We start from the raw sequence: 144,179 nt of genomic DNA, 5'->3' as shown, positions 1-144,179 counted from the left end.
AAATCTACACATTCTGCCTCCCTACAAGAGACTTATTAAGGCTTACATTCATCTGTTTAAATGAAACATGAATCTGGGTCTTTAAGCATGACTGGCGCATGGGAGTACCCAGCCTGGGGCGCCACCAGGCGCCCCCTTACTCCTGCTGCTCGGCCGCCGTGCTCTTTGGAGGCTTCCTTATTCAGCATGAGCTCACAGGAGAACAGCTCCTAAATCTTTCTGAGGGTTCCCCCTCCTCCTCCCCATCTACCTGCCTTGACCATTGAATAGCAGGTGCAGCAGCATAACAATCCCTGGATTAGGAGAGCAGGCAGTCACCCAGCAACCAGGAGTTTTGCCACACCCCCAGCAGCCCTCATTAACCCCTAAGCTTGCCAATCCCCAAGTCCCAGTGGGGGTTCTTCTGCTTTTCCAGGCTCCTTCCTGCCCTCAGTCAGCTGGCCGGTGGGGGGAAGCCCCACCCCCATAGCCACCATGTGACTTTCCACCTCCGGAGGATTGAAAAGGCTTCTTCTTGGGATGGTGTGTCTACATTACTCTGAAGAAGCTGGCAGCAACTCATGAGTAGAGATGCCAATCCTTCGCTTCAGAGTCACCAGAAATGGCGGTGGGGGGAGGAGGCAGGAGGGAAATGTCTGCTGGGCACTTCATTATTCCCTATGTGGAGATCGATTCTCATAGGGCAGGGGTGGCCAACGGTAGCTCTCCAGATGTTTTTTGCCTACAATTCCCATCAGCCCCAGCCAGCATGGCCAATGGCTGGGGCTGATGGGAGTTGTAGGCAAAAAACATCTGGAGAGCTACCGTTGGTCACTCCTGTCATAAGATATAATGGGGAATTGATCTGGAGGTTTCGGGGACTCTGTGGGGGCTGTGTTTTGAGGTAAAGGCACCAAATTTTCAGTATAGCATCTAGTGCCTCTCCCCAAAATACCCCCCCAAGTTTCAAAATGATTCGACCAGGGGGTCCAATTCTATGAGCCCCAAAAGAAGGTGCCCCTATCCTTCATTATTTCCTATGGAAAGAGGGCATTTAAAAAGGTGTGCTGTCACTTTAAATGTGATGGCCAGAACTCCCTTGGAGTTCAATTATGCTTGTCACACCCTTGCTCCTGGCTCCGCCCCAATGTCTGCTGGCTCCACCCCCAAAGTTTTTTGCCTACAATTCCCATCAGCCCCAGCCAGCAAGGCCAATGGCTGGGGCTGATGGGAGTTGTAGGCAAAAACATCTGGAGAGCTACCGTTGGTCACTCCTGTCATAAGGTATAATGGGGAATTGATCTGGAGGTATCGGGGACTCTGTGGGGGCTGTGTTTTGAGGTAAAGGCACCAAATTTTCTGTATAGCATCTAGTGCTTCCCAAATGTGATGGCCAGAACTCCCTTGGAGTTCAATTATGCTTGTCACACCCTTGCTCCTGGCTCCGCCCTAATGTCTCCTGGCTCCACCCCCAAAGTCCTCAGATATTTCTTGAATTGGACTTGGCAACCCTATTAACCCCTTGAGAAGCCCATCTGCAAAGGCTGTGCTTCAAGTGCCCCCATCTTTTGAGACAAGGCAGGTGGAAACCTGGGAAAGGGTCTTTTCGATTGTGGCACCAAAGCTTTGAAACTTTTTCCCAAGGGAGATTTCATGCATCCCCTTCTATTCCCATCTTCTGCCAGCAGCTGAAGACTTTTTTCTTTCATTTGGCATTCTCTCATTCTCTTATTGCCCAATGTTTTATTTGTATTTTAGCTCTAGTTTTAATTGTTTAATGATGCGTTTTTAATAGTTTTTAAGGTGTGATTTTTATTAGGTATATTCAGGGCTTTTTTTGAGCAGGAACATACAGGAACACAGTTCTGGCTGGCTTGGCATCAGGGAGTGTGTTCTAATATGCAAATAAGTTCTTGCTGAGCTTTTTCTACAAAAAACCCTTTACAGAACAATGGTTATGTCTGGGGAATGGCCTAATATGCAAATGTGTTCCTGCTGGGCTTTTTCTACAAAAAAAAAAAGCCCTGAGTATATTTTAAATTTGTTAGCTACCTTGGTAGCTCTTATAGAGGTAGAAAGGAGGGGTATAAGTTTTGTAAATAAACTGAAAGATGGGAGAAGGAAGTGGAGGAATCCCATGTTTTAGCAATGCCTCCACTGGACTGGAGGAACATAAACTTGATGGAAAAGACAACAACCTTTGGTGACATCCCCATACATATAATTGTGTACAGGAGCAGAAAGAGTTAATGCCAGCATTCTTGAACTCTCGTATAGCTGTATTTGTTGAAAAGGTACAGGTATATTTGCTGGAAAAGTACTGATAAGTTTGCAATCCCCTTTCAATGCAAGATTTTTAAGTCCCAGCTCTTTCTTTCTGATCTAATAAAGTCATGTTAGAATAATTACCAGCGTCATTATGTATGCAGGGCATTTTATTCAAACACTTCCGTGTGTCAAGAGAATTGTTATTTGTCACATGAGGGCCTGTTCCCCTATGATTTTTAACTTGTTCCCCCAAGTGGCAAATACCATAACTTACAACACAATTGTGCTTGCAAATATACACTACATAAAAGCAGGGCCAGACCTAGACTGTTTGGCACCCTAGTCTACGCCAACTACTTGCCCACCCCCCACACTGATAACTTATGGGCCCATAGGATAGAATGGACCCCAGGGAGCAAAGATGGGAAGAAAGCCCTGCTGGCCCGCACCGCCATGGTCCAATTTTGTGCCCCTGGCGCATTGGCGCCCTAGGTGATAGCCTAATTTGCCTAGCAGGCAGTCCGGCCCTGCATGAAAGGAATGTGGCAGTAATTATATCTCAAAAAACAGTGTGAGAATCTGTTCCCCATCAGCTGAAGAAAGGCATGCTGCTTGCAAGTCACTAATATAAACATTCCTTCAAATGCAGAATGTCGGATAACCTTACATGGCTCTACCTTGGTGTCTGATCATTAGACTTTCCTCTTTCTCTCCCTGATTGCTACCCCTGGCTATAAGGCTGGGTAAGTCTCTCTTTTGATGAGGCTCTAAAGGGGAGGGGGCTGTGGCTCAGTGGTAGAGCATCTGCTTGGCATGCAGAGGGTTTTGTGTTCAATCTCCAGCATATCCAGCCACCAGGATTAGAATGGAAAGTGTTGTGCAGTACCTCTGTCTGGTCTGAGTAGACAATACTGATCTCGATGGACCAAAGGTCTGACAGGATGAGGAAGCTTCATGGGATCATTTGAGCTTGTGGTCTTCTTTTGAGCCTCTTCTGTTTACTTCTCTGGTATTGCCAATCCAACATATTGCCCTCACAATAGTTCACAAAGTGTTCATTTAGGATTTTTCAGTCATTTGTTATTTTTTTTATTATTCTTTTGCTTCCTTAGGCATTTCAGTCAGTTTTAGTCAAGCAGTAAGAGGATTGGCAGCAGCCATTAATATTTCTTCGGAGCCCAATTTCTTCCATTCAACTCCCTCCTGAATTTTCATGCATTTAGTATGGACAATTTTAGTTTTAAGGTATAGTGTTCTGCCATTTTCCCAAAGGCGAATAAAGCTTGTGGTTTCCTTACATTTGTTTTTACTAGGACTAAAACGGGACAACTAGGTTTGAATCTCTGTTCTGTCATAGAAGCTCACTGGACTCATCACAACCTCTCAGCATAACCTACCTCCCAAGTTTGTTGTCCTGAGGATGGAGGATGAAGTGGAGGAGAGGAGACCAATATCACAAGAAGAAGAGGAGGAGATTGGATTTTTACCCCACTTTTCACTACCCGAAGGAGTCTCAGAGTGGCTTTCAATCTTCTTCCCCTTTCCACAATACACCCTGTGAGGAAGGTGGAGCTGAGAGAGCTCTGACAGAAACTGTTCTTGAGCAGAACAGCTCTGCAAGAATTTGTGACTGTCTCAAGGTCACATCAGCAGGTGCATGTGGAGGAGTGGGGAATCAAACCCGGTTCTCCCAGATAAGAGTTCACATATTTAACCACTATACCATACTGGCTTTCCCAAAAACAAGCTATTTTGAGTCTTGTCTATGTTTATGAATGATTGACCCAGTACAGGCAACTTCATGCGTGTGCAGGGCACTTTTTTAATGGGCCTGCTCCAGGACATTTGACATTGGGATGCATGCATTTAACTGCACTCCATTCCATTGTTGTTCTGGGATTTTAGCTGGCACTGTGACTCAGTTCAGACATAAGACAAAACCGTGGTTTATTTTAAATATACAGAATCTGTGAGAGCAAGATATGACTTGCAGATGATCACTCAGATCCTGGTTTGTCTCAACAAATGCTGGTTTCATCATCTGTTCTCTGTAGCTGGGGGAGGGGACATTTTTGGGAACACACCAGGATTAAGCCCAGGTTATCTGTGTTTTTTACATCACATCAAACATTACTTAAGACAAAGAGTAGTTAATAAATTATATTCAGGTTTTGATTTGATGGACCTGCATCAATCACAGCTGATGGAGAAACTTACATCCAGACAATCACACTAATGATAGTTAATTTAATTAAACCATGGCACCAGCTTATGAAGTGAGCCAGCACTTTACTCTTCCTTGATTCTGGTTTAATTAGTAAAATTTCTGAAGTACCGTATTTTTCGGACGATTAGACACACCGGAGGATAAGATGCACCTTCCTCCTGGGGGGCGAGCCGATGCTTTTTCCTCCGATCCGGCGCTTCCCCGATGCCTGCTTGCCTGGCTCCATCTTCTTCAGGCAAGCGTGGGATCGCTCCACATGGCCCCAGCACTTCGCAAGCGCCGGCCGCGGAGGGAGCAGCGTGCTTCCTACTTCCCTGTGTTCCTACCTTCAGCTGTGATGTTTAAAGCAAGCGCTGGGATCGCTCCCTCCCCCCTCCAATCCCAGCGCTTGCTTTAAACATCACAGCTGAAGGCAGGCACACAGGGAAGTAGGAAGCACCCGCCCCCTCCACAAATGCAGCGCTTTGCGAGCGCCGGTTGTGGAGAGGGCAGCGTGCTTCCTACTTCCCTGTGTTCCTGCCTTCAGCTGTGACGTTTAAAGCAAGCGCTGGGATCGCTCCCTCCCCCCTCCGATCCCAGCGCTTGCTTTAAATGTCACAGCTGAAGGCAGGAACACAGGAAAGTAGGAAGCACGCTGCCCTCTCCGCGGCCCGCGCTTGCGAAACGCTGGGGCCACGTGGAGCGATCCCACGCTTGCCTGAAGAAGATGGAGCCAGGCAAGCAGGCGCCGGGGAAGCGCCGGATCAGAGGAAGAGGCAGCAGATCGCCCCCTCGCCCCCCGAAGGTACGTACCTTCGGACCATAAGACGCACACACTTTCCCCCCCACTTTTTTTGGGGGGGGGGGGAAGTGCGTCTTATGGTCCGAAAAATACGGTATGTGTGTGTGTGACCATCCACAGTCTCCCACAGCTTTTAGGTCCTGAAATTAATTTTTATCGTTATGCCTCTCTATAGTGTCCTGCCAAAACATTAAATGATCTTAATGACATTCATGTGATTACAGAAAGTTTATGGTGTGATTCTACAATGTGCATATGAGAAATAAGAAAAGCCTTGCTGGATCACATCAGAGGTCCATCTAGTCCAGCCTTCTGTTTCACACAGCAGCTAACCAGTTGACCTGAAGGGCCAACGAACTGGGCACAGAGACCCAGGGTCTGCCCTGATGCTGCCTTCTTAGCCAGTTCAGTGTAGTAGTTAAGAGTGGCGGACTCTACTCTGGAGAATCAGGTTTGATTCCCTACTCAAAAGTGTGTGAGCATCCCTCTTGATCCACCATGAAACTCAATGGGTATACATGAGCCAGTCACTCTCTCTCAGTCAAATATACTTCACAGGGTTACTGTAAGGGTAAAATGGGGGGGGGCATCTCGTACTCTTGGAAGATGAAAGTGATAAATATGTAATTTCCCCCCCTCTCCTCTCCCACTCAGGCACTGTCTCCTCTTTTTGTGCTGTGAATGAGGCTATGAATGAAATGAAGTAATCAGAACCATCCTGACCTCTGGGAATCTTATTTCAGTGCATATAGTTAACCCATTTGATACCAGCAGGACTAAAATCTATAATTTATGATGAAGTATTAATGATGAAGTACTAAAAGTGTTCATGGTGCAACTCAGTTTAGAAAATGAGGCAATTTATTGCAACCAAGCTGATTTCTTTCTTCACTCTCTGCACAGAACATGTAATATGGAAATCCGTAATTTGGCCTTCCAGAGTCATCAGGTTTTTTTGTTTTGTTTTTAAATCTTCTCTTGAATTAAAACATTTATGAAAAGAAAAATCCAGGTCCCATAATATCCAGGTCATTTGACAAAATAATTACTTTTTTGGTTAATATTAGGGTATGTGAACACATTTCTGCATCTGTAAGGCAACACCAAAATGTAATGACAATATATGCTATCTCCAGTATAGGACATATCTCAAAAAGGACATTGCAAAACTGGATAAGAGACAGAAGAGGGCAACCAAGATAATTAAGGGGTTTGAGCACCTTCCTTATGACGAAAAGCTGAAGAGTTTGGGACCAATTTCCCACTAGCCTTGTTCCTATCTCATTGTTCCTTTTCCCTCTGGTGTTTCTGCTGGATTTTGCACAAGCTGTCCTGGAGCAGAGAGTTGCCCCACCTCTTTTCAAGTTCCCTCTGTGGCAGGCAGGATCCTCTGAAAACTGGTTTCTGTCCCAGGGCAGCTTGTGCGAAGTCCAGCAGAAGCGCCATAGGAAAAGGAGCAACGAGACCAGAACAAGGCTAGTGGGGTATTGGTCTGGGACTTTTCAGTTTAGAAAAGAGACATGACAGATGTTTATAAAATTATGCACTGAGTAGAAAGAATGGACAGAGAGAACATTTACTAGAACTTGAGGACATCCAATGAAGTTGATGGGCAATAGATATGAAATTCACCTGCAGAGGATGTAGTGATGGCCAAAGGCATAGATGACTTTAAAAGGGGATTAGACTTATTCATGGTCTATCAGTGTCTACTAGCCATAGTGCCTAAAGGGAGCTTCCATGTTCAGAGGCACTAAGCCTCTGAATACTAGAGCCAGAGTTTGGCCCTGCAGAGTAACCAGTTGGCGACTGTGTGAGATACCATGTGACCTAGATGAACTACTGGTCTGAGCCAACAGAGCTTTTCTTAAGTTCTTTTTGAGGTGTGTGTGTGCGTGCGTGCATGCATGCATGCCTAGAAGTCATGGTGACTTCTGGCAACCCCTACTGGGTCATGGAGGATGTTCAGAGAAGTGGCTTCATACGGCCTGCCTCTACTTCCTGACCCTTGTATTTCAAGGTCTCCCTTACATATACTTGTCAGGGTTTGCCCTGCTTCGTTTCCAAGATCTGATGGAATCAGGCTTGCCTGGGCTTCTTATGACTCAAGATGATTATTCAAAAATCATAGCAACTGTGTCTTCCTTCCTTCCTTGTGTGGTACCCAGCTCACTATGCTTTCCCCATTTTTTTCCCTTCAGGACTTTTAGTAACAATCCTGGAATTTCATCCATTAGGGATTAACTTGCATGTCTGTCCCAGCAGAGAAGAGCTAGGAAAGGAAAAGTCCCCTGTGCAAGCACCTATTTTCATTCATTCCCCTGTTGTGTTTTCTCAAAGGCCTACACTACTCATGACTTCCGCACTGAGTACCCTTTTCTGTGTTGCCATGATATGGCATGGTAGGGTTGCTGGTTTGTCATTAACATCATGAGTAACTTCAGATCCTTGACTTCTTTGCTTTTCAGTGCTTTTCATGGTGTATTTTCCTCTTGATTGCATAGTGCTGCATTTCTAAACAAGGATAAAACAACATACGAAATGTAGCCACTGCTGAATGGGGAGATCTATTTCACAATGACACACTACAACGAAAGTAGATTAAAAGAACCACAGCTATCCCACTGAGGATCAGACATTTGGGGGTTTATTCCAGTTGATTTGCATTGCCTCTATGACTACAAGAGCTTAAAGAAATTTGATAAGTCATTTCAGCTCAGCACTGGGCCCAGTTCTGACTTCTCTGTAATAATATTCTGAGCTTCAGATGGACGATCACTGCACACATTGTACAGATTACTCCTTATCATTTGGCTCAGTTTATATGTATTGTCCTTTCCTATTGCTGCCAGATGAGGTATCATGTATTAATCAGCAGGAAACATTATCTGATTGTTGAACCTTCAAAAATCAAAGCCAGGATTTTCCAAGTTGATCCAACAAGGAACCATTATTTTAATTCCTCAAGTCAAGCCACATGTTTAACCACAGTAATAGTAGGCAAGTGATGCGCATGAAAGTGGAGACATTTCAAGTTGTTGCTTGTTGTGTAAGCATTACTCATTCAAGCGATTTGAGCTGGTTATGTAAGCCATCACCCACTAAAACATCTACAGACCTCATCCAATTTTCTGAGCAAGCTGTATTTGAAACATACATCAAGCAGTTACAAGGCCATCACATTCTTTTAATATCCTCCCACCCAGGCATGTCCATCTCACCCATCTTTATTCTTGATGTTCTCCTCTCACCTCTTTCCTCTGATTGGCTCTGTTGCTGTTGGGACAGAAACGGAAAACTGTTTCCTTCCTTTTGCCACAAAGTATTTACGCATTTAGAAATCTTCCACTGGTGGAATTTCCTCCTGAGTGCGGACGTTTCTCATGAGTGCAGAGCACTGACAAAAATGATACTGGGGAAAAATGACATTGTTTTCATCATTGTGACAGACAACAGAACAGGGAATCTCCTGCCCCCATCTACTATTGTCCACCACCAGTCAGCAGGAGGAAATGCCCAGGCAAAATGGAGAGGTGGGGTGATAAAGCTCTTGGTGTGGTAAAGTTGCTTCCAGTGCAACCTGAAAGTGATGCCATTCACCCCATACTCTGTGGTTTAACCATAGAGTGGTTTATGGCAGGGGTGGCCAATGGTAGCTCTCCAGATGTTTTTTGCCTACAACTCCCATCAGCCCCAGCCATTGGTCATGCTGGCTGGGGCTGATGGGAGTTGTAGGCAAAAAAACATCTGGAGAGCTACCGTTGGCCAGCCCTGGTTTATGGTTTAATCATAGAGTGGTTTATGGTTTAACCATAGAGTTTTGGGTGAATGCTAGAGCTTCACACAGCATGATTAATAAACCCAGTTAAACCATAGGGCTTGGGGTGAATGTTAAAGTGTCATCTCATCACTTCTGGGCCATGCCAGAAATGACATCATTATATCAAGATGGAAGGTCACTTTCCCCACAAAGTTCCCACCTCTTCCACCTCCCACCATTTACCAGGCTCTGCCAGGCAACCCTACACCATATGCATGATATACAGCTATATGTATGATACTTGGCTGCAAAATGGGCCTGGTAGAGCCAAGCTTCAGAGTAAATTCTAAAGCCCTGTTTAGATTTTAAGCCAAGCACACAGTGAGCGTTTTCGCACTGACCTTACTCGGCAGCGACGTCCCTCTTCACCGCGCAGTGTCTGTGCGGATTTCGCACACGTTGCTCCGCAGAACCCGGAAGAGCCGCAAAGTCCCGCGGCTTTTGCGTCGCAAGTGTAAACTGGCCAAAAACCAATTTACATTTGCGACACAAAAGCCGCGGGACTTTGCGGCTCTTCCGGGTTCTGCGGAGCAACGTGTGCGAAATCCGCGCAGACGCTGCGCAGTGAAGAGGGACGTCGCTGCCAAGTAAGGTCAGTGCGAAAATGCCCAGTATCTTTATCACTTAGCCCCAACAGTTATATAACTGCCTGAAGTAAAGAAACAATATTCTGTAATCACTCAGTCATGTGATAATTGGCCCTGACCTTGGTAGCCCAGGCAAGCCCGATCTCTCAGATCTCAGAAGCAGGGCTGAGGGCAAGTACTGGGATGGGAGACCTCCAAGGAATACTAGAGTGGGGATGCAAAGGAAGGCAGCAAGCCACCTCTCTGATTGTCCTTGCCTCCCAACCCCACTAAGGGTTGCCAGAAGTCAACCACGCATATGCACACACACACAATATTTTTTTTAAATCATGTGATAATTGACAAGTAGTTCAAACATTATAATGGAAAAGGGAAAGCAGAATATGCTTTTACTGTCATGTGATGCTTGAAGGAGGACTGACAGATCTCATTTCTGCTTAGACTTGTGAGCTCCTGAAGTCATTTGGGATTCATGCATCTCATGAGGAGTGAAATCCAGGAAACTCATATTACAATAGACAATTATCGTCTTTTGGCAAGAGGTGTTTCAGTACAGCACTCAGCTTTAGGTACAGCCTGTTCTTTTGCATGTGATTTTGGCTTATTTCCCTGTAATGTGGGATCGGAGAAAGGCCCACCAGCAGTGGATGCATATAAGCTGTTTTGATTGCTAAATGCATACTCTGAAAAACACTGGAAATCCTAGTTGTCTTCAGAAGCTCATTGCTGGTAGAAAGGGTAAAAAGCCTTCCAGTAAATTAGAGAGAAAGTAGAGTTATCAAAAATAATAAAAAATAAAAAGGGTGAAGTCAGACCTTGGCTGCATCCACAAATTGCCAGATATTACACTACTGGCATTTCCCAGATTGTCCTAATGTTCCATTTTCATTCTCCTAAATTACCAGGTTTTTTTTCTTGTGCCCAGACAACTTCAACATCCTTGTGCTGTTCCAGTTTTCTTTGTTTTTTAATCATTCTTTTCTAAGCTAGTTTTTTTTTCTCATACTCCCCACCACCACCACTGCAAGATAGCCTCTCACTCAGAATTGAAACATTCTTTTTCACCTCATGGATTGCCACTCAAACCCACTGACACAGGGTGTTCTTACATTCAGTTTGATCCAGAGCGTTAGTCTTCAAATCGCCTACCACTGTTCGGCTTTAATTATTTTCCTTTTACATTTAAGTGTTTCAATTTGGGGGGGGGGGTGTCTCTGATCAGAGGGCAGCTGGAATACCAGTGTATTGGAAATTGTGTCAACACTGCAAAAACAATACACATTTAAATTACTAGATGAGGAAAGCAATGATATGTAAAAATTTCAAGCACTGTCAGTTCTCATGCAAATTACTGCACCTTGTGGTGGCTTTTGGAGGAGTCTTTTAAAATGCATGAAAACTTCTACAATACAAGTTTGAAACACCTGTAGAAAAAAGACCAGATCAAAACTAGTGTGGAGAAAAACGTTGCAGGAGCAGCTCTGAATCTCATCTCAGCAAAACAAATGTAGATGCTTCAGGCAGCAATGATGCAAAACAGTTGTGAGAACGTTAGGTAATGAAAAAGGTGAGTTTCCAATGTGGTGATAGAGAGTCACAAACAGTCAGTGTAAAAACACCCAGAGAGATGTTTTGGGTGCCAAGCATTTTTAAAAATTTGCATGCCACAGTTCCAGTGTTTCAGCAATGGAAGGCACCTGTGCTGAAACAGTCAGTCCCTTCCAGAGGCCTGACCTGGCTCATAGCTACAGTGGCCAAGCCCCCCCCCCCAACTTTCCATTCATGCCCAAAAAGTGAGGGACCCTCAGTTAGTCAGTTCTCCAAGAGCTCTCCACCAAGAAGGCATCAGTACTTACGAAAAGACAGCTCTTTATGCCACTGAGGTCATGGTGAGTCTTTCAAAAGCATTCCCATGAGCCTTTGGGAAACATGCAAATTACTCACCATGACCTAGGTGGTATACAGCAGGACTGGGCCAACAGCAAGGGGGATTGTTGGAGATGTATTGAAGGTACCACTCTTGAGTGCCCTCTTAAGCTTTTTTGCCCTCTGAGCTGACTTTTCCTAGGACCCATAACCCAACCGAAATTCCACAACCCTCTGAAGCCAATTTTCTAGCTACAGAAATAGGTCTGAAATCAGAAGCTGATTACTGCCTTCCTTGTCATGCCTTGAGTCACACTCAAGAGCAAATTCTAATGTATTCCTAGGTGCCATTTTCAAATCCATTTTGCAGGGTGTGCAGCTAGCCTAAAAACATACAATTGAAGAAAACAAGCTGTTGTGAGCTGTGTACCTGATGTAAGTCAGATAAAGGAATTCAAAGTTTGGGGGGGAGCCAATAAGAGAGAATGCTCAAATGCAGGAAAAGAGGCGACCAATAAGTGGTGAGACACATACACCAGATATAACTCTCAGATTTGGTTTGATGGATGGGGAATGTACTCATAAAGGGATTTTCAGCCTCCTTGAGGCTGCTGAAGCACTGCAACGCTTTAGCATATGCATACACACACAAAAAGTAAAATGAATCCATAGGGGGAAATGGAAACATGTAAGTACATAATAATCACACCAATAGCGCATTCATTGGAACCACCAAAACACCAATGAAAACGCAAAAGGTGGCTGCAGTCTGGAAAACACCTACTGTTGCTGTGCAGCAATATATTTGCAATGGAATGTGCTTTGTCCACACAAGAGAATGATTGCTATGTAGTAGTAGTGGTAGTAGTAGTAGTAGTAGTAGTAGTGCAATATCCCAAGATGCAGCCCTAGTTGATTAGATTTTCTTTCCTCTGCTCAAATGCTCCTTAAGGCAGAAATGGTACCACATGCATTCCTTTCCAGTATCCCTACAGGCTGGTTGTTTGTTGAAGGTGATGTTATAATTTTTAATCTGCATTTGTGGGGATGCAGAGTGTATGCATAAGCATAAAATGGCATTTTTAAAATTTAAGATCAATAAAGAAGAAAAACTAAGTCTCACTGGAGATGTTTTGTGATGTCTGAAACACTGCTGATTCCATTTCAGATGCTCAGATTATCAAAATATGTATTGGATCCAGCAGGTTTTCATGGGCAAAAAGGAGAGCAATTTTTGCCATTTCATCCCTTCCCACTGCAGACCTCCATCTCCCTTCTCATGCTGTTCCTGGTGATTCCCTGCCTAACACAAGCAGCGTTTTGGACTGTTGCAACAGGGGAACCCAAGGAATTCACAATGCACAAACAGAAAACCTTACTCTCCGTGGAAATCCTTCATGAGATCCTATAACAGCAATTATCATATGAATAACATAATTTATGGATTAACCAACATTCTGTTCCATGGTAAACCTGTTAAGCATAAAAACATTGCCAAATGTTTGGCATAGGGACAAAATGAATTACATTCTTGTTTCATAAGTCATGTACACACATAAGATTCCCACACTCCTGTCTAACCATTAGATAAATAATTGGTAGCATGGGAAGCATCTGAGGAAAAGGCAAGAATCTGATCCTGTAATGTACTGAGGTCGGAGACGTTCAGATGGCAACATGCTTTATTAGCGAGTACATCACGAAGAAGAAGATATTGGATTATATCCCGCCCTCCACTCCGAAGAGTCTCAGAGTGGCTCACAATCTCCTTTACCTTCCTCCCCCACAACAGACACCCTGTGAGGTGGGTGGGGCTGGAGAGGGCTCTCACAGCAGCTGCCCTTTCAAGGACAACCTCTGCCAGAGCTATGGCTGACCCAGGTGCACGTGGAGGAGTGGGGAATCAAACCCAGTTCTCCCAGATAAGAGTCCGCACACATAACCACTACACCAAACTGGCTCTCCATATTGAAGACAACATGGCGGGGCCGAGTCCCCTGTTATATACATTTCCTGGAACAACCTTCTTCCTGGTCAGGTCCAATCCTGGCCAGTTAAACTTCCCGCCACTGATCGCCATAGGCGGGCTGCGTTCGTCACTTCCAGGCACCGCCCACAGGCGCGCTGTGCTGTACTTTCTGGGACAAACGCCAGACACAACAGATACCATAGAACAGTCTCACACTTCGGGGGAAAAGTCCACACTGGTTGTGTGAACCAGTTTAAAACCAACTGGCTATATCAGCTTGTTCAAGAGTACTGTGGAAGTTTGCTACAATGTTTCTTATACTAGATTACTATCATTTGTTTCTGATGGACACATGGTTTTGTGTTGTTCCTGGGCTGGCTTCTAAAACTCTGTCCCATTGGCTGTTTAGGAACTGAATAATTTATAGTATTATATCCATCATATTTATTGCTATAGTATGCCACACATCTGTCATAGGCTGCCATATGGAGGGCCAAATTTTTTTTTAAAAAGCTTCCAGATTTTAAAAATCAGCTTCTTCAACTCTGTGTTGCATCCATAATAAACATGTGGGGTGAAGGGAAAGGGACATCAGATTGCCATTGCTGGATTTGTCCATGTTCCATTTCATGGAGCTGGTGCCCATCAGGATACTAATGTAGATATGTGAACACAACTGAAGCTGTGCAACTGCTCTGTAAGTTGTGCACACTCACCAATATCTAAATGGTCTTCAACAATTGCCCCACTGTTTTTACCATAGTCTCATAGACAGTCTGACAGCAAATCATTTATGAACCACTATCCTCAGTTAACAGTCTACAGTGGCAACAATTTGAGATTGGCCCTCATAATTACAACTGATCAAGCACCCTTTATGATTAATTTCTTACCTCTTGGGCAGAGGGCTCATTTTAAATGTAGGCAAGCAGACTATATGTGTACATGTGCATGAGTCTCTTGGTGTGATCAAGAGTCATGCGGAGAAAACCATATGTGTGTTTATGCGTAGGCATAATCAGGGCTTTTTCCCTGGAGGAACCCACAGGAGCAGAGCTCCGCTTGGGCTGGCCAGGGCTCTGGCTGGCCTGATCCGCCTTGTGACAGCCACTTGCTCCCAGGCCAGGTGGTGTGGCTTAATATGCAAATAAGCTGGGCTTTTTCTACAAAAAAAAGCACTGGGCATAATGCATAAAGGTTATTACCTTTAAAGCCCTATATGGCTAAGGACCTGCCTACCTTAGGGACCGTCTCTCCCCATATATTCTCCAGAAGGTACTGTGAACTGGTTCTCAAAATCTATTGGTAATCCCTGGGCTGAAGGAGGCCAAACTGAAAGTCACCAGAGAAAGGGCCTTCTTGATTGTATCCCCCCACTGGTGGAACCAATTGCCAGAGGAGGTGCGGGCCTTGCGGAGCCCTGCCCAGTTCTGCAGGGCCTGCAAGACTACTCTCTTCCAGCTGGCTTTTACTTAATATGGAATCTACTGTAGAAGGAATACCATCGCCACGGAAAAACTGTAAGATGTGTAACATCAAGATTTTAGCACCAAACCATCTTAGATGGTTTTAACTTAGATGGTTTTAATGTATGATTTATAATATGTATAAATCATATGTATGATTTATAATATCTATTGTTTTAATTGTTGAAATGTTTTTATGTTGTGAGCCGCCCTGAGCCTGCTTTGGCGGGGAGGGCAGGATATAAATTTATTATTATTATTTATTATTATTATTTCAGATAACACACATAGGTCTAGGCCATCTAGTTCAACCCGCTGCTCAATGCAGGATCAACCTAGAGCACTCTATGATTCTATACTTTAGAATATTCCAGGGCTTTTTTTGTAGCAGGAACTCCTTTGCATATTAGACCACACACCCTGATGTAGCCAATCCTCCTAGACCTTACAGTAGGCCCTGTGCTAAGAGCAGTGTAAGCTCTTGGAGGATTGGCTACATCAGGGGTGTGTGGCCTAATATGTAAAGGAGTTCCTCCTACAAAAAAAGCCATGGATAATTCCAACTATCACCCAGTATTAAATGCTGGGCTTTTTTAGTAGAAAGAGCCCAGCAGGAACTTATTTGCATATTAGGCCACACCTCTGATGTCACCATTGTTTCATACAGGCCTTTTTTGTGAAAAAACCCAGCAGAAACTTATTTGCATATTAGGCCATACCCCCTGATTCCAAGCCAGCCAGAACTGCGTTCCTGTGCGTTCGTGCTCAAAAAAAGCCCTGATCAAATGTATCATTTCTGGGTAAGGTAATTGTGAGGGCAATAGCTGAACAGCTCCAGGGTTTCCTGGATGAGACATCAGCATTGGAGCCATTCTAATCTGGCTTCTGCCCTGACCATGTTGGTCACTTTGATGGATGATCTCCAAAGACAGATGGATTAAGGTGGGTTGGCACTGTTGCTGTTATTAGATCTTATGGCAGTGTTCAACACAGTCAATTATGATCTTTTGACCCACTGCCTCACCAATATAGGAGCCTTTCAATGGCTTACCTCATTTTTCCAAGGTCAGGGAGAAAGGGTTGCATTGGGTGAGAAGATGTCCTCTAAATACCTTCTGACATGTGGAGTCCCTCAGGGGGTGCTTCTCTCCCTTATGTTGTTTAACATCTACATGTGTCCCCTTGCCCAGCTGGCAAGGAGTTTTGGGTTTGGGTGTCATCAGTACACAGATGACACCCAGCTGTATCTGTTATTGGATGGCCACCCAGATGCCTCCCCACAGAGTTTGACTATGGGTTTGGAGACCATGGTTGGCTGGTTAAAACAGAGTAGTCTGAAGCTGAATCCAACCTAGATGGAGTTTTTGTGACTAGGGGGGCTTTAGGACTGGAGCATAGCTTGCCAGTTCTTGATGAAACACCACTGATACTGGCACCATCCTTTAAGAGTCTGAAGGTGATCCTGGATACCACATTGACTATTGATGCTCAGGTCTCTCATATTGTCAAGCTGGCATTTTTTCACCTACACCAAGCTTGGTAATTGACCCCTTACCTGTCGCGCCCTGACCTGGCCACAGTAATCTGTGCAATGGTCACCTCCAGGCTAGACTACTGTAACTCGCTGTACACTAGCTTGCCCTTGAGACTGACCCAGAACATTCAATTGGTCCAGAATGCAGCAACATGAATCCTGACAGGAATGTCAAAGAGAGCACCTATACATCCTGTGCTGTGCCAGCTACACTGGTTCCCACTCAAATAATGAGTCAAGTTCAAGGTTTTGGTACTGACTTCTAAGGCCTTGAGCAGTCAGAGACCAATGTACTTGTGGGACCCTCTCCTCCATTATGTTCTGGGAGACTCTTTAGATAACTCTTTAGATAACAATCTGCTAGTGATCCCTGACCTTAAAGACACCCAGCTGTCCTGGCAGTCAGAACTGGGACTATTTATCACCATCAGATTGTTAAAATGTTCTGTAAATTGATTTTAATTGATTCTGTTCTGTTGTGGTTTTATATATGTTGTACATCTCCCAGAGCCCTGCAGTAGCAGGGATTGGCGATTTATAATACTATACTATACTATACTATACTATACTATACTATACTATACTATACTATACTATACTATACTATACTATACTATACTATACTATACTATACTATACTATACTATACTATACTATACTATACTATACTATACTGCACAGCAATTAGAACCTAAATCCCATGGCTACTGAACCTCCCTAGCAAAATCAGCCCCTGACTCTTCAGGTGCTTTGCTTTGTCTTGGCTGCTTATGACCCAAAGCTGACAGAAGACCAGTGAAATAGGTTCATCTACATGTTTAAAGATCTGTGGATTGGATTCTATGGATTAAGAACACAACAGCATTCCTGACACAGGTTATTCCCACCTTATCCCTTCCACCATAAACTCTTTGAGACCTCAAAAAAGTTGCTGAAGGAAGTAAAGGTAACTACATGTACTTTTTGGCCTGGAGGGCTGTAGTAATCAAAGGTAGCTGCACAAAATTACCCCCATCTTCCTTTTTTACCAGAGGTGCTTCTGTTAGTGAAAGGCGCTCTACTGGCACAAAAGCAAATTTTTGACCCAGGTTCCACTGTCCTTACTGCAGCCTTACTATACCACATGACCTTTTGTCCATGTGGGTCCCATAGCCTCCAGCATCAGCATTTCAGAGATCTCAGGGAGATAAGGAAAGGGAAAATCAGGGAAACAGGGGCCTTCCAACCTAAAGGCATCAAAGAGACATTTGTCAGAAATGGTTTGGGCACAACTAGCTATTTTTTAAGGCCAATGATGGGCCAGATGTTATTTCAATGGATTTTCTTGCCCTAAAATGTTATGATTTTATTATTGGCCCATGTGAATGAGTCTTTACAGACACAATTACAGTGCTGTAATTGTTCCATTTGCACACCGTTAATTGCCCCCATCTTTCCTCAGAAATATTACCCAAAGCAGAAGACTTCTAAATTCATTCCTAGTGAAGAAGAAGGTCCTCTGTGATGCTGGTGGTATAATGCTAGGAATTAAATACAACTAACAGCTTGAGCCTATTACATGGAGCATTGCGTAAAGTGAAACATTCATGGCACACTAATCTAACATGCACAATCTGCCCTTCACAAAGTGTCTTCTTTCTCCACAAAATCATGTGTATGTTGAAACAGTAGTGTCCAGTGTTTTCCAATATGAAAAATAAACAGGAAATTAAATTAAAACTCACTCAGTGAATTGAGAGACATCTCTCTCTCTCTCTTTGATTTCTGCTTTTTTCCCTCACCAGTAGCATATGATTTTACTCAAAAGGGGACAAAGGGCACAACATAAAGATGAGGAGAAGGTGGATTTTTATTATAACTTTGCTTCTACTTGGAAATATTTCATAATTCAGTTTTTTCTCCCTCACGGAAGATTTGATGTTCGAATGGAAATAGCTTAAACCTTTTATAAACAGACATCACTCAAGGTAAACAACAGACCCAGAGTAGATTCCAGCAGCCTTGTTGTAGACTGTACATATTTGGGCAAAGGTGACATCATGGTTTTATTACTGATGGCTCGCTAATTTTGGAACCATCTCAAGACCTCCTGCATCATGATTTTGTACATATATGCTGACCTCTTTATATAATTTTACCTCACATTAGTGGTAATCTAAATCTTCTACCTCTATTTTTGTTAAATGTGGGGCTGGCCTGAAACCTCTCAATCATGTTTTGTTGCTTTTTTTGCCATTGTCCAAATGTATCACATTTTCAGCATTCATTTGGCAGTCTTCTCCAAGTGTTCATCCACATTCATATGCATTGGAATGGTGCACCCATCACTGTCACCACAGTTATATAATGGTGCTATCAGCCCAGTCTGCCATTTGCTGTTTTGATCCATATGATTCCTGTTCTGTCCTGCACTGACACTCACTGAGTAATGACATCATGTGTCATTCCCTTCATGTGTTGTTTCCACCAGTGTTTAAATTTAGCTTGCAAACTCTTCAAGACAGGCTTCTTCTTCTTCTTTTATGATTTATTTCTCTTTAGAGCTCTGTGTATATTGATGACACTGCATAAAGTCAGGTCATTTCCTATGTCTTGTACCTTGTACAGAAGACATTGATTTTTGGTGCATATACTAAAAATTCTCATTTTTCTCAATGCTGATGCTGTGCCAGAAATTTGTTTGTCTCACTCTGTGCACCATGATTGTCAAGTATCATGGCATTGTGAAACTTTCCAAAAGTGCGCTAAGAATGCTGTAGTTCAGGACTCACATTCTTGTGCACTAAAAGGGCAATGTAAATTGGCCCTGAACTGGCTTCACTCCAGGTACCTCAGCTTAACTAAACTGTACATCAGCAGCAGGGTGTTCTTTTCCACATGGCTCGATTCCTTGAGTGTGTAATAGATATCCTATTTCTCTTTCCTATCCCCTCTCTGTAGTCTATTTAGGCTTCAAACTGGCAAGAGAGGAACCATCTGCCAGGCATAAATCAGGGATTTATATTGGACAGAGTGTCTAAGTTATATTACCAGTGGGGACCTGCAACAAAATGTAGCCAGGGGTGATTGGCTTGCTCCTCATGAACCCCTTAAATTCAACCCAACACTTAAAACGTACGTGAGTTATGTGGGAAGTGGGCAGTGTGTTAAAAAACAATCCATAACATTTTGTTTTGGGCTCCCACTTGTAGGACAATAAATGTTATTTATGAGGCATGGAAGAAGCAATGTGTCACTTTAGCCTTCGAAGTACTTAACTTCAATCCCATTGGTTTTGATATTTGGACTCAGGACAGGAAGTGCTCTTTCTCCTTATCTACCCCCTACTTCCAGCCCCATAGGGCAATTACTGTACGGGGGTGAATGACTGTGTTTCTGTTTAGAGAGCCAAGTTCCTGTTTTTAAAAACAGCCACATGGGTCTTTCAATCCTGCTAGTTCTGAAATTTAGCACCACAGCACAACTGGTTTATATAACGGTAGATGGAGATAAGTGACAACCAAAATCCCTTTCTGTCTTCCAATGCCAGACCCCGTAAAGTCCTATATCTACGGAATTTTGGAATTTCCCAATGTAGAGTCACATGGTTATTCTGGGCTCCAGAAAGTCACATAGCTCTTTAATCACCAAAACTAGGATTTTTAGCATAAGAATGATATGGGGCTGATTATTTACAGTGCCCTTGTTTAGTGAGGCGAAGCTTTTCACCTCCCCCATACCTTCTCCACCAAAAGGAATGTTGTAGGCAAAAGACCCCATAATGTTTTTAAGCTCCAGCTGCTTTCTCTTCTCCCACTTCAGATGCTGATTTTCTCTCTTCCTCCCCTCTTTGTCTCCTGATGACTGATACCACCTCCCCAGTCTCTAAATGGCAAGTTGGCAACTTGCTATAGTGACCAGAATCCAAAAGTTTTTGTTCTTGGCATTGCAGTGAAGGTCTGGGGAGTACTTTTCCTCCTCCCCCTTCCCCCCTCCAAAGTCAGATTTGTTTGTTTTTACAACTCTTCTATTAACACTGGATATTAACACAGATGATAAAATGCTATATTTTCATCTGTGATTCATTAATTAATTATACCCAGGCCCAGCGCTAGGGGTACTTGCACCCCAGGCCGAACCCCACGCCTCCACCCCCATCCCAAGTGTTCTATTCACGCGTGTAATGTGCACACGCCTCAATGAAGTCATGCCTCCAGACTTTGGAATGTTAGTGTACTTGATATTTTTTTTAGTCTTAGAGCTAATAGTATTTATAGAAGACCACCTGATGAGGAAGACAACCTGAATGCCAGAAGCCCAAACAGAACCAATTCCCATTCTGGCCAAGAAGAGGTATGATTGCTCAGCATCTGCCTCTAAAAATTTATTACAGTGTTCTGATATTTGTGTTTGTTGATTTAGACTCTTGAGATGGAGTCCCTGCTCCTTAGTTCTCTTTGTACTTAGAATTGTACACTGCTTGACTTCTGTTGTCCCAAAACCAAATACTCCCACCCTTGTATCTTCTTGATAGTAAATGGATGTAATTTTGAACACATCTGTCTCTGCTGTGTGATCCTAAGAGCAGGAAATTGAGAAAGTACCATATTCCTGATTTGCAAACAAAAGGGAACATCACACAGACCACATGCAGAGAAGTTTTTTAAATTCCAGCATCCATTAATCACCATTCCTTTCCAAATGGTGTTCCTGTGGATAGCATTTTATTATTAACTAGAACTGAGCAAGATGCCACAAACAAGGAAATTCTAGTTGGATGCCAAATATTTGATCTTGTTTTCAGTTTGATTTGAAAATCTGAACAATATTTTTAAAATGCCAGATGCCTTCTAATGTAAGAAATAAAACTCCAAGGAGGATATGGTAAAAAAGAGTGGTTTGCTCCTAAGCTGTCTGTATGTTCACAAGAACACCTATGAATATGAACTTTCACTAGGTATGTGTTGATTCAGTGATGTGATACAATGTTCTGTCTTGGTCAAATTGCTATGCCCTGCTGGGTTCTAGACTTTCACAATGAGATGCAGCATCCATTTTGTCTTCTGTTTTTTAACCCTTAACCCTTTTCCAAACAATTCCATAGATAGATGTATCCAGCATTGAGATGCATTTGTAATGTCTGGAAATAGAAGCCAATTGTTATGATTTCTGAATCAACACAAAATTTATTTATTTTATTTATTTATTCAAAACATTTTTATGCCACCTTTCCACTCCATCAAGGATGACAAGGTGGCAAACATAAAACATGTTAACAATTAAATTACCATTAAAATATAAAAATTATTTAAAACACATAAACAAACAGTACTAGAAGAAGTGCCTAAAACTATTATTGGGTTATGCCAGATGAAGCAAAAAAGTCTTCACCTGCTGGTAAAAGGCACCAATAGAGGGAGGCAGATAAATCTGGGAACAAAGATCCAAATTTTTGGTGCCATAATGGAGAAGGTCCTTTTTATGTGTTTATGTATTTCTATCCTACCAAAGAAATTCATGTTCCCCCTATTTTATGCACACAATAGACATGCGAGGTAGATTAGGCAGACAGGAGGAAGGGAGGGAGAGGGAGACACCCGGGGCGGGGGGAGAGTGTGTGTGTTACTGGTCCAATAAGGTTCGGTTGAGTAGGGTTTTTGTACTTGGGTCACCCCAATCCTAGTCCAGCATACTAACCATCAAATCGTGCACTAGGATTGCCATGTGCTCCTCCCATAGCTCCAATTGCCTCCCAGCACTCTGGCAGCCAGCAGAAGGGAAGAAAAATCATAGCTGGGCAACAGCATGAAAGCAATTTTGGTCTCCTCCCCACCCAGACCCTTCTACCAGCATGTCTTTTGCTCACATTTCTTCATCTAAGGAATACTGGGAACTGTGGTTCTGTGAAGGTACTCTAATATAATACATAGCCTATAATCTTGGTTTCAAAATATTGATCCTACATCTGGTTTAATATGTGTGATATGCTTGGCCCCAGAAAGCCAGATATAGAGTTTCAGTTTTATTGAGAGGTTGAAGGGGTCTTATTCCTCTCATTCAAGCTTGCGAGGGGCTTATAGTTATCTGGTTCCTCCTCCCCCATTGGGTTGCCCCTTTAACTCCCTTGTCTTTCTGGGACTCAGCTTCAGGGAGAGCAGAAGCTCTAACAGCCCTCTCCTCACAGCCCCTTCAAACCCACCTTTCAGACTCTGTCCCCAAGAATCAGACTTATCTTGTGTCCTCTGTAGGTGCTCACTAGTGGGTTGGGTGAACATATGAACATATGAAGCTGTCTTATACTGAATCAGACCCTTGGTCCATCAAAGTCAGTATTGTCTTCTCAGACTGGCAGCGGCTCTCCAGGGTCTCAAACTGAGGTTTTTCACACCTATTTGCCTGGAGCCTTTTTTGGAGATGCCGGGGATTGAACCTGGGACCTTCTGCTTCCCAAGCAGATGCTCTACCACTGAGCCACCGTCCCTCCCCTGGGTCCCTCCACCGTCCCTCCACTGGGTGCTTACCAGTGCTTTAACACTTGGATCCACTGAGCCACAATTGTGCTGGGGAGGCATGGTCCCACTGGTCAAATGGACAGTGGCAGCATATCTGGCGCTGTGGGTGGGCCTTTTGCAACAGAATGGCTGATTGGGTCAAAAAGGTACTGGGAGAGGGGCACCCTCACTTCTCCAGACTTGCAATACTTGGCCACAATCCAGTCAGAGTTAAGCACTTTTAAGTGTCATTTGTTCTACTGGCAGAGATATAAGCATGTGCTTATATCTGCTCTTGAAATGAATGGTGTTTGAAGATGCTTAATTCTTTCTGGGTTATCCCTTTGTTCATAGCACCTATTTACACTGCAATATTTTTATTATTTCAGATTCACCCTTTTATATGCATTTTATATGCACATGCAGCTGTATAGTTATGCAATAGGAATCAGTAGTACAAGAGGAGTCTCATTGCAGGATACAATCCTCACAAAGTTATTTTTATGATTTGATCTGAATCTTCCAATTAACTACGACTCTGAGCCAGTTGGATGTTGTATAAAAAAGTTCTGATTTGTCAGATTTTGCCGTATGTGCTGTTGTGTGCTTTCCTGAGTCTAATGAGAACTGGTATTCCCATGGTAAGGGATTAATTTAATTAGCAGATACATCAGGGAGCTGAATTGCTTGTTCACAAGCAAGCCAATCTCTCTGCTCATTTCGGGGAAACTGTTTTAATTTTACGAAGAAATACTGCAGAGGTCTCCTTTTCTTCTTAATTCATGGCAAGTGTCACAAGGTGCTGCTGTGTATACTGATGCAGTTCCGAATTTCAATCTGGAGGAGCCCCAAATAGCTGTCAGCATTCTTAGCCCCTATGTTTTTAATTACCCAACACCAAGAAAAGTCAAAGCTTAGCACACTGCCAGCATTTCCAGGAGACTGATTGAATTCACAAATCTTGTAATTTTTTTATGTTCATTTAGAGAATACTACAAAAAAAATGGCAATCAGAACTTGGCCAGCGAATTAAACCCTTATTCAAAGATTAGTTCACATCATCTGCACTCCATTAGATGTTCTTTCTAGCCAGGGAATATAATGCAAGCACTATCTTCAAGGGGGAATAGCTTCTGCTTTTGCCAAGTGTTTCCAATTTGCTGGCTCTCACAGTGGTGATATCGGGAGCCACAGGACTATGGGCATAGTGGTTCCAAGCTCACTGCAGTATATAGAATTAGCCATATGGAGCACATCTATTGCATTTGGGTGTTAAAAGATTATTGATGACAAGTTTATAAAGCAAAGTGGTCAAATTACAGTGTTTCCATGTGCAGGTGATAGTGCTAGGACCAGTTTCTGTCCAGGGTAGTGATCACACAACAAGATCAGCATGAATTCTATCAGCATGTTTCCCGTGTCAGCTATGCACTCAGCAGGCATTCTCTAGTGCAGTGGTTCCCAATCTTTTTGGCACCAGGGACCAGTTTCATGGAAGACAATTTTTCCAGGGACCGGGAGGCGGGGGGCGGGCACTGGGGTTTTTGCTGGGAAGCCGGGCTTGGAGGAGAGCACATGCCGATGCACTATCCCACTGTTCTCAGCTGAGAGCGCCATGCCTGTGTGGCCCAGTTGCTAACAGGCCATGGACTGGTACTGGTCCTTGGCCCAGAGGTTGAGGGGATCCCTGCTCTAGTGGATACTAGATTCTCAGTAGTATTTTTCCTGTGGTTGCCATGTACCAGTACGGATGCTCTGCGACCTTTCTTCCTTTTCCTTCTTCCAAAGCATTTATACCACTTTTCTACAAAAAGAATATAAAGTGCCGAACAGTATAATAAAGTTTTCCCCAATATAAAATCAGTGCTTAAAGCTACTAAAATGTCAAAAACAGTGGGCCCATGTTCACTCTCAAACACCACTAATTAACTCCAGCAAAAATGTAAGCAATAAAGTATTTACTGCCAGTTCAGGAAACTGATTTGTTTGGACCTTGGCTTTTGTTGAAGTTACTTCTGCTAGTACCCCCACCCCTAAGTTCCTATCCTCAGCAACTATGATGATATACCACTTAGTGAGGGCATCAAGAAAGAAGAATTCATATAATCATTTAAAATCATTGTAGAATCCATGTACTCATAAGGATGAAAAAAATGTTGTGAAGGAAAGGAAATCTGGATTGTTGTAAAGGCTGCTGGAATCCAGACCCATTTAGAAGCCCACATATACTGAGAGTTAACTTAAAATGATGGCTTAGTTGTCTATGCATAACATTCAATTTAGGCAGGTTGTGCATGTAGGAACTCCCCTGAAGTTCCTTGTGAAGGCTGGGGGGTGGGGTCTAAGTGAACTGTGACTTTGGTAAAAAAGAAAAAGAGAGAAAAAGAAAAAAAGAACAAGCCACCATTCAATAGACAAAATCAGAATGAATGTTTACTTACTAGGAATTCAAACTGAATGATATAAAAATAAAAAACAGGTGAGACTCTCAAAATTCTTCCATGTTGCATCCTGGCAGCTAGAAAAGTCTAGAGTCAACATATCAATTTAGTTATGAAAACATATATACCCCTCCTTTCCCTGTGGTTCAAGACAGCTTACAATAATGGTTAAATCAATTCCAATTAAAACCCTAGTAAAATAACAGATCCCAAATTTCTCCCCCTGTCCATCCCCCCTTAAAAGATGCCTGCTATTCACCCCACCTCCCCACAACCCTGGCAAGCAGGTAGACATTTCAACACCTCCTAAAGATCTCCAAAGAGGGGGGCACCCCCCACCTTTTCAGGGAGCCCATTCCAAAGAGCAGGATCCATGATGGAAAAGGCCCAGGCTCTGGTTAATGCTGGATGAGGCTACCATCAGTGATGGGATAGTCAACAGATGGCTGTGTAAAGACCATAGATGGAGTGCAGGGACATGTGGAAGGAGATACAGAGTCATACTGCAATGTGGAATAGGTTGCCAGGTCTGTTTTGGAAAATACCTGGAGATTTTGGCGGTAGATTTGGGAGAGAGTGGGGTTTGGGGAGGTGAGGTGAGGGGCCTTAGCATGGTAAAATGCCATAGAGTCCACCCTTCAAAGCAGCCATTTTCTCCAGGAGAGCTGATCTCTGCCAACTGGAGATGTTTAAGCAGGAGATCTCCAGGCCCCACCTGGAGGCTGGCAACCCTAGCACTGTGGAATCAGCAGGATCAACCATTCCCTTGGAGTGATGGGCCATGTGCCCTCCCATCCATAGCACTAGTAAATGTGCCAGCAACAAGGCAGATACGAGTGACTGGTCTGAAGCAACTTTGGGAGGGGGTTACCATAGCGTTCTGGTAAATTCCAGAGCATCACATCAGTGATGGAACATCACTGTCAGCTATGACAGTCATGCTGTCAGTGATGCAACAGTACCCCTGTCTGTTCCCCCTACCTCTCCCACTGGTTGTCTACCTTACTGATCAGCTGGCTGGTGGGGGAGGAACCTACCGCAAGAAAGAGAGAGATCCATCACTGTCCACATTACCTGGGATGATGACCAGGTGGCATAATCACATCCAGGACATTGGGGTAATGTTCAATTACTTGGACAAAAACTCTGTGGTAGAAGCCAAATTTACCACTGAGATTTTGACCAAATGCAAGAGCTTTGCCCCGATGTCTTAGACATGATGATGTCACTTGCAGGTCATGTGAGCAGTGAAGTAGACACATCACTGTAAGTCAGATGGGCCTCCCTGCTACTCCTGGTAAGACCCCTCCCCAATCTCCTACTGGTTGCCAAGTGGGACCTGGCAATTCCAACAGCAGGTGCTAATGGTTCACAGTGCTGATTTGCTGAAATTTATCACATGATACCTTCTTCCTTCCTGGGGCAGTTTTGCAATATTTTTAAGTCAATTCTGGTACTAGCAAAAAGAGTGTATACATGTGGATGATGGTATATTCAAACTAAATAAATGTATACAAGATGATTTAAAAAGCTGAAAAGGATATGCTGCCCACCTGGAGTATATAGGGAAGAACAAGCCTGAAGACTGAACCACCAATAGAATTAGTGGTATATGGTCTGTCCTTATTTTTTACCAAGAAGTTAGACTCACAATGAAGGACAAAAAAAAAAAGTGCCAAGACCCCCTTCTAAAATGTTTATTGTCAGTGTTTAGCTTTAGAAGTTGCTGATTTTATATCAGGTATAGTGGATTTACCAGACATATAATATTTAAAACCAAAGCTTGGAAACTTGGGCATATGAAATAATACAGTAGGAGTTTTCTTCATTTTCATTGCACAACAAAACATTTATTGTTCCTAAAAATAATGCTACAGAACACTCAGTATTCTACTCACTATTAGGAGGCTTATTCCTGTTTTTCCCCCCACCGCCAGTCCACCCCAGGCTCTCTGGCCACATGTGCTGAAAAACGCAGTTCACACAATTGAGTCTTGGAAAGAAGGGGAGTTCTTAATTACCAAATTGAATGAGTTTTTAATTTTATTATCATCCTGCCCAATAAATATCAAGGGGCTCTTCCCTTCAGGAAATGTCAGCCAAGCATAACCCAGTGAAAAATGAACATTGTGTTTGCTTTGGCTTCATGAATGGGTTGGAGTTCCAAAAAGAGGGTAGAACAAAACAGACACAGGCAAACAACCTGGGCTTGGAAAATGGGCATCATTTGAAGCCAATGTGCTTGCAGTCCAAGCCAGATCTGCCCATTGGTAGAGCCTTACTAATTCCAATGGCTTTTCCCTACCCTTTCTCCAAACCCAGGGTAGCAACATCTGTAGACACCCCTGAGGAGGGGAAACTAAGGATTGATAGCTTCTAAAGCCTCAGGCCAATATTATCTTTCATCACCATCATAATATTTGCATTTTTAAAAATAACATACACAAACAGCTCTGCTAGCATTTGGCTGTCACTGGCTTCATTTGCAGCTTCACTTCAGTGCCATACGAATGGCAGATACCTGCCACAAGTCTACTTTCCACATAAACTTGGTTGCAAAATTTTGGGGAATGAAGTATTACAAACATTGCTTGAAGGAATACTGGCCTTCTCTACTCATTCTGTGACTTGACCCAGTGGACTTGCTGCGCAATCCTAAGCAAAGTTAGTGTTCACTGAGATGCGTGTAACTCTGCTTAGGCTTGCACTGTGGGAGAGCTTGCGCTGCCCTAAAATGTCACAGTCTGCAAAAATAGGCATTGTCTAAAGCAAAGGCCAGTTCTAGCAGATCTGTCTCCACAAATGAATCCATTCTCTCGTGATGATTCTTTCTGCTGCTTGGCTATATGGCTTATGTATATATCCCAAAAGAAGGTACAAAGGGACTGTTTCAAATGTAATTACTGAGACAACAGAATTGCCAACAACAGCAATGGTTCAAATTGCCAAACAATTCTGATGGTTCATGGATGGATTGATGGAGAACTTTATTGGTAGAAAAAGCCCAGCAGGAACTCATTTGCATATCAGGCCACACTCCCTGACACCAAGCCAGCCAGAACTGTGTTCCTGTGCATTCCTGCTCAAAAAAAGCCATATATGTATGCGTGTGTGTATGTACTGTTTGTATGTATGTTGGGCCTTTTTTGTAGAAAAATGAGCAGAAACTCATTTTCATATTAGGCCACACCTCCCGACATCACCATTGTTTAGCATAGGGCATTTTTGTAGGAAAAGCCCAGCAGAAGCTCATTTGCACATTAGGCCACACACCCCTGATGCCATGCCAGCTGGAACTGTGTTCCTGTGCATTCCTGCTCCAAAAAAGCCCTGTATGCATGTATGTATACAGCCAGGGCTGGCATGTGGGAGTAGGCCAAGTAGGCGGCCGCCTCGGGCACCACTTGGCCTGGGGGTGCCATGAGGCATCCCTCTCTCCATGGCCATCCACCCGCTGCCATTCACCTCCCCGCAGCGGCCCACTGCCATTCACCTCCTCACAGCCGCCTGCCGCTGTCCCCTCCCTGCACATGCCTGCCGCTGTTTGCCTCCCTGCCCACTGCCATTCGTCTCCCTGTGGCTGGCTGTCGCCCTCCCCTCCCTGCGGCTGCCTGCCCGGCTGCCCGCCGGCTGCCACAGTTTACTTCCCCTTGCCTGCCACCATCCCCTGCCGGCCGCCACCGTCCCCACCCACCCTATGCGCCAGCTGCTAGCTTGGCAAAGTCTGAGGTGCACATGGCAGTGACTTAATAATGATGTCACTGACAGCGCCCCCCCCCCCGGTCTTTGCTGAGCTGGCAGGCGACCACGGGGAGGGGAGGGCAGTGATGTCAGTGATCCAGATACCCATGGATCAGTTTTCCATTATATCCTATGGGAATCGGTCTCCATAGGGAATAATGGAGTGTCCATTAGACATTTCTCTCTCCCTCCCCCACTTTCTGATGACCCTGAAGTGGGGGGCTTCCAAACCGGGGGATTCCCTGCCCCCACCTAGGAATTAAGACAGCACAACTGAAATTATAGTGATCAAATAACTAAGAATGTATTGAAACAAAATCATACAATTATGTCCAATAGAAGACTAACAGTGCAATCCTAAAGAGACTTACTTCAGTCTAAGCCCATTAAAATGAATAGGCTTTGACTTTTGTAACTCTCTTTAGGATTGCACTGTAAATAGCAATAACAATTCCCCAAAAGTTTCACAGTTCCATTGAAGGAGTCCCAATGAACAGGTGGTCAACTTGATTATTCCTGCTTCGAATCCTTTTCTAGCATAGGGTACTCCAACCACATGTCTCAACCAAAGGCAAAACCTCAGAAAAAATATCAAAGTGTTTCTGATGCATCAGTAAGTTGTAAAAAGCTGCAAAGCCCACAAGATTCTTTTTCAGAGTGTCCGAAGACTGCATATAGAATTCCCAATGGACAAATGGGTTGTGCTGTCTTTATCCTACAAGTGACCTCTCTCCCTTTACCCACCTAGGAATTGACAACCCTAGTTCCGCAGGGCATCTAAGGTGGAAATGTTCCACCAGGTGTTTGGCTGACTACAGAAATGAGTCTTCTTCATCTAGTTGGCACTCCTGTTTCTCTTCCTGCCTTCTCCCATGAAGTGGTGGCATATTTTTGGCAGTTTTATCACCATCTATCTATTATATGCTAATGTTTTAAGATTGTAAATGCAAATTATGATTTTTAGAAATGGTGAACTTTGTAAACAGTCCCTTGATGTACACCCTGAGCCCTATTTTATAGGGGAGGGTGGTTTTAAACATCCAATTTAATAAATAAAAAGGCAGAGTGGGGAGAAAGTAGAGTATTCAGAGAGCATCAGGGAACATACAAGATGCAAGAGTGGCCAAGGGGAAAATTCAAATGGGAGCTGGGAAGGATATCTACCTTTAACCAACATCTACCTTTAGCCTCTCAGTCCTAGCTTTGAGCCAGTGAGGAGCCAGTATACCTTCCGCCTTTATTTTATTTATTTGGTTTTGGGAATTTGAATATAAAATCAAGAAAAGCAGTATGCAAGGTGAAAAGAGATGAGGGGAGCGATCCAAAACAGTCAGTCAAATTTCTGATAAATAAACATGATTTAATCTGGGGAATGTGAAATTAAGGAGATCAGATGTTGAATGGAGAACATTTCATGAACAAGGAGCCCCTGCAGAAAGGGGCATCTCTCTGGTAGATATCCCAAAGTTGAGGGCACACAGAAAAGGGCCTCAGAAGATGATCTAAGTGCCAGGACTACATCCATGAGGACCACAAATGCCTATAGTTATCAGTACAATTTGTTTGACTAGAAAGGGACACTGAAACAAAAGAATTATGTGTGCACAGTAAGGGAAGCGAAACTGCTCAAAACTACTTGATGCCCTTATAATTTTTTGTCTGCCTCCCACCTTATTCAGGATGTTCTCTTCTTTGTCAAATATATCCTGCCAGGCCTGCAACTAGAGTAGAGGAATGCTGCTTCTAACCTAGTTCATCATCTGTCTTTGGGTAGTGTGGACTTCCTCTTCCAGTTGTCACTCCACCCTGCTATTGTCTCCTGTTTAGCTGACTCACACCAAAATGCAATTTCAGCAATGTTTCAGCCCAAAGAGACAAAAATATTATTGTTCTGTTAAGGCATGAGCCTTTCAATTATTAATTGTCAGCCAGGGAAAGCCAATCTATAGCTGTTGGCTAATCTGATCTCTGCGTACAATGGTCTTGTCATACAATAAAAAATAAAGGCTGTATAACTGTGAAAAAACCCCAGAATACTGCAATAACATTAGCTAATATTTTGGCAAAGATAGATTGGCCAGGTTGTTAACTGAATCTAGCTGCCTGGATTATTTTATGCCAATTTTTATGCCAACATTGTTGGCTGCCAATCTGTTTCCAGGGCAAACACAAAGTACTGGAACTGGGTTTAACCTTTAAAGACCCAAATGGCCTGGTTTTGGGATACTTAAGGGACCACTGATCACATATAAACTCACCTGACATTTAAATTGAGACCATTTTTTTCTATCTGACCATAACAACTGAGGTCCAGTGAACAGTCACAAGACAGAGCTTCTCAACAGTGTCACCAAGACTGTGTAACCCCTCTCCTGGGAGAGTTATTTTACACATTTAATGATGACATTGTCCTATCAGATTTTGCTTTGGGGACCTCCGTTTGTTTTGACAGTTACCATAACTTCTGCTGCTGTTTTGCCTTTCATTTATCTGCTGGATTTCTTCCAATACTTATATTTATTTTGTTTAAATAACTATTATACATTAATTGTTGGCAGTTTTGTAGACTATTTCAGTCAAAAGGTAAGGTATAAACATTTGCATGAATACATAAGTATAGTCTTTTACAGTGCAATTAACTCAATGCTGTCCAGCCTACATACATTACAACATGCACACAAATGCAGAACACCATGCAAAAATAATACTTTTGACTATTGCCTAAAGGGTCAGAATCATGGAAATAACACAAAAGCTGCTTCCACATATTTTATGCGGGAACTCATTGCCAGTGCAAATGCAGAGGCATTCACAGCAGCAATTGAGCATCCAGTTTTTCCTGCATTTTCCTTGCCCCAGGTCTCCCCAGGACCTTCATTTCTCCTATCAGAGAGCTTTCTAAAGCTGTTTTAAAACTAGCAATTTCTAAATCTCTATAGCATTATTCCACAGTAACCATCTATTGCTACACTCTACTGCTGCCTCTGTATTCTCAGTTTCATTTTAAAAAATAAGGTTCTTGATCTTTTCATTGTGAAAATATAAATCTTCAGAAAGGACAAGCCTAGAGATGGGGGGTTTTTTTAAAGGAAACTGGATATTCAGAGGAACTAGTAGAGTTTGGCAGTAGATCATTGCAATGTTATAGCACTCTAGTGATCTAGCAATTGCCAGTCCCCACCCCCCCACCCCTTAAAGCCTAGAAACAACCCTCCAGGAGCATTGTGGAGAAAATGGCAGTTGTGACGAGCTAAGTGAAAGAAAATGGTGCCATTATGGGCAGGATCTTGGATAATGTGCCTGGTCAAGTCCAGACGAACTGCAGTCTTCCCAAAAAGGCTGGGGAATAGTGGGTTTGGAAAAGAGCATACTGAGGAAAGCACAATTTGACTTCAACATCATGTGTATGCTCCAGAAAAGCAGTTTAATAGCTTAAATGAACATAAATCTCCACATAGAAACAGCCAAAATCTATCTGCCAAGATTAGTTTTGGAGTGATGGACTGTAGTATTAGAAAGATGGAAACAGGAATGAAGGAAATAAACTAGATGCTCATTATCCCCTGTGCCATATACAGAAGACAATTTGCCATGTCACTACCACATTTCCCATATAGTTCTTTTAAATGCAAATGCTGGCTTTGAGCATCAAGTCCTACTCTTCTGTAGATGAACAACATTCTACACAATGAGACAAGTATGAAAAAACCCTGGGTTTTGACCTTTCATTTTTGGAAAATCTGGGGGTCATTAAAACAAGCTGTTTTCATTCCATTTAATTGGTTGTTTAGGTGTCCCTAATGGGCCAAGTTGCCAACTGATGGTTACATGATCCTTTCCACAAAACACTAATGTGCTGTTTTTCATCACTGCAAGGTCTTTAACAATAACAACTGCACTTTGGCAGAGTGGAACGATTCTTAATGGCACCAGGGTGCTTAGCACATTCAGCTGAAGCGTCAGCAAGTCCGTGTGGTATTGAAATCACACATTGGCAGCGGACCGGCTTCAGCCCTAGTAACGTCACCATTGCTACTCAAGCATGATGCTCTGCTGGGGAATAGGATATTCTCATAGTTTCAGCTATTCCAGACTGTGATTGGTCTTCCTGGCTTCTGTGGTCCCAAAAGGATGCCAGACAAGGGAAGAGGCAAAAGTCTTGACTCCTACTGCTGCCTGACTGGTACAATGGCCTGCATGAAGAATATCTGGGGGTGAGGAAGGAGTTGCATCCAGGTTGGATCCCAGCGCTGGTACCATGCAAGGGGATGTTATGACCCTTTGTGCTTCCTGGAGGTTACATCATGCGATGGTTCCCCAGTAGCTCCATTCCCCATACAATTGGATTGTAAGATAAAGTAACTTCAAAATAACTTTAATGAGAGAGTCAGTGTAGTGTAATGGTTAGAATATCAGGCTTCATCTAGGTTCAAAGCCCTGTTTGGTCATTTAAGGTTAATTCATTCCTCAGGTTGTAGGAGCTGGCAAGCTGCAGTGAGGAGAGGGAAGAAGGTGGCATCACTCCTACCTGCCTGGAAAGGGAAGACAGGAGCAATTGGCTCTCTTCTTTCTCCCACTGTGTCCTCTTCCCAAGCCGTGTGGCTAGTACTTCATGTTGATCCCACAACCCTGGGAATAAACTTTCCAAGAACTAGATAGGATTGCTGGAAGAGAGGAAGGTAAGGAAAACTGGTTATCCTCAGTGCCTTCCTCTGATGGATTGTGGATTCTAACCCAATTTATGCTTCGTTGACATTCTTGGCTAAAAGACAGGATAATAATAGGACATATATATTTAACATGTATTTTGCACAGTTTATATTGAAATATAAGTCCTACTTACTGCATTTTTATTTAAAATATATCTTCGACACTAGTCCACTGGAACAGTTAGGGACCAATTCCTCAGTCACTGCTGCTCCGCTCCCAGGCTTCTGCTTTCATCAGATCAAGCGACTGATTCCCCACCAGTTGCAGGGCAGCCACATTTTGACCCATGGCTCGCTCCAATTTTCTTCACGTCTACTTGATCTTCTTTTTTAGCAATCAAGTAGATGTGAGGGAAATTGGAGGGAGCTGTGGATCAAAATGTCGTCATACAGCAACTAGTGGGAAATCGATTGCTTGATCTGACTAAAGCAGAATCCTGGGAACAGAGCAAGTGTGACTCCAGAATCGGTTGGAGTCAAGTACAGTAGCACCCAAGAGATCAATAAGATTTTAGAAGAAGAAGAAGAAGATATTGGATTTATATCCCGCCCTCCACTCCAAAGAGTCTCAGAGCGGCTCACAATCTCCTTTACCTTCCTCCCCCACAACAGACACCCTGTGAGGTAGGTGGGGCTGAGAGGGCTCTCACAGCAGCTGCCCTTTCAAGGACAACCTCTGCCAGAGCTATGGCTGACCCAAGGCCATGCCAGCAGGTGCAAGTGGAGGAGTGGGGAATCAAACCCGGTTCTCCCAGATAAGAGTCCACACACTTAACCACTACACCAAACTGAATCAAATCTCCCTTCATCAGGCATGAGTAGGAATGGAGATGTGGGTCTTTTTATCCAAGTCAGAAGTGGGAGGGGTGTTGTAAAGGATGTTTGTGAAGGATGAACATATGAACATGAACATATGAAGCTGCCTTAAACTGAATCAGACCCTGGGTCCATCAAAGTCAGTATTGTCTACTCAGACTGGCAGCAGCTCTCCAGGGTCTCAAGCTGAGGTTTTTCACACTTATTTGTCTGGACCCTTTTTTGGAGATGCCAGGGACTGAACCTGGGACCTTCTGCTTACCAAGCAGATGCTCTACCACTGAGCCATCGTTCCTCCCCAATGTGAAGATACAATGCAGATTGCAGTCAGCTTAATTAGAGCGGGCGGGGGAATGCTTGGGGGCAGAAAATTAGCATCTGTAGTGAGATAATCCTATGTCCCCAATCAGCCTTGAGGACTCAATTGTTCTGAATTTGTGAGTGAACCTGAGTTCAACAATCTCATGGTGCAAGATCCCCCTGAAGTTTCTCTGTTTAAGGACTACACTCTACCATCAGTGACGGAATGACCTGGAAGTTTAAAAATTTCTCCAACTGGTTTTTGATTGTTGCAGTTTTTTTAATGAAAGATCTGTGTGCATTTAGTCTTTTGCATAGGGACTCACCTGTTTGTCCGAAGTAGAGAGTAGAAGGCATTGCTGATATTTCATGGCATATATAGTGTTGGAAGATGAACAAGTGAATTAATCGCTATGCTGGAAAAGACGATGCACTTGATACTTTTCTTCCTGGTAAGGGAAAGAAAATGTTCAGTCTAGCTGTGCAAGGACACAAGATAAGCATACACACTTGCAAATATCAGAAAAAGCTGTTTCTGATTCATGAGTTAGGCCTCCAAAATGGGAAACCCTGGGAAATGTGAACAGCTTTTTATTGCATTTTTAAAGCAGCTGTTGGGTGCCACGCAGAGTTCTGGAATGTTAGCAACTATCTTGGGAAGAAAGATTAGTGAGAAACAGGTGAAGTAGTCAAATCAGCTTGATTGATGGCTTTCTTAGATGAAGTTGTACTTCTTTTATAAAAGAAGAAGAAAAGGACTCACAGTTTAGTTTGACAGATAAGGAATTTACAGCACATGGGAAAATGTTTGTTACCATGTGGCTTTCTATGAGTGGGATTGATTAGGAATGTCCAGCACTAGAGGGGCTGGGGGAATCTCAAAGCAAAACATAGTTCCATGACTTTAATGAGCAAAGGATTCTTATGCTTATTTGTATGCTTATTTGTGTGTTTATTCAGTCTGATCAGTGAATAAGTTAGTCAACCTTCCTGAAGTTCCTGCAGAAACACACCTAGAATTCAGGGCAAACAAAATGGGATGGAGATAGAGGGCAGGTCCATCAAGTGGCTATTTGCTATGAGGTTGCACCCTGTGGATGCATATACCTGATAGACAACAGAGACTGGTCATCATCTTTACACCCTGCTCATGAGCTTCCACAGACATTTGGCTAGCTGCTGTTGGAAACAGAATGCTGGACTAAGAAAACCTTGGTCTGATCAAATATATGCTCTTAAGCTTTTTTGGGGAAAAGATCACAATAATAACATTGTCAGTGCACTAGATGCCAGCATAAACATTAACTGTTCTTATAGTGTGGATGCCTAACTTGTGAAGATGAGAAGGTGAGAAGTTAGTACTGAGATTGACTAGTCTGACCTAAAAATGTGTAGTCCTGGAAAAAATGGGGGAGGCACATTTCCCTTGTTTGTTTGTTTTTGAGGGGAGAACTTTAGCCCAACTTTTCCAATAAAAAAGGGAAATTTAGTTGAACACGTCAAGAAAAAATCTCCCGAGAAAGAGTTTCACCTTTGAACGGAATGGGATGCTTTTAAAGAGGTTTTATTCTCTCAAAAGGTGTAGCATAAAGAATTTTATATAAAACAATCTATAGTGTTAAATAATGAGAAGAAGGGGAGGTGCAAGAAACTCATGGGAGGGAGGGATGGGAAGTGACTCCTCTTCCTGACCTCTGTTACTTTCCCACTTTCTCTGTCTTGCCCAGACTAAGGCAGAAGTCCTCATCCTTTTGACCACACCAGAATTGTAACTGACCTCTAGACAACAGATATCAGTTCCCCTAGAGAAAATGCCTGCTTTGGAGGGTGGACTCTATGGCAATGTACCCCACTGTGTTCCTCCCTGTCCCCAAACTCTACTCTCCCCAGGTTCCACCCGCTGGATGTAGCAACACTGCTCCTGGCTGCCCTGTTCCCCACCAGTTTGGTGTAGTGGTTAACTATGCAGACTCTCATCTGGAAAACAACAGTTTTGATTCCCCGCTCCTCCACATGTACCTGCTGATGTGATCTTGAGTCAGTCACAAGTTCTCACAGAGCTGTTCCTTCCAAGAGCAGTTTCTGTTAGAGCTTTCTCAGTTTCACCTACCTCACAGGGTGTCTCTTGTGGGAAAAGGAGATTGTAAACTGCTCTGAGACTCCTTCAGGTAGTGAAAGGTGGGGTATAAATCCAATCTCCTCCTCTTCCTCTTCCCCCCCTTCCTCTTCTTCTGTTGGCAGTAGCTTTCACTGCCACACACATTTTCCATCCCTCCTAGGCAATTCGGAAGGCCCCACTTGCCCATCCACCCACTCTTCTGTCTGCCCAGTTTGTTTTCTATTGGTGGCTGCCTTCACTATTGTCCACCCCTGGCAATGTTTACTGAGGTTGCTGCCACCAAGATGACCTGTGAGTGCTGTGGATTTTTTCATTGTCTTTGTTTGAGCAGACAATGTTTCTCTGTTTTGGAGTTTTTTTGTAAACCTCCTCCTCCTTTAAAAACCTCCTCTGTGCAAGTACTCAGTACTGGTGAGTGGCACGACAAAAAAGCCCTGCATTTAACCATAGAGCTTTGATTAAGTGCTACAGTATCACCAGAGATGTACTGATGTCACTTCCTGTTCTTCTGGAAGCTACATCAGTTTGTCCAGCTGCTGTCAGTTACTCCCATTTTACCCCCATTTTTCTTCCACTTCCCAGCTGAGTGACAGTGGGAAGAGTCTGCTGGGGTAGGATATTCACCACCCTCACTGGGAAAATGGCAATTCTATTGTTAAGTCGGTGTCCAAATATGCTGCTAGTCCTGTTGCTACTGTATGAGACTGTTTCTGCCCAAATAACATACTTTCTTTTGTTTACTACACAATTTGTATTTTCTATTTAGAATAGAGCTCCTTGAAGGGAAAGGGAAATAAAATGTAGCATAAGGAGATAGACACAGTCAGGCAGACAGACAGGTAATCTATAGCAGAATTAAATTAAATGGCAATTTGAATTTAAAAAGTCTCAGTTTTCAGTGCCTGGCAATCCAAGGAGCACCGGTCCCAGGGCTGGGAACAACTGCTGCTTGAAACTTTGGACATCTCTCTTCAATCAGAATGAACACTACTGGGCCTCCAGTACACTGAAATAATTTGTTTTTATTTATTTATTTGTTCAATTTCTATCCTGCCCTTCCAGAGAATGGGTTCAGTGTGAGTTACAGCAGTAAAAACAATAAATCAGGCATTAAAAACTACAAAATCCTTAAACCTTAAAGATGGTGTTCAACTGCTTAAACACATCATCCTGGCCAAGGCAGGACATTGTCATCAGAGTTGAGCTTGTGGACAGTGATAACAAGACCTTGTAAAAGATGATAACAGATAATAACAGATGGAATAGAGGATAACCGGAGGGGCCAGATAGTATTTGACATCTGCTGCCTCAGCCAAAAGCCTGGTGGAATAGCCCTGTGGAACTGTAACAAGTACACTATAGAGAAAAAGAAGCTACCATTGAAATCAGCCATTGAATTTACACTGTGTCCTGACAATGTTATTGTGTGTTACCCTCTCTCCACAAATGCTGGCCAATTATATGGATTGTGTGTGGGGGGGGGATCCACATTGTCATGGTGACAAAACATTGGGGCAAACTGCATCAGATGTTCTAAACGAGAAGGTTCAGAACTTGTCACAGGGCAACATTTTTTTTTTCTAGTCAAGAAAATGTTTGAATAAACTCAACCTGATTTTCATATCCACGTGTTCATTCCAGAGGAAAAAAGCATGATTTTGTAAAAAAATAAAAATAAAAAATCTATACCAGCCAGAGTCTAAAGAAACCAATTTTCTGTTGGTCCTATTACCGAGGGCTTCATAAAATGATACTTGAATGATCTGTGATTACAGTCTGCTACTTTTTGTGCATTAATTAGTATCTCCTTGTATCTACTTGGAAGACCAGGAAAGTTGCTCTTGGAAGGCAGGGGTTGTGGTTCTGTCTTCTCTAATACAGCCCGATCTGGATCCTGAGATCTTCTGGTGGGGCACTTGTTTTATATGCCACCACCATGGGTTGAGTTTGAATGGAAATGAAGGTCTGTCATGACCTTAAGGTCCAGTGGTGTAACAAGCTTGGGGAAATATGAAGCCCTACTGCACATTCCTCTTATGCTTTTAGGAAACACATCTGAAACACATCTTTGTTCAGATAGCTTTTGGGCTTGGTTTAGTGGCCAATTATGATTTTAGTGCTGAGCTAATTGCAGCCTGAGAGACAATTTACGCTGGAGCAATGACACAGGAGGATAGGTTTGGAAACAAAAAACACCCGAGCCCTTTTCCAATACCTTTTTTTTTTTTATGGTTTTGACAGCGGCTATATGAAGTTGCTAATTAATAATAAACAAAATTCTGCAGGAGATCCTAATTGCTGCTCTCCTGCGTCATGTCTGCTTCGCTCCTGAGGCACCAGACTGACATTCATACAGCTCTCTCCTTAGCTTTGCCCAGTTACTACAGTGAACAAACTTGCAGTTTGCTTCAATAAGATGCTTTGCTCCTACAGTTTTTCTAGACAGACTGCTCCATACACTAAGACATTTGTTTGACTAACTGCAGCTTTAAAACATTTGATATCTTTTGAATGGCAACCTGTTTCTTCATTGGGACAGGAATGGGTCTTGAAATGAAAATAAATAAATAAAACTCCACAGATCGGGGAGCGATTTCCACACTGATGAAGTCAGCTTCAGAAGCTCCTGTTGATTTCCATGTCACTGCATTGCAGCCAATATTCTATGTCCTGACAAGGTGACTAGTCATCCTATTGCCCCCAAACCTGTTAATATTTGCGCTGAGTGCATATGAGATGTAAAACGCCATTATGAGTGTGAGGAATCTGTATTTGTAAGGGGAGCTGTCATGAAATCTAGAACACACACCGGCATTCATTCCATCAATGGCTTGATCCCTCATGCAATCGTAGATGATGTGATAAACACTGTAAATAAAAACTGTTGGTTCTGAGCAATTGCTCTAAAAGAAATAAACAGCCAAAACTTGGGAGAAAAACCACTAATTTTTTCTCATGAATCAAACAAGACTCTGTATCTTTTGGGGTGTTGTTGTTGTTTTTTTTTTTAAAGCTCTGTTTGTAAAGACTGAAGAGAAAAAAGCCACAAGACGTTCTTTCAAATCCTGCCTCTGGATCAGATCTCGCCTGGTTTTCGTGTCAATGGTGCATAGAAAGCTGAGTGATGCCAGCATAAATCCTTGGCAGTGTGGCTGTTACATAATACAGTTCTGTCTTTCACAGAAGAGCAATCTCTTTGCTACTCAAATGTGCTAAATGCTAGCCCAGTGCTTTGCATTCTTCAGCCAAAGCAACATTGCACTATTTTCCAAAGCACAGAAGAAGGGTACATGGAAGGGGGGGGGGAGTAAGCACAGACAAAACCCCCTTTTTTAGAGAAAGAACTCACAGAAAGATTTTTAAAAATATATTTGCTTAAGGAAGTACACACTTCTCTGATCCTTCCCACAAAATCTATGATGAAGAGAAAAATGTTGGTTCTTTAAAACCCAAAGTTATATTTTTAATACACGCATACCATGAATAAACTAGCAAATGTACCATGAAGGGCAAGGTTTGACCTGACTGCAGCATAACTACAGGAATAATAGAAATGTGAAATGTTTTACGATGGTGTTTACATGGAGCTCGGCTATGTAGCTGCTATGAGCAGTGAGGGGTGGGGGAATGTCCATTCTTTCCAGCTGAGTTTCTATATTTGCCCTGTGTACCGCTTGACCCCAAAGCAGTTGCCTACTCAAAGATTTGTGATGAGTAAGACCGTTAGATTAAAATTTTTAAAGATAAGCACCCCTTGTGGACAGCTCATGGAGCTGCTATTGAATATTCATCTGCCTCATCTATTTGAAAGTGCCACAAGATACAAGGTTAAACAGTCAAAGGCCTATTGGCAGAACCATGGGGGAGGGGCAGGGTGAGAGGGAAAAAATTCTGCATGCTCTGCTTGATCTTTGGGTATAAGGTGCTGGGAAAAGTGCCACTGCTGTGCAGCTGTAAATTCAGTGGCCTCTTTACATACAGAAGGGAACAGGGACCCCTGGGACAATTCCTATTTCTCAAGCATTCTTCAGTGAGATCTTGCAATAAGGTTGTTGTGAGGATAAAATGTACACTGATTAAGGTCATTAGAGGAGTGATGGAACATAATTCAAAGGCATGGAATGGGAAAAACTGTCATGTACATAGACATCAATTATTAGCTTATTTAGACTAACAGTAAGTCATGTGGCCTCTTTTCATATGATATTCAGGTTATATCATTAGAACATGAGAGAAGCCATGTTGGATCAGGTCAATGGCCCATTCAGTCCAACACAGTGACCTAAACCAGGTGCCATCAGGAGATCCACCAGAAGGCCAGACTCCAGAAGCTCTCCCACTGTTGCCTGTCCCCCCGACCCCCCCCCCCCCCAAGCAGCAAGAATACAGTTTATCACTGCCCAGACATAGTGTTCCATCTGTACCTTTTGGCTAATAGCCACTGATGCATAATTTTGTAAACATCATGTCACCCCTCCGTCATCGTTTCTCCAAGTTAAAGAGCCCCAACCTCTTTAACCTTTCTTCATAGGGACAGTGTTCCATCCCCTTAATCATTTTAGTTGCCATTTTCTGCACTTTTTCCAATGCTGGGGTGCAGTCAGACGTACCATTAGTGGTGACACAGCTCCATCTCACTGACAGATTAAATGTGTTCGTTCAGACATCCACATCTGGCAATCGAGCATCATCCAGGGTCATCCCGGCTTGCTGTGCCTCAATGCCGCATTAATTTGACAGCGCAGAAAGTCCGGCCCTTTTTCCAAAAAGTGGCACAAGATTGGCTTTTTCCTGTTTGGACAGCTCACACGCGATACTGCCCCCTTGGAATGTTTACCGCCCCTCCCACTTTAAAAAAAAAAAAAAGCCCCAGCAGACATGCACATTGCCAGATCATCCGGGAATCTGAGGTGAAGCTTCTCCAATCAACACAGGATCGGAGGGGGGGGGGGGAACGTTATCCCACTATTCAGAACAGGAAAAAAAAAATCTTTTTTTTCCAATGTGAAGGATTTCCAGATATCATTGTTACTGCCAATTTCTAGGAAAGTAATTCCTGGCAGTTCCCTCCCCCCCCCCCCCCGCCTCTAAAGCAACGTTTGATTTCCCACCTCCAAACAGTTGGGCGCATGTTCAATATACCCCCCGCCCCCAGAAATCACCATATGATCACGCATGCTCCAAGAAAAGAGTGTGATAGTATTGGATGTCTGATCGCTCAACAACAGAATGAGTCGCATTCTTGGATGCTCATCTGAACGGCCCTGCATTGATTAATATTCAGCAATTCAAATTTGAGCGCTACACACCCGCTTTTAATGTGATGTGTGACCGCACCCCTAGAATTTCTTTTTTGAGGCGTGGTGACCAAAACTACACAGAAGACGCACCATTGATTTATACAGGAGCATTATAATGCAGGCTGATTTTTTTTCAGTTTCCTTCCTAATAATCCCCAGCTATTTTTTTTTTACTGCCATCGTGCACTATGTTGACATTTTAGGAGAGTTATCTACCACAACTCCAAGATCTCTCTCATGGGCATTCTCTGCCAGTTTGGACCCCATCCATATGTATTTATAGTTAGGATTTTTTGCTCCAATGTGCATTACTTTGCACTTGGCCACACTGAACCTCATTTACCACATTGCTGCCCATTCATCCAGCCTCAACAGATCCCTCTAGAGCATCTCACAATACTCTCTGGTTCTCACCACCATGAACAATTTAGTGTCATCTGCAAACTTAGCCAATTCACTGCTTACTCCCAACTACAAATCATTAATGAACAAGTTAAACACTGGACCCAGTACTGAGCCTTGTGGTACCCCACTGTATACCACCTCCCATTGTGAAAACTGCCCATTGATACTCATTCTCTGTTTCCTGTTAATCAGTTTTTAATCTACAAGAGGACTTGTCTCCTTATCTAGCATTGGGAAAAGTGCAAAAAAGGGCAACTAAAATGATTTAGGGGATGGAACACTTTCCCTACGAAGAAAGATTAAAGAGGTTAGGGCTCCTTGGAGAAATGATAACTGAGGAGTGACATGATAGATGTTTACTTAGGAGCTTTTGATGAGGAACTTTATCAAAAGCTATCTGAAAGTCTAGGTAAACAATATCTGTTGGGGCACCCTTGTCCACATGTTTGTTCACCCCCTCAAAGAACTCCAACAGCTTAGTGAAACTAGGACTGATTTCGCACTACGCTTGTTTCGGGGTGAAGCCGCCCTGAGCCACTTGGTGGGAAGGGCGGGATATAAAACATTAAATAAATAAATAAATAAATAAATAAATAAATAAATAAATAAATAAAATAAGAGCCCTTTTGCTACTGGGGCTTTGCTTCATTTTCACACAAGTTGCCCTGAAGCTGTGAGTTGGCACAGTGCTATTCCGCAGCAAGCGGGATTTGCTGACAAGCAGTTTCCACTTGCTGCGGAATAGCACAGCACCAACTTGCAGCTCTGGGGCAACTTGTGCAAAAATGGAGTGAAGCCCTGGTAGCAAGGGCTCTCCACCCCAGAACAAGCATAGTGTGAAATCGGTCAAAATCTTTCCTTACAGACTCCATGCTGATTCTTTCTCAGTAGCTTTTGGCCATCAATGTGCCTACTAATTCTGTCTTCAATAATGAATCCTACCAACTTATGCCATATCAACATTAGACTGACCACCCTGTAATTTCCCAGATCACCTTTGGAACCCTTTTTAAAAATGGGAGTAACATTAGCTACTTTCCAGTCCTCAAGAATGGAGGCAGATTTTAATGATATATTGCATATTTTTGTCAGTGGATCCACAACCTCACATTTGATTTCTTTCAAAATTCTTGGGGTGTGTGAGGGAGTTTAAAGAGGCAATATTTCTCTGGGGGCAGTAAAACTATCAGCAGTAAAAACAATAAAAAATAAAAAATAAAATCAGTAGCAATAAAAAGCATGGTACAGAAATAAAGTTATGAGATGCATCATCACTTTAGCAACATCTAAGAACAACTAAAACCAGTAGCAATGAAAAGCTTGGTACAGAAATAAAGTTATGAGATGCATCATCACTTCAGCAACATCTCAGAACAACTAGTCTAATTAAAATATACATTCACCAGGTTGAGGGAATCATTAAATATGAAACGTCTAGAAAAACAGATATGGTTTAGCCTGTTCATTAAAGCATAACAATTAAGGCATCAAATGGAAGGCAGGAGCTTGATTGATGCTGTTGGGCCACAAAGAGGAGAACCTGTAGAAAACAGGGTGAACAGAGAGTAGTGTACAGAGTAGTAGTAGTAGTTCTTCATCTTTTTTGAGCCTTTTAAAATATATCTTCCATTAATGTATGATCTTACATTAATGTAAGCCAAAATGCCCTCAAAACGAGGTTGGGGAATTAGTCAGGTGGGCACCTGGCTCACTCAGGATCCTTTTTACCTATGTATACAAGACTCACGTCCAGAAAGTAATGCTTAAAATAATAGGGACTCTAATTTAGTAAAATCAATTATAATTTATTAGGAAAAAATATAGGCTTCCATACAAGATAAAATACTCATCAAAACACACATTCAGTCCTAGGAAACATAGAGAGATAGGGGAACACATGGGTAGACAAACAGGGTGATATTTACCTATCATAGTCTTCAAGGAAGGCTCCAATGGCGACAAGCGAGGAAGTGGGAGAAATGGACCCAAAACTGTGACCAGAATCGGGGATGGATCTAGACAGCGGAACTAGATGCACACATGTGGGTAGCTAGTCCACAGATTATAAGGACTCTCTTGAGCCCTTAGGGGATGGGAGGTACGAGGGAGGAGGAAGGTGGTCAGCTGGTGCGTGACCTCATGAAAAGGGGAGGTTTTGCAGTGACCATAAGGGCTGGACTACTGTGACAACCAATAGAAAGTTCATTGGTGGCACCTAATTGGGTGCTTGCTCTTGACCAATGGACTTGCCTGAATCCTGAATACTTAAGTGAACTTTCAGGTTGAAATGGACCAGGGGGAGGCTCCAAAATGACATTTGGGGAGAAGAATAGAGAGATTACTTGGGTGGGGAGATGCTTAGGACTATTGGACTTATCTGAAAGGGTGACAATAGAGAGTCAAATCATGGCCTAGGTAACACCCAGTTTGTACAAAGGAACTTGGCTCTGGCTGAAGATGGTCTTCCTCTTCTTTAGTCTTCTTCCTGGCACCAGTCTTTGTCCTGAGCTCTGTTGGACAAAGGCTTGAATGGTCTGGCAGGATCCATGCCTAAGATATGCTTGATTGCCTTATGCAGAAGTTGAAGCAGCTGTTGGATATGGAGTCAGGAAAACAAGATGGATTCTGGTGGTGTTAGCCTTTGGTTCATGGAAACAGGCTGGAAACTGTTTGCCTGTACAGTTCATGGTGGCGTGGCTTCTTTCACTGCAGCGGCCAAGACTGGGCACACAAGGAACAGCTGGAAGCTCGTCTGTAGTTCTGGCTAACACCCATCCAGAGATGTAGAATGCTGCTGCAAAGCTGAAGCTTATAGTATCCACATAAGCCTTAGAAACTGTGGGCAAAGTCCACTTTTTAGAGCAGATGTGTGCGAGTCGAAACTCCAGGCACCCTGGCAACCATACTGGTGATCACGATGTCCATGTGTATGAAAAGTAGGGGGCTTTTCCTTACATTAGGCATACTAAAGTTTTCACTATTTATGGATTTTACTTATACCCCATTATAATTTGACACAGCTCTGGCCTTGATTACAGTATCAGTTTTTCTCAGGTATGCCCCTGGGTCATTTTGGCAGATGTGGAATCCATGTTTCTCAGGCATTCATGGACCCAGTGTGATAAACAAAAATAGGTGTCACAGTGTTTTGAGTGGCCTTGGTCCCATAGGTGTCAGTCAATGAAACGGAAAGGGGAATTTTGAGGCACAGTGATGTAGACATTACCAGAGGGAGAAAAAGACTGTTTCAGGTTGCTGCTTTTTCTTGTAACATCTAGTTCTGTTTTAATAAAGTCCACAATGGCACAGGATATTATGTTTTATTTATTATTTTTCCTCCTGGGATTTAAGGTGGATTATATAATGTGTCAATGAAATCAATAGGATGAGACATTTACTTAATGTATTTTATTTATATATTTATATTCCACCTCTCTCACTGAGAATCAAATTGGATTACACAGTGTAAGTCAGATCTAATAAACAATGGAATATGAGTAGGATTGTAAGAATAAGAAACAAAACATAAGCATTAAACCTGGCAAACAATGCAAAAAAAAAGGATATTCAGTAAGTTGAAATATAATTCAAGTGCAACAAGGGTACTTTCACACAAAGATAATATCCTCTTTTGAATGAGGTTTGGTCCTGTATGTTGAAACAGTGAGATGGAATCATTTCAAAAGGGGCCCTTTCATACGGTCTCTTCAAACTGTATGCATAGCACATGTGGCCTGGATTTTGAATTTCAGATAGTGGCACATTTTCTTACAGCACCCAACAGTTACTGTTGTTCTCTCTCAGTTTTGAAAGAAACAAAGAAATGGGCAGGCCTCCTCAGGCATGCCACTATAGAGAATGACATTGGCGGGAAGTTAGTTATATTACCTGTTGGCCAGGGTGGCACCTGTAGAAGGCCTTGAACAGATGGGCAAAGTTGTCGCCTGACAATATGTGATCTTTGCATTTTCCTCTTTTGAGTCAAAGGATAAGAAAAGAAACATTTATATTTACATAATTTTAATTACGATTTGCTTTGCAGGTTAATCTACTGAAAAAGTGGCATATAAATACATCCCATAAACAAATATTTAAATACACAAATGTGCCACCAATCTGTGTTCTCTTCTAGAACACAATACTCTAAATAGTAGTCTTTTGTTTTCATTGTTGCTATTCAGTTCATCATATGGCATACAGTCTTTTTAGCTGTTTAATTCTTTGCTTCCTGCAATCCAGCGACAATGCATCTGTCGCTTTCCGCATTCTCCACGGCATCAGTTATCAAACAGATTGAGCAAAGACATGTTGAATAAACAATCCAATGAGGAAGCATTGCAAATGTAAGCAACATTTGCTTGAGTAACTGTTGATGCTTACACATTCATCCTCCAAAGTATCTTCACGTGTAAACCATCAAAGTATCCAAAGACTTGTAATAAGTCTGCCATATGTAGTAAGTGATGAATGTGTGTGTGTGTGTTAGGGGTGCCAAGTCCAATTCAAGAAATATCTAGGGACTTTGGGGGTGGAGCCAGGAGACTTTGGGGGTGGAGCCAGGAGACACTGGGGCGGAGCCAAGATCAAGGCTGTGACAAGCATCATGAACTCCAAAGGCCCTCACATTTAAAGGGACCACACACCTTTTCAATGCCTTCCTCCCATAGGAAATAATGAAGGATGGGTCACCTTCTTTTGGGGCTCATAGAATTGGATCCCCTAGTCCAATCTTTTTGAAACTTGGGGGGTATTTTGGGGAGAGGCACTAGATGCTATACTGAACATTTGGTGCCTCTACCTCAAAAAACAGCCCCCCCCCCAGAGCCCCAGATACCCACGGATGAATTCTCCATTATTTCCTATGGGAATACATCTCCATAGGGAATAATAAAGTTCCCAGCAGACATTTCCCTCCCCTCCCCCCGCTTTCTGATGACCCTGAAGCAGGGGGAGGGTTTCCACACCAGGGGATCCCCTGCCCCCACCTGGGGATTGGCAACCCTAGTGTGTGTGTCTATCTAGCTGTCATTGGGTAGTTCAGAGGGCAAAGAGACTGCTAACGAGGTGGCTTGCTTAAGGCCAATTATAAGAGCCCCCACAAAATGTATCTGATATTTCACACCATGTTTGCTTTCTCATGCTCAGGAACAACTAAAATTAAAGCAATAGAAGCTGCACCCCAGTTTAAAAAATGGCAATTAAAAATGGCATGGATGATACCAAAAGACCAACAAGTCTAGACCAGTTCAACTGGTGACTCACCAACTTGAATATTATCTCCCCCCCCCCCCCCACACACACACACTACACATTCTGGCTTGCCAGGTATTAGGCATCTCCTTAAAATGATTATGATCGCTTAACACAAATCATTTTAGGTACTGGAAATATTCAGATCCTAATACAAATTGTTAACATCTTTGGTGAGGTTGTCCTTGTATACAACATTACTGGACTCAACTAGCTTCAGTCATTTCTATTATTACAAGGTGTAACTCTTTGGGTTTCAATCCAGCACAAGGATCACGAAAGGACCACAGATCATCTTGGCTTCCTCCTCCTTTCTGATCCTGGGATAGGGCTGTAGCCAGAATGTGGGCAGTGCAGGTGGCTCCCCCGCATTGATTTTGCTGTGCCTCCATTCAAGTCTCCTCTTTTAATGACAAATTTAGGCAGGGTAGTCACTGCACTTTCCACCTATTCATCCTTGGCTTGGAAGGAGAAAGAAGAGAGAAGAAGAGAGAGAGGAGGAGGGACTCAGAGTGCAGCTATGGTCCTCCTCTGAGGGTCTGAGTCCAACGAAGTCTGGCCAGCTCTCCCTGCCCCTGCAACAATCCTCACTCCCCTCCCAAAAGGCCAACTCACTGCCACAGCATGGGTCAGAGGCAGGGAGAGCTGGCTGGACTTTATGATGCTCTTGTGTGTGCCTGTTCTCATTGCCCTTCTGGCTACATTATTTTTAAATTTATTTTTGTGGTGTCATGCCCCCTCACTGCCCCCTCAAAAAAATTCCTAGCTACAGGCCTGCTCTGGGAAAGTTTATTCCTAGAATTTCTGTACAAGGTGGCAAAATTGTTCCCGTCTTCTGTTTTTATCACTGAACTCTTTCAACCGCATCACTATTATTCCACACTGCTTCACTTCTTGGGTGCTATGACCCCAGAAATCATCTTGCCCAGGGTCAGGAAAATTGCTTGGGTTAGGGGCAGGACTCTTTTTTGAACAGGAATACCCAAGAATGCAGTTCCGGATGGCTTGGAATCAGGGGTGTGGCCTAATATGCAAATGAGTTCCTGCTGGGCTTTTTCTACAAAAATGTGAAGGGGTGAGTATAGGATAGTCAATACCAGCATTCATAACTCATGATTTAGCAGGAATGGCATAGAAGGCACCACTACCATTGTTAGAAAATGACAACTTCTGCAACAAGAAGTAATAAGCTACTTCCACGTTCTTTAACAAGATGATTCCTGTTCTATTTATCTCTTAGTCTCCATTACTATCACTGCTGGGAATAGTATGTAGAAGCACTAGAAATCCTTGGGAGACTTCCTATGGGAAAAAAGAACAATCTACTGTGCCTTATATGCCCACTTTTCTTAAAGTTGAAAGGTAACATATAAATGACCTGAATTAATAAAACATGGCTCTGTCTTTCTTTAAAATATGAAATGGATTTCATACTCTTCACATTCTTGTGCATGTTGATTTGGTATGGGAGATATGAAAAACCTGGCTATGATTTTCAAGTTTACAAATAATTTCCAGTTGTTATCTAAGACATTTTTGTTTGTGAGTGTGGTTTGGAATCACACCACTGTAGAGTCCCTAGAGTGCATTATCTGGTCAGGCAGAATCAACAGAACTATACAACATGGTAATAGACTACTACGTGGCAAACTTGCTTTGAATGGTTCTCAAAATCTATGGTGGCTGGACTATATTTGGGTTCTAACAGTTGAATCATAAACAAACCAGACTGAAAGAAAAAAAATGCCTTTCCAAAAAAAAAATCTCTTAGTTTGAACTGTTTAAAGGGAGAGAAAGTTGTACTGAGAAATCGTTCTTGAGATTTGATATTCAATAAATACCAGTGCCCTTTTGGAATGTTAATGTGAATCCACCTTCTAACTCACGCCATATAAATCATTCCATTCTATAAAGACACCAGACCCTTTGTAGAAATGCAAGTCCTGAGAAATTGTCCTTGAAAGGGGGTTACATGTCCATGTCCAGTAGCTAATTATCACTCAGGAGAAATCCAAGCTATTTGTGTTTAGTTTCTTGAAACACATCCAAGGAAGCCTGGTTCATGTTAGCAGCTCTGCCGCTTTGCCAAATCTGATCCTTCAAAATAGTGAAGCCAACTTAGGTGTTTCTGAAGCACAGAATGTTCCAACATAGTAAGCTTTTTAAAAAAATAAAAAAGAAAGAAAGAAATGTTTCACATTTGTCTAATTTTATGAGATAACTTTGTGCCCAAAGGCTAAAGCTGACCTCAGCACTGTCTCTTTCTCCCTCTTCCTTTCAGGAGCATGATGTTCAGAAAATAGTTTGTTCAAGAGAAGTTGGATATGTTGTTTTTAAAAAGCTCTGTCTTCTATTTACAAAATTTGGAAAAGACAGATAGGGATGCAACAGCAAGCACTGGATTTCTTCTTTTCATAGAACATCAGTACAGAATTCAACCAATTCTGGCCATTGGTAAGGCTAAGCTGCTTTCCAAGAAAGTGGTCTCAACTCCAACTTTAGACATCAAGCAATGCTATATTTAAAAAATTCCATGGTTTAGTTTATCTATTGATAATATATCTGCCAGAACACCACTATTGTACACTCATAAGCAGAGATACACTCCTCTCAGTCTGTTGATATCAGTGCTTAGGACTAAGTATGAGTCAAATGGCACCTTTAAGACCAACAAAGTTTTGGTTTTTTGGTGAGTATTTGGTTGTTTGAATGTGTGAATGCATGCATGCCTGGAAGTCATGACTGACTTCTGGTGACCGCTAATAGGGCTTGGATGTTTCAGAGAGGTGGCTTGCTTGCTTGCCTGTCCCTACCCTCCTGGCTCTGGTGTTCCTTGGGGGTCCCCCATCCAAGTACTTGCCAGGGTCGGCCCTGCTTAGTTTCTGAGATCTGATGAGATCAGGTTGGTCAGGGCCAAAAACCAACAAAGTTTTATTCATTGTATAAGCTTTCGTGTGAATGCACACTTCCTCAGATACAATGAAATGGAATTTACCATGGTCTGTTACCATGCATATGTTAAAACATCTTCATCATGTTAAGTGGTAACCATATAAATCAAACTTGTTATTCCTGAATCTGATAAATTTTCATTATGTTGCATGTTGATCAACCTCTGCCTATATGAATGGACCAGTAACTTCCATTTCATCGTATCTGAGGAAGTGTCCATGCACATGGAAGCTTATACAGTGAATAAAACTTTGTTGGTCTTAAAGTGCCACTGGACTCAAACTTTGTTCTGCTTCTACAGACCAACAAGAGCCAGTTTGGTGTAGTGGTTAAGTGTGCGGACTCTTATCTGGGAGCACCGGGTTCGATTCCCCACTCCTCCACTTGCACCTGCTGGCATGGCCTTGGGTCAGCCATAGCTCTGGCAGAGGTTGTCCTTGAACGGGCAGCTGCTGTGAGAGCCCTCTCAGCCCCACCCACCTCACAGGGTGTTTGTTGTGGGGGAGGAAGGTAATGGAGATTGTGAGCTGCTCTGAGACTCTTTGGAGTGGAGGGCGGGATAGAAATCCAATATCTTCTACCCATTGAATCAATGTTCAGGATTGCCCTGTATAGCTAATTAGGATTCATCAGATTACGATCTGAAACCACAACTTGAAGTTAATTAACCTCAGTTAGCCTTATGGTGCACAAACACAGCTTAAATATGTCTTGGTCTCTGGTGATCTTCTTGTCACACTGCAGGCTGAAAGGCAAGGGAAAGAGCAAAGGCAATGAAACCAGCATTTGTTGAGGCAAACCATGATTTGAATGGCCACTGAGAAACCAAAGTTAAAATAAATCATGTTTTTGCATTATGCTTGAAACAAGCTTCTGTTGTTTCTCTGAACTGCCTCCAATGGAAAACATTAAGTACAGAGGTAGTGTGTTTGGTGTTTGATATCCAGTAGCTGTTCTGCACATACATTTCATCAATCACGGATGTGACGTTACCAATGGTAACTTACCATTAATATAGCAATCTATAATATAATTGTCTTCAGTGGCAATGAACTCAAGGGCTTCCTTGTTAGATCAGGTCCACTTAGTCCAGCATTCTCTTTCCTACATCAGTCCTTGGAATACTTGAACACAGCCAGTTTGGATCAGGTTCTGAAGATGTCATAACCAAGCAGCCAATTTTTCAGTGATTGGTTTCGCTATGCACAATGATTGATGGCTGTTTCCTAAAACTGCACAGTACAGCAAAGCTGTCTATCATGCATTATAGGGTTTTCAACTCCTCCTTGGGAAATACCAGATGGGTAGAGCCTGGGGAGAGTGGAATTTGTAAAAGTGAAGGACCTCATCTGTGTATAATGCAATAGAGCCACCCTCTAAAGCAACCATTTTCTGCAGGGAAACTGATCCCTGTTGTCTGAAGATCAATTGTAATCCAGGGATATCTCCACCCTCACTCCAAAAGCTTAACCCCCCAAAATCTCCAGGTGCCAACCATATCTCCAGGTGGCAACTGAACCAGGTAAATTTGATTGTTAAAAACCTTCACTGCAATTCCTAATTGGTCCTTCCAATCCCTGGATTTTTTTTCTCTTCAGTTTCTGCCATCAGGTAGAAATACATCATCTTTAAACATCAGTGGTCCATTTAATTATCATGAATAAATGACAGCTAGGGAAAAAACACACAAGCTCCAAAGCAGCTGCAGTGATGAAAGTGTCATGATCCTGACGAGGAGGAGCTGGAAGGGTTAACAGACCTGGCAGAGTTGCCAGCCAGTTCCTCAGCTGAACAAACAGCAGCTGGCCCATCAATCACTCTCCACACACCAGTGTCAGCTGTTGACGATCAATCTCCTCCAAGCTATCCTTCTCCCATCTCAAGAGTTCAAAGCAGGCTCTGGAAAGAACTTTCAGAGCAAAGACATGAAGCACGCCGATGCTTCAGATCTCTCAGCCCTGAGTTCTAGCAGAGTCACTGCCATCCAGGAAGCAGGCTAATTGAGACTCCCATATAGCTCCGGAGACTTCAGGGGTTGGAAAATGCCAAGCTGAATTGCTTCTCAGAAGGGGAGCAGGCTGGGGCTTCTGTTCGGGGTAGTGGAGGGCAATTTATTGCCTACTGCCTACTTTTCTCAGTCAGAGATCAGTCCAAGATATGCACAGGAAACTCTGAGGAGATTTACCTTGGCTAAAAGGGAGTCCCGGGGGGACGGGGGGCTCCTTTGAGGCTTTGAGGGGTCTCCGGAGATGAGTTGCATATTCATCATCTGCAGAAGTTTCCAGAGTCATTTATTTGACATAAGCTCGACAGGATCCTAACCTTCTTTGAGACTGCTAAACATCTAAAGCTATACAAGACCAGTGTCGGATCTGGATAAGAAAAAGGTACTGATGACTATCTTCATTCCGGGACTATTTAAAGTTAAAAAATAAAATAAAATCAGAAGGTGGGAAATAGAGATTCAGAAAGCTTGGAAGAAGAAGGGGAGAAGGGGCAAAATTTGAACTTTGTCAATTTAAAGGACAGTGCTAAAAAGTGGAAAGGAATTTATTGTTTTGTCTACTTGTGGTTTTGGTGAAAAAGCCCCATCATCACAGATTTGCAGCTCTCACAGGAAATACGTCAAACATCGAGAGATCTTTTTACCAGTGAAAACGGGATTTGGTGGCAAGAAAAGCAGGAAGTGTCAGATGGAAGAGAGATTCCCATATAGCTCCCACCCAGGACCTGGTAACCTTGTGGAAGCAACAAGTCTATTCTCTGGCTTGCATCCACACTCCTTCCTGATCCTGACCTGTTTGATTTCCTTGGCATCCTGACCTTTTGGCTTTTGGACATTGACTTCTGATTCCGGTTTGTGATTCTGCATTGGTGACTTGGCTCCTGCTTGACTTCCTGGACTTTGACCTTGGACTGGCTTTGGACTCCTGCCTGCCTGCACCCTGAGAACGTGACAGATTGCTTCCACCTACACACTCACTCCACAAGATGGATGAGGAGGCAAGTGGAGGCTATGGACAGCTAGTAGCCTTGCTCATTCAGGTTCAGCACCTCACTCAAATGGTGGCTCACCTGCAACATCAGCAAGCTACTGTCGCTGCCCCACCCAAGTACCCAGTGCTTCCCCCAGAGAAGTTCGCTGGGAAGGTGGAGAAGTTTCCTGCATTCCTGGCACAGTGCAAACTGTATATTCAACTACGTGCCAGAGAATTCCCCAATCACAAGACCAAGGTATGCTTCATTGTCAGCCTCTTAAAGGGGCAGGCAGCTAAATGGGCTAACCCCTTGCTTCTAGCCCCACCACCCCTGCTGACTGACTACCAGGGCTTCTGGATTATATGGCAGTAGCTTCTGCTAACCCCCAGCAAGCAGCCACCACCAATCAGAAGATCTGGACCCTGAAGCAGGGTAGAGATTCGGTTTCCCAGTAGTCCACTGAGTTCAAGCTTCTGGCCCAAGACCTGGAATGAGGTTGCCCTCATGGACCAGTATATGGAGGGGCTGGCTGACAAAGTCCTTGATGAGCTGGCACGAGTAGACTGAACAGCCATGCTGCAAGGCCTAATCACGCTGTATCTCCACATTGATGGCCACCTGGAAAGTTGCCAAGCGCACAGCAGCGTCCATCCCTCTCAGCTGCCTCGCTGTCCAGCGACGGTGCCAACCCCGACGCACACCAGCCCCAGGACTGACGACCCTGAGCCTATGCAACTTGGGGCTGCACGGCTGCAGCTCACCCCTGAGGAAAAAGCATGGCACTGCTCACAGAATCACTGCCTGTACTGTGGAGGGACGGGGAACTTCTCCTCTGGCTGTCCCACCAAGCGCACCCAGCCCAGTACCATGCAACCACTGCCAGTAAAAGACCATCTGAGTGGACCCCCTGACTTGAGGCATCTAGCCAGGTCCCCTGAACCCTTCGTTACCGGCCAGGGCCCGTTTCTTGTACCGGTCACACTCGGCTTGCCGGATGGCCGTGGCTGTTCATCTATCCCATGGTTGACTCCGGGGCTGCCTGTTGCCTCGTCGACATGGCCTTTGTGAAGCAACACCAGATCCTGGTGCAGGACAAAGACACCCCGACCCTGATTGAAGTCATCGACAGGCGCCTCCTCCGTTCCAGTCCGGTGACTCAGGAGACCCACCCGGTCATACTCCAGATCCAACACCATCACGAGCAAGTACAATTTGATGTTGCTCACATGCCTCGTTTTTTCCTCATTCTGGGACTCTCCTGGCTTGTAAAGCACAACCCCCTTGTGGACTGGGCACAGGGAAAGCTGAGCTGCAAGGACCCTTGTCCTCACCAGGCCCGGTCGGCCACCCTGAATGCCACCGCCCCAGCAGCTGGTCCTCTACTTCCCCCGGCCTACACGGACTTTGCCAATGTCTTTGAGGAAAAGGGGGCCAACCAGCTCCCCCCACACCGGCTTTATGACTGCACCATCAATTTGGTACCAGGAGCACCCCTGCCCATGTGGTGGTTCTACCCCATGTCTGAACCGGAGCTAGCAGCCCTGTGGGACTTCCTTGCCAAAAACCTGGAATGGGATTTCATCCGGCCATCCACGTCCCCGCTGTCCGCCCCTGTTCTCTTTGTCAAGAAGAAAGACAGAGAGCTCCGGCCCTGCAATGACTACCGGGCCCTGAACAAAATCACCATCTGGGACCTCTACCCTTTGGCACTGATCTCAGAACTACTGGATTGCCTTAAGGGGGTCCACGTCTATACCAAGCTGGACCTCCAGGTGCATACCACTTGGTGCGGATCCACGCAGGAGACAAGTGGAAGACGGCGTTCAGGACCCGCTATGGCCAGTATAAGTATCTCATTATGCCCTTTGGCCTGACCAACGTCCCCGCTGCCTTCCAAAGGCTGATCGTCCGTGACCTGCTCAACCACTTTGTGATCATTTATTTAGATGACATTTTAATTTATTCCCAAAGCCCCACCCAGCACACAGGGCACATCCGCAATGCCTGTGCAAGCATGGTCTCTACGCGAAGCTAGAGAAGTGTGCCTTCAACTTAACAGCAGTAGAGTTCCTTGGGCACATCGTCTCACCCCATGGGACTCGGATGGACCCAAACAAAGTCAAGGCGGTCCTGACCTGGCAGATGCTGCAAAACCACAAGGACATACAACGGTTCCTTGGCTTTTGCAATTATTACCGCCAGTTCATCCCTGCCTATGCCGACGTAACCACGCCTCTGACCCAGCTCCTGAAAACCTGCTTCACCACCGAGCTGCTCCTGCATTACCCAGACCCGCAGCTGCCGTTCACAGTAGAGACCGACGCCTCCAGTGTGGGCCTCGGTGCAGTGCTATCCCAGTGGTAGGACCCCTCCCAGCCGCTACAACCCTGCGCATACTACTTGCAGCAGCTGATGCCTGCAGAGCACAACTACACCATCTGGGAGTGGGAACTCCTGGCCATCAAGACCACCTTCTGGCTTGCATCCACACTCCTTCCTGATCCTGACCTGCTTGATTTCCTTGGCACCCTGACCTTTTGGCTTTTGTACATTGATGGTTTGTGATTCTGCATTGGTGACCTGGCTCCTGCTTGACTTCCTGGACTTTGACCTTGGACTGGCTTTAGACTCCTGCCTGCCTGCACCCTGAAAACATGACAGAAAGCAATGTAGAGTATCCTCACCTGATGGAAGCAATCTGACCATTTCCTCAAGGCTATCCAACCGATATAGACGTAGCATGGGTGCACTTCTGTTCTGATATTAGTTCCAATGAATGAGTGATGCATGTAGTCTTAGTAAGTTAGGAATCTTTGGTTGTTTCTGAACATTTGTAAGGTTCCTTGCCATTAAGAAAAGCATGCAGTTCCCCTCAGTTATCCTGGTATCCCATTGACTCAGTACAAAAAGCCAAAAGCTGCCTTTCAAACTAGCTGGCTGAAGCTCCAAGACTCTTGGGACAAGTTTGTGTGGAAGTTACTTCTGTGCATCAGAGATCATATGGGGCTCTAAACTAGCTGCTGAGTTTTTAGGATTGGGGGAGTAATTGTCTATAGATGGCTCCAGTGACACCAAAAGCTGTTGAATGGGAGATGTTTGCCTGCCCGTTTTTCCCTACCACCACAACTACATGAGCTCATTTTGACTTATGCTAACCTGGCAAGAGTTTTTAGCTTCACATATTTTTTTTATACTGCTTTAACTCCAGGGATTTGGAGTGGAGTGGAGAGGTTGGGAGAGACAGGCAGAACAAGTTTGGTAAATGTCAAAGCTGGAGCCATCAGTATGGGCAAATATAATAGAGACATTGACTGCCAAAACTGGAACAGCAGCTGAACAAAAGGGAAATGTAGACTACTCTTGGCAATGCCCCAGAGTTTTAGCTAGTTGGGGCAGGGGGAGAAAGAAAATTCCAGCCCACACCATTGTAACCAAGAATTTTTTCTGTCCCTTGGGGAACTACAGATATTGGGGTGGGGGTGGGGGTTGTGATGACTTTTTTGTTTTAGTCTTCATCATGCATGTGCTTATCTTGGGGGAAAAATCATTTCTAGGATTTAATTATTTCAATCATTTCCTGTAATTATGGCTTCAGAGCAAACTTCAATAGCATGCATAAAAACACACTTCCGGTACACTACAAATACACTTGTGGCATATCACAGAAATGTAGAAAGTGATTCAATGCATTTCAGTGCATTTCAAGAGTAGCAGTGCAGTCCTTTGGAGAGGTACAGCTTTCTGTTTGTTGTCGTCAATAGATTGCAGTGCAAGAAGTGGCAAATGAAAGAAAATAGAAGTGTTCCAGGGTATAGCATAAGAGATAATAATAATATATAATAATAAAATTTTATTTATATCCCGCCCTCCCCGCCGAGACAGGCTCAGGGCGGCTAACAACATGTCCATACAGTAATTTATACAAAACTTTAAAATCAACATTAATCTTAAAACCATTCTGATTCACAGTTAACATAAATTAGCAATAACAATAAGCATTTCTGGTGCTATTCTGTCAGTTGGCATGATGGCGAAAGTCACTTAGGCGAGAGTCACTTAGATGAACCCATCAATCCACCAATTCTTCAATCAGCAGTCCGCAAAGGCCATCCTGAAAAGGGTGGTCTTGCAGGCCCTGCGGAATTGGTCAAGGCTCCACAGGGCCCGCACCTCTTCCGGGAGCTGGTTCCATAGGTGTGGAGCTACAATAGAGAAGGCCCGTGTGCGAGTGTTCTGCAGTTTTGCCTCCTTTGGCCCAGGGATAGCCAGCTTGTTCTTCCCCGCTGACCTCAGTGCTCTCTGGGGCTCGTATGGGGAAAGACAGTCCCTCAGGTAGGCAGGTCCTCGACCATATAGGGCTTTAAAGGTAATAACCAGCACTTTGTAGCAAACCCGGTATGTAACTGGCAGCCAGTGCAGTCCGCGCAGCCCTGGCTGTATGTGCTCCCACTTCGGGAGCCCTAATAACAGCCTAGCCGCCGCGTTCTGCACTAGCTGCAGCTTCCGGGTTTGGCACAGAGGCAGCCCCATGTAGAGGGCATTACAGTAGTCCAATCTTGAGGTGACCGTCGCATGGATCACTGTTGCTAGATCCCGATGCTCTAGGAAAGGGGCCAACTGCCTTGCCCGCTTTAGATGAAAAAACGCCGACTTGGCAGTGGCTGCTATCTGGGCCTCCATTGATAATGAAGGCTCCAGTAGAACTCCCAGGCTCCTGACCTGGTGCGCCGCTTTCAGTGGCACACCGTCAAAAACTGGGAGAGGTATTTCCCTCCCCAGAGCGCCGCGACCCACGCAAAGGACCTCCATCTTTGTCGGGTTCAACTTCAACCCACTCAGCCTAAGCCTGGTCCAGATTCCCTGGGACGCAGTCAGGCCGGCCATCCATTAGCAGATAGGGTGTTATTTCTTTAAGGACACAGTCAACACTAGGTCATGTGAACAGAGAGCTGGACTGCACTCTAAGGAGTGCATTAGATACCTTTTTTCTAACACATACACACACACACACACAAAAATCTTCCAGTTCTCCACATTCATTGGGATGATTTGTATTACCTTTTTAAACCCTACTATTTTTTAGAGAGTATACATACAATTTAACAAAATCATAGTGCATAATGAAACTAAAAAGGGGTCTATTGGTATCAATATTCAGACTAAACTGAATACCCATGCAATTAAGAAGAGGAACTATATATTCTGAAAAGCTCTTGTTGCTTACAGCATATCAAATGGTCCAATTCAGTAAGCTGGCCCATTTTTGCTATGTTCCATCTCTTAATTAGCCATTCTGAAAGGAAGGTACATCGTTTTGCTGCCAATGTTTACCAATTAAAATTTTGGCAATGGGTGCAAGATTCCAAATGATACTGTAATACTTGTTCCAAATCATAGCTTCCAAAAGACCAAGTGAAATATTGAATAGATCATTCAAACATAATTATAATCATATGCTAAATTACGTATATTTTCCTGATAAATAATTGGAGAATAACTGAATGTGGAAAAAGTCTACTTTAGGTTGGGTATGTGTAATTCCCCTGGTCCCCTCTGCTGCATGGCCGCGCAGTGCTATCGTTAAGCCCAAGACACTACACTATGTCTCCAGTATAAATCATCACTGGTATGATAAAATCTTGTACACACATACAATATGGTGTTTAAGTAGAATAATTTTATTTCATTCTCCTACTCTTTTTTGCTGCATGCTATGTATGAAGAGGACCAAATATGTTGATTTTATCCCCCTCTAATAATGACCCATTTATCATTTAGTGGTATACATGCCACCCAACACTTCCCCCCCAACTGAGACTCCTCCTTCACATGTGCCATGAAAACTTGCAGAACCAGAAACAAGGGAGTTGTGGATAAAGCTCAACAGCATCCCTCTCCCAATGGTAGAATCTACTTGGCCCAGACTTTCCTCATTTGCGTTTTATGTTGATAAAGAAAGGAAACAGATGCTTTCGGACTTCAAGGAAATATTTTGAATATGGCAGCATCTTTACTTAATTGTCTCTATTTGCTTATGGATAAAAGTAATTCCTCATCAATCTTTGAGACTCTTTGAAATAAAAAAAGTTGAAAATCCACATGACTGTATCACTGCTACTTTGTGTGAGATGTATTTTTTCCCCACTCTGATTTCAGGTGTCATTTTGATTATATGGACAAAGCTTCTGTGCCCTGGTTGGATATCAGAACTACTGTTGTGCTAGGCAGAGCAGAGAGAGGGATACAATGAGCACAAGCAAAAAGGCAAGCAGGGCCGCAGATGATCTTAGCCAGGTTGGAAGATTACCCACTTGAAAAACACCATAGATTACACCTACCTGCAAGATGGGAAAGGGTGCAAGTGGCCTGATCTGTTGGAGCATACATAATGTCCGTGAACAGAGCTATGATGAAGCAAATTGGGCTGGGAAGAGCTGACTTTGGATTTGCTAGACTGATGTGGAACTTGGACCAACTTTGGCTTCCTGTGTGCTTATTTCTGGGCCTTGACAAGCCTGCACATTTGTAATAGGGTTGCCAAGTCCAATTCAAGAAATATCTGGGAACTTTGGGGGTTGTGACGGGCATAATTGAACTCCAAAGGAGAAAGGTTGTGACGGGCATAATTGAACTCCAAAGGAAGTTCTGACCATCACATTTAAAGGGACCACACACCTTATAAATGTCTTCCCTCTATTGGAAATAATGAAGGATAGGGGTACCTTCTTTGTGGGCTCATTGAATTGGACCCCCGGTCCAATCCTTTTGAAACATGGAGGGTGCTTTGAGGAGAGGTACAGGATGCTATGCTGCAAATTTGGTGCCTCTACCTCAAAAAGTAGCCCTCCCCCCCACCCGAGCCCCAGATACCTACAGATCAATTCTCCATTATACCCTATGGGAATCGGTCTCCATAGGGAATAATGGGGTGCCCAGCAGACATTTCCCTCCCCCCTGGCTTTCTGATGACCCTGAAGCAGGGGGAGGGCCTCCAAACCAGGGGATCCCCTGCCCTCACCTGGGGGTTAGCAACCCTAATTTGTAAACAGGTTATTATAAAGACCATAAATCTGCTGTGTGCTTTTGTTCCAAGGAAAATTATGGATTGATTGACTGATTGATTGTCTCAGGTGAATTAAAACATTTTAAATAATGAAACTGAACCAGTATAAGACATGCAACAAATGGTGCAATGATTGGAAAATTAGAAAATTATGCAATAAAAATAATAAAAACCCTGTGTAAGACATGGCGTATCCTAAACAACACAACCCCCCCCCCTTCAGTTTCAGAATGTAAAAACTAATGCAGTAAGAACAAGATAATGCATACTATATTATGTGAAGGATATTCAATACTGATCAGGGCAAGTGGAAAATATTTAATTTCAAAAACACAATGCTAGACACTCAGATGGAGCATTACAGAGCCAGTGTGGTGTAATGGTCAGAGTGCTGGAATCTCCTAGATTCAAATCCTCACTTATCTGTGAAAATCGTTGGGTGACTGCTATTAAAGTTGCTCCTCATTCCAGGAAGTAATGGGGCCAACCATCCAAGTGATGGAATGGAAAGCCAGTCATGCTTTATTTATGCATTTTTATCGTACCTTTCCTCCAAACAGGTGAGAGGAGTGTATACATCCCCCTCATTTTGTCACCACATTTAATCTGTGAGATAGGTCAGGCTGTTTGAGAGTGGCTGGTTCAATGACACTCAATGCATTTCATGGCAAAGTGGGGATTTGAACCTCAGATGGTACCATCTGAAGTTAGGGATTAATGGCATGGAGGTGGCAGAGTAAAGAAATGATGGCCTATCACAGTTATGAAGCAGGTAACTTGTGTGGTGTGAAATATGTGCTCCAGATGCTGGAGTACAGATTGTGTCAACTGGTGTTGACTGTTCTGTAAAAGAGACTCCATGACAAGTTGGGCTCAGTGATGGACTTTGCCTATCTTGGTGGTTTTCTTTATAATCTCCATGGCCACTATGACTCTTCACAAGTTGGCAAACTGACACAATATATGAGAGAGGACTTTTGGGTTTGATATTCTGTCCTTGTCTGAAAATGGTTGTTGTTATTACTTGGGTTGTTGCCAATATGTTGTAGTCATGGTTCTACTTTTGTCTTTTGAGGACACACATCTCAGTCCTCCTATGTTCAAGTCACAATGCTATTTGAACTAAGGTTTCCACCAAGTATTTAAAAGTCCCATTAACACTCTTGATTCCATTTACGAGCTGGCCAGAGGGTTAAAGATTTTATTTATTTATAGTCTGCCTTTCTCACAGGTCCTTAAGACAGATTACACAGACTGAGTCAGTGCAGTTAACAGAATGTGACATTCAGTAACCAATGCATTAGAATCTTAGAAGTCTGGAACCATCAGAAAGAACTGAAGTACAGCTAAAGTATTCACATAGCACATAAGCAATACAAAAAGTACATATTCAAATCCTACTTACAGTAAGCTATACACAGCAGTATAAAGCACAGTCCCAATCATTTATCTAGGTAAGTTTGTTTTTTCATTTTCAAACAATATTATTAGTAACATATGGTAGTATATTCAATTTCTTACATCATTAATAACTACTTTTTTCTCTATCCCATATATTACTTTCTAACCACCCCTCCCCCCGTTATTTGACCCCCACCGTACTATACTTAAAATATTAGTATTAAAGGTACCCTTAATTAGAAAGAACCAAAATTCACATTCTCCTCCCTCTTATACTTAATCATTATCAAAAATTGTCCAGTGTCCTTTTATTTTCCACTCTTTTTCTACGTAACTTCTGAAGTTTTTCCACTCCATCTTAAATACTTCTAAATCATAGTCTCTTAAGGTTCTTGTTAACTTGTCCATTTCACTCCATGTCATAACTTTTACAATCCAATCCCATTTCTCTGGTATTTTTTTCTTGCTTCCACAACTGCGCATACAATGTCCTAGCAGCTGAGAGCAAGTAACAGATTAAAGTCCTATCTTCTTTTGGAAATTTTTCCATTTGTAATCCCAACAGAAAAGTCTCTGCCACTTTATTAAATTCATATCCCAAGATCTTGGAAATCTCTTGTTGAATCATCTGCCAATACTTTTTCGCTCTTTCACAAGTCCACCACATATGGTAGAAAGAACCTTCATGTTTTTTATATTTCCAACATCTGTCTGGCATCTTATTATTCATCTTTGCCAACTTTTTAGGAGTCATGTACCATCTATACATCATCTTTAAACAATTCTCTTTAATACTCTGACATGTTGAGAGTTTCATAGAGTTCTTCCACAAATGTTCCCATGTATCCATCTGTATTTCTTTATTTACATTAATTGCCCACTTAATCATTTGAGATTTCACTACTTCATCTTCCGAAGACCATTTTAAAAGTAACTTATAAATTTTCGAAATTAATTTTTCATTATCTCCAAGCAGAACTTTTTCCATTTCCATTTGTTCTTGTCTTATTCCTTTGGTTTTAAGATCACTTTTCACCAAACTTTTTATTTGTTGCATTTTAAACCAATCATACTTATAATTCAGCTCCTCAGCAGTTTTCAACTCTATTTTACCGCTTTGTATTTTTAATAGTCATTGTATGACATCCATTTTCCCTCTCCTAACTCAGCTGTTATTTTTATTACTTCTGCAGGCACTATCCATAGTGGTTTTCTCTCATCCCCATATTTCTTATACTTCATCCAGACATTTAGCAAATTATTTCTTATATAAAGGTGAGAGAAAAAACCATCCATCTTTTTCTTCCCATAATATATATAAGCGTGCCAGCCGAATTTATTTCCATGACCTTCCAACGTTAAAAGTTTTTTATTCAATAACGTCACCCAATCTTTTATCCACACCAAACAAACTGCTTCATGGTATAGTCTTAAATCTGGTAATTGAAATCCTCCTCTTTCTTTAGTGTCTGTTAAAACTTTCCTTTTAATCCTTGGTTTCTTTCCAGCCCATACGAATTCTGAGATCTTTCTTTGCCATTTATTAAATTGTTTGCTGTCTTTCACAATTGGGATAGTTTGGAATAGATATATTATTCTCGGCAAAATGTTCATCTTAATTGCAGCTATTCTCCCAAGTAATGACAAATTAAGCTTGTTCCACTTTATCATGTCTTCATCCATTTTACTAGCAAAGGAGCCCCTAAGGGTTCTGTGACTAAACCAGCCTCCAATATAATCAACAAATTTTCATTGAAATTTATAAAGGAAACATAAACAACCACTTAAAGCAGTGAATTGTACATAAGGTGAAGTCATACAATATGCACAGTCCTTTCTAAGGACAAAATTAGGTGAAGTTATATCGTATGCACAGTCTTTCTTGGGCCCAATAGGCCTCCAAATGGTTTCAGCCAAGAACTGGCAAAGTAGAGTCTTCTTCACAAGTCAAACTGCTGTAGAAAAAAAGCCACGAAGGCAGCACCTCTCTGCCTCTGTTTCTCTGAAGCTTCCACAGGCTTAATGCAAAAGATTACAAAGTTGATAATGGAAATCAATCCTTCAAGTACAATGAAAGTTACATTTATAATGTGGTGCTCCAGGGAGGTGTTAATTGTATAGGATTTTCATTTATAAACATTATGTCATCTGCAAATGCTCTATATTTATAGGTAAATCCTTTAATTCTCATTCCTTCTATTTCTTCATCTTCTTGTATTTGCATCAATAAGATTTCAAGAGTCATTATGAACAACAATGACGAAAGTGGATAACCTTGTCTTGTGCCTTTGCTAATTTTCATTTCATCTGTGAGATCTGCTTTTATACATAACCTTGCACGTTGTTCAGTATATGTTGCCTTTATCATTCTTACAAAGTTTCCCCCTAACTTTATTTTTTCCATAACTGCAAACATAAAGTCCCATTTCAGATTATCAAAAGCTTTCTCTGCATCCACAAAAATAATGCAACTTCCTTCCCTGGATGTCTTTCATAATATTCTATAATATTTACAACAGTTCTAATATTGTCTCTTATTTGCCTTTTGAGGAGAAAGCCCGCTTGATCTTCCTTTATAAAATTTATTAAATATTGTTTGAGCCGTTCTGCCAGGATTCTTGTGTATATCTTATCATTATTTAATAATGAAATTGGTCTATAATTCTTTACATTCGTGACGTCTCTATCTTCCTTTGGAATCAATGAGATTACAGCTTCTTTCCATGTATTGGGGTATTTTCCCATTTAATCTTATCGCATTCATCAATTTTTGAAGTTTCGGTACTAATTGTTCTTTAAGCATTTTAAAAATTTTGCTGTATATCCATCTGGACCAGGTGCCTTTCCAATTTTCATTACATTAATCACTGCTTCAATTTCTATTTTTTCAATTGGATCATTCAAAATTTTTTCCATATATTCAGTTAAGGGTGCTATCTTGATCTTTTGCAAATATATTTCGATCTTTCCTTTCCTTACTTTAACACCCTTAAATAAATTAGCATAATACTTTAAAAATTCTCTCTTTATTCCTTCTTGGTCCACCATCTCTTTCCCATCAACCACAATTTTATTAATAATTTTACTTTCTTTCTTTTTCTTCAATTGCCAGGCCAAGTACTTTCCAGGTTTATTTGCACCCTCAAATGATTTCTGTTGTAATTTTTTTTCAAATTCCATTCCATTTCATTTAACAAATGTCTCATTTGTGTTTGCAATATTGTAATCTCCCTTATAATTTTCTTTTTCCCTGGCCTTTTTCTTAATTCACATTCTTTTTTCTTAATTTAATTTTGAATGCCCAATATCTTTTGCTCTCTTATCTTTATTATTTAGTGTTATTAATATTCTTCTAATTACTGCCTTATTGGCATCACATAGCGTCTGGAATTCTAAAATCTTCTCTTTCATTAATTTGGAAATAAGCTTTAGTTTCATTTTCTAAAGATGTCACTATTTCTTTATTTTGTAATAAATCATTTATTCTTCATCTTCTCGACTTTTTAGACAATTTTGTAATCCACATTAATGGGTTATGGTCAGCTCCTATTTTGGGTAAAATCTCTATCTTCCTTGTTATAAGTCCCAAATCTTTAGTACCCCACAACATGTCAATTCTAGAAAAGGAATTATGTCTGGCTGAGAAAAAGGTGTAGTCCCGTACTTCAGGATTAAACTTCCTCCATATATCCTCCAAACTCTCTTGTTTAACCAGTTCAAAGAAAGATTTTGGCAATTTCCCTTCTTTGTCAATTTTTTTCTTCCCAGATCTATCTATTGTGTTCTGAATTGTTCCATTAAAGTCCCCCACAAACAAAATTTGCTCATAAGTCACTTCATCAAGATGTTGCATAATATTTTTAAAGAAAATGTCCTTTGCACCATTTGGAGCATAGAGTCCCAACAATAAAGTCTTTTTAGCATTCAATAAAATTTCCACTGCTATGTATCTTCTATCTTTATCTTTAAAAAACAATTTCGGGTCTAATTCTTTTTTAATATAAAAAATTACTCCTCTCTTCTTCTGTTCAGCCAATGTATAAAATTCTAGTCCCAATTGCTTATTCCATAAAAATTTATAATCCTTTTGTCTAATATGCACTTCTTGTAAACAAACTATATTACAATTTTTTTTATCCAATGGAATGTTGCCCTTCTTTTTTGTGGTGAATTTAGTCCATTTACATTCCAAGATATCAATTTGTAATCCATCATGATGCAAATTCTTTATTCTCTCCATAAAATCTATGCAGTTCCTGTGCGTTTGTAATTGTAATCCTTTTCCCTTGAAGTTCAAAGCTCAAACCTTCAGGTATTATCCATCTGTATCTCATTCCATTGTCACGTAGTTTTTCTGTCAATTTTTTATATGCATTCCTGTCAGTTAACACTTGTTTTGGCAACTCTTTCATAATTCTTATTCTACTACCTCCCACTATCAATGTCTTTTCAAAAATTTTGTTCATGATTTTTTGCACCGTTTCTTTTGTCATAAATCTTATAACCACATCTCTTGGCAGATTGTTCTTTTTTGCATAGTGTGTTCACTCTATACATATAATCGTACATATTTCTATTCCATTCGGGATCTTCCTCCAAAAATTCTGCAATTATTTTTATGATATATTCTTTCAAATCAGATTCTTCATCTTCTGGTACACCTCTCAAACGAATCTGTGTCTCCATCAACTTGCAGTCATGTATTATCACCTTTTCTTGTAATTTTAACAAGGTGGAATCATGTGTTTTCACTCTCTCTTCCACCTTTTGCACTTTTTTTTGTTATTACTACAGTTTCATTTCTGAGATTCTCTATCTCTTTTTTAATTCTTTTTTTGAGTTCTCAATGTCCTTTCTTATTTCTTTTTTAGAAGCAGTTATCATTTTTTTCACCCCCTTCATTATTCTGGCTTCCATTGCATCTAATTGGGCTTGCATTTTCTCCATTGAAGCAGACCTAGTACGGATTTGCTTCGGGTCTGACATATAAAAAGATAGAGAATTTTTATTAGGGTTTGTAGAATCTTTCGGGCTCAAGTGCTGTGTTCTACTGGAGAAAGTTTTTCTTCCAGACGTTTTGTTCTCAGCTGTGAAGAACATCCTCAGTGGTGTTGCAGCCGGAGCAGGCGCTCTGACCTTCTTGGCTGCTGTACATTGAGTGAGGCCAGGGCTGCTGGAGAGCTGCTATTTCTAGGCTGGAGGGGGTGTGGTGAAAGGGCAATAGGTTTGTGGATGTGCCTATTGTTTGGTGGGGCTTCCTGGAAGGGTAGTGATAAGGAAACTGGCTGTTGAATGTGACTATTGTTCTGTGTTAATTGCTGGGAGGGTTGGAAGGGGTGTGAAGAAAAGGAAGATGGTTGTTGACTGTGCTGATTGTTCTGTGGAATGTACTGGTTGTTTTGTGAATTTCTGCAATTTATAGTCTGTAGGGTGTTTTGCAGAGCTGGATACCAAGACTGGTGGATGGAAATGCCTTCTTCCTTTCTGTTAAAGTTGTGCTGGTGTTTGTAAATCTCAATAGCTTCTCTGTTCAGGCGGGTATGATAATGTGATAATGTGAAGCCATAGAAAGGACTTCAGTTCTTTCAAAGTGGATGACATGGTCTCAATCTTTATCTCACCAAATTAAATGTGGACCATCAAGTTTAATAAAGTGAAGCTTGCCCTTTCCAATGAACCCAATTTCGCCGCCCTCTGGGCCTCCCAGGTTCAGATATTAATATTTAAAGTTTTTATTTTCCCCAAAATGGCAGTCGCGACTTTTGCTTCACTTTAAAATTTTTCCTTCTTTTCCCTTTATTCAATTCAGATCTTCTTCACCACTGTCCAATAGTCCTTATTTTAAAATGACCAACTCAATTAACTCCACCAATTTTTATTGTCCCAGTCACTTTAAAAACATTGTTAAAACTTTGTCCTCCCAGCAATGGCTGCCGATGTTTTTCTCTGATATTATAATCCTAGAGTAGGCTGTTTCCTTCTCTTACTTCCTTCTTCTTCCTCTGGTACTTCCTGCTTTTCCTGCCACCAAGTCTCATTTCACTGGTAGAGAAATCTCGTGATGTCTGACGTACTTCCTGTGTTGACTGTGAGTGCTGCAGATCTATGACGATGGGGCTATTTCCTCAACTGCAGATAGACTAAACAATAAATTCCTTTCTCATTTTAGCACTGTCTTTTAGGTTTACAGAGTTCAAATTTAGCCCCTTTTCTTCTCCTCCTTTCAAACGTCCGTTATATCCAACTCCCACCTTTTAACTTTGTTTTGTTTAGCTTTAATTAGTCCTGGAGTGAAAAGATAGCGATCAATACCTTTTTTTGTTGTTTATCCAAATCGACACCAGTCTTTTATAGGTTAGATGTTTAAAGTTGTAAAAGAAGACTCGGATCCTGTCAAGCTTAAGTCAAATAAATGACTCTGGAAACTTCTGTAGATGATGAATATGCAACTTCTCTCTTGAGATCCCTCAAAGCCTCAAAGGAGCCCCCTCTGGGACACCCTTTCAGCCAAGGTAAGTCTCCTCAAAGTATCTGTGCATATCTTGGACAATTCTCTAGCTGAGAAAAGTAGGCAGAAGGCATTAGTTTGCCTTTTACTATGCCGAACAGAAGTTCCAGCCTTCCCCCATTAAGGAAAGCAGCTCAGCTCGCCATTTTCCAATCCTGGAAGTCGATTTATATGGGTAAGTTTGTGAACCATTTTGTACATTGCAACCCTATCACCTGTACAGAAAAGCCCTCTTGAATAGTTCAGTTTTGCATAGTTTGTGGAAAGCCAGAAAAATGGGAACTTTCCTGACCTCCTTGGGCAGGCCATTCCATAAGGTGGAAGCTGCAATGCAGAAATCATATACGTGGGCAGTAGTTGATTTTGCCCATTCACAGATTGGCACCATGCAGAAGACCCTTCTGACATGAGTGAAGTTGTCATGGTGGAGCATATGGGGAGAGGTAGTCCCACAAATAAGGGCTTTGAATGTGATAGCCAATACCTTAAAATGAGCCCAGTAATAGATGGGCAGTCAATGGAGCATCTGCAGAATAGGAATAACATGCATGCTCCTTTTAGCTCTCATTAACAGCCAAGCCAAGGCATTCTGGGCCAGCTGGAGTTTCTGAGATGATTTTGAGAAGAGACCAATGTACAGTGCATTACATTAGTCTAGTGTCAGTGTTACTGTGGTGTGGATCCAGGAGGCCAGGTCAGCTGTATCAAGGTAAGAAGCCATTTTACAAGTGTTGGGAGAAAGCTTTGTTTGCAGTTGCATTATCTTGTTTCTCCAGCAATAAAAAAATCTGGATCTAGTATGACCCCAAGGCTTTTAACTGAGTCAATCAAGATCAGTTGAACTCTATTAAAAAGTGGGAAGAACAATGTCCTTAAAGACCTGCTCCTACCCAGCCAGCATTACTTCCATCTTTTCAGTGTTTAGTTTTAATTTGTTCACTTTTAGCTAGTTAACCACCATGGCCTGGTAGTGATTCAGGACCTCTACCACATCACCAGGAAATTTGGATAAGGATGTATAGAGCTGGGTATCATCAGCATATTGATGGCAACCAACCTGCAAACACAAGCAATTTGTCTTAAGGACTTTATATAGAGACTGAAAAGCATGGGGGTAGCATTGCACCTCATGGAACCCCACAAGATAGGCTCCACACTAATGACAACTGGTTTCCAATTGCAACCCTTTGAGTCCAATTCACGAGGAATGGTTTGAAGTAGTTCAATACCCATCCCTAGGCTAAAATGATTTTCCAGATTGCCTTGGATTTAAAAAAACAAAACAAAACACCTTGGTTCAGGGTAAGGCTGTTATTTTTCAATTCATGACCATTGCAAACATACCCCAATTTTATTTTTAAGTGTCTTAAAGGATCAGTTCTTTGCTGTTACTGTTAAGGATCATCACTTCTAAAATCGGTCATTTGAGACACATTGAGCAAGAAGGAAACATGGGATATTTTCCAGCAACATCAGCCAGTAATTATAAAAACGAATTCTCCAAGGTTTGGAAAATTCACCTTCCTATTAGGGTCTAATTATCTGCAAATGGTTTGGGGCCAGTATCTCATTGCCTGCTATTCATATTCTTTGTATTGGCTGCCGTAACTGGCAAGTCCGAAATGTTTCTTTTTTGTATTGGTCTTGGGAATTAAACACAGGGAAAGAAGTTGGAAAACTCTAGGAACCAACTGGAAAAAAAACTTGGCCTGAACACTTAGTTAAGTGACTGAAAGGTGTCTCCACAATTAACTCTCAAACAATTAACTAAGTATATTTTAGAACTACTCAACTGGCACATTGGTAAAGGGCTGGGGGTAAGAATCAATCTGCTATTCTCCTATGAAAGTCCCATCAGAATGAAAGGGAACCACAAACGCATTCTGTACTCGTGTGCAATGCACATGGGAGATTACACAACAAAGTGACCCAGTGGATTATGATCACCTCATTGAAATTAATGCGAATTTTACAAGCGCACAGGTACAAAAAACATTCCCAAAGATTTCATTGAGTTCTTCCTAATGAACTGAGTCTTTTCACTAAATCCAGTGGGTCTGTTACAATTTCTACAGCATACTTATATCAGCAGTGCCTTAGAATCAAGCCCAATGAATGTGCAAGTGGGAATTTACTACAGGACTTAATTAGGCTGTAAGGCAAAACATCTCTGAACCAAATTTCTCCTGGGATTTTGGAGTTTAACAGTGCATTTCAGTGCAGAATTTCTCCAATCTAAACCACTGAACTGAAAATTACCTGGTCTTGTTTCAGAAGTGAAACTGATACATTATGCCTTTTTTATTTACAAATTTTGCATGAGTTGCCTACAGATTTTACCAATTCATCCAACCCCACCCCCCTTTCTTCTCCTTTAAAGACATGCACATGAACTTTGATAAAAAATACTGCAAAAAATAAAATTTGACATGGTCATACACTTGATAGCTTGGCATCAGTAATGTGGGGCAGGGGGTCAAGGGTACCAGAAGAAACAAAAGCTGTGTCAGACTGCATATGTTGTGTTTCCCAAAAGGATTCTCCTAATTAAATTGGAATAGAGGACAAATCAAAAATAGAGAATAATCTTCCCAAACAGTAAAGGAACAATTCCAAGGTAGTTTGCCTATGATACTCCCAAGAACAAAAGTTTGTGAGGAAAATTAATCACAGCAACCGGTTTGTTAGCGATATACAGTACTACACAGAGGCAACAATGGAGTCATAATTACTCAGTTCTGAACAAGTGAGATGTATATTATCATAAGTAAATTGAATGTTGATTCTCTCATTATATTTGCCGTAGGAGGAACAGATTATTCTTGGTCTGTGGGTATTTCTCACATATCTATGTCAGAAATGATTTGCTCAAACATGCCATGCATTTGAAAGCATTTGCTTTCTGATGAACACATACCCTGCCAGCTGCACTCTAGAGAATTGCCACAACCAGTTTTGACAGCAAGAGGTTTGGGCATATCTAATTTACATCTGGGAGTTTTAAATTCACAAAAGAATTGAATTTAGGCATACCGTTTCTTCCTCTCTATAAATGACAAAGGTATTCATTAACAAGTACATTTCTCCAGAACTCATTGGGTGTCATTTGTTTCAGAATGTCTTGCACATTTTAAAATCTGGGTCCAATAATGAATGTAAGCCAGAGGCCTGGCCCTCCAATGGGTGCTATTTGTCCCTCCCTATTTCCTGTCCATGAAATAAGCAGAGATGCTCAATAAACCCTAGGTTCTGCTCATGGGCACAGATGTCCTTAGAATAAAGTGAATTGGGGTGACTGCTCTGAGTCAGGACTCAGCTTTGGGAGACCTTGCCCTCTCATATCACAGTGATATGTTGCCACCAGGAGGAGACAGATCTGTCTGTAAAAAGGTAAAGGTAGTCCCCTGTGCAAGCACTGAGTCGTTACCGACCCATGCAGGGTCAGCGGGTGGGAGTTGGCCAAGTAGGCAGCTGCCTCGGGTGCCACTTGGCCTAGGAGTGCCATGAAGTGCCCCCTCTCCCTGTGGCCACCTGCCCACCACCATTTGCCTCTCCTCAGCAGCCCTCCAGGTGTCACAGCTGCCCACCGCCCTCTCCCCGCGGCTGCCCTCCCCTCCCTTCAGCCGCTCGCCTGCCTGCTGCTGTTTACTTCCCCTTGCCCACCGTTGTCCGCTGCCCCCCACTGCTGTCTCCCCTCCGCCAGCTGTCGGCTCAGCAAAGTCCAGGGGACACGTGGCAGTGATTTAATAATGAAGTCACTGCCATGTGCCTCCCCCGGACTTTGCCGAGCCAGCAGTTAGCATGGGGGTGGGTGGGGATGGCGGCGGGCAGCAGATGGTAGCAGGCGAGGGGAAATAAACGGCGGTGGTTGGCGGGTGACCTACAGGCAGGCGGGCGGCTGCAGGGAGGGGAGGATTGAGGAGGGGAGTGATATTATCATGTCATTGGGGTGTGTGAAAAAAAACCTTGGGGGGGCAGAGGTCATGAGGCAGCCTAGGGGCGCACACACCCCTAACCCCAAGCCTGAACCCCTGCGGTGATGTCGCATCAAGACATTTTCTTGACGGACTTTTTGTTACAGGGTGGTATGCCATTGCCTTCCCCAGTCATCTACACTTTACCCCCAGCAAGCTGGGTACTCATTTTACCAACTTCAGAAAGATGGAAGGCTGAGTCAATTTTACATCGGTTGAACCCAGCTTCCGCCGGGATAGAACTCAAGTCATGAGTAGGGATGTGCAAAAAAAAAAAAAAAAAATTCAGAAGTGCACGGATTCGGAAGTATACGGGGGGAAAAAAATTCAGAATCCCATATATTTCTGAATTCCGTAGTCGGAATAGCCGCATATATGGTAGATGCGCAGCTATTTCCGAATATACGGCCCATTATACCCTATGGGCCATTGAAATCAATGGCAAATAGGGTACATTTGAAGCTACCTGGAGGGGAGGTGGTTTGAGGGAGAGCCGCCAAATTTGCAGGGGATCTGCAGGGGACTCTCCCCTATAAACCTCCCAAGTCCCAAAAAGATTAGGCCAGGGGGTCCCATTCCAGGGGCACCCAAAGAGGGTGCCCCTATTCCACCATTATACCCTCTGGGCCATTGAAATCAATGGCAACATAGGACATAATTAGAGGCTACTGCGGGGCAGGAGGTTTGAGGTAGAGCCCCTAAAACTGCAGGGAACCCGCAGGTGACTCTCCCCTACAAAACTCCCAAGTCCCAAAAAGTTTGGGCCAGGGGGTCCCTGTCTTTGGGCTCCCTAAAAGGCTCATTGCCAACAGTGATAGGGAAAGCCCAATTAACCACTTCCTCCACTATAATTGCTGTGGGGAAAGTGGCTCTGGCCAGAGGGGAGTTTGAGGGAGAGGCCCCAAAACTGCAGGGAAGCTTCAGGGGACTCCCCAGCATGAAACCCCCCTGGCCCAAAAAGACTGCACCCATCTGTGGGCACCCCAAAAGGAACACTGCTCCCAACGGTGAGAAAAAACCAATTAGAGCCACTTCCTCACTGCAATTGTCGTGGGAAAAGTGGCTCTGGGGAGCAGGTGGTTTTGAGGAGAGCCCTCCAAACTGCTGTGCAGCTTCAGGGCACTGTCCCACACAAAACCCACAAGGCCAAAAAAAAAAAATTGGGCCAGGGGGTCCAATTCCTGGGGCACCCAAAGCCAAACCTAACTTCACACCAGAGAATCTCTATAGGACCCAAAAGCACTACATCCCTCTGTCTACTCTATGAACCCTGCAGGCCTGGAACCAATATAAACCCAGTTGCCAACATCACTGCCACACAAAACACAATCTGCTCAAGGTCTGCTCTGCAGACCTGGCTGCAGCAAACCCAGATGCCAGCTCTCCAGCCCTGCCCCAAACAACACAGGGAGAGCTGGGCAAGCACAACAAGCCTGCTAGTTCTGGGTCTCTCACCCAGGTGCCAGCTTCCCTGCCATAGAACACACAATCTACAGATGCCAGCTCTCCAGCCCTGCCCCAAACAAAGTGGGGAGAGCTGGCCAAGTACAACAAGCCTGCTGGTTCTGGGTCTCTCACCCAGGTGCCAGCTTCCCCGCCCCCCAAACCAGAACCAGGAAAAGGGACAGCAGGAGAAAGCCAAGAAACTCAATTGTTAAAAAAGTGGCCTTTTAAACAATGAAAATTAGGCCAAACAGCACCTCCCCCAAGAACCAGAACCAGAAGAGAAAAGGAACAGCAGCACAACACAGCAGCAACAAATCAAACACAGAATCCTTTTAAAACAGTAAAAAAACTTAACTTTTAACAATACAGGAACTTTGCCAACCCCTCCCCCCCCAAAAAAAACCCCTTCACCCTAACCCCAAGAAATCCAAGCCACCCATATCAGGAAAAGTAAACGGACACTGCACTTTTAAAAGTCCTCTCACTAAAGTAAAATATGGGCAAATTGGCAAAAAAAAACCCCACCTCAGCAGAAACCCCTAACCCCAAATAAGCTAGTACCCACCACCCAAATCTGGACAAGTAAAGGGACTCAGAGTCTTAAAAAGTCCTTTTACCAACTAATATAAAAACAAGAACCCCAAGACTGCCTTACCTTTTAGACGGCTTCTCTTACTCCAAACAAGTCTGGTAAGGCTGAGCAGCAGAAGCTGCCTGAGACCAAGGGCCAGCGCAGCACAATCTCGCTCACACACAGTCAAAAGAACAACATTGTTGCTGATGGCTGGAGGATCAGCTACACAAAAGCCCTTCAAAGCATGCATTTGCAATGCATTTTGCAAATGCATGTTTTGGATTGGCTGCTGGAGCTCCTCTTCCCCCTCCCTGATCCCAGGGAGGCTGTGGGAGAGGCGGGAAAGAAGGCAAACAGCTCCCCTGAGGCTGCAGAAGCCTCTTTTGCACCTTTTGCATTGACTTCCATATACTTCTGAATATTTATACGGAAGTATACGGGGAGCTATACTCGGCTCCCGCATAATGGGCCCCAATTGGAATTGGCTGTATGCGATTCCGTATACAGCCGAATCAGGGGTGATTCGGCAGTTGATTCAGTTCGGCCTAACCGAATGCACACCCCTAGTCATGAGCAGAGCTTGGACTGCAATACTGCAGCTTACCACTCTGCCCCATGGTGCTCCTCCTAGTGGCTGGCTGAAACTGTGTGAGCTTTGGTGGCTGCTGCTGATACAAGGAAGGAGCTGGGAGGAGGAAACATAGCATTATTACCAAACACTGGCATGACCATTCCTGTGTAAGAAACCCTAATGGGGAGGGCTTAGAGTTCAGAATGCTGAGTAGAAAGCTGTAGGAAAAATCTATCATTTGAGGGAGGAGCTCTGGAAAACAAAAGACCATTTTAAAAATTACACTGGCCACTTGCACACACTCAGCCTAACCAACTTCACAGGATTGTTGTGAGAATATAACTGAGAAGAGGAGAACAATGTTAAATCACTTAGGATCTCCACTGGGAAAAAGACATGATAGAAATGAAATAAATAAGTAGTTATTTACAAATAAGGCTGTTAACTGTATTATTGTGGATTATCCTATGTGCTTATGCAAAGCCTCCTTTACTGGATTCATGTGTTGTGGGATGCATGAAGATGGGGTCAGTTACCTGTCCTATCGAACTAAGGTCCTCCACCCACTATGAGCATGTTGAGGCCCTGTGGCAGATTGCCGGGGGGGGGGAGAAGTTGGATCTAAGAATGTATTACAGAAAAGCCCCCCTTAATTCTTCAAGATTAAAAAAACCCATAGAAGTGGGTTGCATATAACGCCAACAAACATGCATAGAATATTAAAGGAGGTCCATACAGGTTGGTTTCCCTCCCTCTTTGGAGCAACTCTGCTCATGGGTACCAATAATCAGAACCACATGTTCTGCTTTAGAAAAAAAGACACCTATGCATGCACAATCATAGACTGATTCCTCACTTGCCTTGATCTGGTCTCGTTGCTCCTTTTCCCATGGGGCTTCTGCTGGATTTCACACAAGCTGCCCCGGGGTGGCGAGTTGCCCTGCCTCTTTTCAAGTTCCCTCTGTGGCAGGCAGAAACCGGTTTTCAGAGGATTCTGCCTGCTGCAGGAAGAACTTGAAGAGAGGCAGAGCAGCTCACCACCCTGGGGCAGCTTGTGTGAAATCCAGCAGAAGCACTGCAGAAAAAGGAGCAATGAGACCGAACCAGGCGAGTGGGGAATCGTCATATACTGTTTTGCTGCAGCCATACCTCCCCTCCTCTGCCATTGGTACTTCCAATTAATGAAAAAAAAATATTGTCAAAAGCAAAATAATGTTGAAATATAAGGCCTGAATGCCTCCCTGGTCTGGTTGTTGTGCTTGTGGGTGGGTTTGGGGCGGGGCTGGTTACCCTTCCTGGTCTGTTCTGCTCTGCAGTTTTGGGCCTCTGGTAGTCTGCTTTGGTTCCTTGGCAGAGGCCATTTTTCTGTGGCCTGAGGTTTTTTTTGGGGAGGGGGGCTTGGTTTGCCTGCTTTTTTTTTTTACTTTTGTCTGTCTGAGGCCTACTTGTGCAGTGGCAGACATTTTATTTTGGTTTTCTGGGACTCTTGGAGTTTTTGTGGGTTTTGGCAGGGCATTTAAATGGATCCTGTGATAACTATTAGGATACTGTTAGGAGGGACTGACTGATACGTGTTTTTCCTTTCACTTAGTGTAGGGCTGCAGTTTGGCATTTTAATAGGAAGTGTCAGGATCGTTTAAAAGAGCGAAGGCTTTACTTTATAAAGGCAGCTTAAGTAGGCTAGGGGAGGTTGTATTAAAAACACAGCACAGTGAAACAGTGCACTTTACCTTCAGTGACTGAAGGTCAGTGACAGCCTATTTGATTTAGTTAGGGTTACACCAGATTTTCCTTCATTTAGGGGACATTCTTGTTTAAACGGAAATCAGGCTTGTCCCAGTAGATTCCAGTTAGGAGAAGCTTTTAAGTCCCACTAAAAGGTTTACTTGTCCATCTCAAGGAAGCCTTTTAAAACATTCAGCCAAGTACGGTCAAGTTTTCCTAGTTTAAACCACTACTACCAGCTCAAAAACAAAAAAGGAATTTTTTCTTTTCCCAGGCCTCTTTTTGAGCTCCTTCTCTTTCTTTCCAATCTCTTTTTGCAAGTCTATCATTTGTTTATCTTTGGCTTTTTTATCTTTATTATTCAATGTAATAAGGATGCTCCTCATTACCGGTTTATATGCATCCCACACCGTTTGAAATTGAATGTCCTCATTTTCATTTATTTGAAAGAAGGATTTAGTCTCCTTTTCCAGAGACTCTACTACCACCTTTTTCTGCAGCAAGTCTTCATTTATCCGCCACCTCAGAGTCTTTTTTATGGGTTTTACAAACCACATTAATGGATTATGGTCAGCACCTATTTTAGGAAGAATCTCTAAATTTTTTGTTGTAAATCCCAGATTTTTTGTAATCCATAACATATCAATCCTTGAGAAAGAATTATGTCTTGCTGAAAAGAAAGTGTAGTCCCGTACTTTGGGGTTAAATTCGCTTCATATATCCACCAACCTTTCTTGTTTAACTAGCTCAAAAAATGACTTTGGTAGTTTTCCTTCATTATTTTTTCCCCCTGATCTATCGAAAATATTTTTAACCATTCCATTAAAGTCTCCCATTATAATTTGCTCATATGTTACTTGATCTAATTGTTGCATAATATCCTTAAAGAAAGAGTCTTTTGCTCCGTTTGGGGCATCCCAATAACAAAGTTTTTTAAGGTTCAACATCACTTCCACCGCAATAAATCTACCATCATCATCTTTAAAAATCAACTTTGGGTCTAGTTCTTGCTTCACATAAAAAACCACACCTCTTTTTTTCTCCTTAGCCAATGAATAAAATTCCACACCAAGTTGCTTATTCCATAAAAAATTGTAATCCACTTGTTTAATATATACTTGTTGTAGACAAATTATATTACATTTTTGCTTCCCAATCCAATGAAAAGTTGCCTTTCTTTTTTGTGGTGAATTAAGTCGATTTACATTCGAAGATATTAATTTGTAATCCATCATGTTTTTCTGTTTTTAGTCTGTACTCCCAAATTCTTTATGCTCCTCCAAAAACTTCGTCATGTCTTGAGTGGTTGTGATGGTAAATCTCTTCCCTTTGTATTCAAAACCCAGGCCCTCTGGAAGTATCCATCTGTATCTTATTTCACTTTCTCTCAGCTTATCAGTCAGTTTTTTATACAATCTTCTGTCATTTATAACTTTTCTTGGCAATTTTTTCATAATTCTTACACTGCTACCATCCACCTCCAGTTTGCGCTCAAATTGTTTACTTAAGATCCTACCCACGAAGTCTCTTGTCACAAATCTCACTACCACATCCCTTGGCAGTTTATTCCTCCTTGCATAGTCTGAGTTGACCCTGTAAATATTGTCATAAAAAAACTGGTTTCATCAGGGTCATCTCCCAAAAATTCAGCAATGATTTTTATTATATATGTCTTTAAATCAGTCTCATCAGACTCAGGCACCCCTCTCAAATGTATCTGATTTTCCATTAACTTGCAATCTTGTAGTACTGCTTTCTCCTGCATTTTTTTAAATTATGGAATCCACTGTATTAATTTTAACATCATGGTCTTTTACTTTTTCTTCAGCTTCCTGCATTTTTTGACACTGTTTGGAAGTCTTTACTGAGAACTTCTATATCTTTTTTAAATTCCTTCTTACATTCAGCTATAGATTCTTTTATCACTTTAACCAGTCTTGCCTCCATGGCATCCATTTACTCTTATTTTTTGGATCTTTTTGCTTCTTCCAATGTCTTGGCTCTCATCACAATCTGCTTTGCTCCTGGTTTGTGGGTGGACATCACTGCCTTCCCATTGTAAATATAGGCTTTGAAGTCTAGACAGAGCTTGGCCAAGGGGAGAGATGAGTGGCAGGAAGGGAACTCAGAGGGGCCCTGGGGGCAAAACGAAGGAGAAGATCAGAAGGGTGGAGGGGAGGGGAAGGGGGAGGACCTCTATACCTGTGTGCAGGATTGCTCCAGAGGGGCCTTTCACCACTCCACCCTCGAGGTTCAGTGGTGAGAGGAAGAGGCCCCATCTCTTCCCCGTGGCTGCCTCTGGGGTTGCCCCAGCAGAGGTGCCTGTAGGTGCTAGCACTGGGCAAGGTTCTGCTGCTCAGGCACTCACTCCTGTAGCTGTTGTTGCTCAGCCTCAGCAGCGGGAGGAGGAGGAGCAAGAGCAGTCACCTTTGGGGCTGGAACTGAATGACAGTTTTCTGTCTCACAGCATCATCCCAAGGATGCGGAGGGTTATGGCGGAACTGGAGGAGATGGTGGCCACCAACCAACCCACTTCTCCAGTTCCTCTGGACTCCAGCAGGCCTTCTGGGGATGGACAAGAGGAGATGCCGCCGAAGGAGGTGGAGGAAGAAGAGATGGAGGGGCACCCCAACGTGCCACCATCTCCACCCCCTCCTCCTCCTCAATGGCCATTTCCTCCTCCCACCCCAAGGCACATTGTGCCTTCCCTGAGCCCCTCACAGGAGGCGGCTCCAGTGACCCCACCTTCCTGTAAGCCTGGACACCCATTCTCCTCCGATGTCTGGAAACACTTCCAGATCACGGAGGATCCTCAGTTTGCACAGTGCCAGCTTTGTAGGGGCCGCATCAGTCATGGGAGGGATCTTGCCCATCTCTCGTCTGTGGGGATACGGCAGAGCTTCTTCGAGGGGAGAGACATGCTGCCGATGGGGTTCCCAAGCAGTTCCCCTTGTTGTTATTGAGGTGCTAGCTTGGGTCCAGTAATGACACCTTGATAATTGTACAAGCACCTCTCTACCTTTACCTTTTTACATATTCTTAAAAAAGTATAACCTGGATGTATAGCGATGCACAAGCTTATGCATATTGGACATCCTTTACTTTCTTTTTAATTAACAACTTAATTCAAACATAAGTAGGCATCACTATCCAATAGCTTGTTAGAAACCACTATGGAGACTTGTATCACTTGCCATGTTCCTGGGTGCTAGGTCTTGTTTTTCTAAGAAATTGATTGTATTAGTGAGAGTACCTCCCAGACTTGTTTCCTCAAATATCGTAGCAAGACAGATGAAATGACTGTGCATAGAACACACAATGATAACTCTATGATACTTCAAATCTCTGAAAAGTTGTTGTTTGTCCAGCTGAGGCCTGGCCTCCAATCTGTGACACGTGCATTGAAACTAAACATTAATGTCCAGAATGGTTTTCTCCTCCCCCCGCCCCCAGAGTATGAGAACATTTAATTTTTTTTTCCACTCTATTGTGTCAGCAACACTAGCTGCTTTGGATGGCGATAGTAAAAATCTCTAGTCCCCAAGGATGGTGGAAGTCGCCTACTTATTGCTTTATAATTATCTGTAAATTTTGGATGCTGTTTTTTTGGAGTTGACTGTCCACATTTTGTCCTGGCTGACAAATCTGGCAGAGGGTTTTGTACCAGGAACAGAGAGCTAGGAAATGACTTGGAGGCAGGCAAACTCTGGAAAATGAGCCTCCAAAACCACAGAGGAACCTCTGATTAACTGGAGGCAGCCTCTTGCCACTCCTGGGCTGTGTGAGCAATTCAGGTTTGAAGGAAATGAAACAAAAAGGCATTTCTTTTCGGAACGTCTTGAGCCAAACTGAATTAACATGAGAGGATCTAGTGACGCCTAGGCAAAGCAGGTTTTCCAAAAACAAAAGAGAAAAGACAAGCTAAATATACTTTTAAAAAAGTTTTTACAAAACTGTGGGAAAGAGTGGAATCCATTTCTTTAAGAGTCCAGCTCTCAGGTGGATTGGCTTTTCCAACTCTTCCATACTTGGGCCTAGACATCAATAATCTAGGCCCATTATTGTCTGTGCAAATAATCCCTTTGCTCAGATTAATGCCTTGGTGATTTGTAGCCTGTCTTTCTGTTGGTGTTCACATCTTTTTGTCACACTGAAGTAATATCTTGGATGGAGCTTTTTATTCCAGGTTAAAAGGCAAGGGTTTCTGGAGATCAGAAAGTGGTTCCAATATCCTTCTTTGATAGATCATGTAAAATTACTCCGCTGTTTTTCATCATTTGTACATATTTTTAAAACTTGCATATTGAAACAACGGGAATGAACTCAAGTTAAAAACGATATTTCATTTTAAAATCTTTCTCAGTGTGTTACACCCACCATTATGAAATGTGACTCAAAATGGGGTTCTTCTGCACTGCTTGCTGTACTTTGTCATTTTGACAGCCAATGTGGTGTAGTAGTTAGAAAAGGAGCCCTGTTTATGGTCTCCCCCAATTCCTTGTTACCATCTGTTTCACAGACAACATCAATCAAAAACAGATAGATTAGGAGAATAAACCACATTTGAAAGACAAGTTCTTCCAATTTGGGGGCTTCCCATTGCTTCTTATATTCTTTTTTCCTTCTGATAGTTTCTTATGGGGGGAAGGGGTCCCCTTTCATTAAAATCTGCTTCTGTTCCTGAGGACTGGAAGGTAGCTAATGTTACCCCCATCTTTAAAAAAAGGTTCCAGAGGAGATCCATGAAATTACAGGCCAATCAGTCTGATTTCAATACCAGAAAAGTTGGTGGAAACCATTATTAAAGAAAGAATTAACAGGCACATTGATGAACAAAAGTTATTGAGGAAGACTCAGCATGGGTTCTATCAGGGAAGATCTTATCTCACTAACCTGTTAGAGTCCTTTGAGGGGGTGAATATGTGGACAAAGGGGACCCAATAGATGTTGTTTATCTTGACTTCCAGAAAGATTTTGATAAAGTTTCTCATAAAAGGCTCCTAAGTAAGCTCAAGAGTCATGGGGTAAACGGATGAGTCCTCTTGTGGATCAAAAACTGCCTAATTAATAGGAAACAGAGAGTAAGCATAAATGGGCAATTTTCTCAGTGGGCTGCCGCAGGGCTCAGTACTGGGTCTGTTGTTTTTTAACTTGTTCATTAATTATTTGGAGTTGGGAGTAAGCTGTGAAATGGCTAAGTTTGTGGATGACATTAAATTGTTCAGGGTAGTGAGAACCAGAGAGGATGGTGAGGCACTCCAAAGGGATCTGTTGAGGCTGGGCAAGTGGGCGTCAACATGGGAAATGAGGTTCAACATGGCCAAGTGCAAAGTAATGCACATTGGGGCCAAAAATCCTAACTATAAATACAAGTTGATGGGGTGTGAACTGGTGGAGACTGACCAAGAGAGAGATCTTGGGATCATGGTAGATAACTCACTGAAAATGTCAAGACAGTGTGTGACTGCAATAAAAAGGGCAAACACTATTCTGGGAATTATTAGGAAGGGGATTGAGAACAAATCAGCCAGTATCATAATGCCCCTGTATAAATTGATGGTGCGGCCTCCTTTGGAGTACTGTGTACAATTCTGGTTACTGCACCTCAAAAAAGATATTATAGCATTGCCACCCCAGTCGGAATAATGAGACAGACAACAAGATATGGATTAAAGGGCCACTTTATTAAGTTTAAACAGCAAGGGGAAAAAACAGTGGGGACAGGTTAAGCCAGGGGTCAACCGGACCACCTCCTTAACCTGGAACTGGGCGAGCCCCAGGCCCCGGGTGGGAGCCAAACCCAACGGCTCAAACCCGGCCGGCCAGACACAAGATCCCATTCACCTGCGCTCCACCATCCCCCAAGCCGTGCAGCCCGGGATGAGGACAATTCCAGGTGGCGGGATCCCAAGGCTCCCGGAGCCAACCTTGGGCCGTACAGCTTAACGGTCACCCCAGGGACACCATTCACTCAAATGGAGCAGTGCCGTGGGAGCTCACCAATACCCCACACAACATGTTCCCAACAATAAACAGCCAGTGACCAACCTATTAACAGCACCACCCAAGCCAATTGCCAGCGCCAATCGACAACAGTACAAGGTAGGCAAAAACACGCCCCAAACCGGTCAATATGTTTGAAGGTGAAAAATTCTTACCTGGCCCCTAATAAGGCGACCAGCCTAATGCCTGCACTGCATGACGGGCGGGCGGGCCGAGAGCGCGGTTCCAACTGCGCCACAGGAGGCGGGGCCGGCCTTATAAGGCCGCCCGCGCCTCTGCCTACGAAAAGAAGAGTCCACTGTCTCCTCCTTCCGGGGAGGCAATGGACGGCCCCCAGCCTAACGCGGCCGATTGGTCGCTCGGCTGGGTGGGGGCCGAATTGCCACCCCAGTCGGAATAATGAGACAGACAACAAGATATGGATTAAAGGGCCACTTTATTAAGTTTAAACGGCAAGGGGAAAAAACAGTGGGGACAGGTTAAGCCAGGGGTCAACTGGACCACCTCCTTAACCTGGAACTGGGCGAGCCCCAGGCCCCGGGTGGGAGCCAAACCCAACGGCTCAAACCCGGCCGGCCAGACACAAGATCCCGTTCACCTGCGCTCCACCATCCCCCAAGCCGTGCAGATCGGGATGAGGACAATTCCAGGTGGCGGGATCCCAAGGCTCCCCGGAGCCAACCTTGGGCCGTACAGCTTAACGGTCACCCCAGGGACACCATTCACTCAAATGGAGCAGTGCCGTGGGAGCTCACCAATACCCCACACAACATGTTCCCAACAATAAACAGCCACAAACAGAGCCAAGCCTCAGCTTAGGCAACTGTCCCCCACCTAACCAGGAACATGTTCTAGCCCTTGCCTTAATTTGGCCACAAGGCCTTGTGCCCTTTAACAAAGCGTGGCCCCATCCAGCCAGTGCAAATCCTCGTAACTGGCACTTATGAGTGAATGCAGCACATAAAAAACCCAACCCTCCGGGGATACCGCAAGGCCAGATAGCCTTCTTCCAGGTACGCTCGAACCTGCTGGGTCCCAAGCTGCCCGCCCGACCAGCGCGGCAGCATGTCTGACCACAGGCTGAGGACCCAGGCACATAGTACCAATCCTGGTGATACCATCTCGGGCCTGACATGAAAGGGCCTTACCCGTGAGTAAGCCCAAATCGTTCTCCCCCGAATGAATCACCACAAATGTAGCAGGAGGGGGGGGGGGGCGCTTTTCCAAAAGAAGTGGAAAATCCCCGACCCTCTCATGCCCCGACGGCCCCGCGACTCCATGACAGCCCGTTCACTCAGGCCTCACTGAGAACCGCTGGTGCCCAACTAGCATGATGTGCCGCCCAAGAGAATGCTGTGGCCAAAATGAGGATCCTCCTTTTTTTTTTTTACACCAGCTACAGCACCCAACGAGCGAAATGCCTTGTGTAGCTCTGAAAATCACCAGATCTCCACCGTCCAACCCGACGAATGGCATCAGCCTCGTAACCATAGCAGCAGCTACTGATGCAGCCCCGCTCCAATGGATGAGTACCGAATTTCACGCCACTCCGGCACAACTCTTGCCATGGACCAACTCGTAATGGACCTTTTTTTTTTTTTTAAAGGGAGGGGCATTCCACAGGCAAGATGCCACCATGTAAACATATGAAGCTGCCTTATACGGAATCAGACCCTCAGACCATCAAAGTCAGCACTGTCCACTCAGACCGGCAGCGGCTCTCCAGGGTCCCAGGCTGAGGTCCTCCACGCCTACTTGCCCGGACCCTTTTTAGTTGGAGATGCCGGGGATTGAACCAGGGACATTCTGCTTCCCAAGCAGATGCTCTACCACTGAGCCACCGTCCCTCCCCACTGAAATTTAGCCAAAGGGGGGGTGGAGTCATTATGACAAAACCCTGGACACCACTCCGCCCTCTCGACTCAACACAATGCTCGAGGGCCGTCACCAGACCCGACTCCTCTTCTGCGCAAGGTTCCAATGTGACCGTGCAGACCCGGTACAACTGATTTGTCTTATATCGCCAAACCAGCAAAGAAACCTGGACATCTAAGAGCTTAACATCCCCCTCCTGGAGTGTAGAAGCAAAAAGCTCAGACACCCACAAAACCCGACAAGGGGGGGGGTGCTGCATGAAATAGCGCCAATTAACACAGAGGTACAAACCAGGGCACAGGTAACACGTAGCCCACAGAGGATAGATGAGGGAATCGACTGGCGCCAATCTGCAGGTCAGCCTAACTCCCGAAACCACCTTCCAACAATTTACCAACACAGAGGTCTTTAGTCACCTCCGAATGGCCTGGGCCTTCAGATGAAGGCCGCCGCCATAAGCTGGCCCGTAATGGATTTTGCCGAAAAGGCACCCCTCACTTCTGCCAACTCAAAAACTGCAGCAGGTGCCCGCCATAGCCATTGCTAAGGCACGCGAATCGCCAGTCTAACTTCATCAGTCCAATCCACCACACCAGCAGGGATGCACATGGGAAAAATTCCGGAGTTAGCTGACGAAAGCACCCCATCTGTTGGTGGGACAGGGCGTCCGCCACTCCATTACTAATGACCACCACATGCTTTGCCAAAAACAAACATTAACCTAAAACAGCGCAATATAAGCGCCCTGACCCGCCTGATAACAGGTGGGGACCTAAAGGCGAGACTGTTAACAACATGGGCAGCCGCCCGGTTGTCACAAAATTACACCGTGTGATTGGGCAGGGAGTAACCACCAGGAATATAGTTACCACTATGGGAAAGAACTGCCAAAAAATCAACTTACGGCATAACTTGGACCCAACCGCTCCATTGGCCAACGTTCGGCACGCCACTGCCCAGAACCTACACCAAAACAAGAGGAATCATCAGCATAGAATTTGCACTCAGCCACCCACTGCCTAACACCTCTCCCAGAGGAAATGTCATTAAAATCCCTCAAAAAAGGTCTCCCACGTGTTGAAGGTAGCAACGCATACCCCCGGTCACACGGATCTAATAATATGGTAAACACAGGGTCACCATGCCACCACAAAATTGCAAAGAAAAAAGGGGGGCGCCCCAGGGCCACAACCTTGCTTGCAAAGTTCAGGGGCCCACGAGCTGCTATTAACTCGAGGAAGGTGCCCCACGCTTAACCCGCACCGCCGTTACACATGTCCGCAAATTCTCCAACTGGTCTACCGGCAACCGGGATTGTTGGCACACCGTATCCAGCTCCATCCCCCCAAAAGGTCAAACCGTAGCCGGGTCCTCTCTCCTCTCCTTGGCCAAGACATGCCCGACTCGCTGCAAGCCGTTAAACACCGTTAACCATCGTAAGCATTACCCAAAACACAGTTCAGCCGGGATGGAATCACCGACCGACCGCCCCCTGAGGTAGGATAACGATGGATAAGATGAAACTCACCACGGCCTACTAGGGGACAACACCCAAATGCGGGTAACCTGCAACCACTCTCTCAGAACCCTCACTTGAAAGGTGTTAGGCCCCTTTTCCATGGTGCCGACTGGGCCCGCTCCCCAGCCGCTTGTCCGCCTTTTATGGCCTGGATCTATTACCAGCCAAAAAGCCCTGGGGGCCACCACACAATGGACATTAAAAACCTGCACAGGCAGGCCTTTTCGCCGCGCCCACCTAGGGAGGTAAACTCCCAGCAAGCCCTTGGCTGAACAAACAACCCTACAACAGTGCGGGTGCTAGGAAAATGACTAACTCCAAAAACCCGATGAGCAACCAAAGTTACTGACCAATCCGGTCCCGCGAGAGGCCAAAATTAACAGCCACTCGCATAAGGAATTGCTCATTATACCACTGCCACGCCCCTCCAATAAAATCACAATAATGAAGAGGGGGGGGCAACCGTCCATGACTGGGCCCTGTCAATAACCCCAATATGAATAAAGAATCCCGATAGCCATTTAAACATGACCTATCAACTTTTCCGCTTCAACTTCTGTGTCTCTTCTGTCCCGCTCCCCTTTGGACTTCTTTTCCAATTTCCTGTGTAAAAGGCTGAAAACTTTTACGTATTTTCCTCATAAATTCTTCTCCCTAGCCATTATAAGATGATCACCCCACAACATAGACAGCTCCCCGAAGGGTAGCGCATGAAAAGCCACTGCGCTATAGGGGCGGGGGGGGGGGGAGATGAGGAATCCCCCGACCCCAACGCTGTTGCACAGCCCCCACAGGCTACCAAAAAAGGGGGGGCAGTTATCTGCCAACCCCACAGGGGCACTCCCGACTGCTAAAGGCCAGGCGACCCCCACGCTATGCCAGCCAACACCCTGGACTCGGGTGCCAAGAAAAAAGGGAAAGAACCACTGAACTCATTCGATGTCATCACTAAAGGCCCTAAACATCCGACCCATGAAGCTGCCATATACTGAATCAGACCCTCGGTCCATCAAAATCAGTAATGTCCACCCAGACTAGCGGCGGCTCTGCTGGGTCTCGGGCTGAGGTATTCCACGCCTAATTGCATGGATCCTTTTTTGGCTAAGCCAGGGGGTTTAAAATATAAACTGTATATGCATCAGGCAAATCCTGGCGACCCCTGGGAACTAACCCCAATAGGGGTCCTGGAGGGTATACAGCGCGGCGGCAGCATAAAACCTGCCACTGCCCTTCCAACCCTAGTGTTCAAAGGAGGTGCCAGAGACAACCAACTCACCTACTAAAATCCACCAGACTAAGCCCTCCCGGGCCATCCAGGCAGGGCAGACCCTCAGCTTACCAAGCAGATGCTCTACTACTGGGCCGTGGTGAATATGTGTATGGGCAACCTCCCACATGGGCGGCCCCGTGTCCCAGCACAAGCTCCCTGATAATTGCTGAGTGGGCACAATAAATAAGGTGCAAACGGGGGGGGGGGGGGGGCTCTGACAAACTATGCCTACACGCCAAAAACCCCTTACAATCTTAATATAAATGAGGTCTGCCACTCCTGCCTCAGCATAGCGGCCGTGAACTTCCGTGGTGTTCTCCCCATCGAGCAACCAACGGGGACCACCCTGTGCACTCCTAACAGGGACCACCCTGCGCACTTCAAGACCTGGTGAAACCAGGCCAACCCAGACCATTCAGAAACATTGATCCAAATCCATACCCGGACTCACCAATGGCCGTCTGGGTAAGGCCTAATGTGGGTTGAAAAAAGGGGGGGCAGCGACTCCCTGCGTCCCCAGCCACAAGTCCCCTTAACTGGAGATACACAGGACAAAACCCGTGGCCCCCTGCCTGCCAAGCCAAGGACCCACCCCCGAGCAACAGCCCATCAGGGAGCTTCTGGACCAGCAGCTGCTGGTCCGGCAAACCTTTTCACGCGCCTCTGCCGCGCACCGCCTCCCCAGCTAAGCAGCTGAAGCTGGCCTCCACGGGGGGGGGATCAGCTGGGCCACGGCTCCTCCCACCATTGCCCTGGCGAGCGCGGCCAAAGTGCCCTTGAGGGCCCCTACCCGCCAAGCAAAGGCCCAGATCCGCAGCCTACCGGGGCCCTCCGGACCAGCAGCCGCCTGTTAACAAGCCTGCGTGGCACCGAAGTAAAAAACCCCACAACGGGGGGGGGGGGGAGAATCAGCTGGGCTGCGGCTCCTCCCGCTGCCGCCCCGGCGAGCGCGGCCAAGGTCCCATTGAGGGCCACCCGGGATACACAGCCTGACCGGCCGACTCAACGCAATGTTAGAAGTAAACCCCCGCAAAAGGGGGGGGGAGAATCAGCTGGGCCACGGTTCCTCGCGCCGCTGCCCTGGCACGCGCTGCTCCCTGGCGTGTAAAAAACACGCCGAACGGACCTCTCCACGCTCAGGGCCCTCAGACCGCACAGCTGATGTGCGGCCGAACAGACCGAGAGCGCGGTTCCAACTGCGCCACAGGAGGCGGGGCCGGCCTTATAAGGCCGCCCGCGCCTCCGCCTACGAAAAGAAGAGTCCACTGTCTCCTCCTTCCGGGGAGGCAATGGACGGCCCCCAGCCTAACGCGGTCGATTGGTCGCTCGGCTGGGTGGGGGCCGAATTGGAAAAAGTCCAGATGAGGGCAACTAGAATGATTCAAGGGTTGGAACACTTTCGCTATGGAGAAAGGTTAAAACGCTTGGGGCTCTTTAGCTTGGAGGAACGTCAACTGAGGGGTGACATGATAGAAGTTTTCAAGATTATGCATGGGATAGAGAAGGCAGAGAAAGAAGTAATTTTCTCATTTTCTCACAATACAAGAACTCGTGGGCACTCAATGAAATTGCTGAGCAGTCAGGTTAGCACTTCTTCACCCAAAGGGTGATTAACACATGGAATTTACTGCCACAGGAGGTGGTGGAGGCTGCAAGCATAGCCAGCTTCAAGAGGGGCTTGGATAAGCATATAGAGCAGAGGTCCATCAATGGCTATTAGCCACAGTGTATTATTGGAACTCTCTGTCTGGGGCAGTGATGCTCTGTATTCTTGGTGCTTGAGAGGGGCAACAGTGGGAGGGCTTCTAGTATCCTGGCCTCACAGATGGACCTCCTAATGGCACCTGGGGTTTTTTGGCCACTGTGTAACCAGAGTGTTGGACTGGATGGGCCATTGGCCTGATCCAACATGGCTTCTCTTATGTTCTTATGTTTCCTGCACTGGAAATAATAAAGGATAGGGGCATTTAGGTATTGAAGTATGTTAACGGCCAGAAGTGTAGGTCTTTTGCCATGAACAGAAAAAAGCCAAAGGATTTTGACCTTGGCTTATAATTTATGGCCCTGAATGAAGTAGTTCAGTTAAGGTTGCCAGGCCCAATTCAAGAAATATCTGGGAATTTGGGGGTGGAACCAGGAACAGGGATGTGACAAGCATAATTGACCCCCGGGTCCAATTATTTTGAAAAATGGAGGGTGTTTTGAGAAGAGGCATCAGTTACTATGCTGCAAATATGGTGCCCCTAACTCAAAAAACAGGCCCCCCCAGAGCCCCATATACCCATAGATCAATTCTCTATTATACCCTATGGGAATTTGTCTCCATAATGGATCCCCCCCTCCCTGCTTTTCGATGACCATGAAGCGGGGGGAGGGCTTCCAAACTGGGGGATCCCCTGCATCCACCCAGGGATTGGCAATCCTAAATCCAGTGGCCTGATCCAACATGGCTCGAGTGGATCCATGGATCTAGTGGATTTAGGATGAGCTCAAATAGCTGGAGTATTAATATAGTTTAAATTTCATTTTTGTGATTATTTTGCAAGCCACTATGAGTTCCCACTGAGGAGAATGGGGGCTAGAAATATTTAAAATCAGTCAATACAAATAATTTCTCATTCTTTAAATAGGAGTTCCATTGAAATATACTATTCAGTGTGAACCCGTGCATACACCAGCCCCATCCTGCATACTGCCCTGACTGGGTGAATACTTAAGACAGAGCCTTTTTAACAGTGGCACAAAAAGAATGGACCATCCTCCCTAGGGATATCTGTCTGGCCTGACTGGTGGTGGCCTTGAGCTGACAACCAAAGAGCAGTGCTATTCTAGAGAACATATGGTCTGATCTTTAGCTGATGCTTCTGTTTTACTATTCTTATTTATCTTTTTTTCCTATTAAAGGCTTGGTTTTAACTGTTCTTGGCTTCTTCACGTTTATTTGTCTGTGCGTATTTGTTGTGAATTCATTATATGATACTGTTGTGATCTTTAAATATATTGTGGGATAACTTTGGGCTTCATTCAAAAGCAAGGCATAAATATCCTAATGCAGGGGTGGCCAACAGTAGTTTTCCAGATGTTTTTTGCCTACAACTCCCATCAGCCCCAGCCATTGGCCATGCTGGTTGGGGCTGATGGAAGTTGTAGGCAAAAACATCTGGAAAGCTACCGTTGACCACCCCTGTCCTAATGGATAAAGGAGACAAAATAATGTGTCAGCCATCAAAAAGAAAAAGGAAAAGGAAAACCTTGGAATAATCCTGAACCTCCATTCTGTTCTGAGGGACCTTGGTGGATTGTGCAAATTGTAGAGAAAGCTTTCTGTAATCCTAGGCAGTTAGGAGTGTCCGCATACAGAGGAATATTTACATCTTCTCTGGGCTGTTCATCATGGGCTTGATTTTCAAAACCCTAATTTAGAAAATTCAAATGCCCTTTGTGTGGAAATCTAAAAGAAAGTTGGATTCAAACTGTCTCTAACTGGCAACAATATCTGAGTTCTATATTTTCCTAAACTAACCAGCAATGGCAATAACTATCAAAAGGAGGCTGTTCCTTTTAGTGTTACCAGAATACCCCCCACAGGATGTTTTAACTTCTAACTGGCCGGTTTTCATTCCTCCATGTTCTAAAGTGGAAACATACGTCCCATATGATATTAATTTATCTCCAAATTGAACACTTAGCATTGCTGCTATGGAATATGGCTCCCACTGGATTCTTGATGGAAAACAACACAATACTTTATTAGAAGGATCCATTGTATTACAGCTAAAGACTCACAGAATGTTATGAAATTTGATGATCTCGAAACAGAAGGTCTGGGAAGCATTTTCCCAAAGGGGAAATGTTTGGGGTTTTTGCCAGTTGTGCAAACTGCACACTTTGCCCATTGACTTCTATCAGAGTGTCTTTTGAAATAATTTCTATTGGTTTTAGACAAAGCTATGGAAAAGGCATAGAACGTTTTGTTGGTGAGAATTAGGATGCCCAGAATACATGTGGAGGGAACACTGTGTGAGGAACTGGTAGAGGCTAGGAATGTAATAGACAGCACAAAAGAATCAAAGTCCTGGTTGTCCAGCTTTTCCACTGTGCAGGACCAGAGGATTGTGGAACCGCTGTGATAAACTTTCCTTATGTTCTCCATTAGAAGGACGTCTCTTTCCTGATCACCAGTTAACCATGTCCACTAACTCCTTCCCAGCTTCTCTTTCTCTCTCCAGCATGAGGTTGGGCAATTGTCTCAGATCTGTGCTTCCAGGCCACATTTTGCCTTTGACACAATTCTCTTCATTAGAGCATACAATGGCCCTTCTGTGTAGCCAGAAGTTCTGTTTCTCTGGAGATAGCTGTGCCTTCAACAACAAAGGGAGGGGGACTGACAGCCAATGTTCAGATGACTCTGTTAAGACGTAGCTAACAAAAAGAAATTGTTGCTCAGCAAGACTAAGTCTTCCTTAAAAAAAACAAACACAGAGGGGGAAAGTATGTACTGTGCCCACGGTTAGCCAAATAAGATCTTGACTGCATCTTGTTGTCTAGGTTGCAAACCAAATTTTAGAATGAGCAGCTGAGTAACTAACAACTAGCTAGGCCAGGGTGTTAAACATGTGGCCCATGGGCCTCATCTGACCCATGCAGGGCTCAAATCTGGGCCCTGAGCAATTTCCTTTTCCTGTTTCTTTCCCCAGGGCTGCTACTGCAGCTGCACTATAGCTTGCTTTTTTACCAGCTCCCTCAGTGACTTTGCTTCCTGTTTCCTGCCTCTTGCCTCTCTCCCTCTCTCACACACAGAGAGGCACACAGAGAGAGAGAGAGCTCTGTTGCTGCTTCCTGATTTGTGTGGGAGATACAAAAATAAGTTTCTTCAGGACTGGCACTGGGGTTTTTGCCACCCCAGACAAGGCTCCCCCAACCTCCAGTGGAGGAGGGCCCCCAACGCTAGCCCAAATCAGGCTGCGTTTGCACAGAGAGCTCCTTTTGAGGCAAACGCTACCACGCTTGACTTTTCTGCAGCACAGAAAAGTCAAGTGGGGCCAAATGGCCCTGTTTGCACAGTGCAAAGCACACACACACACCCCGCCCCTGCTCAACCTTCCCACGGTGCAGAAACGCCGAGCGGGGTCAGATGGCCCCATTTCCACAGAAGGCAGCCTGGGAGTGAGGCCAAGCTGCCTCTTTCCTCTGCCTGAGTCTCAGGTGGGCAAAAGAGGCCATGGGCCAGCTGGTGTGTGGGGAGGGAGTGCCTAGTTGTGTCCTGTAGGCCATGCGGCACCCCACCTACATGTGGCACCAGCCCTGGGTCTCTCTCTCTCTCACACACACACACACACACACACACACACACACTCACACTCACATACAGAGAACAAAGTTAAGAGTCCCATGATGGCAGCTTCAATACCAACTATGTTTTATTCCAGGTATAAGCTTTTGTGTGCAAGCACTCTTCTTCTTTGGAGGGAGGGAGGGTGGGTAGATTCTTCTGAGAAGCACAATGGCAAAAATAAAAAAAATCTCCATTTTTGTCCCCTCCTTATGGAACAGCCTGTCTGAGGAGACCAGGAAGACTCCCACTCTCTTGGCTTTCTGTAAACTGAATTATTCAATAAGACTTCTCTATACAGACAATGCAGTTGTACTGTAAAAGTTTCACAAAGTTACTTGGAAAAAAATTAACAACTATGGTCTATACTACTGTATATATCTTGCTGAAAGTAGGATCCTAATATGGAATTGTGCATCTTTTAATGTGTCATGTTAATACTTATGTTTCGCTTCAATTCTATTTTTAGGCTTCTGGTTGGTTCTACAGTAGGGTTGCCAAGTCCAATCCCAGAAATATCTGGGGACTTTGGGGGTGGAGCCAGGAGACTTTGGGGGTGGATCCAGGAGACACGGGGTGGAGCTAGGGGGGAGGGGGGGAAACGGCGCCGGGGAGCGTGGTGAGCCAGTTTGGTGTAGTGGTTAAGTGTGTGGACTGTTATCTGGGAGAACCGGGTTTGATTCCCCACTTCTCCACTTGCACCTGCTGGAATGGCCTTGGGTCAGCCATAGCTCTGGCAAAGGTTATCCTTGAAAGGACAGCTTCTGTGAGAGCCCTCTCCAGCCCCACCTACCTCACAGGGTGTCTGTTGTGGGGGAGGAAGGTAAAGGAGATTGTGAGCCGCTCTGAGACTCTTCGGAGTGGAGGGCGGGATATAAATCCAATATCTTCTTCATCTTCTTCTTCTTCTCCGCTCGCCGTGGCTGCTCCTCTGAGATGGGCTCAGGCTGAGCCCATCTCGGAGGAGCAGCTGCGGTGGGGCAGGGGGGACGGCAGCGGCACGCCGGCCTCGCCCGCTCCGCTCCGCCTCTGGGGTGAAATCGGAGGGGGGTGGAGGTGGGCTGGGGGCGTGGCGAGCCACGAGTCCAGGTCCTAGAAGGGCCCGGATTCGTGGCTCGCCATGCTCCTGGCCTGCCTCCGCCCTCTCCTTCTTTGGTTTTGCCTCGCTGGTTTTGCCTGCGCTGCTGCTGCCTCTTGGCTGCTCCTCCGAGATGGGCTCAGCCTGGGCCCATCTCGGAGGAGCAGCTGCGGTGGGCGGGGAGGGGGTGGCAGCGGCGCGGCGGCCTCGCCCACTCCAGGATCAGGTGGCTCGCCATGCTCCCTGGCGCCGTTTCCCCCCTCCCCCCGCTTCTGTTTTTTTGGGGAGCGGGAGAAGAGGGTGGAAATCCTGATGTCCCCCGCCAGGGCGGGAGGGTTGGGAAGCCTATTCTACAGCCCTAACCTTATTGCATTATTTATTGAACGTCCAATCTGTCGATTGTTTTTACTCATTCTGTGTAATCTGTCTTGAGTCCAAGGGTGAAAGGTGGACCATATAGCATATATAAGTATCAAGAGACAGCATCATTTATTTCCATTATTATCTGAAAAACCAACTGTAGCTGCCGCTGTCTGTCTGCCCCTCCCTTCAGATTTCCTGTTTAGTATCCACCAGAGCCCCTTCCTTTTCAGTAGTGGTTCCAATTTTGTGGAATAAGAAGTAGGTTTGCCAGTACCCCAGTGGGAGTGGGAAATCACCTACCTCTCAATTCCCACCCACCATTCTAAGCGGCAAGGGGAGAAAAAAAATTAAAAATGGCCACTGGGCCTGTGATCTGACATCACTTCTAGGAAAACCAAGAAGTGATGTCACACCTCTTCAGGAGTTGCCAGGAACTCTATGGTAAAGCTATAGAGTTTCTGGCAAATCCTAGAGAAGTCTGTTACCACTTATGGGCAATGGTGCTTCATGCAACGGTCACCTCGAGACTGGATTACTGTAATGCCCTCTACATGGGGCTGCCTCTGTACCGAACCCGGAAGCTGCAGCTGGTGCAGAACGCAGCAGCTAGACTGTTGCTGGGACTCCATAAATGGGAGCACATACAGCCTGGGCTGCGCGAACTGCACTGGCTGCCAGTTACATACCGGGTTCGTTACAAAGTGCTGGTCATTACCTTTAAAGCCCTATATGGTCGAGGACCTGTCTACCTTAGGGACTGTCTCTCCCCATATGAACCCCAGAGAGCACTGAGGTCAGCCGGGAAAAACTTGCTGACTATCCCCGGACCGAGAGAGGTGAAGTTGCAAAGCACCCGTAACCGGGCCTTCTCCTCTATAGCCCCGAGCCTATGGAACCAACTTCCAGAGGAAATGCGGGCCCTGCGGGACCTAGAACAGTTCCGCAGGGCCTGCAAGACCTTCCTCTTCAGACTGGCTTTCGCTGATGAAAATGGAAATTGCGAAGGAAACCGCCATCAGAAAAAGTAAACATAGCATTAGCACTTTTAAAAATTAATCAATTTAATTTTAAAACTTAACCAGATTTTAATTAAATGCTTATAATGTTTAATGTAATTTTATTCATTTGTATAATTTAACCCTGAACTATGTTGTTAGCCGCCCTGAGCCTGCTCCGGCGGGGAGGGCGGGATACAAATAAAATTTGTTGTTGTTGTTGTTGTTGTTTCCTCGGAAGTGATGTCAGTACTTTATAGGAATCACCAAAAATGCTATTCTTTTACCATAGAGTTTCCTGTGATTCCTAGAGAGGCATGGCAGAACTTCCAGGGTTTTCAAAGGAGTGATGTCATGCCTTCACCAACAGCTGCCATCCTATGTCCTTGACCCACTGAGCAGATGAAGCATTCTTTGAAGGGGTTGCCAACCTTTTCTTTAAAGTCAACCAGCATGTTAACTTATTTGCATATTTATTCACTTCATTTTTATCTAGCCTTTCTCCCTAATTGGTACCTAAAGTGGCTTACATTGTTCTCTCCTCTGTTTTAACAGTCATGTGACATAGGTTAGGCCATATATGTTGATGCCATTCATCCCAGATAAAAGGATTTAAAACTGGAGGGTCAAAGGGCTGGGTGGGGCAGCTCTGTCCACCAGCCCAGCTTCATTTTCTTGGAGTCTGAGGAATGCCCTCAGTCTACTGGGGGTTTGGCACATCTCCAAACCAAATCAGGTTCCATACAGTGTGCATGCATGTGCACCGACACACAGCCCGTACATGACCAATTACTCCAATAGCATAGAGAAAAGTCCCATGAAAGTAAAGGGTTTTTTAAAGGAAAAAAGTCCAGGGCAGATCTTTTCATGATCTTCCACTGGGTCTTCTAAGGCAGTGGCCCCCAACCTTTTTTGTTCCAGGGACCGGCCCCAGGGCTGGCCGGCCCACCATGGCCCCGGAACCAGTGCCCCCCGCCCCCATGGCACCTCCCCCTGCCCCGCGCAGCCTCACCGACCCCTGTTTTTACTACTTTAAGGCCAGGGAAGGTGAAGTGCCTTCCAGATCGATCTCCCCCCACACCGCCGATCAGCTGATCCAATCGGCCGGGAAAACCACAGCAGCGCGTCTGTTTCAGTGGTCACTCTTCGCTGCTGCTGCGGTTTCCCCCACTGATTGGATCAGCTGATCAGCAGGGGGCAGGGGAGGTTGGCCTGGAAGGCACTTCACGGCACCTTCCCCAGCCTTAAAGTGGTATAAACGGGGGACGGTGAGGCTGCGTGGGGGGACGACGAGGCTGCATGGGGGGGGCAGGCAGCTGTGCGGCCCACTTGGAAACAGGCCATGGATCGGTACTGGTTCGCGGCCCGGGGGTTGGGGACCCCTGTTCTAAGGGATGCACAAGCTACTCTGAAGCAGCCAGCAAGGTATCAGTACCTCATGACCTATCCATTGGAGACCCCCTGCTTTAGGAGGTACTGTAAGTCTGTTTTATTTGCCAAGGCCTTTAATGAGGCTTGAGCTACAGGCATTTTCTGGGGGTAGTGGAGGTGGTGGATAATTGGTCTTTATTTTATTAGGGATGAATCTAGAACTGTAAGCAACCTTGAACCATAAGGGGAGAGAGGGGCATGAATATTTTAATAAATAAATGACAATCCATATTTGGCTTCTTTTCCTTTATGATGATCACAAGAGTCATGGGAGTGGAAAGATGCTGTTGAAGTGAAGTCCATGACCTTTCTATTTAATATCATGGTTTTCAAGTGTCTCTCGAAGAAGAACTGTCTTTTAGAAAGAGATCGCTAAATTAAGAGGTGAGCAATATAGCCTGGGAAGCTGATTAATGACCCTCTAACAAGATTCCAGTGGAATGATATGATGACAGAACCTTGCTATTTATAGACTTCTAGCCGGTCACAGTGAGAGCTTTCATGCTCCTGTCACTTACTTTTTTTTTTTACATCAGTGTGACTTTATTACAATTCAATGGATTCCTGGTGATTTATGGAAAAAGTAACTCCACATACTCATTGGCATTTGTATTCAGATGACACAAGTCACAACATGACACCTATGTTAACTAACATGCCCTTTTCATGTTGATGAGTTTCTCAGGAAAGCTTATTTCATTCATAATTTTACAGGCTACATGAACAATGAACAGCTGTGCCATTACCTTCTCCTTCCACTAGTATTCCTTTGTCATTTTCTCCACAGGAACGGAAGTGAAACAATACTACCTGCTAAGAATCAGCTACCTTAAACTTATCATTTCTCATTGATCCAAAACAGAGGCTTTCCCTCTTTTTCTCCCCCTGGTACTGAAGCTAGGGCTGTGATCACACTCACAAAATAATGCACTTTCAATCCACTTTCATTGCACTTTCCAACTGGATTTTGCCACTTCACCCAGTAAAATCCATTTGGGAAGTGCATTGAAAGCAGATTGAAAGTGTGTTATTTAGTGTGTGTGATTGCAGCCCAGATCTATCTCAGAATCAGCTGAAGCTGGCTCCAGGAGTTAAGTTAGGAAGATCATTGCATGTCCTTCATAGATGGCAAAGCCTGTGAAGGAGATCAAAAGGCTTCAAAGATTGCATGTATTATGAAACTGGATGTGCTAATATAGCATATCTCATTTGTGTTATTCCAAAATATGTTTGTTTGTCTCATTCATTTAGGGAATGTGACTTTGTTTGCATAACTCAGATTTCTAACATAATAATCCAAATAGAAATAAATCGTTCTATGAAATTCTTGGATTCATAAATGCATATAGAAGGGAATGAAGATTAGATTTATGATGCTTTCAGAACAGCCGAACAGCCTGAGATGCTTTCCCAGGGCAAAAACGTACACTATTAAACAACATTTGGATGGCTATTGAGCAATATCAAGTATGTACAACTGGATTTTCCAGTGTGGACAAAACCCTCCAGGATGAAAATGACCGTTACAGTGCAACATTACTGTAACATGCAGCCATTTGTGCTTGGTCACTCTGTCTACCTGTCTCTCAGAGAGATGCTAGAAGATCCATGAATGGCACTCTGGTACATTTTTTACCCCTTGTTAAAACAGCAGCTATGCCAATTGAGATTGGAACCCTCTTTCCTCTGGTACTGCTTTTATATCTTCAGATGCCACTTTCTGTTCCTAGTTTCCCTGTTAGAAGAAACATAGTTTTGCCTGCATGTTTTCCCTAATGGGGCAATTACAGGTTCTAAGAAACAGTTTAAGGTAAGGAAAATGGTACCTCAAGAAAACCTGTACCATGAACCTATCTATCCATAGGGCTTGTTGTTAGGCAGATTAAGTGGATTTACATATATTGGACTACATATTTTGGACTATAGTGGACTTCATAAAACTATTGTGCTTCTGCTTTTCAAGTTTACACCAAGGGGTCTTGAAACAATCACGTGATATATTTATAAAAGTTTTCTTCCCATTGGTAATAATAGCCTAACTTTAGTTCAACAAAAATTGACACTATTATGTAGACTTCTACTTCCACTGCTGTTATCTCCATAGCTACTCAGAACCCTTTATCACTGGATTGTTTCTGAAAAACTATGGATTGTGGGAGATGCAGCATCCATGGTTTCTACCAGGGCTTTTTTGGAAGAAAAAGCCCAGCAGGAACTCATTTGCATATTAGGCCACACTCCCTGACACCAAGCCAGCCAGAACTGTGTTCCTGCTCAAAAAAAGCCCTGGTTTCTATTGTCCCTTCTACCATACCATCCATCCTATTTTAAAGACAGAACGTTAATCTCCAGGCTGCAATTGACAACAGCATTGCAAAAATATGTAACAGCTGCAGAACAACAGTACTATTATATTCCCCTTTCAAATAAAAAATTACCTCCTAAAGCAGCTCTTGCAATATCAATATAGAATTTTAGTGATGTCTTGGTCCAGACCCAATGGAAGAACACCTAGCAATTGCTTCTTTTTTCTGCCTCTAGTCTAGCAGATGTAAATGGGCCAGATGATGCTTTCTGCTTTACTAGGGCTAGATTCTTGCATGATGGAAATATCATATGATTGACCCAATATCTGGGACCTGAACAGATCATCTTTACCCAGTTACCACATAAGATTGTGATTTTATATTCAAAAAGTCTCAATCTACACTCAAAAGTTTGCCATCTGGTCCCAGAATGAAACTCATAACTTTGAGTTAGAGGTAACTTTTGATGAAGTTCCTTAAGGCCTTTTATCTAAGGTCATCCTAGGTTATGGGTATGTAGCTCTGCCAGTAAGACTGCCAACTCCAGGTTGGGAAATTACTGCAAATTTGGAGGTAGAACCTGGGAAGGACAGAGTTTGGGCAGGGAAAGGATCTCAGCAGGTGATAATGCCATGAAATCCACCCTCCAAAGAATCCATTTTCTCCAGGGGAATAGATCTCTGTAATTTCTAATACCAGGAGATCTCAGGTCCCCAGCCAGGGGCTGGCAATTCTATCTGCCAGGATATCTAAAAATGTCTTACCTGATATTCTGAGACTGTTTATATTTGACTACAGCACAAGACAATTTAGATTCTAGGAATGGAGATGTTTGCAGACTTTCAGCTATTTCAAATATAGGAATCATGTGGCACTATCCTTCATATATATAATATTGTGTCTGTTGAATTGTATTAAGCATATTTTGTATATGTATACAGGTTATGAATTTATGAATGCACTTCAAGGGTAATTTTGATTGATATTTCCTGCTTTTGAGTTCTTTGAGAAATTGTTTAACTACATAAGTACTATTCTTAGTAATTTTATCATGGGTTTGGTTTCTTCTTTGCTTCACTATTCTGTGATTCTCTCATCTCTTGTGGCAACTGGTGGGGGATGAGGGACCTACTAGGACTGAGAGGGAGGACTAGACTACATCACCAGAAACATGGTGATGTTCCATCCAGTGTGTACTGGAAGTGATGTCTTCAGACTGGGACATCTTGGCAATGCTATGGCAATTGGGAAAACAGTCTATGGTAAAAATGGCTTCTACTATAGAGCTTTTGTCCAAATACCAGAGCATTGTCCAGATGTTGCCAGTGTGATGACATCACTTCCAGTGCACACTAAAAGTCATATCACCACATTGCCAGCAATATAGCCTAGGCCCCCCTTCTGGCGAAATGATCAGCCATGGAGAGCACAGCCAGAAACCCTACATGCTACGGCCCTGCCCTACTCCTGCTATTCTGGTCAATGCTACATTCTCTACTGAGAAAGACCATGTGTTTTAAAAGTTTCAGTTTTCAACATGGACCTGTCAGTGTATTGTGGAAGATTCTGCAACGTATTCCAGGGTGCACATGAGAACACTGTCCAGGCCTTTTAGATGTTGTCCTTCTGTGAACTTTCCCAGGACAAATACAACACTGACCTCTATTTGCACACTAGCTTTGTGTTTCAGAATAGTTTGCCTACAAGCACTGATCTTCTCACTAATGGCCCCTGGTAACTTTCCATGAAAGAAAACATCTTTTGAAAACCACTGGTTGTAAAAAAATAAATAAATTAACATTTCAAGTCAGTCCCACATTACTTCTATTAGTCTCTAAATATCAGCTTGGATAAAATTAATACATAGTTTGTGAAAGCAAGTACCAATTTATTATGAAAATGGCAGCATCAGGTTAGTGTATGTAACTCAGTTATGAATGGTAAAATGGGTACTTCATTCAGAGAATTTCAGCTTTTTTACTGGAAAAAAAATCCCAAGATTCTAGTTGTTATGACTTCAAAGGTACAGTAGAAAGATAACTTTGAAATGTTTTTGTTGTTTGCTTCACAATATTTTGTTGTTTATTTCTCTTTGTTAACAGAACATTCATTAATCAGATGTGTTCTGTATTGCAATGAGTTATCCTTTGTGGGATATACCACTAATCCTTTGCACACATTCCAAGCTGCCATATCCAATACCGTGGATACTAGTGGGTAGCTAAACAGAAAGAAACAGAGTCCAGCAGTGTAGAAACTGGACCTGAAAGATCTGCTGTTTAATAAGAGGATGGGGAATGTTATGGAACATGGCATGGGGTATCAAGCTTATTCCATTGGCCTTCAGCAAAGGTACACTGAAAAATGTTAGCAACAAAAAAGTCTTTGTTGGTCCACTGAGCACTACAGTTTGCATTAGAAAGTGACAGGGTTTGGAAATGCTCCATGCCGCTCTGTAATGTTCCCAAGACCAGAATACTCTCTTACAATATAATTTCCAGCTGAGCCATCCAGTGGCCAACTGGAAACAATAGGAACAGATTAATGATCCAAGTCTGTTTTAAGGGGGTGGGGAAGGGCAACAATTGGGGATATAAGGGAATCTTTCAAAAAATGTACCACTTTAAACATTCAATGCTGTTTTTCTTGAGTCCAAGTTCTCCAGCCTTAAGCTATTCTATAAGCTGCTTGGTTAAAAAACAATACTTGATAGATTGAGGATGGGGAAAACTGATTATTCTAATCACATCAATCTCAATAAACAACATTGGAATTATTGCTGCTGCAACTTAGCCAGGTTTGAATCCTTACTTACTTTCATATGTTGCAAGAATCAAATGTATATGAAGCTGCCTTATATGAAATTAGACCATCTAGCCTAGTACTTAATGGTAAGAGCTCTCCAGGGCCTAAGTCAAGGTATTTCACAATCTTGCTAGTCCTGGATCACTTAGACTGAGGAGGTTTTGTTTGCAATGAATATGTACTACCACTGAGTTATGGGCTATCTGTACATATCTCGTTTTTTATTTGGGGTTTTTTTTTTTTTTTCTGTTCACAAAAAGTGAATTTTCTACTAAGAATGTTTCACAGAGAATGAAACCCTCTGTATAATTGCATTGGCTCATCTGTGTTTGTGAAGAGCCAAAACACTGAGCAGTAGGGGCCAAAGTTTTCATTGCTGTTTCTGTGCTGTAGTTTTTAAAATATACAGCAGGGAAGCTTTAGGTCCCTACTATACACACACCTCCCACACTGCTTGAATAAATGGGTAAGCATCATGCTGACCAAAGAGAATCTGAGCATTATATCCTCTCTATTAATTCACACAGCATATTTACTTGCATTCTGTCAGGAACAGGGCTTTTTTTTAGCAGGAACGCACAGGAACACAGTTCCGGCTAGCTTGGTGTCAGGGTGTGTGTCCAAATATGCAAATGAGTTCCTGGTGGACTTTCCCTACAAAAAGCCCTGCCCCAAACAGTGGTGACATCAGGGGGTCTGGCCTAATATGCAAATGAGTTCCTGCTGGGCTTTTTCTATATAAAAAAGCCCTGGTCAGGATTATTTTCTTTAAGGTTTCCAGGCTTGTGTCTGGCAAACCTGGAAACTTTGGGGGGTGTCACAAGGGAACGGGGTGTGTGGCATGACACTCTAGGAATTTCTCCAGTCTCCATGGAAAAATCCTTCCCCTTTGCTGCTGGTCATGATACTCTTGATAGGTGGTGGTGGGATATTCGTGCCCATCGGGTGGGCATGCGCACTGGGGCTGTTGCGCATGCCTACTGGGGTCGGGCAGCAAAAAATCACAGACTTTGGAATTACCGATCGGGGATCGGTGCTGGCGCTTCATCCCATGAGCGTGAATGCACAGATGACCACTCGAAGATTATCAGTTACAGGTAGGAAACCTGTTTTTTCTGTTTGTTGCATGAAAAATGCAAAGCTAGTTGCAGCCCCGGGGCAGCTGGCGTGAAATTGGATGGAAGCCCCGCTGGGAAGAGGAGTGTGAGAACAGCGTAAGGCAAATGGGAAACTGGTCATAGTCTTTCATGGGTTGTGCTTCCCTGGTCAGAATTCATAAGGCCAAAGAGCTCCTTTTCTCCGCAGTTACAGCACTGCTGAAATGAGGAGCACATAAATATTACAGACATAATACAATTAAAATCTTTATAGACATTTGGTCCTTATTTCATGCTGCTTTAGAGCAGTGATTTATGTTCCATGGGTTGCAGCCTTCATGTATACTACTGAGTCCTACATGCTGGACTGCGAGCCCCTCTATAACCACTTTTTTCTGCTTGTTGGAAGAACTTGCAGCTAATGTTCATGCCTAGAGACATGGCCGGCGCATGGGAGTAGGCGAGGTAGGCAGCTGCCTGGGGTGCTACCTTGCCTACAGGATGCCTCTGGGCACCCCCTCCTCTCACCTGCCGGTCTTGGCTTCCTGGGTTGCAGACCCAGGAAGCTGAGTGAAGCAGGATGGCATGTCGGCATGTGCTCTCCTCCGAGCCAGACTTCCCTCACAACAAAGGCCCAGCTTGGAGGAGAATGCACCCCACCCAGCTGCTCTCACCTTCAAGGTGAAGGCAGCCAGGTGGGGCATTGGCACAGCTTCTCCGAGTCGGGCTTCCCTTGCGAGGAAGCCCAACTCAGAGGAGAATGCCTCCTCAGTGTGCTCTTGGAGGTGCTGAGCACCCCTGAGAGCACACTGTGCAGGTCCAGCTCAGCCAGAGCACGCCCATCCCTCCTTCCATGCTGCCACACCTGCTCCCCCTGCAGCCAAGGGTGCATCCACAGGGCAGGCACAGGGGGGTACCTGACAGGTGCTGGCCTGGGGTGCTGGAGGCTCTAGCACAAGGCCTGCAGAGAGCAACAGCACCATACCTCCAGCCTCTCTGTCCATATGCTGAGAGGAGCAGCAGGACAGTGAGGCAAGGTAGAAGATTCTCTTTAAAAAAAAAAAAAAGACAAGTCCATAAACTGCCTATCCACAAAAGTTCTCCTTTGTCTACGCTCTTTCTCTCCTATCCCAGCAATTCTCACCACTAGTTAGTTCTCTCACCAAAGCTCTGCAGGAAGCAACATCCACAGGAACATGTTCACAAGAACCTGTCTTATACTGTTGACCTATTGTTAAATACTGAGTTCAATACACAAGGAGGCATTAGTCATGTTGATCACAGCTTTTTTATTGTGATTACAGCATAGTAACTGGGGAAACTAAGACTGGAGAACTGGGCCAATGGGGCCAACTATATACAGCTCAAGTTTTTGCACTAAAACATCATAGGACCCTTTGAACCAGCAGGGGGCTTGCTATTGGTCAGGGGAAGCGAAGAGTTGAATCCCGTTTCCCATTGTTTCAGTGCCCCCAAGCTCAGTCCTTAAGGCTTAAATGAGCCAAGCAGGAACTAGCAACCCAACATCTATGCAATGTATTACATACATAACACCTATCAAAGTTAGTACTGTCTAGTCTGACTGCTAGGGGTTCCTAATGGTTTCATGTGAAGGTCTTTAACATCACCTAAGCCTGACCCTTCTTTTCTGGAAATGCCAGGGATTGAACCTGAGACCTTCTGCACGCCAAGCAGATGCAAATTCCACAATGGGGTTAGACAATAACTGTTTGGTTGGGTTTTTTTTTAGAAAGAATGAAAAATGTTGACTCTGGTAAAGTCATAACTCTGGCTCCTCTTCTTTCTGGTATGTGACTGTGGTGTCATATGCGTGTGGATTCCATGCTGGGAGCTGAAGGAGTACCAAGCCTGTAGAGGCTGATGTCTACTATTTTAGAACATAGCATAAGTATACACTAAATAAAATAGATAGCATGATACATGTTAATGAGAGGGTAATGGCATTTTGTTTTAGATGATATGGAAGGCTACAAAATAAACATATAAAAAGTAATAAGATATAAATAAAAAGATAGGATATCACCCATCCTCTCATATGCATACAGATGCATGTCAGGGAAGAGCTCTATAGGTGTTCCCATCCCTGCCTTTTTCCTTGTCTTGTGCCATCTTGGGTAGGGTGCACAATTAGGCAGTGAGCGTACCACTGAAGATAATGGCAAGGAACATCCAATATGATGTGCTTCCATAAAGGAATGCAAATATTGAAAACTGGATTGTGTCCATAACATTTTCCAGTTCTGAGCTCCTAGATCTCAGTTACAAGGTATGACAAGCAAACATAGCAATACCAGACTACTATTAGAAAAATTCTAAATGAGAAATTATATATTAAGTAGGGATAACCATGAACCAGATTATGAACCAAAATTTGTCATGAATTTTGGTTGTTCAGAGTCACAATTTGTGAACTGAAGAACCAGGACACACTATCACAAATTTTGGTGCAATTTGCAGTGACCATTCATAAAGAGCAGAAAGGAAGGGTTTACCCCTGCTTTATGCTCTTCATGATAAGTAGCTGAGTGCCTGAGACCTGCCTGCCACACAGATGTTTGGTTTAAATGGTTCAGAGACATTTAAACCCTACTTTCAGCTCTCCATGACTTTTCATGGGAGCAGAAAACAGGGGTTTAAATGGCTCTGCTTTCTGCTCCCTGGGAAAATCCATGGGAAGCCAAAAGGGGATTTAAATGGAAGGGGTGAAGTGCCTTCCCAGGGGTGCTTCACCCGCACCTTTCTTCTGGCTACAGCTCCCACAGCCAGGATGAAAGGTGGAAGGGAAGTCTCTTCCTGGGTGATCACTCCTTTATGTTGGCCATGGCTTGTCACAGCCAGAAGAAAGAGGGAAGAGAAATCCCTCCCTAGGGGATTTTTCCCTTATCTGCTGGCTGCTGCTTTTGGACTGTCTTCTGCAGTCCTTTTAAAGTTTAAAGGGACTGCAGAAGGCAGCACAAAACAGCTGCGCAACAGAAAGCACCTCCCTGCCACGCATTTTCTTTTTCAGTCCCGTTAAAGTTTAAAGGGACTGCACAAGACAGCCCCAAACAGCTGAATGGCAAGGAGCCCAGCGTGTTTTTCAGGCTTTCTGCAAGCCTCATTTAAAGAGGCTGCTGTCCCTTGAAATGGGGTTTGCATGACCATGAACTGACAAACTATAAACAAGCTTCCTGGTACAGTTCAGTTCAGGATTTGGTTCATGGTTTAGCCATAAACCGAATAGCTTTTTCCTGGTTTGTGCCCATTCCTAATACTGAGAGAGACAATGAAGGCTAAAGTTTACAGTCCTACCATAAAAGCACAGAAGAAGTTTTTAAAATGGTTTTTGCTTCAGAAGCTGAGTTCAGGTAGTCAGCTCAAGGTTGACTTAGCCTTCCATCCTTCCGAGGTCGGCAAAATGAGTACCCAGCTTGCTGGGGGGAAAGTGTAGCTGACTGGGGAAGGCAATGGCAAACCATCCTGTTAAAAGTCTGCCGTGAAAACGTTGTGATGCGATGACACCCCAGAGTCGGAAATGACTACTACTTGCACAGGGGACTACCTTTACCTTTTTACACAGCCCAAAGGCACTATGTTTTCCCACACAATCCTATTCCTGTTTGCCATGTTGCCTGAATAAAGGTATTGTGAGACTTGATTTGTTCACTATGTAGAGATTTTGTGATTTTCAATGAACGTAGAATGAATATGTACCAGAATTATATATAGTGTGTTTCTCTAGGAGATCCTGCATACAACAAGCTTCTCTTGGACTGTGTGAAGCAGCCTTGAGGAGCAGGGGCTACATGAATGAAAAGATAAACTATTTGTCTGGATGTTCTTCTTTGCTTATTATCACCATGAGTCTAATAGTGGGATGTCAAGGTTAAAAGGAGGGATTGAGATAGTCTTCTTTTGGATTTTCAAAAATTGGCACATATAGAAATATTTGGTGGAGAAGCTGGTGGGAATGCAAAGGATACCGGGAAGTAGCGGGATCATTTCAGAAAGTGAGAGTCAGGAGCCTGGAAGACAGGAAGAGTGGTCCTAATTCTTGTGGTATCTTTGGAAACGCATCTGCTGAAGCTGTACAAAAGGGCAACAGGCTTTTATAGATGTACAGAGATTTATTAATCCCAAAATTTCCAAACAGTTTCAAAGATGGTTTTTTTTTCATGGGAAAAGCTGTTCATTGTGAACAAAAACCCTCTATGTGCATATTACTGCTGTTTAGAAAAGCTTGGCTAGCCTATTGACTACAGCAGTGATAAGAAACCCACCAACATGAAAGGATGAGACCATGTTACTTAAAGCAAACTTTAAAAAAAGTTTATATATTTAAAAATATTTATAAAATATATAAAATTATATATTTAAAATATGTGTGTGTAATGCAATCTATGACTAAGGGAGATATCCTACACATACATACTTGGAAATACATTGCATTGATTCCTATGGGACAGACTTCTCCACAGAATTAGAACAGAAGCAAAAAGTAGGGTTGTCAACTTTTAAAATCTTCCTTTAAGTTGTCCCATGGATATCAGTTTGATCTGCAAGCAATTATCAAGTCAAAATATTTAATTTCATACCATAAAACCTTTAACTGCCAACTTTAATTTTTATAAATGGACAGAACATTTTTTCCCTGTCCAATTGGCAACTTTAGTAAAAACAACACACTTCTTCTCTCAGAAATCTTTCTTTCTTTCTTTCTTTCTTTCTTTCTTTCTTTCTTTCTTTCTTTCTTTCTTTCTTTCTTTCTTTCTTTCTTTCTTTCTTTCTTTCTTTCTTTCTTTCTTTCTTTCTTTCTTTCTTTCTTTCTTTCTTTCTTTCTTTCTCTCTCTCTCTCTCTCTCTCTCTTTCTTTCTCTCTTTGTCTCCCTCAAGCTCCTTCCCTCCCTCATTTCTTCCATCCTTCCTTCCAGAGCATCACTACTCCACAGTACATACAATTAATGTACCATGTTTCAAAATGCTGGTTTCACAGAACAGCCGCCTATAGTTATTCCCTAGTTTAAAATTCTGGTGTTTCACTCACTCTACAGAAAGAACAAGCATGGTGTCATTCATAAAAAAGGCTTTAAAAGGGGTGGTGGTGGAATTATGGCAGAAAACAAGTAAAATTAACACTAGCTGCCTCCCACGGAGAACATCCTCTGTACTCAGATGTACTTTCTATGAGTTAATGTGTCTGAGCTGTGTATAGTCCACCACTCTTAGAGAAAATGATGGCTTGCATTAAGAATGAAAGAGTAGAACTGGAGACAGAAAAGAAGGAAATAGCAGAGATGTTAAGCATTTCACTTGCATCTGTCTGCAAAATGAGAAAAAAACTGAGATCATAGAGCAAAATTAGACATCAGCTGTGAAGCAGAGGAGCTGGGGGGGGGGGGGGCAGCATACTCAGCATCTGAAACTAATGTTCCAGTGCGTTCTAGGGAATTTTCCATTTACTTTTTTCACAGCACCCATTTAATAATTACAGACATGTCACACAAATTAGATGAATTAGATATTTAAAAACATTAAAAAATGGCCACAAACAGAGCAGGACAGTAAGTACTCCAACTGAGAAACAAAACATCAGCCTTAATAGTTCTTCCTGTCAGTCATTAATGTAAGAACAAGAATGAAGCAACCCAATGATTGGGGGGGGGGGTGCATAGTGAGCATTTTCTGAACGATGAAAAGACATAAGAGGGGAGGGAAGTTTTAATTTTACATGGAGGGAGCATGTCAGTTTGTAAAACTATTAATGCTGGAAAGAGCAGATAGAGATTTTCTTCCATACCTCAAGATCACCACGTGAGATTTATTGGCAAGGGAAGCAAAATATTTTCTCATACAACTTATTGGATTCATAATAGCAATGAGTGCCCATGAGTATATCCTAGTCTATTACCTATTCTACATCAGTTTGATTTCCCAAACATTATCACAAGATGGCTACTACATTAGATGATTTTTTTAAATTACACATAATCTGCAACATTATATCTTTTCAAATATGAGGGATAATGGGCTCTATACTTCTAAGTAATAGATGCTGTATGAGATGGATCAGGACCTTTCCTTTCCCTGTATTTAACAGCCATAAGGCCGTGAATCTTTAATATAAAATCAGTTTTTCAGATGTACACAGGGGTGGAGTTCTAGCAGGAGCTCTTTTGCATATTAGGCCACACAACCTTGATGTAGTCAATCCTCCAAGAGCTTACAAGGCTCTTTTTTGTAAGCTCTTGGAAGTTTGGCTACATCAGGGGGAGTGTGGCCTAATATAGCTCCTGCTAGAATTTCATCCTTGGATGTACATAAATCATATACAAAATAAAGCTATCTTAGATATAATAAAAACTGAACATGTTGGCTCAATCCTCAATTTTTATTGAAAGATGTGGCTACCACAGGAGTGGCCTTGCACTCTGTCTGTCACCACTCCCCCCTGTCATTGGGTAGCCTCGCTGTGACCCACCTACTGCTAGCCCTGTCAGGCCAGAACCCCATCAGAAGGCCACTGACCTTTGAGCAAGACAGTTTTCTTCTGAGAGGTTTTCCTGGAGCCTTACTGATTACTACTGCCTCTCCTCAGTCCATCTCCCCCTCCAACAACACTGCCACTGTTTTACCCCTCCAACTAACACTCCTCATTGAAGTTGCACTCACCCAGTACACCCCACCCCTACTGTTCGGGAGGTGAGGTATATATATGTTCTATTTATAAATATGCCAAAATTTCTCCTTATGGGGCAATATTCCACCTCTTCATTTACAGCACAGTCTGTGGTTGAATTCAGTGTGAACTAATACCATGTGGCTGACATACTTGCTTAAGTAACACTGAACATCATTTACTAACTATATACACCAAAGCAAACTCTGGCAGCAATCTCCATTGAGCCTGGCTTCCATTGCAAGGGAAGCTGGGCTCAGAGGAGAATGCACTCTGCCTGGCTGCTCTCACCTTGAAAACGAGAGCAGCTGACTGGGGTGTGTTCTTCTCCTCCAAACTCAGATGAGAAGAGTGTGCCCGGCCCTCCTGGATGCTCTTGCCTTCATGCGAGAGCAGCTGAGTGGGGTGCCTTCTTCTCCTCTGAGCTTGACTTCCCTTGCAAGGAGAAAGAGGCAGCATGTGGCAGCAAAGTGCATACTGCCATGTGGGGGGCGGGGGTCTTTGCCTGGGCCGGCATCTCTCCCCTGCTCCAGTTTGTTGGTGTCTCTGCCCACTTCTCCCCCCTCCTGGAATAAAAGCCCAGTTCCAACCACACCCAAAGCAAAGCCCATTTTGTGTGGTTGGGACTAGTGTGTGTGTGACAGCAGTGTCTTGACTGGGGTTTCAACCCCCCCCCCCCACCACCTATAACCAGGCAATCCTGAGAGACAGCTGAATTGAACCTGAAACCTCTGGGAGAGGTGAGGGTCTGCAGGCGTCCTTCCTTCTTTTGCATATGTAAAACTGCAAAAGGTGAGGAGCAAGTTTTTAAATGTGAAAGTATTTTGAATGATGCGAGTTTGTAGCAGGATCCAGTGCTCACTAGATCTGGAGCAAAGCTGAATGGAGAAAGGGCCTTCGTCTTTTTTTTTTCATTCTATCTTCCTTCTCATTTTTCTTTCACTCCTTCCCTCCCTTTTTCCTACCTCCCTTCTATTCTTTCTCTAATTCTTTCTCCGTATCTATTTCTTTCTGTCTTTTTATTAATTCTGGCTGCAATCACACACAGTAAATAATACACTTTCAATTAGGGTTTCCAGGTCCAATTCAAGATCAAGAAATATCTGGGGACTTTGGGGGTGGAGCCAGGAGCAAGGTTGAGACAAGCATAATTGAACTCCAAACTCTTTATATCACAGAATTGAACAGTTCACTAATACTTCTTTATGAACATACATGAAATTACTATATGAGAACCATCAGTGCCATTTTGAGTAATTGACCAGTAACATGGTGTTTGCATATTATGAAGCACTGGTTCCAAGTTTAATTCTTACCAGACTGTGGCAAATTGAGAACTGTTGCCCAGTGAAATTGACACATAATTAATTGAGCTGTGATTCCAGAAAAAATTATATTTTGTCAGATGAAGAATCGCCATCAAAACATGCCCACTTTTACCGAAAGCATGTCACAAATTATATTTTCTGGAAAAGAGACTCTGGCACCTTGTATACTAGTTGTGTACAAATTGTCATTCTGTGTTAATGAACCTTTGAATGAATTTATTGTATTCAGCATTGTTCACATGAATTTTTGCATGTTTATATAGTCATTTCATGTATGTTCATAAAGAAGTATTAGTGAATTGTTAAGTTCTGTGATATAAAGAGTTATAATCATGATATAAAGTATTGGTGATACTCTTGAGTAATGTTAATTAGTGATATAGCCTTAACGCTGTAAACACGGTTTTCCCATAGTTCCAACTGGGGACTGGCAACCCTACTTTCAATCCACTTCCAATGCACTTTCCAACTTCATTTTACTGTGTGAACTGGCAAAATGCAGATGGAAAGTGCTTTGAAACTGGATTGAAACTGCATTAATTAACATGTATGATTGCAGCCTCTGTCTACCTTCCTTCCTTCCTTCCATTTCTCTTTCTCTCGCTCTTTTCTACCCATTTTTTCATACCATTCTTTCTCTGTCTCTTTTCCTTCCTTCCTTCCTTCCTTCCTTCCTTCCTTCCTTCCTTCCTTCCTTCCTTCCTTCCTTCCTTCCTTCCTTCCTTCCTTCCTTCCTTCCTTCCTTCCTTCCTTCCTTCCTGCCACCTATACATTCATTACCCCTCTCCTGAATATTTTTTCTAGGAGCCGTTGTATGTCTTCCTACAACGGGCTTTACTGCTAATATAAAATAAAGCAATGTTCATTGTGCCATTTTGTAGTTTGCAGGAAAACAAGAATGTCAGTTTCTGAACATCTAGAATGCTTGCCAAGTTTGCAGTCCAGGAAGTAATATATTTATCACAAGACTTTAAAAAATAGCAACAAAATTAAAAAGTATAAAATATGCAATCCAATAGATGAGAACAAAAAACACTTCTGTGGTTTTCTGAAGGAATATTTTTAAATCATCCTGTCACTTTGGCTGAGTTAAAAGCATTCAGGGCTTTTTTTTGTAGAAAAAGCCCAGCAGAAACTCATTTGCATATTAGGCCACACCCCTGAGATCACCATTTTTCACAAAGGGTTTTTTGTAGAAAAAGCCCAGCAGGAACTAATTTGCATATTAGGCCACACACTGACATCAAGCCAGCCAGAACTGCATTCCTGTACATTCCTGCTCAAAAAAAGCCCTGAAAGCACTACATTGCCCTAACATATATGCAGGAGATGTTACTTTTCCCTTCTCCCACAATTTCTATTTTCATTTCCCGGTAGCCCCCACATCCTCTCCTAGGCTTGCCAATCTCCAGGTCCCAGCGGGGGTTCTTCCGCTTTCCCAGGCTGCTTCCCACCCCCAGTCAGCTGGCCGGCGGGGGGAAGCCCTGCCCCCAGAGGACCATGTGCCTTTCCACCTCCAGAGGCTTCAGTCTCCAATTGAAAGGCTTCCTCTTGGGATGGTGTGTCTGTGTTACTTTGAAGAAGTTGGCAGCAACTCGTGAGTAGAGAGGCCAACCCCTCGCTTCAGAGTCGCCAGAAACAGGATGGTGGGGGAGGAGGGAAACGTCTGCTGAGCACTTCATTATTCCCTATCTGGAGATCAATTCTCATAGGGTATAATGGGGAATTGATCTGGAGGTTTCGGGGGCTCTGGGGGAGCTGTTTTTTGAGGTAAAGGCACCACATTTTCAGTGTAGTATCTAGTGCCTCTCCCCAAAGTATCCCCCAAAGTTTCAAAACGATTGGACCAGGGGGTCCAATTCTATGAGCCCCAAAAGAAGGTGCCCCTATCCTTCATTATTTCCTATGGAAGGAAGACATTTTAAAAGGTGTGCTGTCCCTTTAAATGTGATGGCCAGAACTCCCTTGGAGTTCAATTATGCTTGTCACACCCTTGTTCCTGGCTCCACCCCAATGTCTCCTGGCTCCACCCCCAAAGTCCCCAGATATTTCTTGAATTGGACTTGGCAACCCTATCCTCTCCCCTTTTCCTGCTTCATTCTGTTCTTCCCATCTATCAGCCCACATACCTTTATTGCCCCCCCTTCAGTCTTCCCTCCTTCTCTCCCCTGGCAACCTCTATCTGGGAATACTACAGCTGAGTTGTTCAGTGCCAGTTGCTGGGCTGGACTAACTTTTGTTGTGTCAGCTGCTGGGCTGGGCCCAGTTGCTTGGTGGGTAAGCTATAATAACATGTAGAGGCACCTCACTTTCCCTGTATCTACTTCCCCACACTATTTCGCTTTTTCTCCTCCTGGAAGCCCCCATATACTCCCCTTTTCCTGCTCCCTTCTCTCCTTTCCAACTGCAAACAATCTACTTTTTATCTGCCCTCCTCCAGTCTTCAGTTTTGTTTATTATATATTTACTTTATTTTTATCCTGCCTTTTTCCATAATGGGGTTCTGAGGAAGCTTGCATCATTCACCTCCCTTTATCTTTACAGCAGCCCTGTGAGGTACGTTAGGCTGAATATGCATGGCTGGCCCAAGGTCACCCAGTGAGCTTCCATGGTAGAGTGGGGATTTGAACTTCGGTTTTCCAAATCCTAGTCTGAAACTTTAATCACTGCACTACACTGGCTTTTCTGGAATGGCTGCTGTTGAACAGGGGTGACTATCTGGGCCTTGGTGGAGGCATGAAAGTCACATAGTAAATTGCCTAGAGGTTGCTGCTGGGCCCAAATGAGTTCTCTTTCAAATGCCAAAGAAGCCCTGGAAAGAACCCTGTCTCTTCCCTTTTACTGACAGAAACCAAGGCTTGAATGTTAGCAATGCTATTGTGGTTGCCTAGCAATGGCTATAGAGGACATTTAATTCTTAAACTGCAGGCACTACTTAAATTATTGGGGGGGGGGGTCTGATTTTTCTGCAAATCTGGAGGGGCTTTTTGCAGGCTTGTAGAAAGATCTGTCTGGTTTGTTCATGGTCCAGATCTCTGGATTTAAGTATCCACAGAGTTGGCTATGTTAGAATTAGATATTGAGGAGACTTCTGGTTTTGGCGACGCATCTTTAGAAGCGGCTTGGACTGGCGTGTCCAGAGCTGCTTCTAAATCGGACTGTTCGAGGGGTCCCCCACAAAGGGTGACTCGATTCTGGGACCCAGGAAGGGTCCTAGAAGGCAGGGAGCTCGAGCGGTTGAATGGGGGTGACAGCGGAGGTGGCTGCCCCCTGATCCCACTTGCTCCCAGCCTCGCTGTTCCAATCACCATTTTTAAATGGCTTAAGGGTCGACTGCCGGCTTCCTTCTTTCCCTTTTCTGATTTTAGCGACTGCAACAGCAAGACAAGCTGCATCTTGACTATTATGACTGTAAGTGTTCTTTCTTTCTTTTGCTGATTTCCAAGGCAAATGGAGAACTGGAGTTGAAGCAGAATTCAAATGGAGGCAAAAGATTGAGAAGGGGAGGGAAACTCTCTCTCCTTCTCCTTCAAGGCTTCTAAAAGTTTTTGCCTATCTTGGTGAAATCTATAATATGTACATGAGGAGAATCACACCAATCCTTAAACATAGAAGAGACTTGATGGCTGAATCTAATTGATCTGTTTTAAACTTCTTTATGGGGAAAAAGTTCTGACTTTGGGAAAGTTGTTTGTAAGCATATACAGATGTGAAGGACAGCTGGCTTAAGAAGCAATTGGAAGCTTAAACTGAAGTGCTCTGAATAAATTTATATGAGCCCCAATTGACTTTTAAATTTTAGTGGGCATTGTATATTGACATATAAAATATAATAGGACTTTTGGTTGAAAGAAGAATATTTGTGCCAATTTCTAAAGTGGATTATAATTACTTGATGCTGGATGTTATGGATATAACCCTTTCATTTTGCTTTTACCTTTTCTCCCTTTTATTCATGGTTTGAATGCTTTGAATATTTTTGATATGGTTTGAATATTTTTGGTTTTGAATTTATTGTTTCACTCTTCCTCTCTTTGCTTATCAAATTTGGAGTTTTTCCTATTTTGATTTTTTTTTCTCTTGGGGAGTGCCTGGTTTTAGTTTTCTCCTGGATTACTTGTTTACTTTTTAATTTTTGATCTTACTTTTGGATTATAAATAGGGCATTCAGCCCTGAATTACAAATTTATACCTTGAAGCAGTTGGAAGATCCCGTAGTGACTTGGATTTCAATTGAATATTACTGGCAGAGGATTTGCTATAGTGAATTGTTTTTGTTGTGGTGAATTGAACTGTTTTGGCTATGTGGTATTAAGCGTGTTTTACTAAAAAGTCTTTGTTTATTATTAGTTTTATTATTGTTTTGGACATGACAAATTGTTGATAGAAGCCAGAAGGCTGTTTACCTTTTAAAATCGCTCCATAATAATGGCACTGCCTGGCAGAGATTAGCTTATCTATTATAAACAGGAATACAGAGTTCCAAAACATACTCTGAAGAGGCATCATACAGACCTGGTGGCTGTGAGTGCATTTATTTTAATAAGAATGGAAAACAAAGCTGTGATTGGTTTTAAAAAAACAGTTTTTTAAAAAAAGAAAATAGAGAAGGTAAACCACCAATATCTTCACCCAGCACTGCATCTGGGCCAGGGAAATTTACAGCCATGCAGGGAGATATGAAAGAGATGCAAAATACCTAACTGACTACCATAGCACAGCTAACGAGTAAAGTATATAATATTGGTGAACAGATGGCAGAGATTAGACAAGAATTTTTGGAGAAAAACAAAGAGACAGCAGAGACCAATAAAGCCCTAAAAGTACTAGATGCCCAGGTTACAGATAATACACAAAAGGTGAAACAACTGGGAAAAGAACAGAACATACATGAATCTAGACTCTTGCAGTTGGAAGTAAATAGAGCTGTCTACATGTTGAGGTTTCAAAACATACCAGAGGAGAAAACTGAAGATTTGCAGAAAATATTAAGTGAAGCCTTGGCTGAAATTTTACAGGTGTCTCCACAAAGGATGGAAGAAGAGTTTGATCAAGTTAGACGAGTGCCATCAAGTTATATAAGACGAAACAAACTACCCAGCAAAGTCCACTTAAAGCTCACAAGAAAGAGGACCAGAGATGATAATTTGAAGCAAGCAAGAGATAAACCTATGATGATAGCTGGAAACATGCTGAAAATTCTAAGAGAGGTACCTTGGCCAGTGAGACAAAAGAGGAGAGAATATCAAGCGTTAACAGATTTCCCGAGAGAAAGAGAAATACCCTATACATGACTAATGCCAGAAGGCCTTCTTTTTACTTACCAGGAGAACAGATACAGGATAAACTCCATTTTCAAAGCACAGAATTTTCTGGAGAGACTGAAAGAAAAAGAGGGCAAGGGAAAAAGGATGATGAAGAGGGGGAAGAAATTTCCGGTGAAGAGAACCCAAATGAATCACAGAGATATCCGACAAGACAGCAGACCAAAAAAGATAAAAAAAGATAGTGATAAGAAAAATCCATAATGGCTTCAATAGTTTCTATTAATGTGAATGGACTTAACTCTCCTGCTAAAAGGAGAAAGACTGTCAGATATTTTATAAAATTGGAAATGGACATAATTTGTTTGCAAGAAACCCATATTTTAACTAAAGACCAACATCTTTTGAAAAATAAGAAGCTTGGTAACTTATTTACAGCAACAGACATGAACAAAAAGAAAAGGGGAATGGCAATATATATTAAGGATAAATTTAACCCAATTTATATTAAGGATAAATTTAACACAATTGCAGTACGCCTCTGAAGATGGAAGAATTCTATTAGTGGAAATTACAGTGGACAGTAAAAAAAATTTACTGGCAAATATTTATGCCCCAAATGATTAAGAACATAAGAACATAAGAGAAGCCATGTTAGATCAGGCCAATGGCCCATCCAGTCCAACATTCTGTGTCACACAGCGGCCAAATATATATATATATATATATATATATATATATATATATATATATATACACACACACACACACACACTGTGGCTAATAGCCACTGATGGACCTCTGCTCCATATTTTTATCTAACCCCTTCTTGAAGGTGGCTATGCTTGTGGACGCCACCACCTCCTGTGGCAGTGAATTCCACATGTTAATCACCCTTTGGGTGAAAAAGTACTTCCTTTTATCCGTTTTAACCTGTCTGCTCAGCAATTTCATCGAATGCCCACGAGTTCTTGTATTGTGAGAAAGGGAGAAAAGTACTTCTTTCTCTACTTTCTCCATCCCATGCATTATCTTGTAAACTTCTATCATGTCACCCCTCAGTCGACGTTTCTCCAAGCTAAAGAGCCCTAAGCGTTTCAACCTTTCTTCATAGGGAAGGTGTTCCAGCCCTTTAATCATTTTAGTTGCCCTTTTCTGAACTTTCTCCAATGCTATAATATCCTTTTTGAGGTGCGGCGACCAGAACTGCACACAGTACTCCAAATGAGACCGCACCATCGATTTATACAGAGGCATTATGATACTGGCTGATTTGTTTTCAATTCCCTTCCTAATAATTCCCAGCATGGCGTTGGCCTTTTTTATTGCAAACGCACACTGTCTTGACATTTTCAGTGAATTATCTACCATGACCCCAAGATCTCTCTCTTGGTCTGTCTCTGCCAGTTCACACCCCATCAACTTGTATTTGTAGCTGGGATTCTTGGCCCCAATGTGCATTACTTTGCACTTGGCCACATTGAACCGCATCTGCCACGTTGACGCCCACTCACCCAGCCTCAACAGATCCCTTTGGAGTTCCTCACAATCCTCTCTGGTTCTCACCACCCTGAACAATTTAGTGTCATCCGCAAATTTGGCCACTTCACTGCTCACTCCCAACTCTAAATCATTTATGAACAAGTTAAAGAGGATGGGACCCAGTACCGAGCCCTGCGGCACCCCACTGCTTACCGTCCTCCACTGCGAAGACTGCCCATTTATACTCACTCTCTGCTTCCTATTACTCAGCCAGTTTTTGATCCACAAGAGGACCTGTCCTTTAACTCCATGACTCTCAAGCTTTCTAAGGAGCCTTTGATGAGGAACTTTATCAAAAGCTTTCTGGAAGTCAAGGTAAACAACATCTATCGGGTCTCCTTTGTCCACATGTTTGTTCACCCCCTCAAAGAAATGTAACAGGTTAGTGAGGCAAGATCTTCCCTTGCAGAACCCATGCTGAGTCTTCCTCAATAACCCGTGTTCATCAATGTGCCTACTCATTCTGTCCTTGATAATGGTTTCTACCAACTTTCCCGGTATTGAAGTCAGACTGACTGGCCTGTAATTTCCCAGATCTCCTCTGGAACCCTTTTTAAAGATGGGGGTGACATTTGCTACCTTCCAGTCCTCAGGAACGGAGGCAGATTTCAATGAAAGATTACAGATTTTTGTTAGAAGATCCACAAGTTCAACTTTGAGTTCTTTCAGAACTCTCGGATGTATGCCATCCGGACCCGGTGACTTATTAGTTTTTAATTTGTCTATCAGTTGTAGGACCTCCTCTTTTGTCACCTCAATCTGACTCAGGTCTTTCAACACCCCTTCCAATATTAGTGGTTCTGGGGCGGGCAAACACTTCTCATCTTCCACGGTGAAGACGGAGGCAAAAAATGCATTCAGCTTCTCAGCCATTTCCCCATCCTCCTTCAGTAATCCTTTTACCCCATGGTCATCCAAGGGCCCCACTGCTTCCCTGGCTGGTTTCCTACTTCTAATATATTTGAAGAAATTTTTATTGTTGGTCTTTATGTTTTTTGCAATATGCTCCTCATAGTCCCTTTTTGCCTGCCTGATCACAGTCTTGCATTTGATTTGCCACTGCCTGTGTTCCCTTTTATTAATCTCACTTGGACTGGTTTTCCACCGCTTAAAGGAGTCCTTCTTACCTTTTACAGCTTCCATTACTTTGTTTGTTAACCATGCTGGCCTCTTCTTATACCTGTTTGTGCCTTTCCTAACTTGTGGTATGTATTTTATCTGAGCTTCTAGGATTATAGTTTTAAATAGTCTCCAAGCTTCCCCAAGGGTTTTGACCGTATTTACCTTTCCTTTCAGTTTCCTCCTCACATGCCTCCTCATCTCAGAGAATTTACCCCTTTTAAAGTTAAATGTGGTTGTGGCGGTCTTTTTGGGCAACTCCCTATTTATACAAATGGTGAAATCAATAACATTATGGTCACTGTTCCCAAGCGGCGCAATCACTTTTACGTCTCTCACCAAGTCTTGGGCATTACTTAGGACCAGATCCAGGATCGCCCCACCCCTGGTAGGTTCTGAGACCATCTGCTCCATAGCACAGTCATTGAGAGCATCAAGAAACTCAATCTCTTTCTCTCGACCAGAACACATATTGACCCAATCAATCTGCGGGTAGTTAAAATCACCTATTACGACACAGTTTTTACGTTTAGCCGCTATCTTTAATCCCTCCATCATATTATAATCGTCCTCTCTCTTTTGATTTGGTGGGCGATAACAAACTCCCATAGTTAAATTTCCTTTTGGGCCCTCTATTTCAACCCAAAGCATTTCGAAAAGGGAATCTAATTCTCTGACCTCAGTCTTACTGGACCGTATATCTTCTCTGACATACAGAGCCACCCCACCTCCAACCCTTCCCTCCCTATCCTTCCGATATAACTTATATCCAGGAATCACCGTGTCCCACTGATTCTCCTCATTCCACCAAGTTTCTGAAATTCCCACAATGTCTATGTTTTCTCCCAACACTAAACATTCCAATTCACCAATTTTACTTCGGACACTTCTAGCATTTGCATACAAACATTTATAATTTCCCAAGCAAGCTAGGCCCGCCACCTCTCTCCTGCCGCCTCGAGACTCTAGCAGACAGTCCATACTGTTTGTCACCATCACAGTGGACAACTCTGATCCGTTACTCGGTAGAAAAATAGAAGCCAACCCTTCATCTCTTTGAGACGAGTCCTCCCGAACCAGAGACATTCCATCTCCTGTCGGCTTTCCCCCAAGATTTAGTTTAAAAACTGCTCTGCCACCTTTTTGATTTTAAGCGCCAGCAGCCTGGTTCCATCCGGAGACAAGTGGAGACCGTCTCTTTTGTACAGCTCCGGCTTGTTCCAGAAAGCATCCCAGTGCCTAACAAACTTAAACCCTTCCTCCTTACACCATCGTCTCATCCACACATTGAGACTTCTAATTTGCGCCTGTCTCTCCTGCCCTGCACGTGGAACAGGTAGCACTTCCGAGAAGGCCACCTTGGAGGTCCTGGCCTTAAGTCTCCCACCTAGCAGCCTAAATTTCTCCTCCAGGACCTCACGACTGCATTTCCCCACATCGTTGGTGCCAACATGCACCACGACCACAGGCTCCTCCCCAGCACTGTCTATCAGCCTATCTACTACACGCGTAATGTCCGCTACCTTCGCACCAGGCAGGCAAGTCACCATACGGTCAATACGCGGTTTCGCCACCCAGCTGTCTACTTGCCTAAGGATCGAATCACCAACTACCAAGACCCCCCCTCTCCCCCTGCCCAGGGATGGTTCCTTGGCGCGAAAGGATACCCGCTCACCAACCGAAGAAGAGGTCCCTTCTGAGGGCGCATTCCCCTTATCCTCAGCAAGGTGCCCTGTTCCCTCTAGACCCTCACGCTCTCTGGCAGCAACGGGGCTGCCACATTCAGAGTGGGGCTCATCTAATACGCCCCCAAGAGTCTTCCCCAATTGCCTAACTGACCGTCTCTGCTTCTCCAGGGCAGTCACCTCGGCCTCAAGGGTACGAACTCGTTCCCTGAGGACCAGGAGGTCCTTGCATCGAGCACACACCCAAGACTTCTGTCCTGTGGGCAGATAGTCATACATGTGACACTCAGTGCAAAACACTGGAAAGCCCCCACCCCCCTGCTGGCATTCTACCTTCATGATATATATATTAAATATACAGTCCTCTTTAAATGCTGTTGTTTACGTGGCTCCCCTTCTGGAAGGTCAACTTACCTTATTGGGAGAACAAGGAAATCAGGGATCTGGGTTCCTGGTCCTTAGGAAGCCCCCAGGCCAAGAGCCACAGGCCAAGAGCCCTTTAGCTCTCGCCCTTCGGCTCGCGCCAAAGGCTCGCGCCTTTGGCAAGGCGCAGCTTAAAATGCAAAGAGGGTGGAGCAGACCACTCCTAAGCAATCATCAACAATTACTCTCAATCAATCAATCAATCAATCACTTTCACCTTTAGCCCACTCACCCAAACGTACAGCAGTTCCCCAGCTATCACAACTCAGCCTTTTCAGCAGTCACCCAAGCCTCAGAATGAAGTCTTTCAAAACGCAGAAATTCTTAGCAACTTCTCCAGCTGTCTCAGCTTATCAGAGCTGCTCTGCTCTGTTCTGTTCCTCTCAGGCCTCTCTGAGATTAACAAGAGAAATTCTTTCAAGACTTACATCTTAAATTATCAAATTTGGAATATGTAGAATATTGTTTAATAGGAGATTTTAATGCAGTCTCTGATAGACAAATGGACAAAAAATGCATAAACAGATTAAAAGCAAAAGTCTTCAATTGCAAATAAGTTTTTGGAAATTAGCAGAAGAATTTGATTTGGTCAACATATGGAGAACAAGATACCCAAATTCTAAAGACTTTACCTATTACTCCCCTAGTCACCAAACGTGGTCAAGAATTGACTTGTGCTGACTTTCTACACATTTGGTTAAAGATCTAGTTGAGACAGAAATTCAAACAAGAGTTATCTCAGACCATAGCCCTGTAATGATAAAGTTGAAAGGTTCACGAATGAGAAGATCATGGAGGTTAAATACCTCAATTATGAAATATAAAGAATCTAAGGTTGAAATGGAATCCTTTTTCAAACAGAACATAACACAAGATGTCAAGATGCAAGTAGTTTGGGACACTGCTAAAGTCTATTTTAGGGGCCTTGCAATTAGATATAGTGTCAAGAAAAAGAAAGAAAGAACTGAAAATTTTCAAAAACTAATGTCACAAGCTGGAGAAGCTGAAAATAATTTAAAAAAAACAGCCGACAAGACAGGAGTTCCAAAATAAGGTGAAAGAAATACAACACCAATTGAACTTGTTACTCATGGAGGAGATGGAGATAAAATTGAAGTATGCCAGACAAATTTTTTTTGAGCATGCCAACAAACCTGGAAGGTGACTGGCCTATAGGGTGAGAAAAGAAAAGGCCGAAAGAATAATATCAATCCTGAAAGATGAGAATAATAAAGAGAAAGCTCAAAAACAAGAAATATGTCAAATCTTGGAACAGTTTTATAAAAAATTATATGAAGATAAGCAAGTTCACAAAATAGATTTAGAAGATTACATTAATCAAAATAATCTTAACAAATTTACTGAGGAACAGCAAAAAACCTTAAATGAACCAATAACAATAAGAGAACTTGGAGATGTAATGGCATCTCAAAAGAATGGCAAAGCTCCAGGCCAAGATGGACTGCCTGCAGAATTCTATACAGCCTATGGGGAGTCTTTGTTGTTACCATTTACTTTATTGTTACCATCCTTGAAAAGATTCAAGATGAAGGTCAAATACCAGCTTCATGGCAAGAAGCTACAATATTCTTAATTCCAAAAGAAGACGCAGATGTTAAAAATTATCGTCCAATCTCTCTTTTAAATGTGGATTATAAAATCTTTGCTGCAATATTGGCACAACGTTTGAAGAAAGTTCTACAGTCTATAATACATCAAGATCAGGCTGGATTCCTTCCTAGAAGATACTTGAAAGACAATGTTAGAACAGTTTGTAATATTTTGGAATATTATGAAACTCATCCAGAGAAACAACTGGCACTAATTTGCTTGGATGCTGAGAAGGCCTTTGATAACGTTCGTTGGCAATTTATGTTACAGCAACTGAAAGGTATGGAATGTGGTGAAATTTTTTTGAGAGCAGTAGAAGCAATATATTCTTTTCAAAGAGCAAGGGTGACAGTGAATGGTGAATTAACAGAAGCAATCAATATTCAAAAAGGTACAAGACAAGGCTGTTCACCGTCACCACTACTTTTTATTCTATCTCTAGAGATACTGAACAATCAGATAATAGAAGACACAAGATCAAGGGAGTAGTGATAAAAGGTGAACAATACAAACGGAGAACTTTTGCAGATGACCTAGTTTTTATATTAGAGCAACCAATTGATTCAATAGACTGTCTTATGAACAAGATTACACGATTTGGTTACTGGGCAGGATCAATTATCACAAAACAAAATTTTTGACAAAAAACATGACAATGGAACAAATCCAGTCTCTTCAGCAAAAATCAGAGGTTTTGTATGAGAAAAGAATTAAATATCTAGGTGTACTTATCTCAAATAAGTGCAGCAACTTAAAAATAGACAACTATTATAAACTACTTAAAGAAATTAAAAAAGATCTTGAAAAATGGCAAGATTTGAACTTATCCTTAATGGGAAGAATAGCCTCAATAAAGTTGAATATCCTGCCAAGGTTATTATTTTTATATCAAACTATTTCAGTATTTCTAAATAGTAATTTTTTTCAAGAATTGAATAAGATGGTCTCCAGATATGTTTGGCAAGGCAAAAAACCTGGAATCAAACTAAAGACATTGCAAGACTCTAAGCTAAGTGCCAGTATGGGCCTCCCAGACTGGCAACTGTATTATAAAGCTTCTGTGCTTTTGTGGGTAAGAGACTGGATATTATTGAATGACAAGAGACAACTGTTGTTAGAGGGACATGATCTTACTATGGGGTGGCATGCGTATCTATGGTATCAAAGACTTGAAGGACATTCCTACTTTAAGAACCATTGGTTTCGGAAATCTTTGTATCATACATGGTTATGGTTAAAAATGAGAATTTACCAAAAAATTCCAAGATGAGTTTCTCCAGTGGAAGCATTTACTCATCTATATCTTTTAAAACCTAATCAGAGTTACAGATATGATGACTTGTTGGGAAAAGATAATCAGCTGAAAACTAGAGAGGAGTTGGAAAATATGGACATTAAAATGAGCTGGTGGTTGAGAATGCAAGTTGAATCTAGGTATGTTAAAGACAAAATGACAGGTTTCAACACAGAACAATACCCATATGATAAAATCTTCCTACGCCCTCAAGAAAAGCTAATCTGTAAAATATATGCATATCAACTACAGATGAAGACGCAAGATGAAGTTGTAAAAGATTGTACAGTCCAATGGGCGAAAAATTTGGGTCATAACATTACATTAAAAGAATGGGAAAGACTGTGGAAGTTCAATGTTAAATTAACTAGGTCAGTAACTTTTAAAGAAAACTAGTATAAGATGTTTTATAGATGGTACCTGACTCCACAGAAATTATACTAATATGATTTATACTAATTATAAGATTTATACTAATATGTCTAACAAATGTTGGAAATGTACTAAACAGATTGGTTCCTTTTATCATATGTGGTAGACGTGTGAGATAGTGAAGGACTACTGGAAAATGGTTCACGAACTATTACAGAAGATTATGAAGACACAGATTCAATTCAAACCAGAATTGTTTTTATTGAATATATTTCCTGAGGATTATTCCAAAGAAATGAGACATTTGCTGGCACATTTCAATACAGCAGCCAGAATTCTCTAGGTGCAGAGATGGAAATCTCAGGAAGCCCCCATGAGAATGGACTTGGTGGGGAAAATTCTGGAAACAGCAGAGCTGGACTTTTTATCCCAGCTGTTGGCTGGGAAATCTAAGGAAGAAGCAAGAAAATACTGGATGAAATTTCATGCCTGGTTAGACACTCAAGACTCTTAAGATTCTCTGGTGTGAACTTATATCTTTTTTCCTGTACTCTGTATTATAAGATTGCCTTTATTGGAATTGTCAGAGTTAACAGATATTTTAACAAAAAGATTTATAGTGCAAAGTATCAAAAGGTAGATGATGCACAGTTTAGCGATAATAATATGTGACAATTTATGTATTTTAAGAAAGTATTGCAGATGTCGACTTGTATTCTTTGAAAGTATTTTTATGCAGAATAAGTTCAATATGTACTCTTATTTCCTATCCCTTCCTATTTCCTACCCTCAATTATTTGAAATTGATAAAACTTTTAAAATAATAATAAAAAAAGAATTAGATATTCATTATAAGCCCAAATAGTGTTCTAGACTTTATGTAAAACAGAAGGAACTCAATTTTTACAGTCTGCTCTTGATGAACAGGGCAGCTATGCTGGAAATATCTAGTTTACCTTAAACTAATCTACAAGAATGTCTATGGAAAATGGTCTTCTGTCCTCTGGAAGACTAACTCTGTAGCTCCCATAAGAAGCATGTGGCAAACCATTTCCTGCCATGTTCTTCCTCCAGACAGCAGTTTAGGTGAAATCACAAAATGTAAGAATGGATATCCTGCACCTCACAATGGCCAGCTAAGGACTGGCAGGTTCTTTGCTGTTCAGCAACAAGTCTTAGAGATTCCAGTAGATTTTTCTATCATTTAATTCATATTTCACACAACAGTTTTATGGTACTTAATTAATATGTTATATTGGATTTACTGACAAGGAATATTGTTACTGTGCTGGATGAGAGAGTGTTATCATGAAATCAGATCAAGATTACCAGTTTGTAGATTATTTGGGGAATTTTGGGGGAAGTCTAGGGCTCTTTTTCTAGCAAGAGCTCCTCTGCATATTAGGTCACACACCCCTGATGTAGCTTACAGTAGGCCCTGTATTAAGAGCTCTCTAAGCTCTTGGAGGATTGGCTACATCAGGGGTGTGTGGCCTAATATGCAGAGGAGCTCCTGCTAGAAAAAGAGCCCTGGGAAGCCTATCATTTTAACTCTTTTACCCATGCAACTGAATGACTACAATATGGAAATTAGGATTAGAACTCCACATTAAAGGAACATGTGTATGTACTATTAGGGAAATAATAGGTAGATAGATCCAGATGATACCCGAAATGATTCAGTTGCTTGAATGAACCTTCCCACATTGTGTGAGTGGCTCATCTCAAAGTGTTTATACCAAGCTAAACTTCTCCAGCCTTTAGATTCCCATCTAAACATTGCCCATTAAACTTCTATGTGCTGTACCCAATTTAGCATGTCCTCCACTGCCCACTCTCTCTACCGCCTAGATAAACACAGCACTAGCACACAAAAAAAATATGAATGGCATGGATGCTGGGCTGAGAGCCCATGTCGTGTGGGTTGTTAACTATAAAAACCATGCAAAATGTTGACAAATACCATCCCTGATTTTGGAAATGTTCAGTGCACAATGTTCCCAAATCTGCCTTTGGTCAGGCTCAATTGAACCTTTATGAGAAGAATATAAAATGATGCAAAACATCATTTGGGGAGTATTGGGATGTGGCTATTCAAGCATGACACCAGGACAATGTGACAGTTTCTAGGGAAGAATGCTTGTTTTTGACCCTGTGCAATGTGGTTGTCTCTAGTTTGGTCCCCAAGGGACTCCTGCTGAGGGCATGTAGTGGTTCTGGAGAAACACAAGATTCTTTATGATATGAAATTTCTTTTTTTAGTTAGCTTGTTTTTAAATTCAGAGATGAAGCTTTCTCCCTTCCAGCGTAGCTCTGCTTTCTCTTCATACTATGTCTGGAATGCATGGGTTCTGAAGTTTGCTTCGTCTCTTTATTTATTCACAAGGAATTTCATTGCCAGTTGGATTTTTTTCCACCGTCATCAATTACATTTTTTTTTTGCTTTAATAGAAAGACACCCTTGCATATGTGTGAAAAACTGGGAATCACAGGAACTTTATGAGAAATTTCCTTTGTGTTTGCTTTGAATTTTAATGGCTGTTTCTCCTAAGCATGAACATCCACATGTAACTCAAAACTCAAAGCATGTAACTCAAAATTCCATTTTACATGAGATGTGGTGACATCTCTAACCCCCAGTCTTATCTTTGCTAATTCCATAAAGTTTCTTCACTAGCACTCATTTTCTAATTAGGATATGACACCCATGACACCACTTGCATGCATTAACATTGGGTGCAATCAGACAAACAGTTTGGCCCAACACAGCCACTACACCCCTCCGGATCAAATGGATGCAATCAAACATGCACATCTGGCTCCCATGCCCCTCTCAAGTCCATGGTTGTGGCACATTAGCAATGTGAATCACCAACCATGGGCCTGCAGCACTATTATGTTGGTTTTGGGGGCACTGTCTAATCAACAGGAACTGCCCCAAACTCAAGTAGCTTACTTTAAGCCAAGATACTGCCATGGCAACCTGCCTGTCTGACCTCACCCATGGTCAATATGTGTCACTGACCTGACAATTGTCACTTGTTTTACAGAATATTTTTCCTTGGAGTTTTTTGGATATTTCATCCATTTGTTTGCAGGCCATATTCAGAAGAAACTTTTGTTAAAATTAGTTGCCCATTGTCTGTCCCACCACCCCAACTGATTAACCAATACTCACTAAGGAAGAAATGTTAATCCCATATGTGGTCTATAGAAAGCAATGGAAAGCTGTATTCTTTCAACTGAAAAAGAATAAGTGAAATCGACAGAACTGGTAATTTCAACTGCCTGTTGAATCAGAGAAGAACCACCACTGAGGCCCAGTTGAGATATCCTCCAAAACTATGGCTCAATGCAGACTATCCACTAATTTTAGTTTTAATTAGTTGGAGCCTATCAAGCCAAGATCTGAACCTAGGATCTGTTTTATTAAGCACAGTTAGTATAACTATGGTTTCATATTCTATCTGAACACAAACCATCATTGGAATAAGGCAGTCCTGGTCTGTTTTCATATTGTCCCTGAACTGAGCCAATGTCAGCCAGGTTTAGTAAGAACTTGAAAGTGAACTGCATGCTAGTGTTACTTCTTGCTACTAGCTTTCTGTCCAGATAGTCCAGCTGATGCAGGCCACACCACCTTAGCTCATGATGGGGTGGATTGCTAGAAGGACATCACATGAATTTTCACATGCCACGGGACTGATTGTCAGTCTTATGTGAGATGGCTTTAATCTCTCATAGACAAGATTTTGATCCTCCAAGCCTCTATAGCTGATTCACGCTTGCATGCACTGATTCTTCAATTCATGATTTTGGAACTGAGAATCTGTAGTTCGTCAGTTTCAGTTCCTACACTTCATTTAAACCATTTCCCATCTCTTGAGTTATTAACGCACATGTGCATATTGATAAAATACTTGCAAACAAAGCAGTCAATGTGATCACATTTATCATTGCATCGAGGTTCTTTTTGTGCATTGATATGCGCTCCTGTGAATTTGTAAATCACTGCACAAAAAGAAGCCTGATGTCATGATTTTTCGCAAGGTTTTATCAGTTGCATTGATAATGAAGACATGGTGGAAAGACAGGAAGAGCTGAAGAAATTGAAAATTGGCGTAAACTGTGCAAAATGGGTGTTTTACGCAATATACGGAAATTAACACAAAATACACAAAATGCATCATTTCTCCTTGGGACAGAAGCCAATAATTTGTAACTCCAAAATCTGGGGAGAAAATTGACTGAGAAGAAATTTAGGAGTGTGTACTTATACTTAATGTTCATATTACTTTATTCTGGGATTTCACAGAGGGCATGTTTTATTGGCAAATTTTCAGGAGTGTGTGACTGGTTCAGGATTTCGTATCAGGTACTTTCTATCAGATTCCAGAATTTCAGACTATTATTTTTGCCATACACACACCACACTCCAGAAGCAGGAGCAGGAAGAGAGAGAGGAAAAGAGAGGGTGAGCTTCCTGGCAAACAGTTGTTTGCAGGTGCGTATGCCCTTTAAACTTTAATGGGCTTTTATTTTCTATGGGAAGACCTGGCATCGAAACTCCAGAGGCCAGGTTTACCTCCATAGAAAATTATTATACTTTCACATGTAAAGGTCATATGCATTGCCAACCAGATGGGGGAGCACCCTAAATAATGGCTGGTAGACAAAGACTCCAGAATCCAAAGGTTTATCATCCATTAATTTCAATAAGTGGTGTATGACGGACCCCTATTAATTACCTCTGTTCAGGAAGGGTTTTCTCGTCACTTTCTCCAGGAATAGCAGAAAAGGCACTGGAGACGTTGATCAGAAAATTAGATAAAATAACAAAATTTATTGGAAATAGCTGGGTGGGAATAAGCAAATACTTTTTTTGGACATTCAGGTGAATATTGCGTTTTTGGCACCACACTCTCTTTGGCACTCCCCTCGAGACACCTCCTGTGTCTCTCCCTCTCCGGAATATCTTTTTTCCTTTTTAACCACTACAACTGTCAAAACCCAACTCCCTCATCAGAAGTTTGTGGCCGCGTTCCAACGAATGGGAGAGCTAGGAAAAGAGCTGTTAATCATAGCCACTCTTTTCTTTCGGCCCCTCTTCAAATGATTCTGCTGTTTTGCAAAATCACCCTTTTTTTTAGTCTGTCACATGGTGGTAGGCCTGGCCTCTGGAGTTTGGGAGCTAGATCTACTGCCCATTATTTTCAATAGGTTGTAGATCTGGCCTCCAGGCTCCAAATGCTATATTTACTGCCCACTGATAACAATGTCCCTTTAAATTTTAAGGGATTTTGTTTTCCATCTCCTGTGCAGGTACAAACAATGTTGCTTTAAAATTTACAGGAACGTTGTTTTCAAGGGGCGGTAAACCTGCTCTCCAGATTCTGGAGGATGGGTCTAGCTCCTCTTGAAAATACTGGCCCTCTAAATTATAAAGGGATCTTGTTTTACATGGGAGGGAAGACCTGGGCTCAGAACTCTGGAGACCAGAACTGTCCATTGAAAATAATGAGTGGTGGACCGGGACACTGAACTCCAGAGATTTGGTTTACCACCAATTACTTTGAGCCCCTCCAGATGTTTAACTGCATATATGCCCTTTAAATTTTAAAGGACTACTATTTCTGTGTGGGTAGATGTAGATTCTGGAGTTCTGAGGCCAGGTCATATTATTTTCCATAATAAATAAAAAAAATAAATTTTAAGGGGCCTATGCACTGCCAAACAGCTGTTTGCTGGGTTGCTTCCTCTCTTTCCCACCACACTCTTACATCTACCAAAATCCAAACCCACACACACACACACACAATTCTGGGAGATTTATTTATTTTTACATCAGAATTTCAGGAGTGTTTAGGGTAATTTGGGATATCCCCAATTTGACTTCTAACAGCTAATTTTGGGTTTAATTTTGGCTTGAATGTATCTGAATACAGTTTATAATAAAGCACTTTCAAATATTTAAAAGGCTTTTGTTTTGAAACACAGAAACTTCACCTTTTCTTTCAGGATCAGTCATAATATAAATCTAAGCAAATGTGTTATGCAAGGCAGTGATTGTGTTGCAGCAACTCCTGACTATCAGATAAAGCAGATGATCTAGATTGAGTCCAGTCTGGCTTCAGACCCAGTTCAGGAAGTGAAATTTCAGGGTGTAAATAAATGAATAAACAGTGACTGTGGACTATAAATAAATGATGTGAGGATGAGTCTCATGACTATGATGAAAGAATGAATCAGGGAAAGAGATAAGGGAATGTGCCTCTATTGGTTCTCTTGGACCTCTTGACAGCTTTTGATACCTTCAAGCATGAATGGGTGAAATGATTATCAGGATCCTCATATTTGGGTGGCTCCATTCCTGGCTGTTTGATACTGGGATCTGCTGCTCAATTCCTTAGAACTTTTAATATGAATCTCAGGAAGTTGTATCTTGTTTCCCATACCATTAATATCTAATGAAACCTCTGGGAGGCAGAAATATGTCATAATGAGTCATCATTATTGACAATGAAAATCAACTTTTTTCCTTTTCAGTTGAATCAGATGAGATACTGAATGTTCTGAACTGGTGATAATGGGCTGGATAAAGACCAATAAACTTTTTGTCTAGACAAAGCATTTTTGGTTAACAGTGGAGCTATTCAAGATATATGGAGCTAGATTATTCTCCCAGGTTATGTAGGAGGTAAAGGAGCAGGTTCCACCTTGACAGTTCTTTCAGATCTGGGAATGCTCAGATTTCCTCAATATCTTGTAACTTTGGTTGTTCCACCAGCTGCAGCCCTTCTCTTAAAAATGAGATTCCAGCACCATTATCCATCTGAGATTGCATCTGAGTTGAAGTACGGGTGTGCACTGTATGTGGGGCTTCTATTTGAAAGCTGTTCAGAAACTTTAGTTGACTCAAAATGTCACAGCCAGATTGTCAGGAGGTACAGATTATAGGAAGCATATCTTGCCAGTACTTGAAGAACTTAATTGGCTACCAATCTGTTTCTGGGAACAATTAAAAATTCTTTCTTTTCTTTTAAACTCTAAATAGAGCTAGTATGGTGCAGTGGTAGAAATGTTGACCTAAGATTTATATACTGTTCAACTTCCTCTTTTTCCATTAATCTCATTGTGTAGTCTTGAGCTAGTCATGCCCTCTCAGTTTATACTAACAAACGGGTTTTGTGAGAGAAGCAGGAAAACGTTTGAGCTGGCTCCGCGACGGAAGTTGCCGGCTCTTTTGGCTGCGACGGCGCTTCTGGTGCGAAATCCCTGCAGATCCACCGGCGTGAGGAGGATGGTCGCGCCAGTAAAAGGTAAGTGCGAAAACGCCCCATGATTTAGTGGTTAGAGTGTTGTCCTAGGATCTGGGAATCACATATTTGAATCCTCATTCTGCCATGGTAGCTCACTTGGGTGATTGTGGCTCAGTCATTCCCTCTCTCAGCCTAACCAACATCACAGGGTTTTTATTGAAGGCAGTACCATGTTACAGTGCAATGTACAACATTGTAAGCCACTTTGGATTCCCCCTTTAAGGAGAAAATGGCGGAATACATAACTAAAGTTTGTGAAGATGACTTGCATAGTTTCTTTGTCTTTCCCTTCCTGCTGCCCAAATGCCCCCTGTATGTTCCTCCTAAAGGATAGAGACACCCCTCAGGAACACCATGAGTGGGGATTTAAGAGATCTGTTAAGCAACAGAGAAACTGGCAAAAAAATCTCTCTCCTTCTGTCAAAGGAAATTATTGGTGGGATCCATCTCATTTTTTCAATTCCCCTACCATGTTGCGGGCTATCAATAACATAGGGTCCTGCAGTACCTTAAAGACTAATGAAATTATCATGGCATAAGCCCTTTTTTTTTTTTTTTTTGGTCTAGAGCATTATTTGACTGAATTAAAGGACAACTCTTTGCTTTACTTAGAGGGTTTGGATCCTGATTAATTAAAACAAATATATATTGCTGTCAGTATAGTGGAAATGGTGCTTCAAAAATAGACTCACTATTTTAAAACAAAGTGTAAAAAGGGTCCTCACAATAAATCAAATATCCTTGCTGATTTTAGGCCAGACATATTCCCTCTCCCTTTTCTTTATGTTGTCTTGGCTCCTAGTCACTCCCCAGGCAAATGAGGAGAACAAAAGGAAGCCAAATCCTTTTTTTATTACTTGGAAATTTCTGAGATATGTGTCCCTGATCCAAGTGTCTTAATTGACCCAAGAGCAACATGTTTCTTTATCAGGTTTTTACTATGTGTTTCTGTGCAAAAGCCCTGGCATTGCCTAATGGCTTTTGCTTCAGAGTTGCTTAAATGTGGCTGCCTCACCATTTGGAAATGAACCTAGGACAAAGGTTTCCCCATCCAAACATCATATTCACGTTTTTTCAAGGTATCTCACACCCTACTTACTGTAAGTTTCTCCAGGCTGATTTCCCACAGTGATGGACAAACATCCCTTGGTTTAAGTTATAATTGGCTTGACAATTATGAGCAGCATCTATACACAGTTTTTAAAAAGTTGCATTTTATCAGTACTTCAGAACTGCATTCATTATTTTATACTTGTGTATTCCCAAACCGCTTCTTGGATGTAGAGGAAGGATTCAGGAAATATTTGGGAAACCCAGTATTTTTGGTTCTATTATACCCTAGGGGGACCATTGTTCCCCATAGAGTATAATGGAAAATCAATGCAGAGTATCTGGGGCCCAGCAGTCACTTTAAATGCCTTCTCCAAGTCATGCCACTAGTACTATGCTGCGACTCAGTGAGTGAACTGGCATAACCGCACTCTCTTGAAATGCCTCCTCCAAGCTGTGCCTGAATAAAAACCAAATAATATTGGATTTTATTTGGGCTCATATATATCAGTAGTCAAAAAGCAACTCTAATTTATTTTTAGTTTAAGCCTCCTAAAAAATACCCATTTTTTGGGGGGGGGGGGGGTTGTGTTGTTCAGGAAAACCAAACACACACCCCTAGTCAGTATTATTTACTCAGACTTGCAGCGGCTCTTCAGAGTCTTAGACTGAGGTTTTTCACATCACCAATGACCTGGTCCTTTGTAGTTGGAGATGTCAGGGACAGAACCTGGAAACTTCTGCATGCCAAGCAGATGCTTTACTAAGCAACAGCCCCCCCTCCTCCTGTGCACTTCCTACACCATATCCTGGCCTGCTAGATGCTTCATATATATTGACATTGAGCCATCATACAGGAGGAAGAACAGACCAAGCTCTGGTGGCTTCTACAATTACCAAAGTCATTTTTTTTTATTCAAGAGACTGGCAATGCCACACAAAGTACCACTACATCCTTCTACGTCTCTTGAGTTCAATGGATTTAGAAGGGTCTAACCCGAGTTAGGATGTCACCATTAGTAAGGGATTAAAGCAGGGCTTTTTTTGTAGCAGGAACTCCTTTGCATATTAGGCCACACACCCTTGATGTAGCCAATGCTCCAAGAGTTTACAGGGCTTTTAGTACAGGGCCTACTGTAAGCTTCAGGAGGATTGGCTACCCCAGGAGTGTGTGGTCTAATATGCAAAAGAGTTCCTGCTACAAAAAACCCCCCTGGATTAAAGTAATCAATTTCTTAGGATGTTGAAGAGCAGCTACTGAGTACTGACCTTGGGTTTGTCTGTCCAGTCTGAGGAACACTGATCATAAAGGCCCATAAGTTTGAAATATATCTCATTTTTCATAGATGGGGGTGTTATGGACCCTGGCCAGGGGCTCATTAGATTCACAGAAGTTCCCAAAGAACTGACACAAGACACCCAGGTTAACTTATGAGGAGAGCTTTAATAATGCATCAGAATTATCAACACAGATTCAGGGTTAAACTTCAATCAGCTGGGTCTTGAGATGCACACACATGCACAGCAAAGCTTCACTAAACCTTGAGACAAAGAGCATAACTAGAACTAGGCATCTTATACCCTAAGTGCTGGCTGCAAACCCAAAGAATGCTTAATCTTGCATCTGACTTCCAGTGGAGGGAAGAAAACCCAGACCTTGAAGAGAAGCACTAACTAACAAGCATGAGATTGGGAAATATTAGAGCAGCTAATACTGTCCTCTCTCTGGACTCAGGGCAACTAAGAGCAGAGGTAACCTGGGCCAATACAGGGGGTCATCTTCTCTGTTTGCTAAATGAGAGGCCATGTTTGGATCCTGTAGAAAATGTCTGCCAATGGAAGAGAGGAGATTCTTGCCACCATCATCCCCCTCTGAGATTCTTGGTAGGCTTCTGTCTCCCTGGAATGGCATTTTTGGGGCTGCAGTGAAGGTGAAAGGCAAGAAGCTCTGTTTTGCTGACAGAAACCCATTCCATGGAACTTTAGAGGATTCAAGCTCATGCTATGCCATCCAGGCATCCAGCCTAAACCTACAGGTGAAATGTTAATATAAGTAGCTGTATGGATGACTCTGCTGGGAGAAAAAAGAAATAGGTGATGCTATCATGGACCATTTTAACAATACAACAGGATTTCACTTAGATTTTGAAACCTCAGCATTTCTTGTTTTGTTTTAATTTTAAAAAAATATATTTTCAGAAGCCAAAGCAAGCCCAGCTCCAGGCCCATCATTTGAAGGTTACGCAAGGGACTTCTCCAGAATTTAACATGGTTCCAATTGGAAACTCAGACCAAGTACTTTATCAAACTGAGACAGCCATGAAAAACGAGGGCTATGTTGCCTCTGGATACTGGAGCATTTTATCTGTGAGATTTTATAGTGAGTATTCCAGCATGCTATATGCCCATGGCCTATAAAAGCTGTGGATGTGTGGGAGAGCACACAGCACATCTTTCCCAGTTTATATTTGCCAGATTAAAAGTTTAAAAACATGGAAACCTGGTTATGGCATCTGCTCTGCGTATCTTGTAGGATTCTGGGCACTACTTGAAGCATTACATTTTAACTGTTTTCTCTTTCTACATAGAAAGCACTATGATCAACTGCAAGTAGATTTATGCACAGGACAACTACATATCCATCTATTTTTATTTATTTAATAATATCATTTTCTTCGAGTATCAAAATTGCAGTAGATGTACTATTTTCGATGTCAGTGAGCTTTGTGGCAACCAGCAAAGGAAAAATGGGGCAGGCTCTAGCTCCATCCTTTACAGGCAGCGCACTGGTTTCTTCCATCCAATGACTAGTTCTAAGTGAGGAGTAGGTCTTTGTGTCTAAGCAAGGTCCCACCTTGTCTTTTACTCAATTTCCTTTTCTGTGTTTCCCTTCCTATAAGTCCCTATTCCTGTTATATGCTGTCTGGCTGTTGACCTCAGCTTTCCTTAAGTCGGGTTCTGGGTATCTCTAGCACAACTTGCTATTAAATATAGCACAACTCCAACTATACATGACTTTTTCTCCTCTTGTGCCTAATACCTGACTCCTTGAGTGTCCTTATCTGAGCTAATTCCAGACGTCTGCTTCTGTCTTGGTCTTCCTATAGACCTGCTTCAGTGTTTCACCTGACTCCAGTCCCAACCCTGCCAGAAATCATATTCAGGCTCTCATGTGTCCAGTGGTTTATGTTCCAGCATATGTAAAATTATCACACATGGAGATCTACATGTAGTTTTCACACTTTTTCCAACATAAAAGGGCATGTTTTAAGAGGTTACATTTTACCCAGAAATGAAAAAAGAGATGTTAGTTATATCCTGCAGTAGACAGGTAGAAACAATTGGCATTTCATCTGACCTTTGAGCCACTCCTGATATAGTGATATATGTGTGCATGCGGTAAATTGTATGTCTGATTTTATATGCATGTATCATTTTACCATTGATCACAAAGATATTTCTCCCTATGAATCCAGAAGTCACAAGTACTGTTAACACCTGGATAAGCATACTCTTCCTGGACCATTAAGTCATCCAAAGCATTAAAAAAGGCTCTCAAATTTGCTGATGTAGGCCTTTGAACGAAACCTGGATAATTACTTGGATCTACGAAAGTCTGTCTGAATGTTCAAGCACACAGTTGTGACATGCCAGCATCATACTCAGCTCATACTACCATTTTCCAAGTGATGAAACCAGAAAAGATTGTGTAAGAGCTGGCCTGTGTAAAGAAACCTATAATTAGTCCCACCAATGGGACTATTATTGGCAATCACTGTATGAAGGCAAATCCTTGCTGGATCAAGCTTGAACCCCATAAAGATGTGGGCATCAATCTTAAAATATTAGTTGTGACACTAACAAGCTCTGTTAAGCAAACATTGAGCCAAAGCTTGTGGAACATGCTGCACTTCACACCAGAAGCCCATTAAGCACTGCTAATAGATTTGGTACAATATGAATTTGGCAACCTGTACAAAATATTCATTTCTAAGTAAATGAGGATTTTCTAACAGACAAAATTCTTTTTGGATACACAAGGACTTCAGATGTGGAATCAGACATGAAGCCACTTTGCAGAATCAATTCAATAAATGTTATAGAATTCAATAAATGTTATAGGATTGTTTTGTCCTGCTGATGGGATTCATAGGATTGACTATAGATTGGTTTGCTCAATGTCTATCCTTGTGGTAAAGCTTGCTGAAAACATTACTTCAGTGTCAGTGGCAACCAAAAAAAGCACATTCCATGCTAGGGATCATCACAAAATGAATAGAGAATAAAGTTGCCAGTATAACAATGTCTTTATGAATGCCCTGGTGCAGTCACATTTGTAATAGAGTACACAGTTCTGGTTGCTGAATCTCCAAAAGAATATTGAAGAGCTGGTGAAAGCTCAGAAAAATGCAGCCAAAATGATCACACTATTTGTTGATTTACTTTATTGATACCTTACCTTCCTGATTATCTCCTGATGAAAACAGGATTAAAGATGGACCAGCAGGGCCACTGATTCATTCTTATTATCTCTGGATAAGTTCAGAATATGAGAGTTGATCCAGAAACATTCAAGGTTACAAACAAGAGATCAAGATTAAAAGAAATATACAGAGCATGGTGATGACCAGATGATAGCTGTTTGATGATATGCACAGTGGGGATGGGCACTGGCTTGATTTTTGTTGTTTGGTTCATAGTTCATGAGTGAGCCACAAACTGAACCACAAGCCCATACAAAGCCAAGAGAATGGTTTGTGAACTGACCTGGTTCACAGGAGTTCATGAGCCATTTAACATTTAAACTCCTGCTTTCTGCTCCCCACAGCTTTTTGCGGGAAGCAGAAAGTAGGGGCTTCTGAACAGCTCCAGCCATTTAAACCAAATAGCTAAGTGGTGTGAACTGGCAGAGACTGACCAAGAGAAAGATCTTGGGGTCGTGGTAGATAACTCACTGAAAATGTCAAAGACAGTGTGCGTTTGCAATAAAAAAGGCCAACACCATGCTGGGAATTATTAGGAAGGGAATTGAAAACAAATCAGCCAGTATCATAATGCCCCTGTATAAATCAATGGTGCGGTCTCATTTGGAGTACTGTGTGCAGTTCTGGTCGCCGCACCTCAAAAAGGATATTATAGCATTGGAGAAAGTCCAGAAAAGGGCAACTAGAATGATTAAAGGGCTGGAACACTTTCCCTAAGAGGAAAGGTTGAAACACTTGGGACTCTTTAGCTTGGAGAAACATCGACTGCGGGGTAACATGATAGAGGTTTACAAGATAATGCATGGGATGGAGAAAGTAGAGAAAGAGGTACTTTTCTCCCTTTCTCACAATACAAGAACTCGTGGGCATTTGATGAAATTGCTGAGCAGACAGGTTAAAACGGATAAAAGGAAGTACTTCTTCACCCAAAGGGTGATTAACATGTGGAATTCACTGCCACAGGAGGTGGTGGCGGCCACAAGCATGGCCACCTTCAAGAGGGGTTTAGATAAAAATATGGAGCAGAGGTCCATCAGTGGCTATTAGCCACAGTGTGTGTGTATATATATATATATAAAAAAATTGGCCACTGTGTGACACAGAGTGTTGGACTGGATGGGCCATTGGCCTGATCCCACATGGCTTCTCTTATGTTCTTATGTGATCCCTGCTGCTCAGCTGTTTGGAAACCCCTGCTCTCGTCTCCCTATGGCTTTTTTCAGGGAGCAGAAAGCAGAGGTTTAAATGGCTAGGAACTATTTCACCCGCTGCTTTGTGCTCCCACAGCTTTTGGCAGGGAGCAGAAAGCAGGGGTTTAAATGGCAAGGAACAGAAAGCAGGGGTTTAAATGGCAGAGAACAGAAAACGGGTTTGAAGTCACTAACCACCACCCCACTTTCTACTCCATACCACTTTCACCAGGGGAGTGCTCAGCTGTTTTTCTTGAAGAGCAGAAAGCGGGGTTTAAATTGCTTGGAGTCAGTTAAACCCCTGCTTTCAGCACTTCCTGAACCACTATGGACCACCACAAATTTACTTCAAATAGGGTGATAGGGTGGTGGGGGCAAAAGAGAGAAGAAGTAACAGGCATGGAGGGGAGAAAGAATTAAAAAAAACAGGTGGTGGAAGGGATAAAGAGTGAGCAACAGAGAAGTACAGGGAGGAAGTTTGTGGAAGTTTGTGGTGGTTCTTAAGTTCACTAATATCTCTTCATGAACCACTAACTGATCAGAATTCATCATGAACTTCCATTCATGAGCCATTTTGTGCCCATTCCTATGTGCAAGAGCTAACCTTTCATTTTCATATTTCCTCCCTGACAACGTATGTTCAATACTGGTATACATAAAAAGAAGTGGTATTAATTTTAGTTCTTACAAGTTGATTTTAGTTCTTACCCACAATAAACTTGTGGGAAAGGCTATCCCATTTTCCCACCTTTGTTTCCTCCTCCCTCACTGTACTTCTCTGTTGCTCACTCTTTATCCCTTCCACCACCTGTTTTTTAATTCTTTCTCCCCTCCATGCCTGTCACTTCTTCTCTCTTTTGCCCCCACCACCCTATCACCCTTTCTCTCTCTTTCTGCCCACCATCACTCTCCAAGTCACCCTACCTCTCCACCTCCCAAAGCAGCAGAGGTAGTGGTGGCTTTCCAAGAATCACAATAAATCTCTCAACTACAGAGATCAGTTCCCTTCAAGGTTGCCAACCCCAGGTTGAGAAATTCCTGGAGATTTGGGAGTGGAGTCTTGGGAGGCTGAGGTTTGAGAAAGGAAGTGATCTCAGCACAATACAATGCCATAGGCTCCACCTTCTAAAGCAGCAATTTTCTCCAGGGAAACTGATCATGAACATCTAGAGATTAGTTGTAATTCCAGGCAACTCCAGCCCTCACCTGGAAGTTAGCAATGCTAGTTCCTCTGGAGGAAGTGGCTGCTTTGGAGGGGGTAGTCTATGGAACTATACCTGTCTCCCCTTCTCAAATTCCACCTTCTGCAGGCTCCACCCTTCAAATCTCCAGGAATTTCTCAGTTGGCAACCCTATCTCCTTACCACCCAACAACCAACTTGTTTTACTTTTAAAAACTGTCTTCCCTGACAAGGTACACATGAACAGGTGATCTCCCCATTACTACAGTGCTTTCAAATGCAATAAAGGCACCAAGACATCTCATATTCTGAATCAGCAGCTCTCTCACACATAGAGATGTGCTGGTTTTTCATCATCACCAATCTCTCTTGGATCTCCCAAGTGACTGTGCAGAAGAAGCCTTAAGTCTCTTTTTCTATTTTCCCCAAGGAGGCAAAGCCTGGACCTCAGCCTGTATTCCGCCTGGTTGCTGCAGCCTTGCCTGCTTGCCAGCATGTACAGTCAAATCTTTTACCTGTGTTTTGTGCAGGCAGGAATGCTGGCTATCTATAATGGAGGAAGCAATAGGTGCTGCCTCTCCCCTCCTATTGCTATGTGGGAGACTAAACTTTTCCCTCTATCCTTCCTCTTCTCCATGGCTTTGTATGTGTGCCTGTGTGTGCAAGGAAAGTTTTTTCTTTTTCTTTTCCTATAGGGTTGGAAACTATTGGGGGGGGGGGCGGGAAACAGCTCTAGGTATTTACCCCACATTCTCACTCCACCTTTTCTGTCCTTGTATGCCAGGAGTTGCTTTGCCCCATCTAGCAGGTGCCGCTCCAAATAATTAAACAGTTCATGCAAATATGAGACTTATGTTTACCCAGAAGCAGAGACCCAGCAAAACAGTGCAATAATTGGCAGAAAGCAGCATTCTGTCTACAGAAATACCAATCATGATGATTCTATTTGACAAGAAAGATGGGCTCACAGTTCCTGTTAAACGATGCCCCTATCAGGCAGATATCTGCTGAATCACTCTTTTCTTTGCTTGCCCCTGCCAGTTCCTGGTCCTGGGAGACTGAAACTAGACAGTAAGGCACCAGAATTACTGTCAGACTGGAAGATTTCCAGACCCTCTCTAATAACAGAAATAATTCATTTCAGATACTGAGCATTTATCATATTAACAAATGGGTGTGGATCTTGATCAGTAAAGCTTTGAGTGCACATCATTAATGTTCAGGACTGTTATCCAGAAAAACTGACACATGATTCCCACTTAATGGTTTGAAATCCTTTCACCCACTGCCTGTGCTGTTGGCGGATCATGAGCATTGTGATCCTCATTCTTGATGGAGAAAAAAACCCTCAGTGTTGTGAATTAGTGAACATCTGGACCATTGTTGCACTGCAGCTTTTCCCATTAAACCACTGCTTTTGCCACTGATTGGACATTTGTATTTGCAAAGCCTGTTGGTTCCTAGTAGTTACAGTGAATGTGTGTATGTGTGTGTTTCTTTCTGGGAAGAGAAAATTGTGGCTAGCATGTTGCTCAGCTAAAGGGCTCCAGGGATGATGCAGAAAGAACTAAGGAGTGAGACTTCCACAGCCAATCACAAAAGAATTGAAACAGTCAAGCCATAAGTTATTGGAGGTCATACAGATGGCGAGTGCTTAGCGATAGCAGCTGATTAGCTCTTCTGGGAAGGGGACTGCTGTCAAGCAAGAGCTTTATCCCTCCCAGTGCATTCATAAGGCAAAAAGGTTGAGCCCTAATGTTTCTATCATTTAATAATACAAGTGTTACTTTCCCATGTCCAGCATTACACCATCTTAAATATACTCAGCGGTAATTTAAAGAGTGTCAGTCCAGTGAACTGAGGTAATTCATTTTTCTGCTGTGTGTTCCACAAGAAGAGCTGAAGATGGTGGTTTTAAAACCGGTTGAGACTTATGATTAGCCGCCCGCAATTTATTTTCTTTGTATACGGCATTCTGATATGACTTCAGGTGGGTTTGGACAATGCAAAGCTTTGGGATTTAAAGATTCTGAAATACAAATAAGGGTTTATTTAACACAGAATGTGTATACGTAGTGGCCCCAAGCCATATCTATGCTCTCCCCCCCCCCAGCACTTTACCACTAAGGCTTCATGCTTTGCCATAGATATAAATGTCTGTTTTTAAGCATTTGAATTGCATGTTATAATTGTGGACACAGCAGATGCAAACTACAGTCGATAAGAATGTTGTGCTTCTTTTACAGGGTTTTAATCTGAACTTGTTACTCACAAACATAAAACTCTGGAGTCAGTCTGGAAAATCTGGATCTATGACCAGGAATCATTAGCATTAAAATCCAAAATTACTCTGGGCAAACTTTACTCTCTTTATTTGTTTCTAACTCCTGAGCATTTTTGCTATATTATGTTCATTTGGGCTAGATGCACATTTACATGTGCCTCCAAGAGGCCAATGTTGCCTTAGATATCATACATCTCTGTGCTAAATAACTGGTAGTCACTGGCATAATGAACCTGCAATGATCTGATAATACCACCTTAGCTTTGATGAAATTAAATGGACCTTGAACCACAAAATTCTATTGATCTTTTTGTTTTTTAAAAAAATCTGCTTCTGATTTGGTCATATTGCCTGCAGTTGGCTAACTGGTTGAATTTGGTAAAAGGCACTCCTTGGCCACAGATAACACCTGCTTATCCAGTAGTAGGCCTGGGTCCAAAGGCACTACCAGACTATAGACCTATTCCTTCAAGGGGAGTGCAGCAACCCAATTCAATAAGGAGAGATAAGTTGGATCCAGTCTAAATTGGCAATTTCCATGACCAATTTCCATGCCTCCTGTAGACCTTCCTCATGTTGTTCCTCAGGATCTCCCACATCCCCCGTGAAAAGCTTTTCTTGGACATCAGTGAATTGCCATGGATGGGGTGGAGCAGGAAAATTCTATTCTGCTGATAGAAAATTTAGCCTTGATCCAATCCATTTATATATAAGCTCATACAGCAAATCCATCAGGGAGGTGATTTCATCTCCTGATCCACTGAGACCTGATCCATCAGGGCCAAACAGTAGCCTTTCAATCATGTCATCTCATTCAAGCTCACTTCCAGTTACCATCCCCAACAATGAAAAATCCTGACTTCCCAATAGCACCTTGGAGCCTAATCATTCCTTCAATAGCAGGATGAATCCAACGTTCCTCAATAGGAAAATGGACACAAGCAACCAGACCCAAGAACAAAATGGATCCCAATAAGTAGCCCATAATATTTATACTAACAGCAAAAGACCAGGTAAAAAGGGTATAAGAAAGGCATCCTGAAGATGGCAAATCAGGTTCACTCCTATCCCCAGATTGTTCCTCCATCACTCAACCTTTAGGACTCAGAGGTTCTTGTTCAGTATTTCCATTCACAACTCTCAGATTATGTGTGCACTGCAGGACCAGGCAACGTACACAACTTTCCACCTCGCTTCTCTAATCTTCTCCCTTTTCTCCACAACTTCTTCCAGCTAATCTCAGCTTTCCAGTCTTTCCACTCTTAGCTCCCTTCTCCTCTCTTGAGTCCTGCTCCAAGAAAACCTCAATCCTACACTCCACAGCTACTCTGCCCCTCCCTTCTCCCCCTCCTCTTTCTAGAGATGCCATACATGCTGAAGGTGATCATAGTGGTTGGGTTGTTTCATCAGGGGTAGGCTGCCCTTTAGGTACACTGGTCCCAACCAACAGAGGGCTTTGGAAGCCAATTTTCTGCCCAGGAAAGGTTGCAGCTGGCTAACCAGTTGAAGATGTTAAAAGGCACTCCTTGGCCACAGCCACCACCTACTTATTCAGCAAAGATGTAGCAAAGAGAGATAAGATTAGAGCCAGACTAAATTAGCTGTTCCTGTGTCTGCTGCAAACAGTTTCTCTTAGAAACTACTGATTGCTTCTTTCTAAATATTTAGTGATTTTTTTCATTTATCCAGATATTTTTAGTACCCTATGTTCCCCAGATAACTTGTATTATATCATTTTGTCTATTCTTCATTGTAGGGTTGCCAGCCTCCAGGAGATCTCCTGGAATTACCACTGGTCTCAAGACCACAGACCTCCATTTCCCTGGAGAAAATGGCTACTTTGGAGGGTGGATTTTATGGCATTGTACCTGACTGAGCTCTCTCCCTGGGCACCACCTCCAAATCTCCAGGAATTTCCCAACCCAGATTTTGCAGCCGTATTTCACTGCCTTTTTCTATGTATTTATATGTTCAGTAAACATTACAAAAAAATGTTGCTGTGTCCTTCTCTCTCCTTCCACAATTCCATCCAAGATGTTTTGT

Source organism: Heteronotia binoei, chromosome 5 (genome assembly GCF_032191835.1).
Source record: "Heteronotia binoei isolate CCM8104 ecotype False Entrance Well chromosome 5, APGP_CSIRO_Hbin_v1, whole genome shotgun sequence".
NCBI lineage: Eukaryota > Metazoa > Chordata > Lepidosauria > Squamata > Gekkonidae > Heteronotia > Heteronotia binoei.
The sequence above is the reverse complement of the archived record's forward strand: the minus strand, read 5'-3'. Positions refer to the sequence as shown.